General features: G+C 43.6%; 1 protein-coding gene across 2 annotated transcripts; it reads right to left on the bottom strand.

The window, feature by feature from the left end:
- Positions 1 to 490: 490 nt before the first annotated feature.
- LOC110526467 (RNA-binding Raly-like protein) lies at positions 491 to 94037 on the bottom strand. 2 transcript variants are annotated; one of them, XM_021607458.3, is made up of 7 exons: positions 93737 to 94037; positions 75869 to 75944; positions 8508 to 8558; positions 3288 to 3457; positions 2876 to 2989; positions 2062 to 2213; positions 491 to 1464 (listed from the first exon to the last, which is right to left on the bottom strand). In XM_021607458.3, the coding sequence occupies exons 1-7, from the start codon at positions 93774 to 93776 to the stop codon at positions 1426 to 1428; spliced, it is 642 nt and encodes a 213-aa protein (XP_021463133.1). In that variant the 5' UTR covers positions 93777 to 94037; the 3' UTR covers positions 491 to 1425. The 2 variants fall into 2 exon arrangements, with proteins under 2 accessions (XP_021463133.1, XP_036836750.1); XM_036980855.2 differs by lacking the exon at positions 93737 to 94037 and adding an exon at positions 93237 to 93383.
- Between the last annotated feature and the right edge of the window lie 16562 nt (positions 94038 to 110599).

The following is a 110599-nucleotide window of genomic DNA, read 5'->3' as shown; positions in this document are numbered from 1 at the left end:
ATATCACAGAATACAATTCTGAGTATGTGTAAATGTACTTCGCAAATAAAGGTGATTCTGAGAGATAAAAAGCATCTTGCTCTCCCCATCCTCTCTGTAACACTCGCATACTGTACACACACAGTTTACACAAGTTCTGCTGTGTCTGATATTGAGCTTTACAATGTTTGTTGTTCAGGCAGCATTACACACACTACAGCATTGCCTTTCATCCTGTTTCCCTTTATTACACACACAGACACGGGAACCAAGCAACTGATTCCTATTTTACCTAACCACAAACTCTAAATCTGACTCCTAACCCTAATTGTAACCCTAACCCCTAAGCCTTAAATAACCTATTTTCTTGTGGGGACTGGCGAAATGTCCCCACTTGTCCGAAACTTCCTTCTGGCCCCCACAAGGATAGTAAAACCAAACAAACAAACAAACAAACACACACACACACACACACAGACACACACTAAAAAAAACACTCCTCCCAGAGGTGTTTTTAATCAATATGAAAATACCTTTACTACTGTGACAGTGTGAGTAGTGTTTCCACTTGGCTTCTTCATGAATGCAAACAGAACTAACAAAACATCTAACACCACTGGAATTATAATAAACAATTATCATTGTTGTTTTCTTCTCGCTTTAAAAAACACGAACAAATAAAAAATACTAAAATAAAATGCTGGATTAAAATCGTACAGCTGACCTAATACAGTAAAGTTTTACAGTAATACACAATATTACGCATGGACCGGGCCGGGGCCTCTCCTCAGCTCATAGCGCCAGGTACATAGAGGAAGAGATGGGCTACTGTCTCCTCATACCTAATACAGACAGGTAGTAATACAGCAGGGAGATAACATTACACAGACATAAGGGGGGGGGGGGATTTACTGATGGACAAGTATCAACTGATGGACTCATGCTCTGGCAGTGATATGATATACATAAAACAAAGTAACTCAAGTCACCGAAAAACTATGATTGCGACATCTATAGTATGCTCATTTCAAATACCCTCAGTCTCTCAATATGCATGTCAAATTTATACGAACTGGTAATCAGAATGTTTTTCTGGAAAATACGAAGACGGGCTAAAAAGAACATAAGAAAATTATGAATATAGAAATTATTTCACTTTCCTGTTCTGGTTAATAATTACACTCTGCAGATAAAATGTGTGTGTAATCTAAGCTGATCTCAGTGGTGAATATCCAAGGGAGATACTTGATTTCTGATCAACTGTAATTACAGTGTGTCTGTGTATGTGTGCTGTTGATGTATATGTGGATATAGAATACAATGTAACTGGTTGGTTCGACAGGAGTGGGGCCTCTGAATCAGTTGTTGGCATGGTAACTTCTTGACAAGACAGATGTTCTCTTCCTCTATGTCTGGCGCTCCTCCGTTTCTTCTCTGTTTCCATCCTCACAGCTCATCCTCAGGGTCAGAACTGTGGTTATTCATCTGTAACACACACACACTCAATCAGCAACAGTGTGTCAAAACACCAAAGAGTGTTTTGTTCAGGTAAGACTCCCCTCTCCAGGGTGATTATACACAGTGATGAGGAAGGTCTGGAGGATAATAGTCTTCTATATAAACACCCACTCATCTGTCAGGGTAAGAGTATCCTGTCCTGCTTTCGTTTGTCCTATTTTCAATCTCTCTTTCTTTCGCTCTCTTGCTTTTACTCTCAGATGTTCTTTGTGTGTTTGAGTTGCATGTCAGTTATGAGTGTGAACTGTGCGTGGGTGAGATGAACCCAGAATGAGATCTTCAAGTCTCATGCTATTGATGTGTCTGTATTACTCAAAATGACTGATGGCTTTGGATTTGTTGTTCTTGTCACTGTTCTCTTTGTGTGTATGTGTGTGTGTGTTTCTGTGTTTATGTGTGGGGCGATAAGCACTTTATTTCTGCTGCATGGCGAATCACTCAGACAACGGCTAAATCACAGCCATCCATAGGACATGCTTAGGTCCTCATGTTGCTCTGCGACAAGGAGAAAGCACTCCCACTCACATTCAGAGATTCTCCACACACAGACATCAAGCCAGTTACCGTGTGATCATCGTCGCTGGCCTCCCCCAGTTCGGGGCTCTCTCTCTGGATGCAGTGGCGTGGGGGGGATAGGGGGGAGGGGGAGCGGTCACCGCTGCTGGCGGAGGGGGGGTACGGTGACCCGGCCAAACTGCCCTCCCTCACGGGAGACCCTAAAAAACATGGCAAGAGAGGGAGTGAATAGGAGTGAACATTCACTAAGTTCCCTCTATAGGGCAGATAAGTGTTGGTGTGCCTGTGCTCACTTTCAATCTAAACCATTGATGGTCAACTTCAATGCACTATTTGACAGACGAGAGGAGAGAACAAGAATGACAGGATTAGGGAGAGATGTGGAGATAGAGTGAGAAATGGGAGAGGTGAGAGGGAGACAGAAAGGAGAGATGAAGGAGTGGGGGACTGAGTGGAGGAGGATCGTAATTTACGCTGGAATAAATGAATATGAAGATGAGATCAGTCAATCACCCAAAGGCAATGCACACAGATAAGAGATAGAAAGGATGAGATGACACACACACCCACACACATTTCTTTCTTTATTTGTCGGTACAGTATGTGTGTCGTTGAAAGGGCAAAGGTGCAGTTTGTCCATGTGGCCACATGAGAGCAGCAGCTACAACACTTCCCTGTAGGACTTTGTATTTATTCTCCTATAAGCCTTCTTTCGCCATCTCTGTACTTCTCACTGTCATTCCTCTGCACTGATTCATAAGAACTGTACAGGTGAAAGCACACACTGTGGGTTCCCCTATCATGCTTTACTGCTGTTTCCCCTGTCCACTCCCCTGTCTCTCTTTCTGATTGGTTGTCTCACCTGTGTGGTCCCGCCTCTGTGTGTCCATCCTGTCCAGGTTGTCGAGCAGCCCGTCAATCTGTGTCTTTATCAGGGTCAGCTCCCTCTTAATGACCTGCAGCTCCTCCATCCGCACTACAAGGAGGGAGAGGTTGAGGGGGGGGGGGGGGGGGGGATGAGAAAGGGGGAGAAGGAAGAAAAGGATCCAAAGCAAGTTTCTGTGGGTGTTGGTAATATGGACTATCAAGGTGATGAAGGTGGGTATTAGAACAACATATACACTGCCTATTGGTTCTGCTCTGATGAAATGGCCTAATAATGCGACCTGATTGGCTAGGATCCATTAAGGAAAGAGGCTGCTATGGAAGTGTTGTAATGAGAGAACCATCTTGAGTGTAGTGTGTGACTGTGTGTGTGTGTGAGTATTACTCACACTTGGCCCTGTTGGAGCTGGTGGAGTGGGCTCTGGAGCTCTTGGAGGGGGGCCTGTCTCGGCTACGTCTGTACCCAGAGGAAGTGGAGGAGGAGCGGGGTCGTTTGGCCAGGCTAGGTCCCTGGGACAGGGGAGGTAGGGAAGCTGGCACGCGCTGGTAGTCATACATCCTGAAGAGGGAAACATCCACACACACTGTCATCCAACTACAAGTACTTTGTGTAGTATTGTCAGTGTGACTAGATGTGTATGTGTACGCATGTCAGAAAATTACAGTGACAGGATGTTTGTGAGTGAGTGTGTGAGCAAGCAAGCATGTGTGTGTGTTTGCGTGTATGGACAGTGGTTGGATGGATGTGTGTGTATTTGTGAATGTATGTCTCCTATGATGAAGGACACAGAGGGAGAGGGTTGACAGGATGGTGTAATACGATCTGACAAGCAGAGGGAATATACACACACATACAGAATGTGTACACAAGTGAGAAAATAATAAGAAATAGTATCTGATAAGGTGAGGCAGAGGATATCCCAGATAGGGAATGAGGAAATGAAGTTGAGCAGGTTGTAGACCCTTGGTACTCCTCACACAACCATTATAGTATTACCCTACAGGTTATAGACCCCTGGTACTCCTCACACAACCATTATAGTATTACCCTACAGGTTATAGACCCCTGGTACTCCTCACACAACCATTATAGTATTACCCTACAGGTTGAAGACCCCTGGTACTCCTCACACAACCATTATAGTATTACCCTACAGGTTGAAGACCCCTGGTACTCCTCACACAACCATTATAGTATTACCCTACAGGTTATAGACCCCTGGTACTCCTCACACAACCATTATAGTATTACCCTACAGGTTGAAGACCCCTGGTACTCATCACACAACCATTATAGTATTACCCTACAGGTTGAAGACCCCTGGTACTCCTCACACAACCATTATAATATTACCCTACAGGTTGAAGACCCCTGGTACTCCTCACCCAACCATTATAGTATTACCCTACAGGTTGAAGACCCCTGGTACTCCTCACACAATCATTATAGTATTACCCTACAGGTTGAAGACCCCTGGTACTCCTCACACAACCATTATAGTATTACCCTACAGGTTGAAGACCCCTGGTACACCTCACACAACCATTATAGTATTACCCTACAGGAAAACAGTGCCATTGGATTTGGAAGTCTCACCACATCATGTGACAAAACACAAACAAACTACAAATGACTAATGAGTGTAATGACTACTAATGACTGAACATACTGAAGGAGAGGCAAGGTATGGAGGGATTGAAGGAGAACATGGGAATGGAGATGAGGAGAAGGGGAGAGATCTATTATGTGACAGAAGTTAGATTTGGATCAGTCTCCACTGTCAGTCCCCCTTCCTCACTCGTTCCCCCATCCCCTAGCTCCGTATGCCCATCTATAGCTAAATCTAATTGGTTCTGTCAATAGCCAATCAAATGCTCTCTGGCAGTGCAGCGAAGCAGGTGACAGGAGAGAGTGTATCACACACTCACTATATAGCAGTTACAGAAACATGGGAGAATGTATGTTGAATGTGCGTGTGCATGTGCGTGTGTGCGTGTGTGTGTGTGTGGGATTGGAGAGGCCAGAGGCTGTGACAGAGAGAGGTGGCGTTCAGCCAGGAGGAAGGACACATGTCAACCTACTGTTAAAGGCTAAAAACGAACCAATAAGACCCCCGAAAGGGGTCACAGGAGCACAGCCAGCCAATCATATTCCTCCGAGGGTCAGAGCTAGCCAATCACACACACTTTACATGAGTCAGCACTCCAATCAGATAACAACCATAGGCTGTAAGTCAATTTAGTCTCAGCTTGACTGGGACCTATGTTAACCTGTAGGCCCTATAACCACAGCTTTAATGAAAGTCTTCCACTCTAAAATGAAGTACAGGACTGCCTACCTGGCTCCAGTCTACATTATTTAAGGGCTGGCTTTCATCCTAACTTAAGCTCTGCCACCTAATTAAATCCTGCGAGTCTGACTGAGTCAGACTGAGTCACATTCCAACCTGAATGCCTTTCATATGGTATCTGCTTACAGCATCAGAGAGCCATTAGGGCTGAGAGCCAGACAGACATAGACCTGGGCACTGGCTCCAGCTCTTAAAAACAGAGAGAGAGGAGGGAGGAGGAGGGGGAAAAGGAGGGTTGGAGCAAAACAGAAAGCAAAAGTGAGAGAGAGAAGGACACACCACCCTCCATACACACCAAGAAGATCCTGCACCACCAGAAACCCACCCCAGGAACCATAGCCCTGTTATCCAGTGCCCTGAGTGTAGCCTACAGCAAAGCAGGGCTCAGAGACTCATGGACAGATTGGTTATTGTTTATTTACATGTCCTATGTAAGCCTGAGTGGCCTTTACACAGGCAGGGCTGTGTGGAGATAGCCACCGTCTCTGCAGTAAGGCTCCAGGCAGACTGCTGAGGAGAGAGAAAGACACTTTAAACCAGCTGCAAACAGGATGCCAGTTTGTAAGCCTTGAGGTGTGATGTCAGTTTGGGTTCAGTGATTGAGCTGTAAATCGCCGAGAGAGACAAGACTTTAGTGTTCAGTTGAGGAACGTGTGTTACCCTTTTATTGAAATATATCTCACACTTCAGTTCCCCTGTTTCAGGAGAATGTATTACCAGTATATAACCAGATACAGCCACCTCACTGTGCATGAAGTATATCAACCGGCCACCAATGTCGTGAGAGGGCTGCGACCGTTGCCTTTCAGCAGAGACGCTGGGAGACTAAAGACTTATGGGAGTTTAAAGTCCTTTAGTGGAGTTTGCAGTGTGCTGCTACAACGACTTTGAAGTGTAGTTTCAGAGAATAGGAGCTCGTGAAACAGACAACGAGAGAGTGTAGATGTGTGAGGATTAGAGAAAACAGAGTGAGAGTGTGTAAGTGCCTGTGCAAGTGTGTGTGTGTGTGTGTGTGTGTGTGTGTGTGTGTGTGTGTGTGTGGATTAGAAGAGAGATTATAAAAGAGGCTTTGTCTCTGCCAGAGCTGTTATCTGTGTGTAGAGGCAGACATTTTCTCATATGCACACAAACAGATGTACGGACACACACGCACACACAGACACTAACACACACAAGCTGTCGATGGAGCAAGCCAGCCACGTAGGGCAAAATCATGTACCGTGTTTGAAGCAAATTGAAAATCAGTGGTGAGGGTTTTTCCTGTGTGAAGACAGAAAAATGCAGAGCACGGCAAAACAACAAAATGCAAAGAAAAGATGACAGCGTCAACTCACAGCTACAGTACTGTGTGTGTGTGTGTGTGTGTGTGTGTGTGCGGAACTCGTGTATGGACATGTTTAACTGGAAGTCCCCACAAGAATAGTAAACAAACAAAAATTTGACCAACTGGGGACATTTTGTTAGTCCCCACGAGGTCAAATGCTATTTCTAGGAGGTTAGAATTATGTTAAGGGTTAGGAGCTATGGTTAGTTTTAGGGTTAGGAGCTAAGGTTTAGGGTTAGGACTAAGGTTAGGTTTTTGGGTTAAGGTTAGGGTTAGGGTAAGAGTACGGGTTAGGGTTATGGTTAGGTTAGGGGTTAGGGAAAATAGGATTTTGAATGGGACCGAATTGTGTGTCCCCACAAGGTTAGCTGTACAATACTGTATGTGTGTGTGAGAGAGAGAGAGCGAGAGATAAAGGAAGGTGGAGTTGTAATCTCTATGTTGGACAGCCTGTTTCTCTAACCACCCTCCTTACACTCTCTTATTTTCTTTCTGCATGTTTGTTTAAACTGAAGATAGAAACATAAACATAGAGGACGTCCTCAACTCTTCTGTGCATAACTACATCTACAGCATCTGACTGCCTCTGAGTGCATTCACACAGAGGACAACAAGGTTGTTCAATGTGTGTGTGTTGTGTGTGAGAGAGAGAACACTATTTATTCAAATGTGCTGAGTGCTGTGTTTATGAATGAGCCGTGTCACCTTCAGTGTGCATGATGGAGGTGGAGAGCTACCATAGCAATTACCTGAGTGACTGACCTGGGTGACGAACCAGACAGAACCGGACTCAACTGGATTTGGCATAACTGAGTCAGACTGAACAGGACTGACTTGGGTTAAGCCATGCTGAACGAGAAAGAATCAGACTTAACTGGACTTGGCACAACTGAGTCAGACTGAACAGGACTGACCTGGGTTAAGCCATGCTGAACTGGGCTAAACTGGACTGATATGGACGGAATCCAACGGGATCAGAGATCATCAGAGTGAAAGGCATTGAGCAAGACTGGAGTGGACTGAACGGGATTGAACTGTGACCTGGGTAGGGCCGTACTAAACTTGAATTAATTGTGTTGAACCGGACTGACTGTCAAATTCTGGCTTGGAATCTGAACTGAGGTCATGATCTCTTGGCTGGAGCTGTAGCGAAAACACTCCACAGCTCCATGTCAAAACACAGTACCATCTACAGTACAGTACCGCTGGAAAGTGAACAGGTACTTAATGGCAGTTTTCCAGCCTACAGTTAATTCTCTATATGCTTCAGTTACTGTAATGTAGCCACCCTGACCCACGGCCCAACATCTGCTGTGAGCCACAGAAAACTAACCTGAGCTTTAATGGAACTTGTAACATAAGCTGCTGCACTTAGAACAGTTTAAGCTGACTCATAATTATTAGAGACTCAGCTAGGGTTAGAGTGGCTTCCAACCTGACTGGATTCATTACAGAGGCCACACAGCACATATCAGCTCCCTGTGTGTTGATGTGTGTGTCTTGGGAGTGTTTGTCTGTGTGTGTGTGTGTGTGTGTGTGTGTGTGTGTGTGTGTGTGTGTGTGTGTGTGTGTGTGTGTGTGTGTGTGTGTGTGTGTGTGTGTGTGTGTGTGTGTGTGTGTACACTTGCACAGGATGTGGGTTCGTGTACAGTATGTGTGTGTGTTTGTTCATTCATATGTGTGTGCCTCAAGCACCTGCCAGGCCGAGTGGAGTGAAGATTTACCAAGGTACGATTAGTGGGCAGTGACAGGCAGCTCTGTTAGCAGAGACACATGACTGACAGCTCAGTGACAGGCAGGGGAAGGAGGGAGAGGGCCAGCAGGAGACAGGGGAGACAAGAAGGGTTAAGTGTGTGTTTTAGACTTTTCCTTTGTCCGACTCTGAACATTCAGGGTTTGTGTGAGAGGTGCGGTGCAGAGCGGGCTGACAGTACCTGTCATAGAGGTCCTCCTGATAGCACTCGTAGTCCAGGTCATAGTCAGATCTGCAAAGAGAGAGGAGGAGGGGGAGGGGGAGGGGAGGGGAGATGGAGAGAGAGAGAGAGAGAGAGAGAGAGAGAGGGGGGGGGGGGGGGGGGAGAGAGTGAGTTGACAGTGGCCTGACACAAAGACTCACAACTGTCTTCACAGCTGACTGACAGAGGTGTTACTGACACCCATGCACGACACACACACACACACACACACACACACACAGTCATCCTATGTGAAAGCAGAGGCTGATGAAAAACTGAGAGATCAAACAACATCTATCTCGGATACAAGCAGCCTTTCAGATCTGTTCCTCATTAGGTGAGCTAAATATGCCATCAGAGATATTTCACTCTGTAAGCAGGCTGCTGGAATAGTGTGTACATAGTTAGAGCAGGGCTCTGGCAAGTGGAAGGAATATGCTATTCATGATTTCTAGCCAGCTGGAAAAAGACATTGGATTTGTTGTGCCACAGCACCCAAGGTGAAAAATCCATAGAAATTGTCCTGCGTTATGCACCAATGACCACAGGCTGCGCACTATGTGCTTCTACATATTCCAGCTCATTTACTGTGAAGTTGGACTGTCAGGTGTGTGTGTATGTGTGTTGGAGTGTATGCACCCATCTGTGTATGTGCCTGTGTGTGTGTTTGTGCATCTCTGTGTGTTTGATTAGACTCAACTTGCTCACACCTTTCCCTATAATATATGGGCAGAGTTTGCTGTAGGTTGTAGTTTATAGATTACCCTATATGGTTTGGTGTGTAGAGCAGACCAGGGCAGAGAGAGGAGTGACACTAAGCCTGATGGTAAGTAGCTCATACCCTGGAGTGTAGTTAAATAGAGCTCAGCATTTCTCTGTGTGTTTAATCCCTGCCTGGCCACTGATACCCCAGCCCTAAAGTCTACACACACACGCATGTAAGTACACACGCACAAGCATACACACACATGTGCGCACACACACACACACGTGCGCACACACAAGCATACACACATAGACATTATCAGCAAACACCCTCCACTTTTGCTTTCTGTAAAACTTTCAACCATAGAGAAGCAGTGTATTTATAGGTGCCTGAAAGGTGACTCATGTACCCATACTAATTCCTATTTATTACACATATATACATTTATACATTGTATAAATAGAGCCATCCGCATGGCCTCTACTGAATCTAATACATGATCTCCTCAAAGTGAGTAGCATACCGTACATGGGTTCATCAGAGGCTCTCAAACAGATGGATCAAACCAGACACACACGACATACAGATGACACACACACACAAAATCACACCCACGTACACACACACATGAATGACAGACACATAACACACTCTCATCACGTCCAGACACACACACACACACACACACACACACACACACACACACACCTAAAGCCCCTCTGTCCTATCTGTCTCAGCAGGGGGCTGGTGAGTCTCAGTGCTGTAATCATGCTGTTGACTGGAGGAAAGTGATGTATCAGTAAACATGTCAGGAAGTACAGCAGGAGACTAAACGTAACACTTTTTCACATACAGTACACACATGCATGAGCGCAGACACACAGACAGATGTGCTGCACACACACACACACACACACTTTCTCTCGCTCACTCTGTATGTAAATGTGATTCAGAATGTAGCAACCCTGTCTCTGAAGTGTTGAGATAACTAGCAGTGTTGGTATAAAAGTGTGTGTTTGTGTACCTGAGGTGTGTGTGAATTCCTAATGAATTCTCCTCCAGCTACCTGCAGCCAAACTGTTTCTGGTTTTCTCCCCTCGCCTGAACACACACACAGAAGACAGTTGGTTTTTCTGAGCTCCAGATTCTGACAGCTTCAAATAATCTGTAATAAGTGTAAACATTTACGCCTCATCACGCTCTTCCCCAACTTTGTTTTATGATTTAGCTTGAGGTCTGATCAATTTGCAGAAAGCCTTCTGTTATTCTAAATAACTGTAGGCCTTTCATGTGAAATGGTAGACATCTATGTTTCCAGCTATCCCTATTTAACACGATGGAAACTTAGTCCTCTGTAGGGGAGCACACTCTGGTTGAAGGTTTCTTTCCATGTCCATATGTGTATGTGGGTCTGCACAGTGCAGGGTTGGCTGTGTGGATTAGGGTTTACAGTGGGGCAAAAAAGTATTTAGTCAACCACCAATTGTGCAAGTTCTCCCACTTAAAAATATGAGAGAGGCCTGTAATTTTCATCATAGGTACACTTCTACTATGACAGACAAAATGAGGGGGAAAAATCCAGAAAATCACATTGTAGGATTTTAAATGAATTTATTTGCAAATTATGATGGAAAATAGGTATTTGGTCAATAACAAAAGTTTATCTCAATACTTTGTTTACATACCCTTTGTTGGCAATGACAGAGGTCAAATGTTTTCTGTAAGTCTTCACAAGGTTTTCACACACTGTTGCTGGTATTTTGGCCCATTCCTCCATGCAGATCTCCTCTAGGGCAGTAATGTTTTGGGGCTGTTGCTGGGCAACACGGACTTTCAACTCCCTCCAAAGATGTTCTATGGGGTTGAGATCTGGAGACTGGCTAGGCCACTCCAGGACCTTGAAATGCTTCTTGCGAAGCCACTCCTTCGTTGCCCGGGCAGTGTGTTTGGGATCATTGTCATGCTGAAAGACCGAGCCACGTTTCATCTTCAATGCCCTTGCTGATGGAAGGAGGTTTTCACTCAAAATCTCATGGTACATGGCCCCATTCATTCTTTCCTTTACACGGATCAGTCGTCCTGGTCCCTTTGCAGAAAAACAGCCCCAAAGCATGATGTTTCCACCCCCATGCTTCACAGTAGGTATGGTGTTCTTTGGATGCAACTCAGCATTCTTTGACCTCCAAACACAACGAGTTGAGTTTTTACCAAAAAGTTATATTTTGGTTTCATCTGACCATATGACATTCTCCCAATCTTCTTCTGGATCATCCAAATGCTCTCTAGCAAACTTCAGACGGGCCTGGACATGTACTGGCTTAAGCAGGGGGACACGTCTGGCACTGCAGGATTTGAGTCCCTGTCGGCGTAGTGTGTTACTGATGGTAGGCTTTGTTACTTTGGTCCCAGCTCTCTGCAGGTCATTCACTAGGTCCCCCCATGTGGTTCTGGGATTTTTGCTCACCGTTCTTGTGATCATTTGGACCCCACGGGGTGAGATCTTGCGTGGAGCCCCAGATCGAGGGAGATTATCAGTGGTCTTGTATGTCTTCCATTTCCTAATAATTGCTCCCACAGTTGATTTCTTCAAACCAAGCTGCTTACCTATTGCAGATGCAGTCTTCCCAGCCTGGTGCAGGTCTACAATTTTTGTTTCTGGTGTCCTTTGACAGCTCTTTGGTCTTGGCCATAGTGGAGTTTGGAGTGTGACTGTTTGAGGTTGTGGACAGGTGTCTTTTATACTGATAACAAGTTCAAACAGGTGCCATTAATACAGGTAACAAGTGGAGGACAGAGGAGCCTCTTAAAGGAGAAGTTACAGGTCTGTGAGAGTCAGAAATATTGCTTGTTTGTAGGTGACCAAATACCTATTTTCCACCATAATTTGCAAATAAATTCATTAAAAATCCTACAATGTGATTTTCTGGATTTTTTTTTCTCATTTTGTCTGTCATAGTTGAAGTGTACCTATGATGACAATTACAGGCCTCTCTCATATTTTTAAGTGGGAGAACTTGCACAATTGGTGGCTGACTAAATACTTTTTTTCCCCCACTGTATGTGCGTTGTACTACTGAACCAAAACAAAACCATTCTACTTAGCCAGTTTGAAGACCCTGACAAAACCGTTCTCCTTAGCCACCATTGAAACTGAACTTAAGCAGAACCTCTCCACTCAGTCTGCTAATAGGACCTAACTGAACACAACCTCTCAGCCTCTACCCACAGATCCCCTGCACTCAGCAGAACACCATGAGCTAACAGATCTGGCGGCCAACAGAAGTTCTGTGATCAGGCAGGGAGGAGAGACAAAGTGAGCAATCGGGAGAGAGAGAACAACGCCACGGTCCCCGGCACAGATGAGGGGCTCTGTGTCCTAATGGGGAACTCGAGCGAAAGACAGAGAAAATAACAACTATTTGCCAAACTCTCACAGCAGGAAAACTAAGACAGACTGACTCACTCTAACTCTCTTTCTCCCTCTTTTCCTCTATCATTTTCTCTCCCTGCAGCAATGTTCTAGTTGGTAATCTGTGTCATTTAGCACTGGGAGGAGAGAGAGAGAGTCAAGACAGAAAACAATTTCCATTTCCTCTTCCATTATCCAAGCCATCTTCTGTTATTAGAGTGGCTAAACTCTTCAACCAAGTCTGAGACAAGCAGACAGACATGTCAGGTATTAGTGCCTTTCTGCAGTTTGAAAACATAGGAGACCACATAGTGCATTACTGTATCATCATCCTTTTAGCCGAGCACTTCGGAGAGGCATTGTGATTGTAACACTACCTGTCTGGTGAAAAGACTGATTCCCGGCTCCAGAATGGTCACCATGACTTAAATGACTGCTGGGAGACCATAAATCAGTGCTATTTCCCTATAGGGTCGTGGGGGAACTTCACATTTTTTAATTTTTTATTTCACCTTTATTTAACCAGGTAGGCTAGTTGAGAACAAGTTCTCATTTGCAACTGCGACCTGGCCAAGATAAAGCATAGCAGTGTGAACAGACAACACAGAGTTACACATGGAGTAAACAATGAACAAGTCAGTAACACAGTAGAAAAAAAAGGGGAGTCTATATACATTGTGTGCAAAAGGCATGAGGAGGTAGGCGAATAATTACAATTTTGCAGATTAACAACACTGGAGTGATAAATGATCAGATGGTCATGTACAGGTGTGCAAAAGAGCAGAAAAGTAAATAAATAAAAACAGTATGAGGATGAGGTAGGTAAAAATGGGTGGGCTGTTTACCGATAGACTATGTACAGCTGCAGCGATCGGTTAGCTGCTCAGATAGCAGATGTTTGAAGTTGGTGAGGGAGATAAAAGTCTCCAACTTTTTGCAATTCGTTCCAGTCACAGGCAGCAGAGAACTGGAACGAAAGGCGGCCAAATGAGGTGTTGGCTTTAGGGATGATCAGTGAGATACACCTGCTGGAGCGCGTGCTACGGATGGGTGTTGCCATCATGACCAGTGAACTGAGATAAGGCGGAGCTTTACCTAGCATGGACTTGTACAATGGGGTAGCCAATTTTTTATATATTTTTAATGCAATGAATTGAAGGTTATTTGTTGTTGTAAATTTCGAAATGTACCAATTTTAAGGTCTTAAGGTTTAAGGTTAGATTTGGCGTGGGATCACTAGAATTTGGGGGGGAAAGAAATGGGGTCCCCAGAAATTCTGGTGGAAAAATGGGGTCCCCGCTGAAAAAGTTTGAATACCACTAGACATAAACAGTATCTATTAGAACCACAGCACATCTCTCGACCATAATCTTGAGCGATTAGTGCTTTTTTTAGGTCGGTTTTGGTTTCGGTTCGATTAAAAAAAATTAAAAAATGTTTGATTTCGGTTTCAAATTATATTTTTTTTAATTAATTACACTACGTTATGTGGGTTGAATGCTGTAACAACAGATAATACAACAAGTCCCATGATGGTAGTACATGACAATTACTACTTATCATTTATTCACTTTACTTTAATAAAATATTTTAGTTGTGTATATTACATTTGTTTTATTTGATGACTTTATTATTTCATTCCTAGTCATCCTCTCATCTCTATAGAGCTGTTGCCTATGCTGTCTGACAAAATCACTATTTAGATTTTTGATTTTCTTTCCAAAGTAAATAAGGCATACTTTTACGACTGCTGAATACAAACTTTCAATCCCTTATATCATGTATTTTCAGAAAGAGATACCTAGCAAAATGTTGGTTTATTACTCAGCACTACTCATCCAGCAACACGACCACCTGTAAACCAATCACACTCTGGATTGTCTCTTTAATGACATAATGGTCTCTGGAATGGAAGCTTTGTTGCATTGACAAAGCAAGTGCCCTTCCACACAAGAAGCTTCCATTCCCCCTGTCGCAAGGTAGTTATAGCTCGCTCTATAGAACTGATGCCTATGCTGTCTGACAAAATCACTATTTTAGTAGTTCTTCAAAGTTAATAAGGCATAATTTTATGACTGCTGAATACTAAATATCAATCACTTAGATCATGTATTTTCAGATAGAGATACCTCGTGAAGCAACTGCTCTCTATCTCTCTCGACCATGCATTCTTCTGTCTCTTCTCTCCGTGTCTGTACGCTCACGCATAGATTGGACAAGTAGGCGAGCAAGGAATTGTGGTCATTGTAGTTAATTACCACGTTTTCTGCACCAAACTAGTAGAATATTGGCCTGTTGGAAACTACAACTCCCTACTACATTGCACAGTTCGATCTGATTTCTGATTTTGTTTATAAAACAAAAAATAACTGACATTTCTGTTAATCGCTCAGCAATACTTAACCAGCAACCGAACCACCTTGAGTAAATTAATCACACACTAGTTGTCTTTAATTACATAATGGTCTCTGAGTTTGTGAGTGGAAACATGTATTTGAGAGAGAGAGAGGGGTAGCTTAGTGAAGGGTAGTGTGTGTGTGTGTGTGTGTGTGTGTGTGTGTGTGTGTGTGTGTGTGTGTGTGTGTGTGTGTGTGTGTGTGTGTGTGTGTGTGTGTGTGTGTGTGTGTGTGTGTGTGTGTGTGTGTGTGTGTGTGTGTGTGTGTGTGTGTGTGTGTGTGTGTGTGTGTGTGCAGGGACAGCCAAATGGACAGCGGGGTCACTAAAGGCTAATTAATTTATTTTCATAATTTCTCGAGTGCCCCGGCAATCCATTAGACATGGCTGGCTACAAATCATCTCACCTTGCTGGTCGCATAGCGTGTGTGTGTGCATGTGTGTGTGCGAGCGCAGATGTGGAAAGTGGAGGTGCTGTCTGTGGTAAGCATTGATACTTCCCCCTGTCAACACATAGCGTATACTCACACATCCCTACATACACTATATGTTGATATAAACAGGATGCCATGATCATCAATATCTTTGATCAGGAAACTGGCCTCATGAGTATGTGCTCATTGCTCTTAGGGGATTAGCCTAGGGAGGAACATGCACCCTCATCTACTCTCTCCACACTAACAGCCAAGTCATCCCATGGCATAAGGACACACACAACCTTACTTACTCTCACTCCAACTCCCCCAGAAACAAACACTCTCATAAATATCCTCCCCTCCTCCCCCCTCTCATTCTGTCCCAGTAGTTTGTCGACATCAGTGTAATGGTGTGTGTCAAGTGTTCATATAGATCTGTGTTTGACGAGCCCCGGAGAAGAGTGAGCACAGTCCCACGTCATCCACAGGATGGATTGCAGCTCACAAAACAAATGCACACACGTACGCACGCATGCTTTCTCACGTTCTTCCCCCTTTCCCTCTCTCCCCTTCCTTTTCCTCGTTCTTCCCCCTTTCCCTCTCTCCCCTTCCTTTCTCACGTTCTTCCCCCTTTCCCTCTCTCCCCTTCCTTTCTCACGTTCTTCCCCCTTTCCCTCTCTCCCCTTCCTTTTCCTCGTTCTTCCCCCTTTCCCTCTCTCCCCTTCCTTTTCCTCGTTCTTCCCCCTTTCCCTCTCTCCCCTTCCTTTCTCACGTTCTTCCCCCTTTCCCTCTCTCCCCTTCCTTTCTCACGTTCTTCCCCCTTTCCCTCTCTCCCCTTCCTTTTCCTCGTTCTGACCTCAGTTGTTATGTTATTGTCTTTGTTTTAGTATGGTCAGGGCGTGAGTTGGGTGGGTTGTCTATGTTAGTTTTTCTATGATTTGGTATTTCTGTGTTTGGCCTGGTATGGTTCTCAATCAGAGGCAGCTGTCAATCGTTGTCCCTGATTGAGAACCATACTTAGGTAGCCTTGTTTCACTTTTGAGTTGTGGGTGATTGTTTTCTGTTTTGTGTCTGCACCAGACAGGACTGTTTCGTTTCGTTCATTCTCCTTTGTTATTTTGTTTAGCGTTCTCGTGATAATAAATTATCAATATGGACACTTGCGCATTGGTCCTCCTCTTCTTCCACCAACAACGGCCGTTTCATACCTCTTATTCTCTCTCTCTCTGGTTTTCACTGTGATGGTTAATTGCTCATCTGGCTGGGGAGTGGGACAATGGCCCAGACAGAGCACATATTTATCTATTCCAGAGAGCCGCCAAGCCCAATCTGCCTCCTCTGCCCAATCACACGACAGGGGGAAGGGTCAGAGGGCATTTTGCCCAATCACACGGCAGGGGTCAGAAGCCACAGAAGCCACAGAAGTGATTTCAGCGTAATAATTGTTCTGCTGTTCCGGGTCGTTCCATGAAATGAGACCCTTTTGCGTCACTTTGATATTTTAAGTACCAATTGTGCCCCAATATTGAATTGTAAAATACTGTTATATTAAATAAAGTCCCCTTAAATATAGACCACATGGATAATTCAATAATTATGATTTTTTTATATGAATAAAGAATTGCTAAAATGCCAAAATTCAGCATTTGACATTTCCCCTTGTGCACCCTCTGTGACATCTAGGAAGATTTAAGACTCTTAGGGGCAATCTGTAGTTGCTTCATCCATTTTGGGACTTCTGGATTAATGAAATGTTCCCATATTGATGAATATAATTTATAAATGCCTTATGAGCTTAGTTCAAATGTCATACCCCATCAGAACCCAAAATAAGCATTTTCACTCCAATGGTTGTAAACAAAGTAAGGTAAACACACACTATGAAGCCTCAAAACATAGTTAAAACTAAACTCAGAAAAAAAAGAAATGTCCTTTCACTGTCAACTGCGTTTATTTTCAGCAAACTTAACGTGTAAAAATGTGTACGAACATAACAAGATTCAACAACTGAGACATAAACTGAACTAGTTCCACAGACATGTGACTAACAGAAATTGAATAATGTGTCCAAGAACAAAAGGGGGGTCAAAATCAAAAGTAACAGTCAGTATCTGGTGTGGCCACCAGCTGCATTAAGTACTGCAGTGCATCTCCTCATCATGGACTGCACCAAATTTGACAGTTCTTGCTGTGAGATGTTACCCCACTCTTCCACCAAGGCACCTGCAAATTCCCGGACATTTCTGGGGTGAATGGCCCTAGCCCTCACCCTCCGATCCAACAGATCCCAGACATGCTCAATGGGATTGAGATCCCGGCTCTTCGCTGGCCATGGCAGAACACTGACATTCCTGTCTTGCAGGAAATCACGCACAGAACGAGCAGTATGACTGGTGACATTGTCATGCTGGAGGGTCATGTCAGCATGAGCCTGCAGGAAGGGTACCACATGAGGGAGGAGGATGACTTCCCTGTATCGCACAGCGTTGATATTACCTGCAATGACAACAACCTCAGTCCGATGATGCTGTGACACACCACCCCAGACCATGATGGACCCTCCACCTACAAATCGATCCTGCTCCAGAGTACAGGCCTCGGTGTAACGCTCATTCCTTCGACGATAAACACAAATCCGACTATCACCCCTGGTGAGACAAAACCGCGACTCGTCAGTGAAGAGTACTTTTTGCCAGTCCTGTCTGGTCCATAGGGTTTGTGCCCATAGGCGACGTTGTTGCCGGTGATGTCTGGTGAGGACCTTCCTTACAACAGGCCTACAAGCCCTCAGTCCAGCTTCTCTCAGCCTATTGCGGACAGTCTGAGCACTGATGGAGGGATTGTGTGTTCATGGTGTAACTCGGGCAGTTGTTGTTGCCATCCTGTACCTGTCCCGCAGGTGTAATGTTCGGATGATCCTGTGCAGGTGTTGTTACACGTGGTCTGCCACTGCGAGGACAATCAGCTAGCTGTCTGTCCTGTCTCCCTGTAGCGCTGTCTTGGGCGTCTCACAGTACGGACATTTCAATTTATTGCCCTGGCCACATCTGCAGTCCTCATGCCTCCTTTCAGCATGCCTATGTCACGTTCACACAGATGAGCAGGGATCCTAGGCATCTTTATTTTGGTATTTTTGTGTGTGAGTCAGTAGAAAGGCCTCTTTAGTGTCCTATGGTTACATAACTGTGACCTTAATTGCCTACCGTCTGTACGCTGTTAGTGTCTTAACGACCGTTCCACAGGATTATGTTCATTCATTGTTTATGGTTCATTGAACAAGCATGGGAAACAGTGTTTCAATGAAGATCTGTGAAGTTTCACAATGAAGATCTGTGAAGTTATTTGGATTTTTACGAATTATCTTTGAAAGACAGGGATCTGAAAAAGGGCAGTTTCTTTTTTTGCTGAGTTTATCATTTTGATATCATGGTCAGTCCTTACTTCCATAGCTCTGTCTATGAATTTGAGAGGGGTTCAATTTCTCCAGCCCTATTCCTCTGACCGAAACAGGGGTGGGGAAGAACCCGTAGTTATTTTGTTGCTTTGAGTATGAAGAGTATTATTCATTTAATGTGATTAGTGATTCATATTAAGGTTAAAAAAAATATGTCAACCCTGTTGCTGTCACACCTGCTCCCGCTCCCCCTCCCTGGCACTCGAAGGCACCAGGCTCCCCAGCGTTACTCACTCCTGCCACCATCATTAGGCTCACCTTCCTTCCCCTGTCACGCGCATCAGCAATTATTGGACTTACCTGGACTCAATCACCTGTGTCACTACCTCCCCTATATCTGTCTGTTTCCAAGCTCTGTTCCCTGCTTCAGGATTAATGTTAGTATGTAGTTATGTTAATGTCTTGTTTAATGTCTGTGCTATGTTAAATGTTGACTCCCTGTACCTGCTTCTCATCTCTAGCATTGGTCCTTACCGTTGCATGAAATGATTTATTGTTTTAACATGGTGAAACTATTCCTTAGAAAAACAATCTAAAGAAACATTGAACATCTAATAGCCACATCCTAGTGTAAAAGCAGATGAGCTGGTTCTACTCTTTTTGGCCATTGTCTGATGTTTTGTGGTGGGAAACCCAGTGGGTCGAGCATAACACGTCAACCCTGTTACCTATAGATAGATTAGACAGGCTAAAAATGTTTGAACATTTTATATTTTGAACCATGCATTCAATTGCCCATCCCTGTTGCACACAAGCTTCCATTTATGACTGATTTAAGATTAAATCATTAACCCTGTTAAGATCAACCCTGTTACTTTATTTGGCACTTAATAAGCACTTACTATAGTCTTTTTTATACCCCTTGAGATGGGAAAACCTGTTTTTTATTAAGTTGAACATGTGCTCTTCATGACAGAATGTAAAAATAAAAACAAAAATGTCCCCCCACCAAGTGACACAAATTTACCCCCACCATGTGACACTACCAAGTGACACTACCACGTTACACTACCAAGTGACACTACCAAGTTACACTACCAAGTGACACTACCAAGTTACACTACCAAGTGACACTACCAAGTTACACTACCAAGTTACACTACCAAGTGACACTACCAAGTTACACTACCAAGTGACACTACCAAGTTACACTACCAAGTTACACTACCAAGTGACACTACCAAGTTACACTACCAAGTGACACTACCAAGTGACACTACCAAGTGACACTACCAAGTTACACTACCAAGTGACACTACCAAGTGACACTACCAAGTGACACTACCAAGTTACACTACCAAGTGACACTACCAAGTGACACTACCAAGTTACACTACCAAGTGACACTACCAAGTTACACTCCCAAGTTACACTACCAAGTGACACTACCAAGTGACACTACCAAGTTACACTACCAAGTGACACTACCAAGTTACACTACCAAGTGACACTACCAAGTGACACTACCAAGTGACACTACCAAGTTACACTACCAAGTGACACTACCAAGTGACACTACCAAGTGACACTACCAAGTTACACTACCAAGTTACACTACCAAGTGACACTACCAAGTGACACTACCAAGTTACACTACCAAGTGACACTACCAAGTTACACTACCAAGTTACACTACCAAGTTACACTACCCAAAAGGGACTAATTTTGGGGAACATCCCTTCCACTGTTTGCGCTCTTCCTCCCGCCTTCCACCTCCCTCTCTCCTTCAACATCCTCCCCCCTCCCCTTCCTTCAACCTATCCCCTCTCCCCCCTCCTTCAACCTCCTCCCTCCCTCCCCCCACCTTCCACCTCCTCCTCCTCCCTCCCTCTCTCCTTCCAATTCCTCCCCCCTCTCTCATTCCATCTCCCCTCCCTCCCTGGTGTATTAGTTGTGAAGTGCTGTCTCCGTCCCTCTCCTCCCTCAGGCCCTTGTAGGCAGGTAGCAGGTGATTTATGTTCTGATAAAGTTCCCACTCCGACCTGAGCCGTGCTGTGCTGGTGTAAATCATATCAGTCTAATGCAAGGGGAATGGAACTACCCTCTTAAACACAGGGGAGGAGCATCAGCCCTGAGTTATGACTGCCAACGGTCAGAGAGTCGTGCAATCATGCTCACACTCAACTCTTACAAGAGAACGTCCAGAGAGCCCAGTCCAAGTCTCTAGTCTGACACAGAAAGGAGAGTGTGATAGAGGAATGGAACACTCTGAAGCCTTAAATCAGGTGTGTTTTACTGAGCTTGTAGCGCCTCACTGCTCTCTGCCAGCTTCACACTTCTCTTTGATGAACTGAGCCTTTCCTGCTGGCCGTGCAGGACATCTCCGCTTATTGCTACTAACGTGGACGTAGTGGAGGTAAGAGACATCAATCTCACTGCCGTGACTTGTCAAGTGCTGTACGGGCAGGCTAGGTTATAGAGTTGGGGGAAATGCTCTCTCCCTCCACTGGGGCTGTGTTTAGAGGGCTATTAGAGAAAAGTGCTGACCGCTCCTGCGTTGATAAATGCGGGATTTAGCAGGGCTCCTCTGCTCTCAAGCTGGGGCACAACTATCTGTGCTGTACACTCTGTGCACAGCAGGGGGGCAGAGTATCGTGCAGTGTCAAACACGTACATGTATACATACAGTGAAGCACAGTACACTGACATTTGTGCACTGTATATAGTTTAGTACTGAACACAATCCAAGTGGGTGCATTCTATAGGCTCCTACACAGAACATTTGAGATCAGAATTTTAAACACCCACAGTGTTCCATTTAACACTTTCTTAGTGTGTATTTGTGACCCACCAAAAGAGTATTACATTAACACCTTTCAAAGTGTTGATAAACTAGCACCCCTAGGGTGTAGGGTCCCTAACATCCCTAACGTCCCTAACCATGGGTCTTGCAAATTCCAACTTAAATTAACACTTTATAAGAGCTGATGCTAACACCTGTGGTTACACCTTATTCCCAGGCTGCCTTTTGAATTAATTTTCTAGGTACCAGTACCAACCATAACAGTGTTTGCTAGTGACAGAGACATTATTTTTTGCATTTGATGGCTTTCAGTCCTGTAGCCTTCACCAGGTGAGTGCCTAAGTAAATATTTTATCATAAAAATGTCATTATTCATTACACTAAATTACCTTTTTTGACAATATCATACTTTGACAGCCTAGTTTTACCCTAACACAGTGGTCTGAAACTCCTGGTTTGCAGGCCACATCGGCAAGTCATATTATGCTCTCTTGCAAGGTGTAGTATACAGCGCCTTCAGAAAGTGTCAACAATTGGAACTTTTAATCACCCACAATCTGCCATTAGAATGACTGCCAAGGTAGGGAAGATTCTGAAATTAGACCATCTAAACTGGACGAACCATCTCAATAACGGGTGAAATAAGTCCAACCACTTACAGATTGGAAAAGTTTAGAGAAATTTATATTATTTATGTTTGTGTAGTAATATATCAACGAATCAATCAATGTGCATGCAGAAACATTGATATTAAGGCAAAATATTCAAAAAATCTATCTGCAACAAAGCATGCTGGGAATTAAGATAATGAGGCCCTTCCAATGTCTTTTTCACTCTGAGAGAGTTAACGGAAATTAAGTAAACACATTCAAGTAACAACAACACCACGTGGTGTTGATTCCACTTGATTCAAATAAGAATTAATATATTCACTGCAGGTGGTGTCAATTTCAATCCCACTTGTGTTAACCCCACTAGAATCAACAACCTCATATATAACACTCACAACACTTTTACCACTTTTTTAACACCAAGATTTTCTAACACCCTCACATTTTCTGTGTATGATAAAGGTCAAATTCACCACAGTGAGAGCTATAGGGAGTTGGGCTCAGAGATAAGAGCTCTCCACTCTGCTAGTTTCTCCCTACCATCCTCTCTTCAACCCCCCACCTCCCCTCCATGAATCTCCCCTCTCTTATCCTTTCTCTATGATCTCCTCTCCCTCCTCCCCTTTCTCTCCCAACTTTTCCCTTTCCTATCCCCCTTTCATTCAGTCTCCCCTCTCCTCTCTGCTCCTGTCCTCTCCCTCAGTATGGTCCCTGCAGTGTGTCTATCTGTGGGACTGGCCTATTGGACTCTAGTTGGATTAGCAGAACATTGAATAGAGTCTAACTATTTCACACTGACTCATCTGATAATCTGTTGATCCTAGCCAGAGACTCCAGGCAGACAGACAGATACACAAAGAGACAGACAGCTGCAGAGATACAGCAAACCTGGAGGGGAGGGCATTTCCGCATCATCAGCCAGAGCCAGAGGAATAAGTTATTGTTTTGTTGCTGTGGTCTTTCCAACTTTCCACCATGTGCCCAATAATGTTCCCTCATAAGCCCCTGATCCCCCACTGTGAGCCCTGGGTAAGAGACCGGCCCAGGCTGGTAGTGCTCTGTGTGGTGCTGGCTGTGCACCCTGCCCAGCACTATTATTACCAGTACCATGCTGCAACTAAACTAAGCATGCAGCTGCAGAGCTATACAAGGCAAAGTGTAGGCTTTCTGTGTCTAGGCTCTCTGTGGAAATCTCTAATTTTTTGTCATGCTCTCCATTTTTCTCCCTCTTTACAACTCAATGTTTTTCTCTAAACTCCACCACTTTCTCCCCCACCCCACCCTCCCCCACCCCACCTCACCCTCCCCCACCCCACCTCATATGCCCCTTTCTCTCGGCTTTCCTCCAATCTCTGTTTCCATCGTTCTATCTCTATATCTCTCTTATTTTGCCATTTCAGAGATAAAGCATAGAGGAATCCATGCGCAGCTTACAATTTCTCCTGCCTTCTATCAGATGGTATATCTGCCCCTGGCTCTCTCTCTCTCTATCAGTCATATCCTCAGCCTCTATCCATCTCCATCATCTCGTCCAACACCACACATCAAACCACAAGGGAAATGGACTGATAATGGAAAGAGAGAAAAACCTCCCAGAGAGGCTTTGTATCTCATATTGTCATCATAGGAGCATGCACTGAGTCTCTCTCACTGAGTCTCTCTCACTGAGGTCTCTCTCACTGAGGTCTCTCTCACTGAGGTCTCTCTCATTGAGTCTCTCTCACTGAGGTCTCTCTCACTGAGGTCTCTCTCACTGAGTCTCTCTCACTGAGTCTCTCTCACAGAGTCTCTCACGGAGTCTTTCTCTAACATATACAGACAGTTCCTCTTTGGAACATCAGTGTGCACTGTGCATTCTAAGGGATAAAGAATTCCCCCTTAAATATTACACTAACCTCAACACTTCTGTCTGACTGTGTCTGAGTAGCAGAGTGACATATGGTGACTTCAGTTTTTAGATGTGCATGAGCAACTAAGGCCGTGTCCAAATTCTGTCTTACCTACTACTTACTAAAACTGTACTAATCGTACTAAAATAGTATTTAGAATGTACTGTTAAGTAAAAATGTATGTAGTAAGCAACAACAACATACTAGCTTCATTTATACTGAGAATATGTCACCTAATGTACAGTTACGTTGTTTTATCGCCATATGTTCATTTTGGTACAGCCAGTCCCCTTACCTGATTATCAGCTGTTGTGACTGCTGTGCAGGCTGGGCCTGCAAGTTTGTGTTCCTTTTTTTGTGTGGATTCCGCAAATGCTAGCTGGCTGTACTACAGATACCTGTTGTCATCGTGTGAAAGACTCATTGTTATTTTTTCGTAAAACAACTGTTTGCAGTAAAGAGCCAATCTGGATACTAAGGAGATCCTGAGGGAAATCGACGAGTACCAACAGCTTTACGCTATGGAGGAACAACATGCTACATCATGGAAAGATCCGACCTCACAAAATAACTTTAACCCGACAAAAAAAAGAAAAACAGATTCATGTACAGACATGGACGATTTACTTACCATTGAGGTAGAGGCTAGTGCTCTGGCTGGAATCCATGCAACACTGGAAAAGTTGTGTGAGGAGGTAGCAGGGCTGAGAGGGAGTTTGGAATTCAGCCAGAGTGAAATTCTCATGCTCCAAAGAGAAAACAAGACACTCGCTGCCAAGGTAAAAATCCACGATTCCAACATGGATTGTTTACTCAGGGAAAACAGGGTGATGAAGGAGTCGCTACTAGACATACAAAGTCGTAGCATGTGTGAAAATCTATTTTTTTTCTGGGATTCCTGAGGATGCATCCAATAATCCAGAGGGCGCGATCAGAGATTTCATGCAATCCACCTTGAAACTTTCTATAGAGACTGTAAACAAGGTGGCTTTCCACTGAGTATACAGACTTGGAGCTCAGAGCGACAAGACCAAGGATCCCCGACCGATCATCGCAAAATGTAAACACTACCAACAAAAGGAGCTCATCAAAAGCAGGGGAAGGGAGCTTAAAGGGACCAAATTTGGTCTCAATGACCAGTTTCCAAGGGTGATAAACAAACATCTTAATTAAGTGTGCCTTTATCATTGTGGACAAAGTCTTTATAGATGGACAGCTATTCCGAGACAGCTCCATAACACCGTAGCTGTACTAAATTCTACAGGGTCTTCAGGTTACGGGAAAAAAAAGAAGGTATGGGAACTGTAACAATATCTGAACATTATGAAGTGGATATGAACACACATGTACTCAATTACATGCTTGCTTACACATACAGACTTATACTTACACACACACCTGATCTCGCTCTCATCTCTCACTCTCTCTCTCTTTTCTCTTCTCTTCTCTCCCTCTCTCTCTATTGTCGAGAACTGTTTTATAATTTAATGTGTTTATTTTTTGTCTATTTTTATGTATTTGTCTACAAGTTTATATACATTTACAACAATCAAGGGGAAGATATCAGAATAGGGGCATTGGGGAATAATAACATATTGTATGGAATACATTTGTACTGTAGTGAAGCCGTCTCTAGAGTATTGCAAGGTCTCTTTCATGATCATGGGAAACGTCAATTACTATGGAAATGCTGGGATGTGTTTTCAATTATGTTAAAGGTAATTATGATGGTGATACGATATGGATTACAATTATCATCATGAATATTAAGGCTATACGCACTACATGTTACACACAAACACTCAACCATGCAAATTGGCAGAGTTATTATTTATTTGGACATCACACATCATAGTCTTACTCTTATACAGACATCGTACACACTCTCACTATATCACATCCAATGTCATACACACCATCCTACTCAGATTTGCTACACATTTAATCTTGTCTCAATGTTCTAACATCTGTGGAATTGTCTCACAGGCAAACAGGCAAGGGAATAAAACAAATATTGCTAGAACCTATTTCTTGAATTCTAAATATCAGACATTTTAAAGCACTAGTTTTGATCTTTAGCTCAGTTACCTCTGTCAATTTAGACAGATAATAGTATCTAGTTATGGTAAGGGGTGAAATAAGTATAGCCAGTTATAATTGTAATGGTTTAGCAGATTATAAAAAAGAAGATCACATATACTGTTTACAGGAAACTCACTCTACATCCTTAGATGAAGTTGTGTGGAAAAAGGAATGGGATGGTGAAATGATTTTCTGTCATGGACAAAGGAACTCAAAGGGTGTGATGATATTAATTAACAAAAAATGTGATCTGAATGTGCAAATAGTCAGGAATGATTCACAAGGAAGGTGGATCCTTTTAAATCTGAAAGTGGATGAAAAAGAGATGTGGCTCATTAATCTTTATGGTCCAAATCAGGATGATCCACACTTCTTCGAAAACATTTATATAACAATTCATTGAACTTACAGGCAACAAATGATCTAATCGTTATGGTAGGAGACTATAACACAGTGTTAAGACCTCAATGGACCATAAAGGTAATCACTCTACAAACTATCATCACCGTGCCCTTAAGGAAATCACAAATATTATGGACACATTATAAATAGTGGATATTTGGAGACTAAATAACCCTGACCTAGTGAGATATACATGGAGGAGACTTAATCAAGCTTGACTTGACTACTTTCTTGTCTCTTTCCCTCTTGCATCAAAGGTTAAAAAAAGTTTTAATAGGAGACAGAATGCGATTGGATCATCATCTAATTGGCATTCACATAACTCTTATAGATTTTCCACGTGGACAGGGATATTGGAAATTTAATCAAAGTTTACTGAAGGACAACTTATTTTTAACTAAGACAAAATAATTTATAACTGAATTTTTCCAGTATAATATACAGTTGAAGTCGGATGTTTACATACGCTTAGGTTGGAGTCATTACAACGCGTCAAGATGGGTTAGTGCAGTGTGATTGCGATTGTGTCGTCTGTGGACCTATTGGGGCGGTAAACAAATTGGAGTGGGTCTAGAATGTCAGGTAGGGTGGAGGTGATATGGTTCCCTCCGCAAGGCAATCAAACAAGCTAAGCGTCAGTATAATTCAACGGCTCAGACACAAGAGGTATGTGGCAGGGTCTACAGTCAATCACGGATTACAAAAGGAAAACCAGCCCCATCGCGGACCAGGATGTCTTGCTCCCAGACAGACTAAATAACTTCTTTGCTCGCTTTGAGGACAATACAGTGCCACTGACACAGCCCACTACCAAAACCTGCGGACTCTCCTTCACTGCAGCCGACGCGAGTAAAACATTTAAACGTGTTAACCCTCGCAAGGCTGCAGGCCCAGATGGCATCCCCAGCCGCGCCCTCAGAGCATGCGCAGACCAGCTGGCTGGTGTGTTTACGGACATATTCAATCAATCCTTATCCCAGTCTGCTGTTCCCACATGCTTCAAGAGGGCCACCATTGTTCCTGTTCCCAAGAAAGCTAAGGTAACTGAGCTAAACGACTACTGCCCCGTAGCACTCACTTCCGTCATCATGAAGTGCTTTGAGAGTCTAGTCAAGGACCATATCACCTCCACCCTACCTGACACCCTAGACCCACTCCAATTTGCTTACCGCCCCAATAGGTCTACAGACGATGCAATCGCAACCACACTGCACACTGCCCTAACCCATCTGGACAAGAGGAATACCTATGTGAGAATGCTGTTCATCGACTACAGCTCAGCATTTAACACCATCGTGCCATCCAAAGTTGTCATTAAGCTCGAGACCCTGGGTCTCGACCCCGCCCTGTGCAACTGGGTCCTGGACTTCCTGACGGGCCGGCCCCAGGTGGTGAGGGTAGGTATCAACATCTCCACCCTGCTGATCCTCAACACTGGGGCCCCACAATGGTGCGTTCTCTGCCATCTCCTGTACTCCCTGTTCACCCATGACTGTGTGGCCATGCATGCCTCCAACTCAATCATCAAGTTTGCAGACGACACAACAGTGGTAGGCTTGATTACCAACAACGACGAGACGGCCTACAGGGAGAAGGTGAAGGCCTTCGGAGTGTGGTGTCAGGAAAATATAACCTCACACTCAATGTCGACAAAACAAAGGAGATGATCGTGGACTTCAAGAAACAGCAGAGGGAGCAGCCCCCTATCCACATCGACGGGACAGTAGCGGAGAAGGTGGGAAGTTTTAAGCTCCTCGGCGTACACATCACAGACAAACTGAAATGGTCCACCAACACAGACAGTGTGGGGAAGAAGGCGCAGCAGCGCCTCTTCAAACTCAGGAGGCTGAAGAAATTTGGCTTGTCACCAAAAACACTCACAAACGTTTACAGATGCACAATCGAGAGCATCTTGTCAGGCTGTATCACTGCCTGGTATGGCAACTGCTCCGCCCACAAACACAAGGCTCTCCAGACCTCCAGTGAGGTCTGCACAACACATCACAGGGGGCAAACTACCTGCCCTCCAGGACACCTAAACCACCCGATGTCACAGGAATGCCAAAAAGATCATCAAGGACAACAACCACCCGAGCCACTGCTTGTTCACCCCGCTATCATCCAAAAGGCGAGGTCAGTACAGGTGCATCAAAGCCGGGACCGAGAGACTGAAAAACAGCTTCTATCTCAAGGCCATCAGACTGTTAAACAGCCATCACTAACATTGAGAGGCTGCTGCCAACATACTGACTCAACTCCAGCCACTTTAATAATGTAAAAATTGATGTTATAAATGGATCACTAGCCACTTTAAACAACGCCACTTTGTAAAATGTTTACATACCCTACATTACTCATCTCATATGTATAGACTGGACTCTATACCATCTACTGCATCTTGCCTATGCCGTTCGGCCATCACTCATTCATATATTTTTATGTACATATTCTTATTCATTCCTTTACACTTGTGTGTATACGGTAGATGTTGTGAAATTGTTAGGTTAGATTACTTGTTAGATATTACTGCATGGTCGGAGCTAGAAGCACAAGCATTTCGCTACACTCGCATTAACCTTTGCTAACCATGTGTATGTGACAAATACAATTTGATTTTATTTTATTTAAAACTCGTTTTTTAACCACTCCACACATTTATTGTTAACAAACTATAGTTATGTCAAGTCGTTTAGGACTAGAGGTCGACCAATTAATCGGAATGGCCGATTAATTAGGGCCGATTTCAAGTATTCATAACAATCAGTAATCGGCATTTTTGGACACCGATTATGACCAATTACATTGCACTCCACGAGGAGACTGCGTGGCAGGCTGACTACCTGTAATGCGAGTGCAGCAAGGAGCCAAGGTAAGGTGCTAGTTAGCATTAAACTTATCTTATAAAAAACAATCAATCCTAACATAATCACTAGTTAACTACACATGGTTGATGATATTACTAGTTTATCTAGCTTGTCCTGCGTTGCATATAATCGACGCGATGCCTGTTAATTTATCATTGAATCACAGCCTACTTCATCAAACGGGTGATTTAACAAGCACATTCGTGAAAAAGCACTGTTGTTGCACTAATGTGTACCTAACCATAAACATCAACGCCTTTCTTAAAATCAATACACAAGTGTATATTTTTAAACCTGCATATTTAGTTAATATATAGCTAACATGAATTTATTTTAACTAGAACAATTGTGTCACTCTCTTGTGTTCTGTGTAAGCAGAGTCAGGGTATGTGCAGGCGTTTGGGCCGCCTGGCTCGTTGCAAACTGTGTGAAGACCATTTCTTCCAAACAAAGACCATAATTAGTTTGCCAGAATTGTACATAATTATGACATAACATTGAAGGTTGTGCAATGTAACAGCAATATTTAGACTTAGGGTTGCCACCCGTTAGATAAAATACGGGGGGGACAAAGTTCTAAGGTCAGGACGTGACACTGAGACCAGAAACAGGCTACCTGAGGGCAATATCAAAATAAATGGTCTATTGATCTGTATCCTCACAACAAAATCTGCAGAGTTTCGATGATTTTATGCCCTTAATATTCAACATATTGTTGGTGGCAAGAATTCAATATAAACATTTTAGCTGAAAAGCACGAAGTTTTGAATCTTGCGTTGTTTTATATATCAACTCAAAATGGAATCGGTACATCAAAAATCTCTTCCCAATGATTTTGCAATCTGTATGGCACAGTTGTCAACATCCTGGTCCTCAAATGAAACTGGTATACTTTCCCATTTATGCTATTTTTATTCCTCCGCAAGTTTTGATCCTTTATATTGGGCAGACAGACCAGTTCCCTACCTCCTCCCGCTGCCACCTGCCTCCTCCATTTTTGGGGTAATGCTGTAAACAATTGGTTGTACCCTTGGATTGAGCAGACCTTTCCATACAATTCTGATAACTCCATGAAGGACATAAATCTACCATTCCAATTTACAACATAATTTAAGAACAAAATACCCTTTTCAAACATCTTTCCCATAAATACAGGTATTTTATCAACCAGCACATTTGAGTTCAGCCATAATATTTGTTGTAATATTTGTTTTATTTTTTCAGGGGATGAAATTTCAATTGTAGCCAGCTCTGCAATGCTTGTTTGAAAAAGAGAGATACTTTGAAAAATGTATAATTTTCAATTAATTGAAAATGAGACATGGCAATCTGCACAAAGGCAATTTTTAAACAATGGATGAGCTTTTTTAGTAATCTACTTGAGAACAATTTAGGTTTCAAATAAAACTTTTGAATGAGTGAAGCTTTTAGAGAGAGGTTTAGTGCTTTTATATTTATTAATCTCAACCCACCCAATTCATATTCATTATATAGATAGGCACGTTTTATTTTGTCTGGTTTAGCGTCCCAGATAAAGCTCAATATTTTTTGCTCATATGATTTGAAAAATGTATCATCAGGAGTAGGCAGCGCCATAAGTAAATGAGTAAACTGAGATATGACTAAGGAGTTAGTCAGGGCAATTTTTCCATAAATAGACAGGTATTTACCTCTCAATAGTAGCAGGATCTTGTCTATTTCTACAAGTTTTCTATTTAAATTCATTGTGGAGAGGTTATTTATGTCTTTTATGATATAAATACCGAGTATGTCTACTTCATCATAAGCCCATTTTATTGGTAAACTGCAGGGTAATGTAAAAGTTGTATTTTTTAAGGATCCAATACAAAATATTGTACACTTATCATAATTAGTGTTTAGTCCAGAGAATACAGACAAGTTATCTTGATCTTCAATGAGACATTGCAGAGATCTAGCTCGCGGACTTAATATAAAACTTGAGTCATCGGCATACATGGACACCTTTGTTTTTAAGCATAGGATATCTAATCCTCTAATGTTGTTGGATCTGATTTTAATAGCTAGCATTTCAATGGCCTGTGACGAATAGATATGGTGACAGCGGACACCCTTGTTTAACTCCTCTTGAAAATTTAAAACTCTCTGAGAAGTACCCATTTTATAAGAGAATTACCAAAATGTATCAAATCCAGACATTTATAAATAAAATTGAGTCTTACTTTATCAAATGCCCTTTCAAAATCCTCTATAAATACCATTCCTGGCTTCTTATATGTTTCATGATGTTCTATTATTTCTAGTAGTTGTCGTATATTATCTCCAATGTATCGTCCATGTAAAAAAAACTGTCTGATCAGGATGAACAATACCTGGTAAAACCCTTTTAATTCTGTGCGCTATGAATTTTGCTAGTGTATTTGCATCACAACATTGAAGTGTAAGGGGCCTCCATTTTCTTAGATAGACTGGGTCTTTATATTTTCCATCTGGGTCTTGTTTTAATAATAGAGAAATCAGACCTTCCTACTTAGTACCTGACAGACTACCATTTCTATAGGAGTAATTAAAACAATATAACAATGGAGCTTTTAGTATATCAAAAAATACTTGATAAACCTCTACCTGTATGCCATCAAGTCCTGGGGTTTTTCCAGACTGAAAGGATTTAATACCCTCAAAAACTTCTTACTTTGTCATTTGGCCATCACACTGATCTTTCAGTAAATTTGTTCATTTTCATTTTTTTTTATTATTTGGAAAGAATTCCTTACCATAATATTCTTTCAGTGGGAACGGATGAGACGGAAAAGAGAACATCTGCCTAAAATAATTATCTTCCTCTTTTAAAATATAATTCGGAGAACGATAGATGACTTCGTCTTCAGTAACGAGTTTCTGCAAATTCTTTTTGTTAGCGTTCCTGTATTGGAGATTCAGGAAGAATGTTGTGCATTTTTCTCCATATTCCATCCAGTTTGCTTTATTTTTGGAATAGATTACATTAGATGGTTCTTGAATAAGGTCCTCGAGTTCTTTTTGTTTTTCCTCTAACTTATTTTGTATCTCAGTAGTATCGTTTTATTGCTATCTACTTGTACTATTTGTTAATGGATTTCCCTTGTTAGTCTTGTCTCTTTAGCTAGAAACTGCTTATTAATTATTGATCAATATTGAATTGGATGACCCCTGGAGGTACATTTAAAGGTATCCCAAACAATAAGTGGATTTGCTGAACCTATAGTTGAAGTCGGAATTTTACACACATCTTAGCCAAATACATTTAAACTCAGTTTTTCACAATTCCTGACATTTAATCCTAGTTAAAATTCCATGTCTTAGGTCAGTTAGGATCACGACTTTATTTTAAGAATGTGAAATGTCAGAATAATAGTAGAGAGAATGATTTATTTCATATTTTATATCTTTCATCACATTCCCAGTGGGTCAGAAGTTTACATACACTCAATTAGTATTTGGTAGCATTGGCTTTAAATAGTTTAACTTGGGTCAAACGTTTCGGGTAGCCTTCCACAAGCTTCCCACAATAAATTGGGTGAATTTTGGCCCATTCCTCCTGACAGAACTGGTGTAACCGAGTCAGATTTGTAGGCCTCCTTGCTTGCACATGTTTTTTCAGTTCTGCCCACAAATGTTCTATGTGATTGAGGTCAGGGCTTTGTGATGGCCTCTCCAATACCTTGATTTTGTTGTCCTTAAACCATTTTTCCACAACTTAGGAAGTATGCTTGGGGTCATTCTCCCTCTTTTTCCCCTGCCCCGCTACAAAGTTTCTAACTGTAGATAGTCACTGAATCCGAGGTGCTAAAGGAGCTCCTTAAACTTGACCCGAAAGAACCATCTGGGTCAGATAGTTTAGACCCTTTCTTTTTTGAGGTTGCTGCCCCTATCATCGCCAAGCCTATCTCCAACCTTTTAACCTGTCTCTCCTTTCTGGGGTGGTTCCCATTGCTTGGAAGGCAGCCACGGTTTGTCCTTAATTTAAAGGGGGAGATGAAGCTGATCCTAACTGTTAGGCCTATTTCTATTTTGCCCTGTTTATAAAAAATGGGTTGGAAAAACTTGTCAATAATCAACTGACTGGCTTTCTTGATGTCTATAGTATTCTCTCGGGTATGCAATCTGGTTTCCGCTCAGGTTATGGATGTGTCACTGCAACCTTAAAGGTCTTCAATGATGTCACCATTGCCCTTGATCCTAAGCAATATTGTGCTGCTATTTTTATTGACTTGACCAAAGCTTTTGATACAGAAGACAATTCCATTCTTGTGCTCCAGCTAAGGAGTATTGGTGTCTCTGAGGGGTCTTTGGTCTGGTTTGCTAACTACCTCTCTCAAAGAGTACAGATTATAAAGTCAGAAAATCTTCTATCTTAGCCACTGCCTGTCACCAAGGGAGTACCCCAAGGCTCAATCCTAGGCCCCACAATCTTCTCAATTTACATCAACAACATAGCTCAGGCAGTAGGAAGTTCTCTCATCCATTTATATGCAGATGATACAGTCTTATACTGAGCTGGCCCCTCCCTGGATTTTGTGTTAAATGCTCCACAACAAAGCTTTCTTAGTGTCCAAAAACCTCTCTACCCTTAACCTTGTTCTGAACACCTCCAAAACAAAGGTCATGTGGTTTGGTAAGAAGAATGCCCCTCTTCCCAAAGGTGTTATTACTACCTCTGAGGGTTTAGAGCTTGAGGTAGTCACCTCATACAAGTACTTGGTTAGACGGTACACTGTCCTTCTCTCAGCACATATCAAAGCTGCAGGCTAAAGTTAATTATCTAAACTTGGTTTCCTCTATCTTAATCGCTACTCTTTCACCCCAGCTGCCAAACTAACCCTGATTCAGATAACAATCCTACCCATGCTAGATTACGGAGACATAATTTATAGATCGGCAGGTTAGGGTGCTCTCGAACGGCTAGATGTTCATTACCATTCGGCCATCAGATTTTCCACCAATGCTCCTTATAGGACACATCACTGCACTCTATACTCCTCTGTAAACTGGTCATCTCTGTATACCCGTCGCAAGACCCACTGGTTGATGCTTATTTATAAAACCCTCTTAGGCCTCACTTTCCCCTATCAGAGATGTCTACTGCAGCCCTCATCCTCCACATACAACACCCGTTCTGCCAGTCACATTCCTTTAAAGGTCCTCAAAGCACACACATCCCTGGGTCGCTCCTCTTTTCAGTTCGCTGCTGCTAGCGACTGGAACGAGCTGCAACAAACACTCAAACTGGACAGTTTTATCTCAATCTCTTCATTCAAAGACTCAATCATGGACACTCCTACTGACAGTTGTGGCTGCTTTGTGTGATGTATTGTTGTCTCTACCTTCTTGCCCTTTGTGCCGTTGTCTGTGCCCAATAATGTTTGTACCATGTTTTGTGCTGCTACCATGTTGTGTTGCTACCATGTTGTTGTTATGTTGTGTTGCTACCATGCTGTGTTGTCATGTGTTGCTGCCTTGCTATGTTGTTGTCTTAGGTTTCTCTTTATGTAGTGTTGTGTTGTCTCTCTTGTTGTGATGTGTCTTTTGTCCTATATTTATATTGTGTTCATTTTTAATTTTTAATCCCAGTTCCCCGTCCCCGTCCCCGCGGGAGGCCTTTTGTAATTTGAGTATCGACCGTCATTGTAAATATGAATTTGTTCATAACTGACTTGCCTAGTTAAATAAAGGTTAAATACAATAAAATGGTACCTCCTCTACAAAGCTTAATCAATAACACACAACAATGTTTTTATTTATTTAACCAGGCAAGTCAGTTAAGAACAAATTTGCATTTACAATGATGGTCTACCCCGGCCAAACCCCAACCCGGGTGACACAATTGTGCACCTCCCTATGGGTCTCCCAATCACGGCTGGTTGTGATACAGCCTGGAATTGGCAGGGTCGGCAGGGTCTGTAATGACGCCTCTAGCACTGAGATGCGGTGCCTTAGACCACTGCGCCACTTGGGAGCCATGTAATCTAGTGCTCAACATCCATTACTGACCGACCCACTGGTCAGCAGCAGAGGGTCTGGCTGCTGAACATCGGCTCTGGACGATCACAGCAGCATCTTCTAGTACATGGTGCAAATCTCCCTGTTACATCAGTGCATGATTGATGCAAAAGTCTGAAACACGAATATGGATCTGGCGAGATGATTTATCCCTGAGAGAGTAAGCGAGTGCACCACAAGAGGCAAGTGATGTATTAAGTCAGGATAAATGCAGTATTCATCATTAGCTACTCAGAGTCAGACTGAGTGAATGAAATGAAACCTCAAGGCACCCTGTGTCTGCTGCTCTGTACTGAGTAGGCCTGACTGATGCCCCTTCACAGTTTGACTAGAAGAGCACAACTAAAAGAGAAGTTAAAGAGGTTGATAGAGATGAATGTGAGTGTGCTGCATTGATAAGGCATTGGAGCTAGAGTAAACGCTGGGCCTGGAGCAGCACAGACAGCTGTGCACTGGAACACAGGAGACTGGGACAGACAGAACACAGAGGAACACAGGAAATTGTTTAGGATAGGAGGTTGTGAGGAGTTGGAGTTTGTCTGGAGGGTTTGGGTCTTGAACATAGAATGCAGGTATGCAAGCACAAACACATGGACACATGATGCACCTACACACACGCGCGCGCGCACACGCACACGCGCAAACAAGCACACACGAACACACGCACGACACACACACCTCTCCCTGGGGGGTTATTGCAGTTTCTTGAGAATGAGCTGACAAACCAACTGAGAGGGACCAGCCAGTGTGGTGTGGGTTTGTGTTTGTGCAGAGAGTCAGACTGTCCACTCTCTGTCTGAGTATTGATGGTCAACAGTGGGGGGCCCTGTCCTTTTCCCACAGTGGGAGCCCCTGCCCCCTGCTCCTCTGACATTCACCTGCTACTATCTCACCAGTCACTCCCCTTTCACTGCTGTGCTCTACTGTGTTGTGAGGGAGAAGGACTATTACTGCTTATGCATCCTTATTTCCACGTAAAACCCACCACTGGTGTGCGTGGCCAAAGAGCTCTATTTTCATGTAATCAAACAAATGTAAATGCCTGGAGTTTGCTAAACGAGATTGGCACTTGGAACCGGTGCTATGGTCAGATGACATGAAAATAAATCTCTTTGGCCATACACAACAGTACCTACTGTAAAATAGGGTGGTGGATCTTTGATGTTATGGGGCTATTGCTTCCACTGGTCCTGGGGCCCTTCTTAAGTTAAATGGCATCATGAACTTTACCAAGTAAAATCAACATTTTGCAATGGTCATCTCAGTCTCCGGACATGAACACCGTTGAAAACCTGTGGTTTGAACTGGCAGTCCATAAGTGCAGACGAAGGATATAAAGGATTTGGAAAGATTCTGTATGGAGGAATGGTGGTCTAAGATCCCTCCCAATGTGTTCTCCAATCTCATACAACAGTATCGTTATCCCCGCAAGGTGAGGTATTGACCGGTATTGGAGACAGGGGTGCCAATAATTTTGAAAACATATTACTTGCTAAACAAAATCTATTTCTCTGAGCAATCGTATTAGAATAAAATATGATTTGTGAGATAACATTGTAACAAATTATGTTTACAGAGGTAAAATATTATGAGAAGGAGGGAATAGAAAAAGAAAACAGGAGATGAGGAAGAGAGGAGGACATAAGAGAAGATAAGAGAGAAACAATTAAATCAAAAGGAGAGAAGAAGAGGGAACAAGAGGTCCAAATGACTCCCTCCATAGTGTGTGTATCAAAGCAGTAGTGTGGTCCAGTGTATGAAAGTATATTTTAAAGCGAGAGAGAGAGAGAATGAATTCTGGGCAACAAAAGCTCTGGCTGGTTAAACAACAGATTAGCATTCATTTGCCTTTCAAATCAGCCCAGGTTACAGGTGTTTGCTGTGATTACCAACCAAACGCTGTTATTATAATTACTCACTTAGGCTCCTGGCAGAGAGAGAGAGAGAAAGAGGGGGAGAGAGAGAAAGAGAGAGGGGGGGGGGGGTATATGCATACCATCCTGCCTTTTCCTGGTGGGAAACACCTACAGGTAATCAGATTCAATGATAGATTGAATGAATCTCTTTGTGAAACAGGAGAGGACGACAGGAGGCTGCAAACAAGAGGGTGCTTTACTCTAAACACTTGCAACAAAGGAAGTACATCTTAAGGCATGTGTGTGTGTGTGTGTGTGTGTGTGTGTGTGTGTGTGTGTGTGTGTGTGTGTGTGTGTGTGTGTGTGTGTGTGTGTGTGTGTGTGTGTGTGTATCAGAGACATTCCTCTTTTGGTTTTTCACAGACTAGATTCATCTTTCTGGAGGTGGAGGGCCGTTTGGTATGGAATGGGCCTGCATGGCTAGAGACCATCTGGACAGATCCCACAACGTCCTCAGGCTAGCTTTGAGCTAACTTTCATCTAACTTTGGCAAAGAATCCAATATGTTTTGCTTATTGCCACAGAAAAGGGACAGTTCTATCTAGAGAGAGAATGAAGGACCCGTTATTGTCTCATTGTTGACAACTTTATTCAAAAAAGGAGAGCTTTTTGGCCACTCAGAGCTTCGGCACCCTCTTCCACTGAGAGAGAAAGTGGAATGATTACTGTATATGACAATGACAAAGCCCCAGATTCATCTCACTTAAACACCCCCTATGTCTGGAAGAGGAGCACAGTCTACAACATCTCTGACTGCTTGTCTGTCCTAAACAATGTACCTCAGATGGCATCCTAAAGGTCTTTGTTCCCGAGAGTAGTATGATAGTATGACCTCGCTGTAACCATGGTGACACATGACCCTCATAATGTTCAGCGAAGATTATGAGTGCGTGTGTGTGAGTCTCCTCTCCAGTCCCAGTCACAGCTTTGTCCCTTTATGGTATGTCTGAGCCCAAGAACAAGGGACAGAACAGTAATTGGACATTTCAAATATGAAAAGCATTCATTAGGATGGTTAGTGTTAATTAGGAGCATTGGACAGTAGTAAGGTGACAAGTAACAGTGGAGGGTGTATGTAGTGTGTGTGTGTGTGTGTGTGTGTGTGTGTGTGTGTGTGTGTGTGTGTGTGTGTGTGTGTGTGTGTGTGTGTGTGTGTGTGTGTGTGTGTCCTTCCCCCCACCACATCTCTGTCTCTAGGAGAGGATACTGTTCAGGGAGATCAGGATGTTCTCTGTTAGAGATACCTTAAAACGTCACTGTAAAAGTAAAAACACTAAATTAAAAGGTTGTCAGAAACTGGTGTCCTTTTAATATGCCATACCCAGATAAAGGAGATTTTAGCTCTTTCATGTCCCTGTAAGTTGTTCTGAAATGATCTAGCAACCCTAGTCTATGACCATGTCCAAATCTGTCACAGTGAACTACAAGTCAAAAATATGAAAGCACTACTTGAAAAGTGAAAAACTCTTCCTAACTTGACTTACTAACCACTCACAGAATGAAAACTGTGAACTGCTGAGGGTGAGAGCCCATCGGTGAACCCTCTACACAGGACACATCCTATTTAAGACAGAAACCAGACCGGCTCCTTCAGTTCCTGACCCTTTAAGAAGGACAGTAAAGCATCAGCTCAACAGTAGAGGAGAAAACTGGGGGGAAAAAACATATAGGGCAAATAATAAGTTGTCAATCAGAGCAAGGAGCTGTCAGGGGTTTAGCTGTGATTGACAGGTGGGACATTTGCTGAGTCGACCCCACACTGCAGTCTGAGATCCTCACAGGAGGAGACTTCCACCTGGGCCAAGAGCTCCCCAAAACTTACTGACCCCCCCTCACTCCCTCTCTGTCTGTCTGTCTCTCTCTCTACTTCACCTCTCTCTCTCTCTCTCTCTCTCTCTCTCTCTCTCTCTCTCTGTCTACTTCACCTCTCTCACTCTCTCTCTCTCTACTTCACCTCTCTCTGTCTACTTCAACTCTCTCTCTCTCTCTCTCTGTCTCTCTCTTTCTCTCTACTTCACCTCTCTCACTCTCTCTGTCTACTTCACCTCTCTCTCTCTCTCTCTCTCTCTCTCTCTCTCTCTACTTCACCTCTCTCTCTCTCTCTCTCTCTGTCTACTTCATCTCTCTCACTCTCTCTCTCTCTGTCTACTTCAACTCTCTCTCTTACTTCACCTCTCTCTGTCTACTTCACCTCTCTCTCTACTTCATCTCTCTCTCTCTCTCTCTGTCTACTTCACCTCTCTCACTCTCTCTCTCAATCTGTCTACACCTCTCTCTCTACTTCACCTCTCTCTCTCTGTCTACTTCACCTCTCTCTCTCTCTCTCTCTACTTCACCTCTCTCTCTACTTCACCTCTCTCTCTCTCTCTCTCTCTCTCTCTACTTCACCTCTCTCTCTCTCTCTCTCTCTCTCTCTCTGTCTGTCTACTTCATCTCTCTCACTCTGAGAGCCAGGTCTGCCTTTGGTGGCCTTTCTCAATAGCAAGGCTATGCTCACTGAGTCTGTACAGAGTCAAAGGTTTCCTTCATTTTGGGTCAGTCACAGTGGTCAGGTCATTTTGGGTCAGTCACAGTGGTCAGGTATTCTGCCACTGTGTACTCTCTGTTTAGGGCCAAATAGCATTCTAGTTGGCTCTGTTTCTTTTGTAAATTCTTTCCAATGTGTCAATAATTGAATGTCTCTTTTCTAGATTTTGATAATTAGCGGGTATCGGCCTAATTCTGGTCTGCATGCATTATTTTGTGTTTTATGTTGATATTTAGCGTTTTACGTTGATATTTGGTATTTTCTCATGATTTGGTTGAGTCTAATTGTGTTGCTGTCTTGGAGCTCTGTGAGGTCTGTTTGTGTTTGTGAACAGAGCCCCAGGACCAGCTTGCTTTGGGGACCATTCTCCTTATTTATTTCTCTGTAGGTGATGGCTTTGTTATTGCAGGTTTGGGAATCGCTTCCTTTTAGGTGGTTGTAGAATTTAACGTCTCTTTTCTAGATTTTTGATAATTAGCGGGTATCGGCCTAATTCTGCTCTGTATGCATTATTTGGTGCTTTACATTGTACACGGAAGATACTTTTTCAGAATTCCGGTGAGCGGATCCCAGATCTCACAACCATAAAGGGCAATGGGTTCTATAACTGATTCAAATATTTTTAGCCAGATCCTAATTGTTATGTCGAATTTGATGTTCCTTTTGATGGCATAGAAGGCCCCTTTTGCCTTGTCTCTCAGATTGTTCACAGGCCGAGGTATGTATAGTTTTTTTGTGTGCTCTAGGGCAACGGTGTCTAGATGGAATTTGTATTCGTGGTCCTGGGAACTGAACCTTTTTTGGAACACCATTATTTTTGTCTTACTGAGATTTACTGTCAGGGCCCAGGTCTGACAGAATCTGTGCAGAAGATCTAGGTGCTGCTGTAGGCCCTCCTTGGCTTGGGACAGAAGCACCAGATCATCAGCAAACAGTAGACATTTGACTTCAGATTCTATTAGGGTGAGTCCGGGTGCTGCAGACTGTTCTAGTGCCCGCGACAATTCGTTGATATATATGTTGAAGAGGGTGGGGCTTAAGCTGCATCCCCTCTCTCTCTCTTGCTCTCTCTCTATGTCTGTGTGTCTCTATGTCTGTGTGTCTCTATGTCTGTGTGTCCCTATGTCTGTGTGTCTCTATGTCTGTGTGTCTCTATGTCTCTAAGTCTGTCTCTCTCATATACACACACTTTCTCACAGCACAGAGCACACACACACACACACACACACACACAGACACACACACACAGACACACACACACACACACACACACACACACACACACACACACACACACACACACACACACACACACACACACACACACACACACACACACACATACAAGTATTTCCTAGAACTAAGAGAAAAAGCTGTCCTAGAGCTAAGAGAAACCCACTGAATGCCAAAACATCCTAACACACCTTCACTGAGAAAAGCAACAGAGAGAAGGGGTGGGTGGGTTTAAAGACAGAGCTGCTGTGAATACAGAGAGGAGCAAGGAGGTCTGCTGCTATCAGAGCCAGATAACAAATAACAGCCATTAACAGAGAGCTGCACAGTGTCTCAGGGCTAATGCAGCAGAACTAAAGGCACAGTTATGGCCCACCCCTACTGCAGCTCTTCCTTTGTATATGGAAATGTACTGTGAAGAAATATGAGTGCATGAGTGTTTGTTTGGGTTTTTGCGGGGGTACAAGTGGTATACAGATAGTGTGCATAGTGTGTGTGTGTTGTCTGAAGGACATCTATGTGTTCATTGGTAGGCACCTCAGGTCTGTGAGTGGGAATAAATGGAGTGTGAAGCAGGGGAGCGGAGGGATGGGGGGGCTTTGAGAAGACAGGGTGTGTGTGTGTGTGTGTGTGTGTGTGTGTGTGTGTGTGTGTGTGTGTGTGTGTGTGCATGCGTGCCTGCGTGGGTGTATGTGGCCTTTGTGGCGGCCAAAGATCAACTGGGGTCAAACCTAATTTTCCTGCAGAATTAATTACCAGATGCACACAAACCTCTCCTCTGTCTCTAAGAATTCCCTCTAAGAGTTTTAGCTCAGCAAGGTGTGTGTGTGTGTGTGTGTGTGTGTGTGTGTGTGTGTGTGTGTGTGTGTGTGTGTGTGTGTGTGTGTGTGTGTGTGTGTGTGTGTGTGTGTGTGTGTGTGTGTGTGTGTGTGTGTGTGTGGTGTGTGTGTGTGTGTGTGTGTGTGTGTGTGTGTGTGTGTGTGTGTGTGTGTGTGTGTGTGTGTGTGTGTGTGTGTGTGTGTGTGTGTGTGTGTGTGTGTGTGTTTGTGAGCGTGTAGGGTTAGATTTTTCCCTGGTGTCAGTACTGTAGTCCTGGGTACAAGCATCTCTGATGGGGTCACTGGCACCACACAACAACACACATGCACATACATACATTCTCCCCCATTACCCCACAGTGCTGACTGGGAGCTGTTACAGGACACTCAAACGCTGACACACTGTCTCACTCTCTCTCTCCCTCCCTCTATTGCCCTTTACTCAATTCCTCCATCACTCTCTCCCTCCCTCTATTGCCCTTTACTCAATTCCTCCATCACTCTCTCCCTCCCTCTATTGCCCTTTACTCAATTCATCACTCTCTCCCTCCCTCTATTGCCCTTTACTCAATTCCTCCATCACTCTCTCCCTCTGTCCATCCGTCACTGGATTGAATTTTCAGTGTGTTATCGTTTCTGATCGTGCACTCTTAAAAAGCATGTCAGCTCCACTCTGGTGACCTAAGCACATCGGACAACAGATACAAAACAAGCTCTAGCTCCTCCCAGCAGCCTCCTCTGGTGCTGTAGCCACAGTGTTGGTGGTTGAAGATATCCCTCAAGTGGTGTGGGGGCTGTGCTTTGGCAAAGTGGGTGGGGTTATATCCTGCCTGTTTGGCCCTGTCCGGGGGTATCATCGGATGGGGCCACAGTGTCTCCTGACCCCTCCTGTCTCAGCCTCCAGTATTTATGCTGCAGTAGTTTATAGGGTCAGTCTGTTATATCTGGAGCACTTCTCCTGTCTTATCCGGTGTCCTGTGTGAATTTAAGTATGCTCTCTCTAATTCTCTCTTTCTCTCTTTCTTTCTCTCTCTCGGAGGACATGAGCCCTAGGACCATGCCTCAGGACTACCTGGCATGATGACTCCTTGCTGTCCCCAGTCCACCTGGCCGTGCTGCTGCTCCAGTTTCAACTGTTCTGCCTGCGGCTATGGAACCCAGACCTGTTCACCGGACGTACTACCTGTCCCAGACCTGCTGTTTTCAACTCTCTAGAGACAGCAGGAGCGGTGGAGATACTCTTAATGATCGGCTATGAAAAGCCAACTGACATTTACTCCTGAGGTGCTTACTTGTTGCACCCTTGACAACTACTGTGATTATTATTATTTGACCATGCTGGTCATTTATGAACATTTGAACATCTTGGCCATGTTCTATTATAATCTCCACCCGGCACAGCCAGAAGAGGACTGGCCACCCTCATAGCCTGGTTCCTCTCTAGGTTTCTTCCTAGGTTTTGGCCTTTCTGGGGAGTTTTTCCTAGCCACTGTGCTTCTACACCTGCATTGCTTGCTGTTTGGGGTTTTAGGCTGGCTTTCTGTACAGCACTTTGAGATATCAGCTGATGTAAGAAGGACTATATAAATACATTTGATTTGTTCCAACAGGAGCTGAAGTAGTCTCCTGAAGCTGTTATAACCCAGGAAGGTTAGACTGTGTGTTTTCTCTCATTTTCTTGTCCTTGACATAACAATGAATGATAAAGATGTATGAACGTATTTATGTTCAAGCTTTTATGTGCAATGCCTTCCCTTGATATTCCATGTTATACTACAATAGAAGCACGTGGCCATGTTTCCACAGTCTTGGGGATGTTCTGAAAGTCAGTGTTTATTTACGTGTTTTATGCTGAGAGAGAGAGACAGAGACAGAGACAGAGACATAGTGTCACACCCTGACCTTAGTATTCTTTGTTTTCCTTGTTATTTTGGTTAGGTCAGGGTGTGACATGGGTGATGTAGGTGTTTTTGTCTTGTCTAGGGGTTTTGTATGTTAGTGGGGTGTCTCCTTTCTAGGTATATTGTATGTCTATGGTTGCCTAGATTGGTTCTCAATTAGAGGCAGCTGTCTATCGTTGTCTCTGATTGGGAACCATATTTAGGCAGCCATATTCTGTGGGTACTTTGTGGGTGATTGTTTCCTGTCTTTGTGTTCTCTGCCCCAGATAGGTCTGTTTCAGGTTTTGCCATGTTTGTTGTTTTTGTAATTGTGTTCATGTTGAGTTTCTCATATTAAAAACCATGAACTCTAACCACGCTGCATTTTGGTCCTCCTCTCCTTGAGAGAGAGAGAGAGAGAGAGATTTATTTTCCCTGGGAGCTGATTCTCTGTTTAAATGCATGGCTGTATTGATCTTCCACCCGGGCCTCTCTCAGAACAACACTAAGACCCGCAGGTCTCAAATCACACTGACTCATCATGCATCCATATGTAGCGCTCCTGCTAACCTTTCAGGACATAGTCTTTGGTTGTGTACAGATGACCGGGTTGTGTATGTGCCTGTTTGTTTGTGTAGTTGGAAAGGGAATGTGCGTGAGAGAGATTCTGTGTCTGTTTCACCTGGGGTGTGTGTTTTTGGGTTATACTGTGTCGGTGTGTTTGCATTTGTATTTGAGGGCAAGATATACATCTGTATGTAAAAATAAACATTTGGCAACGTGTATCGTGTGTGCGCTCTCGTTGAATTAAGTGTGTGTGTGTGTAGCAGGGAGCTGGTTGGGTCCCCTTGCCGCCCTGGGGCTTCAGAGCCCATTTCCCGTTGTGCAGTGTGATAAGTTTCTCTGTCAGATCCTCCCAGCACCACTATATTTCTGATAAGCTCCGCTGCTAGTTTTCCAGACCTCTGGCACAGAGATCAATTTGAGATTGATTCGGAATGCCCTGCTGGGCCGAGCTGGGAGATCAATTTGAGATGGATTGTTCACGCCAGGGGGCAAACGGCACACAGCTCTTTCTCCCTCTCCCTTACTTGCTTTCTTTACCTCCCGTCACACTCCCCCCTTTCTCCTCATCCCTCTCTCCCTCCCTTCTGCTCTATCTTTTTCTCATCCTCCATCACTCTAGGTCCTTTCCTACATTGCTCTTCCCTCTCATCTCTCTCTCTCTCTCTCTCGCTCTCTCTCGTGACAGTAGAATCTCTCATTTCCATCTCCCCTTCCCATACTGTGTAACTGTCTACCTCTCCTCTCCCGTTGCTCTCCTCTCCCCCCTCTCCCGGGGTGTGTATGTGTGTGTCAGGCAGACTGAGGAGCAGTAGGGGTAGGAATGACTCCATTAGCTCAGGGCCAGCTCCTGTGGAGTGATAAGCCTCAGGCCACCACAGATAACTCATCTGGCTTGGTAATGTACACACACACAGACCACAGAGAATACGAATGGATACCCCCCTGGCCTCACAAACACACAACCACACACACACACACAAGGAAACACACACACACATAGCATAGGCCAGTACCATTCTCCCCAGCCAAGTGACCATGGTCAGCCAGCCTCCTAGCCTGTCACCCCCAATGGATTCTGAACGTATCTCCACACAATTTTTTTTACATTTTTTGATTTAACCAGGTAGGCCAGATGAGAACAAGTTCTCATTTACAACTGCGACCTGGCCAAGATAAAGCAAAGTAGTGCGTCAGAACCACAACACAGAGTTACACATGGGATAAACAAACGTACAGTCAATAACATAATAGAAAAATCTGTATACAGTGTGTGCAAATGTAGTAAGAAGGTAAGACGATAAATTGGCCATAGTGGCGAAGTAATTACAATTTAGCAATTAACACGGGAGTGATAGATGTGCAGATGAGGATGTGCAAGTGGAGATACTGGTGTGCAAAAGAGCAGAAAAACAAAAACAAATATGGGATGAGGTAGGTAGTTGGTTGGATGGGCTATTTACAGAGGGGATATGTACAGCTGCAGCGATAGGTAAGCTGCTCTGACAGCTGACGCTTAAAGTTAGTGAGCGAGATATAAGTCTCCAACTTCAGTGATTTTTGCAATTCGTTCCAGCCATTGGCAGCAGAGAACTGGAAGGAAAGGCGGACAAAGGGAATGTTGGCTTTGGGGGTGAGCAGTGAATTATACCTGCTGGAGCGTGTGCTACGGGTGGGTGTTGCTATGGTGACCAGTGAGCTGAGATAAGGTGGAGCTTTACATAGCAAAGACTTATAGATGACCTGGAGCCAGTGGGTTTGGTAACGAATATGTAGCGAGGACCAGCCAACGAGAGCATACAGGTCGCAGTGGTGGGTAGTATATGGGGATTTGGTGACAAAATGGATGGTACTGTGATAGACTGCATCCAATTTACTGAGTAGAGTGTTGGAGGCTATTTTGTAAATGACATCGCCGAAGTCAAGGATCTGTAGCTTAGTCAGTTTTACGAGGGTATGTTTGGCAGCATGAGTGAAAGAGGCTTTGTTGCGAAATAGGAAGCCGATTCTAGTCATCAGGCCCAGGGCAGACCCATCTCCATCTCTTTATCCTTCCATCCCGTCACCCCATATGCACTCCTCCATCCCTCCACCAATACATCCCATCCATCTCTGCATCCTACAACCCCACCATCCATTCACCCCATCCATCCCTTTACTTTTGTCTCTCCTCTCTGGCCCAGTGGCCAGTGTTATTACCACATGGAAACCTTCTTCCTCTATCTATCTCTACCCTGACCTTAACTCCAACTAGACCCTGACATTATCTCCAACTAGACCCTGACCTTATCTCCAACGAGACCCTGATTTTTCTCCAACTAGACCCTAGCCTTATCTCCAACTAGACCCTGACCTTATCTCCAACTAGACCCTGACCTTATCTCCAACTAGACCCTGATTTTTTTCCAACTAGACCCTAGCCTTATCTCCAACTAGACCCTGACCTTATTTCCAACTAGACCCTGACCTTATCTCCAACTAGACCCTGACGTTATCTCCAACTTGACCCTGACCTTATCTCCAACTAGACCCCGACCTTATCTCTAACTAGACCCTGACCTTATCTCCAAATAGACCCTGACCTTAACTCCAACTAGACCCTGACCTTATCTCTATCTAGACCCTGACCTTATCTCTATCTAGACCCTGACCTCATCTCTATCTAGACACTGCACTTATCTCTAAATAGACCCTGACCTTATCTCTAACTAGATCCTGACCTTATCTCTATCTAGACCCTGACCTTATCTCCAACTAGACCCTAACCTTATCTCTATCTAGACCCTGGCATTATCTCTAAATAGACCCTGACCTTATCTCCAACTAGACCCTGACCTTATCTCCAACTAGACCCTGACATTGTCTCTAACTAGACCCTGACCTTATCTCTAAATAGACACTGGCCGTATCTCCAACTAGACACTGACCTTATCTCCAACTAGACCCTGACATTGTCTCTAACTAGACCTTATCTCTAACTAGACCCCGACCTTATCTCTAACTAGACCCTGACCGTATCTCCAACTAGACCCTGACATTGTCTCTAACTAGACCTTATCTCCAACTAGACCCTGACCTTATCTCCAACTAGACCCTGATCTTATCTCCAACTAGACCCTGATTTTTCTCCAAGTAGACCCTAGCCTTATCTCCAACTAGACCCTGACCGTATCTCCAACTAGACCCTGACCTCATCTCCAACTAGACCCTGACGTTATCTCCAACTTGACCCTGACCTGATCTCCAACTAGACCCCGACCTTATCTCTAACTAGACCCTGACCTTATCCCCAACTAGACCCTGACCTTAACTCCAACTAGACCCTGACCTTATTTCTGTCTAGACCCTGACCTTATCTCTATCTAGACCCTGACCTCATCTCTATCTAGACACTGCACTTATCTCTATCTAGGACCCTGCCCTTATCTCTAAATAGACCCTGACCTTATCTCTAACTAGACCGTGATCTTATCTCTAACTAGACCCTGACCTTATCTCTAACTAGACCCTGACCTTATCTCCAAATAGACCCTGACCTTATCTCCAACTAGACCCTGACCTTATCTCTATCTAGACCCTGACCTTATCTCTAGCTAGACCCTGACCTTATCTCCAACTAGACCCTGACCTTATCTCCAACTAGACCCTGACCTTATCTCCAACTAGACCCTGACATTGTCTCTAACTAGACCTTGTCTCTAACTAGACCCTGACCTTATCTCTAAATAGACCCTGACCGTATCTCCAACTAGACACTGACCTTATCTCCAACTAGACCCTGACATTGTCTCTAACTAGACCCTGACCTTATCTCCAACTAGACCCTGACATTGTCTCTAACTAGACCTTATCTCTAACTAGACCCTGACCTTATCTCCAACTAGACCCTGACCTTATCTCTATCTAGACCCTGACCTTATCTCCAACTAGACCCTGACCTTATCTCTATCTAGAATCTGGCCTTATCTCCAACTAGACCCTGACCTTATCTCCAACTAGACCCTGACCTTATCTCTATTTAGACCCTGACCTTATCTCTATCTAGACCCTGACCTTATGGCTCCAGGTCATCTACAAGTCCATGCTAGGTAAAGCTCCGCCTTATCTCAGTTCAGTGGTTACGATGGCAACACCCATCCGTAGCACGCGCTCCAGCAGGTGTATCTCACTGATCATCCCTAAAGCCAACACCTCATTTGGCCGCCTTTCGTTCCAGTTCTCTGCTGCCTGTGATTGGAACGAATTGCAAAAATCGCTGAAGTTGGAGACTTTTATCTCCCTCACCAACTTCAAACATCTGCTATCTGAGCAGCTAACCGATCGCTGCAGCTGTACATAGTCTATTGGTAAATAGCCCACCCATTTTCACCTACCTCATCCCCATACTGTTTTTATTTATTTATTTTTCTGCTCTTTTGCACACCAATATCTCTATCTCTACCTTTACATAACCATCTGATCATTTATCACTCCAGTGTTAATCTGCATAATTGTAATTATTTGCCTACCTTCTCATGCCTTTTGCACACAATGTATATATAGACTCCCCTTTTTTCTACTGTGTTATTGACTTGTTAATTGTTTACTCCATGTGTAACTCTGTGTTGTCTGTTCACACTGCTATGCCTTATCTTGGCCAGGTCGCAGTTGCAAATGAGAACTTGTTCTCAACTAGCCTACCTGGTTAAATAAAGGTGAAATAAAAATAAAAATAAATTATCTCCAACTAGATCCTGACCTTATCTCCAACTAGACCCTGACCTAATCTCTATCTAGACCCTGACCTTATCTCCAACTACACCCTGACCTTATCTCTAACTAGACCCTGACCTTATCTCCAACTCGACCCTGACCTTATCTCCAACTCAACCCTGACCTTATCTCCAACTAGACCCTGACATTGTCTCTAACTAGACCTCATCTCTAACTAGACCCTGACCTTATCTCTAAATAAACCATGACCTTATCTCCAAATTGACACTGACCTTATCTCCAACTAGACCCTGACATTGTCTCTAACTAGACCTTATCTCTAACTAGACCCTGACCTTATCTCTAACTAGATCCTGACCGTATCTCTATTTAGACCCTGACCTTATCTCCAACTAGACCCTGACCGTATCTCTATCTAGATCCTGTCCGTATCTCTATCTAGACCCTGACCTTATCTCCAACTAGACCCTGACCTTATCTCCAACTAGACCCTGACCTTATCTCCAACTCGACCCTGACCTTATCTCCAACTAGACCCTGACATTGTCTCTAACTAGACCTTATCTCTAACTAGACCCTGACCTTATCTCTAAATAAACCATGACCTTATCTCCAACTAGACACTGACCTTATCTCCAACTAGACCCTTACATTGTCTCCTGCTAGACCTTATCTCTAACTAGACCCTGACCTTATCTCCAACTAGACCCTGACCTTATCTCTAACTAGACCCTGACCGTATCTCTATTTAGACCCTCACCTTATCTCCAACTAGACCCTGACCGTATCTGTATCTAGACCCTGACCTTATCTCCAACTAGACCCTGACCTTATCTCCAACTAGACCCTGCCCTTATCTCCAACTAGATCCTGACCTTATCTCCAACTAGACCCTGATTTTTCTCCAACTAGACCCTAGCCTTATCTCCAACTAGACCCTGACCGTATCTCCAACTAGACCCTGACCTCATCTCCAACTAGACCCTGACGTTATCTCCAACTTGACCCTGACCTGATCTCCAACTAGACCCCGACCTTATCTCTAACTAGACCCTGACCTTATCCCCAACTAGACCCTGACCTTAACTCCAACTAGACCCTGACCTTATTTCTGTCTAGACCCTGACCTTATCTCTATCTAGACCCTGACCTCATCTCTATCTAGACACTGCACTTATCTCTATCTAGGACCCTGCCCTTATCTCTAAATAGACCCTGACCTTATCTCTAACTAGACCGTGATCTTATCTCTAACTAGACCCTGACCTTATCTCTAACTAGACCCTGACCTTATCTCCAAATAGACCCTGACCTTATCTCCAACTAGACCCTGACCTTATCTCTATCTAGACCCTGACCTTATCTCTAGCTAGACCCTGACCTTATCTCCAACTAGACCCTGACCTTATCTCCAACTAGACCCTGACCTTATCTCCAACTAGACCCTGACATTGTCTCTAACTAGACCTTGTCTCTAACTAGACCCTGACCTTATCTCTAAATAGACCCTGACCGTATCTCCAACTAGACACTGACCTTATCTCCAACTAGACCCTGACATTGTCTCTAACTAGACCTTATCTCTAACTAGACCCTGCCCTTATCTCTAACTAGACCCTGACCTTATCTCCAACTAGACCCTGACATTGTCTCTAACTAGACCTTATCTCTAACTAGACCCTGACCTTATCTCCAACTAGACCCTGACCTTATCTCTATCTAGACCCTGACCTTATCTCCAACTAGACCCTGACCTTATCTCTATCTAGAATCTGGCCTTATCTCCAACTAGACCCTGACCTTATCTCCAACTAGACCCTGACCTTATCTCTATTTAGACCCTGACCTTATCTCTATCTAGACCCTGACCTTATGGCTCCAGGTCATCTACAAGTCCATGCTAGGTAAAGCTCCGCCTTATCTCAGTTCAGTGGTTACGATGGCAACACCCATCCGTAGCACGCGCTCCAGCAGGTGTATCTCACTGATCATCCCTAAAGCCAACACCTCATTTGGCCGCCTTTCGTTCCAGTTCTCTGCTGCCTGTGATTGGAACGAATTGCAAAAATCGCTGAAGTTGGAGACTTTTATCTCCCTCACCAACTTCAAACATCTGCTATCTGAGCAGCTAACCGATCGCTGCAGCTGTACATAGTCTATTGGTAAATAGCCCACCCATTTTCACCTACCTCATCCCCATACTGTTTTTATTTATTTATTTTTCTGCTCTTTTGCACACCAATATCTCTATCTCTACCTTTACATAACCATCTGATCATTTATCACTCCAGTGTTAATCTGCATAATTGTAATTATTTGCCTACCTTCTCATGCCTTTTGCACACAATGTATATATAGACTCCCCTTTTTTCTACTGTGTTATTGACTTGTTAATTGTTTACTCCATGTGTAACTCTGTGTTGTCTGTTCACACTGCTATGCCTTATCTTGGCCAGGTCGCAGTTGCAAATGAGAACTTGTTCTCAACTAGCCTACCTGGTTAAATAAAGGTGAAATAAAAATAAAAATAAATTATCTCCAACTAGATCCTGACCTTATCTCCAACTAGACCCTGACCTAATCTCTATCTAGACCCTGACCTTATCTCCAACTACACCCTGACCTTATCTCTAACTAGACCCTGACCTTATCTCCAACTCGACCCTGACCTTATCTCCAACTCAACCCTGACCTTATCTCCAACTAGACCCTGACATTGTCTCTAACTAGACCTCATCTCTAACTAGACCCTGACCTTATCTCTAAATAAACCATGACCTTATCTCCAAATTGACACTGACCTTATCTCCAACTAGACCCTGACATTGTCTCTAACTAGACCTTATCTCTAACTAGACCCTGACCTTATCTCTAACTAGATCCTGACCGTATATCTATTTAGACCCTGACCTTATCTCCAAATAGACCCTGACCGTATCTCTATCTAGATCCTGCCCGTATCTCTATCTAGACCCTGACCTTATCTCCAACTAGACCCTGACCTTATCTCCAACTAGACCCTGACCTTATCTCCAACTCGACCCTGACCTTATCTCCAACTAGACCCTGACATTGTCTCTAACTAGACCTTATCTCTAACTAGACCCTGACCTTATCTCTAAATAAACCATGACCTTATCTCCAACTAGACACTGACCTTATCTCCAACTAGACCCTTACATTGTCTCCTACTAGACCTTATCTCTAACTAGACCCTGACCTTATCTCCAACTAGACCCTGACCTTATCTCTAACTAGACCCTGACCGTATCTCTATTTAGACCCTCACCTTATCTCCAACTAGACCCTGACCGTATCTGTATCTAGACCCTGACCTTATCTCCAACTAGACCCTGACCTTATCTCCAACTAGACCCTGCCCTTATCTCCAACTAGATCCTGACCTTATCTCCAACTAGACCCTGATTTTTCTCCAACTAGACCCTAGCCTTATCTCCAACTAGACCCTGACCGTATCTCCAACTAGACCCTGACCTCATCTCCAACTAGACCTTGACGTTATCTCCAACTTGACACTGACCTTATCTCCAACTAGACCCTGACATTGTCTCTAACTAAACCTTATCTCTAACTAGACCCTGACCTTATCTCTAACTAGATCCTGACCGTATCTCTATTTAGACCCTGACCTTATCTCCAACTAGACCCTGACCGTATCTCTATCTAGATCCTGCCCGTATCTCTATCTAGACCCTGACCTTATCTCCAACTAGACCCTGACCTTATCTCCAACTAGACCCTGACCTTATCTCCAACTCGACCCTGACCTTATCTCCAACTAGACCCTGACATTGTCTCTAACTAGACCTTATCTCTAACTAGACCCTGACCTTATCTCTAAATAAACCATGACCTTATCTCCAACTAGACACTGACCTTATCTCCAACTAGACCCTTACATTGTCTCCTGCTAGACCTTATCTCTAACTAGACCCTGACCTTATCTCCAACTAGACCCTGACCTTATCTCTAACTAGACCCTGACCGTATCTCTATTTAGACCCTCACCTTATCTCCAACTAGACCCTGACCGTATCTGTATCTAGACCCTGACCTTATCTCCAACTAGACCCTGACCTTATCTCCAACTAGACCCTGCCCTTATCTCCAACTAGATCCTGACCTTATCTCCAACTAGACCCTGATTTTTCTCCAACTAGACCCTAGCCTTATCTCCAACTAGACCCTGACCGTATCTCCAACTAGACCCTGACCTCATCTCCAACTAGACCCTGACGTTATCTCCAACTTGACCCTGACCTGATCTCCAACTAGACCCCGACCTTATCTCTAACTAGACCCTGACCTTATCCCCAACTAGACCCTGACCTTAACTACAACTAGACCCTGACCTTATTTCTGTCTAGACCCTGACCTTATCTCTATCTAGACCCTGACCTCATCTCTATCTAGACACTGCACTTATCTCTATCTAGGACCCTGCCCTTATCTCTAAATAGACCCTGACCTTATCTCTAACTAGACCGTGATCTTATCTCTAACTAGACCCTGACCTTATCTCTAACTAGACCCTGACCTTATCTCCAAATAGACCCTGACCTTATCTCAAACTAGACCCTGACCTTATCTCTATCTAGACCCTGACCTTATCTCTAGCTAGACCCTGACCTTATCTCCAACTAGACCCTGACCTTATCTCCAACTAGACCCTGACCTTATCTCCAACTAGACCCTGACATTGTCTCTAACTAGACCTTGTCTCTAACTAGACCCTGACCTTATCTCTAAATAGACCCTGACCGTATCTCCAACTAGACACTGACCTTATCTCCAACTAGACCCTGACATTGTCTCTAACTAGACCTTATCTCTAACTAGACCCTGCCCTTATCTCTAACTAGACCCTGACCTTATCTCCAACTAGACCCTGACATTGTCTCTAACTAGACCTTATCTCTAACTAGACCCTGACCTTATCTCCAACTAGACCCTGACCTTATCTCTATCTAGACCCTGACCTTATCTCCAACTAGACCCTGACCTTATCTCTATCTAGAATCTGGCCTTATCTCCAACTAGACCCTGACCTTATCTCCAACTAGACCCTGACCTTATCTCTATTTAGACCCTGACCTTATCTCTATCTAGACCCTGACCTTATGGCTCCAGGTCATCTACAAGTCCATGCTAGGTAAAGCTCCGCCTTATCTCAGTTCACTGGTTACGATGGCAACACCCATCCGTAGCACGCGCTCCAGCAGGTGTATCTCACTGATCATCCCTAAAGCCAACACCTCATTTGGCCGCCTTTCGTTCCAGTTCTCTGCTGCCTGTGATTGGAACGAATTGCAAAAATCGCTGAAGTTGGAGACTTTTATCTCCCTCACCAACTTCAAACATCTGCTATCTGAGCAGCTAACCGATCGCTGCAGCTGTACATAGTCTATTGGTAAATAGCCCACCCATTTTCACCTACCTCATCCCCATACTGTTTTTATTTATTTATTTTTCTGCTCTTTTGCACACCAATATCTCTATCTCTACCTTTACATAACCATCTGATCATTTATCACTCCAGTGTTAATCTGCATAATTGTAATTATTTGCCTACCTTCTCATGCCTTTTGCACACAATGTATATATAGACTCCCCTTTTTTCTACTGTGTTATTGACTTGTTAATTGTTTACTCCATGTGTAACTCTGTGTTGTCTGTTCACACTGCTATGCCTTATCTTGGCCAGGTCGCAGTTGCAAATGAGAACTTGTTCTCAACTAGCCTACCTGGTTAAATAAAGGTGAAATAAAAATAAAAATAAATTATCTCCAACTAGATCCTGACCTTATCTCCAACTAGACCCTGACCTAATCTCTATCTAGACCCTGACCTTATCTCCAACTACACCCTGACCTTATCTCTAACTAGACCCTGACCTTATCTCCAACTCGACCCTGACCTTATCTCCAACTCAACCCTGACCTTATCTCCAACTAGACCCTGACATTGTCTCTAACTAGACCTCATCTCTAACTAGACCCTGACCTTATCTCTAAATAAACCATGACCTTATCTCCAAATTGACACTGACCTTATCTCCAACTAGACCCTGACATTGTCTCTAACTAGACCTTATCTCTAACTAGACCCTGACCTTATCTCTAACTAGATCCTGACCGTATCTCTATTTAGACCCTGACCTTATCTCCAACTAGACCCTGACCGTATCTCTATCTAGATCCTGCCCGTATCTCTATCTAGACCCTGACCTTATCTCCAACTAGACCCTGACCTTATCTCCAACTAGACCCTGACCTTATCTCCAACTCGACCCTGACCTTATCTCCAACTAGACCCTGACATTGTCTCTAACTAGACCTTATCTCTAACTAGACCCTGACCTTATCTCTAAATAAACCATGACCTTATCTCCAACTAGACACTGACCTTATCTCCAACTAGACCCTTACATTGTCTCCTACTAGACCTTATCTCTAACTAGACCCTGACCTTATCTCCAACTAGACCCTGACCTTATCTCTAACTAGACCCTGACCGTATCTCTATTTAGACCCTCACCTTATCTCCAACTAGACCCTGACCGTATCTGTATCTAGACCCTGACCTTATCTCCAACTAGACCCTGACCTTATCTCCAACTAGACCCTGCCCTTATCTCCAACTAGATCCTGACCTTATCTCCAACTAGACCCTGATTTTTCTCCAACTAGACCCTAGCCTTATCTCCAACTAGACCCTGACCGTATCTCCAACTAGACCCTGACCTCATCTCCAACTAGACCCTGACGTTATCTCCAACTTGACCCTGACCTGATCTCCAACTAGACCCCGACCTTATCTCCAACTAGACCCTGACCTTATCTCTAACTAGACCCTGACCGTATCTCTATTTAGACCCTCACCTTATCTCCAACTAGACCCTGACCTTATCTCCAACTAGACCCTGACCGTATCTCTATCTAGATCCTGCCCGTATCTCTATCTAGACCCTGACCTTATCTCCAACTAGACCCTGACCTTATCTCCAACTAGACCCTGACCTTATCTCCAACTCGACCCTGACCTTATCTCCAACTAGACCCTGACATTGTCTCTAACTAGACCTTATCTCTAACTAGACCCTGACCTTATCTCTAACTAGACCCTGACCGTATCTCTATTTAGACCCTCACCTTATCTCCAACTAGACCCTGACCTTATCTTCAACTAGACCCTGACCGTATCTCTATCTAGATCCTGCCCGTATCTCTATCTAGACCATGACCTTATCTCCAACTAGACACTGACCTTATCTCCAACTAGACCCTTACATTGTCTCCTACTAGACCTTATCTCTAACTAGACCCTGACCTTATCTCCAACTAGACCCTGACCTTATCTCCAACTAGACCCTGACATTGTCTCTAACTAGACCTTATCTCTAACTAGACCCTGACCTTATCTCTAACTAGACCCTGACCGTATCTCTATTTAGACCCTCACCTTATCTCCAACTAGACCCTGACCGTATCTGTATCTAGACCCTGACCTTATCTCCAACTAGACCCTGACCTTATCTCCAACTAGACCCTGCCCTTATCTCCAACTAGATCCTGACCTTATCTCCAACTAGACCCTGATTTTTCTCCAACTAGACCCTAGCCTTATCTCCAACTAGACGCTGACCGTATCTCCAACTAGACCCTGACCTCATCTCCAACTAGACCCTGACGTTATCTCCAACTTGACCCTGACCTGATCTCCAACTAGACCCCGACCTTATCTCTAACTAGACCCTGACCTTATCCCCAACTAGACCCTGACCTTAACTCCAACTAGACCCTGACCTTATTTCTGTCTAGACCCTGACCTTATCTCTATCTAGACCCTGACCTCATCTCTATCTAGACACTGCACTTATCTCTATCTAGGACCCTGCCCTTATCTCTAACTAGACCCTGACCTTATCTCTAACTAGACCCTGACCTTATCTCCAAATAGACCCTGACCTTATCTCAAACTAGACCCTGACCTTATCTCTATCTAGACCCTGACCTTATCTCTAGCTAGACCCTGACCTTATCTCCAACTAGACCCTGACCTTATCTCCAACTAGACCCTGACCTTATCTCCAACTAGACCCTGACATTGTCTCTAACTAGACCTTGTCTCTAACTAGACCCTGACCTTATCTCTAAATAGACCCTGACCGTATCTCCAACTAGACACTGACCTTATCTCCAACTAGACCCTGACATTGTCTCTAACTAGACCTTATCTCTAACTAGACCCTGCCCTTATCTCTAACTAGACCCTGACCTTATCTCCAACTAGACCCTGACATTGTCTCTAACTAGACCTTATCTCTAACTAGACCCTGACCTTATCTCCAACTAGACCCTGACCTTATCTCTATCTAGACCCTGACCTTAACTCCAACTAGACCCTGACCTTATCTCTATCTAGAATCTGGCCTTATCTCCAACTAGACCCTGACCTTATCTCCAACTAGACCCTGACCTTATCTCTATTTAGACCCTGACCTTATCTCTATCTAGACCCTGACCTTATCTCCAACTAGATCCTGACCTTATCTCCAACTAGACCCTGACCTAATCTCTATCTAGACCCTGACCTTATCTCCAACTACACCCTGACCTTATCTCTAACTAGACCCTGACCTTATCTCCAACTCAACCCTGACCTTATCTCCAACTCAACCCTGACCTTATCTCCAACTAGACCCTGACATTGTCTCTAACTAGACCTCATCTCTAACTAGACCCTGACCTTATCTCTAAATAAACCATGACCTTATCTCCAAATTGACACTGACCTTATCTCCAACTAGACCCTGACATTGTCTCTAACTAGACCTTATCTCTAACTAGACCCTGACCTTATCTCTATCTAGAATCTGGCCTTATCTCCAACTAGACCCTGACCTTATCTCCAACTAGACCCTGACCTTATCTCTATTTAGACCCTGACCTTATCTCTATCTAGACCCTGACCTTATCTCCAACTAGATCCTGACCTTATCTCCAACTAGACCCTGACCTAATCTCTATCTAGACCCTGACCTTATCTCCAACTACACCCTGACCTTATCTCTAACTAGACCCTGACCTTATCTCCAACTCGACCCTGACCTTATCTCCAACTCAACCCTGACCTTATCTCCAACTAGACCCTGACATTGTCTCTAACTAGACCTCATCTCTAACTAGACCCTGACCTTATCTCTAAATAAACCATGACCTTATCTCCAAATTGACACTGACCTTATCTCCAACTAGACCCTGACATTGTCTCTAACTAGACCTTATCTCTAACTAGACCCTGACCTTATCTCTAACTAGATCCTGACCGTATCTCTATTTAGACCCTGACCTTATCTCCAACTAGACCCTGACCGTATCTCTTTCTAGATCCTGCCCGTATCTCTATCTAGACCCTGACCTTATCTCCAACTAGACCCTGACCTTATCTCCAACTAGACCCTGACCTTATCTCCAACTCGACCCTGACCTTATCTCCAACTAGACCCTGACATTGTCTCTAACTAGACCTTATCTCTAACTAGACCCTGACCTTATCTCTAAATAAACCATGACCTTATCTCCAACTAGTCACTGACCTTATCTCCAACTAGACCCTTACATTGTCTCCTACTAGACCTTATCTCTAACTAGACCCTGACCTTATCTCCAACTAGACCCTGACCTTATCTCTAACTAGACCCTGACCGTATCTCTATTTAGACCCTCACCTTATCTCCAACTAGACCCTGACCTTATCTCCAACTAGACCCTGACCGTATCTCTATCTAGATCCTGCCCGTATCTCTATCTAGACCCTGACCTTATCTCCAACTAGACCCTGACCTTATCTCCAACTAGACCCTGACCTTATCTCCAACTCGACCCTGACCTTATCTCCAACTAGACCCTGACATTGTCTCTAACTAGACCTTATCTCTAACTAGACCCTGACCTTATCTCTAACTAGACCCTGACCGTATCTCTATTTAGACCCTCACCTTATCTCCAACTAGACCCTGACCTTATCTTCAACTAGACCCTGACCGTATCTCTATCTAGATCCTGCCCGTATCTCTATCTAGACCATGACCTTATCTCCAACTAGACACTGACCTTATCTCCAACTAGACCCTTACATTGTCTCCTACTAGACCTTATCTCTAACTAGACCCTGACCTTATCTCCAACTAGACCCTGACCTTATCTCCAACTAGACCCTGACATTGTCTCTAACTAGACCTTATCTCTAACTAGACCCTGACCTTATCTCTAACTAGACCCTGACCGCATCTCTATTTAGACCCTCACCTTATCTCCAACTAGACCCTGACCGTATCTGTATCTAGACCCTGACCTTATCTCCAACTAGACCCTGACCTTATCTCCAACTAGACCCTGCCCTTATCTCCAACTAGATCCTGACCTTATCTCCAACTAGACCCTGACCTTATCTCCAACTAGACCCTGACCTTATCTCTAACTAGACCCTGACCTTATCTCCAACTAGACACTGACCTTATCTCCAACTAGACCCTGACATTGTCTCTAACTAGACCTTATCTCTAACTAGACCCTGACCTTATCTCCAACTAGACCCTGACCTTAACTCCAACTAGACCCTGACCGTATCTCTATCTAGACCCTGACCTTATCTCTATCTAGACCCTGACCTTATCTCTAACTAGACCCTGAGCTTATCTCCAACTCGACCCTGACCTTATCTCCAACTAGACCCTGACATTGTCTCTAACTAGACCTTATCTCTAACTAGACCCTGACCTTATCTCCAACTAGACCCTGACATTGTCTCCTATTAGACCTTATCTCTATTTGGACACTGGCCTTATCTCCAACTAGACCATGACATTGTCTCTAACTAGACCTTATCTCTAACTAGACCCTGACCTTATCTCTAACTAGACCCTGACCTTATCTCTAACTAGACCCTGACCGTATTTCTATTTAGACCCTGACCTTATCTCCAACTAGACTCTGATCGTATCTCTATCTAGATCCTGCCCGTATCTCTATCTAGACCCTGACCTTATCTCCAACTAGACCCTGATCTTATCTCCAACTAGACCCTGACCTTATCTCCAACTAGAACCTGACATTGTCTCTAACTAGACCTTATCTCTAACTAGACCCCGACCTTATCTCTAAATAAACCATGACCTTATCTCCAACTAGACACTGACCTTATCTCCAACTAGACCCTGACATTGTCTCTAACTAGACCTTATCTCCAACTAGACCCTGACCTTATCTCTAACTAGACACTGACCTTATCTCCAACTAGACCCTGACATTGTCTCCTACTAGACCTTATCTCTAACTAGACCCTGACCTTATCTCTAACTAGACCCTGACCTTATCTCCAACTAGACCCTGACATTGTCTCTAACTAGACCTTATCTCTAACTAGACCCTGACCTTATCTCTAAATAAACCATGACCTTATCTCCAACTAGACACTGACCTTATCTCCAACTAGACCCTTACATTGTCTCCTACTAGACCTTATCTCTAACTAGACCCTGACCTTATCTCCAACTAGACCCTGACCTTATCTCCAACTAGACCCTGACATTGTCTCTAACTAGACCTTATCTCTAACTAGACCCTGACTATATCTCTATTTAGACCCTCACCTTATCTCCAACTAGACCCTGACCGTATCTCCAACTAGACCCTGACCTTATCGCCAACTAGACCCTGCCCTTATCTCCAACTAGATCCTGACCTTATCTCCAACTAGACCCTGACCTTATCTCCAACTAGACCCTGACCTTATCTCTAACTAGACCCTGACCTTACCTCTAACTTGACCCTGACCTTATCTCTAACTAGATCTTATCTCTAACTTGACCCTGACCTTATCTCTAACTAGACCTTATCTCTAACTAGACCTTATCTCTAACTAGACCCTGACCTTATCTCTAACTAGACCCTGACCTTATCTCCAACTAGACCCTGACCTTATCTCCAACTAGACCCTGACATTGTCTCTAACTAGACCTTATCTCTAACTAGACCCTGACCTTATCTCCAACTAGACCCTGACCTTAACTCCAACTAGACCCTGACCGTATCTCTATCTAGACCCTGACCTTATCTCTATCTAGACCCTGACCTTATCTCTAACTAGACCCTGAGCTTATCTCCAACTCGACCCTGACCTTATCTCCAACTAGACCCTGACATTGTCTCTAACTAGACCTTATCTCTAACTAGACCCTGACCTTATCTCCAACTAGACCCTGACATTGTCTCCTATTAGACCTTATCTCTATTTGGACCCTGGCCTTATCTCCAACTAGACCATGACATTTTCTCTAACTAGACCTTATCTCTAACTAGACCCTGACCTTATCTCTAACTAGACCCTGACCGTATTTCTATTTAGACCCTGACCTTATCTCCAACTAGACCCTGACCGTATCTCTATCTAGATCCTGCCCGTATCTCTATCTAGACCCTGACCTTATCTCCAACTAGACCCTGACCTTATCTCCAACTAGACCCTGACCTTATCTCCAACTAGACCCTGACATTGTCTCTAACTAGACCTTATCTCTAACTAGACCCCGACCTTATCTCTAAATAAACCATGACCTTATCTCCAACTAGACACTGACCTTATCTCCAACTAGACCCTGACATTGTCTCTAACTAGACCTTATCTCTAACTAGACCCCGACCTTATCTCTAAATAAACCATGACCTTATCTCCAACTAGACACTGACCTTATCTCCAACTAGACCCTGACATTGTCTCTAACTAGACCTTATCTCCAACTAGACCCTGACCTTATCTCTAACTAGACACTGACCTTATCTCCAACTAGACCCTGACATTGTATCCTACTAGACCTTATCTCTAACTAGACCCTGACCTTATCTCTAACTAGACCCTGACCGTATCTCTATTTAGACCCTCACCTTATCTCCAACTAGACCCTGACCGTATCTCTATCTAGACCCTGACCTTATCTCCATCTAGACCCTGACCTTATCTCCAACTAGATCCTGACCTTATCTCCAACTAGATCCTGACCTTATCTCCAACTAGACCCTGACCTTATCTCCAACTAGACCCTGACCTTATCTCTAACTAGACCCTGACCTTATCTCTAACTTGACCCCGACCTTATCTCTAAATAAACCATGACCTTATCTCCAACTAGACACTGACCTTATCTCCAACTAGACCCTGACATTGTCTCTAACTAGACCTTATCTCCAACTAGACCCTGACCTTATCTCTAACTAGACACTGACCTTATCTCCAACTAGACCCTGACATTGTCTCTAACTAGACCTTATCTCTAACTAGACCCTGACCTTATCTCCAACTAGACCCTGACATTGTCTCCTATTAGACCTTATCTCTATTTGGACCCTGGCCTTATCTCCAACTAGACCATGACATTTTCTCTAACTAGACCTTATCTCTAACTAGACCCTGACCTTATCTCTAACTAGACCCTGACCGTATTTCTATTTAGACCCTGACCTTATCTCCAACTAGACCCTGACCGTATCTCTATCTAGATCCTGCCCGTATCTCTATCTAGACCCTGACCTTATCTCCAACTAGACCCTGACCTTATCTCCAACTAGACCCTGACCTTATCTCCAACTAGACCCTGACATTGTCTCTAACTAGACCTTATCTCTAACTAGACCCCGACCTTATCTCTAAATAAACCATGACCTTATCTCCAACTAGACACTGACCTTATCTCCAACTAGACCCTGACATTGTCTCTAACTAGACCTTATCTCTAACTAGACCCCGACCTTATCTCTAAATAAACCATGACCTTATCTCCAACTAGACACTGACCTTATCTCCAACTAGACCCTGACATTGTCTCTAACTAGACCTTATCTCCAACTAGACCCTGACCTTATCTCTAACTAGACACTGACCTTATCTCCAACTAGACCCTGACATTGTATCCTACTAGACCTTATCTCTAACTAGACCCTGACCTTATCTCTAACTAGACCCTGACCGTATCTCTATTTAGACCCTCACCTTATCTCCAACTAGACCCTGACCGTATCTCTATCTAGACCCTGACCTTATCTCCATCTAGACCCTGACCTTATCTCCAACTAGATCCTGACCTTATCTCCAACTAGACCCTGACCTTATCTCCAACTAGACCCTGACCTTATCTCTAACTAGACCCTGACCTTATCTCTAACTTGACCCTGACCTTATCTCTAACTAGACCTTATCTCTAACTAGACCTTATCTCTAACTTGACCTTATCTCTAACTAGACCTTATCTCTAACTAGACCCTGACCTTATCTCTAACTAGACCCTGACCTTAACTCCAACTAGACCCTGACCGTATCTATATCTAGACCCTGACCTTATCTCTATCTAGACCCTGACTTTATCTCTATCTAGACCCTGACCGTATCTCTATTTGGACCCTGACCTTATCTCCAACTTAACCCTGAAATTGTCTCTAACTAGACCTTATCTCTAACTAGACCCTGACCTTATCTCTAACTAGACCCTGACCTTATCTTTATTTAGACCCTGACCTTTTCTCCAACTAGACCCTGACCGTATCTCTATCTAGACGCTGACCTTATCTCTATCTAGACCCTGACCTTATCTCTATCTAGACCCTGACCTTATCTCCAACTAGACCCTGACCTTATCTCTAACTAGACCCTGACCATATCTCTATTTAGACCCTGACCTTATCTCCAACTAGACCCTGACCGTATCTCTATCTAGACCCTGACCTTATCTCTATCTAGACCCTGAACTTATCTCCATCTAGACGCTGACCGTATCTCCATCTAGACCCTGACCTTATCTCCAACTAGACCCTGACCTTATCTCCAACTAGACCCCGACATTGTCTGTAACTAGACCTTATCTCTATCTAGACCCTGACTTTATGTCTAACTAGACCCTGACCTTATCTCTATCTAGACCCTGACCTTATCTCCAACTAGACCCTGACCTTATCTCCAACTAGACCCTGACCTTATCTCCAACTAGACCCTGACCTTATCTCCAACTAGACCCTGACCTTATCTCCAACTAGACCCTGACATTGTCTCTAACTAGACCTTATCTCCAACTAGACCCTGACCTTATCTCTATCTAGACCCTGACCTTATCTCCAACTAGACCCTGACATTGTCTCCTACTAGACCTTATCTCTAACTAGACCCTGACCTTATCTCAAACTAGACCCTGACCTTATCTCCAACTAGACCCTGACATTGTCTCTAACTAGACCTTATCTCTAACTTGACCCTGACCTTATCTCTAACTAGACCCTGACCGTATCTCTATTTAGACCCTCACCTTATCTCCAACTAGACCCTGACCGTATCTCTATCTAGACCCTGACCTTATCTCCAACTAGACCCTGACCTTATCTCCAACTAGACCCTGACCTTATCTCCAACTAGATCCTGACCTTATCTCCAACTAGACCCTGACCTTATCTCCAACTAGACCCTGACCTTATCTCTAACTAGACGCTGACCTTATCTCTAACTTGACCCTGACCTTATCTCTAACTAGACCTTATCTCTAACTTGACCCTGACCTTATCTCTAACTAGACCTTATCTCTAACTAGACCTTATCTCTAACTAGACCCTGACCTTATCTCTAACTAGACCCTGACCTTATCTCCAACTAGACCCTGACCTTAACTCCAACTAGACCCTGACCGTATCTATATCTAGACCCTGACCTTATCTCTATCTAGACCCTGACCTTATCTCTATCTAGACCCTGACCGTATCTCTATTTGGACCCTGACCTTATCTCCATTTAGACCCTGACCTTATCTCCAACTTAACCCTGAAATTGTCTCTAACTAGACCTTATCTCCAACTAGACCCTGACCTTATCTCTAACTAGACCCTGACCTTATCTCTATCTAGACCCTGACCTTATCTCTATCTAGACCCTGACCTTATCTCCAACTAGACCCTGACATTGTCTCTAACTAGACCTTATCTCTAACTAGACCCTGACCTTATCTCTAACTAGACCCTGACCTTATCTCCAACTAGACCCTGACCTTAACTCCAACTAGACCCTGACCGTATCTATATCTAGACCCTGACCTTATCTCTATCTAGACCCTGACCTTATCTCTATCTAGACCCTGACCGTATCTCTATTTTGACCCTGACCTTATCTCCATTTAGACCCTGACCTTATCTCCAACTTAACCCTGAAATTGTCTCTAACTAGACCTTATCTCCAACTAGACCCTGACCTTATCTCTAACTAGACCCTGACCTTATCTCTATCTAGACCCTGACCGTATCTCTATTTGGACCCTGACCTTATCTCCATTTAGACCCTGACCTTATCTCCAACTTAACCCTGAAATTGTCTCTAACTAGACCTTATCTCCAACTAGACCCTGACCTTATCTCTAACTAGACCCTGACCTTATCTCTATCTAGACCCTGACCTTATCTCTATCTAGACCCTGACCTTATCTCCAACTAGACCCTGACATTGTCTCTAACTAGACCTTATCTCTAACTAGACCCTGACCATATCTATATTTCGACCCTGACCTTATCTCCAACTAGACCCTGACCGTATCTCTATCTAGACCCTGACCTTATCTCTATCTAGACCCTGACCTTATCTCCATCTAGACCCTGACCGTATCTCCATCTAGACCCTGATTTTATATCCAACTAGACCCTGACCTTATCTCCAACTAGACCCCGACATTGTCTATAACTAGACCTTATCCCTATCTAGACCCTGACCTTATTTCTAACTAGACCCTGACCTTATCTCTATCTAGACCCTGACCTTATCTCCAACTAGACCCTGACCTTTTCTCCAACTAGACCCTGACCTTATCTCCAACTAGACCCTGACCTTATCTCCAACTAGACCCTGACCTTATCTCTATTTAGACCTTGACCTTATCTCTATCTAGACACTGACCTTATCTCTATCTAGACCCTGACCTTATCTCTAACTAGACCTTGACCTTATCTCCAACTAGACCCTGACCTTATCTCTAACTAGACCCTGACCTTATCTGTATCTGGACCCTGACCTTATCTCCACACCAGCTCTGGAGCCCACAACACTGACTGGGACTGTTACTGTAGATAGCACTGACCTTTACACTCAGCCTAAGGATGTGGAACACTGTACAGCAGGAAGGCTGCATTTATGGAACAGAGGAGGAGGAAGACGAGTGTTTGAGAAGAGGAGTGTATAATGTTTGGGTCACCTTTTATGTTTTACTTGTCTGACCTCACAGAGGCCTCATTTACCTATTGACCTGGCCCTGTTAGCAGTCAGGACCATACTTTATCTAGACAAGCACAGGGAGAGAAGAAGTGAGCCAACAAATCCCAGAGACTAACCTTATACCCCTGGCTTGTGGACCACCAGGGAAGGGGGCTGAGGTCATGAGCCGTAGCCCAGTGCGTGTGCCCTTGGCTGGGTTGCCCATGCAGCCAGAGTCCCTGCAGGGAGATGGAGCCTCCACACCTGGGTGCCTCTATAAGAGCCTGTCACCACTTTATTAATCAGACTGTAACCTGGACACCCGGCCTGGGCTGAACAGTAACAGGACCCAGCGCTATGTGACACCTCATGACACTAAAGGTTTTATTCTCTCTCATCCCGGGAGTGACCACCCTCACCTCCCAAATACCACACTAGATATTATATTATACCCACCACACCCCTACCCTCCTCTGCCTCCTCTACAGCACTTTTTTTTGCCAAGAGTGACCACCCTCATCCCCAAATAACATACTCGCTAATCGTCCATGGTATCCTCCAACCCCGTGCCCCGGTGGCTGGTTAGGGCTCTGGCTCTGGCCCTAACCAGCCAGTCTAATAGGGAAGTGAAGTGTGGTGCGTGCCATCGGCCCCAGCAGCTGCAGATAGTTCATGCCCCTAATCCACCCTTGCGCCCACCCCCCTGACCCCCTTTCCATTTCTGATCCTGTGACAGATGGATCTGATCTATTATTACTCCCCATCCAATCGCCAGCCCCCCCCAGTAATGAAAACAGATGATGCCACATTAGAGGAATGGAGTGCATGGAGGGAGAGCAGAGTGAAAATACACAAGACCAGATGCCTAGCACACACTGCCCTGTGTTCAGTCAGACCCTCCTCTCATGCCTCATCTCATTCTCACCACTGAGGGAAAATGGAGCAGACAGTAATGGCCGGTGTAATTCCAGGGTCCAAGCTGGACCTTCATATTTACAAGTGAATGTTTACATGGCCACAGAACAGTGCTGATGAGTGCTGAGGGTTTAGAGTTGCAGTGACTCCCTCAGATGAAAAGGCAGGGAATTATTACTGTAAATGTCCATGTTAAAACGTATAGCATATACAATAATTACACAATAACAAATGTGATTGTAATACAAACTGATTCCACTCTTCTTTGCTTTCCCAAACACATGAAAAGCTATAGTTTGGATCATTTTTGTTTCCTAAATATGTTACAAATGTATTGGAAACAAATTAGTAATTTTACATGCCATGGAACATGTTAGAATGGCAAATGCAATGTGCTCATTTTGTGAATTTCCAGTAGAGAGAGGTAATAAGCAACATTTGTGGCTTTATGCAAAACGGAAGGAGTGTAGTTAGTCTTCACTCCCCTGGGCAGTTGTTTCATCCTAGTGATTCAGGGCTCTGAACTACAGAGATGTCTTATTATACTCCCCACATTCCTCAGCCTTTATAAACTCACTAACTAAATCATCTGCTGTTCCATAAAAGCACAATTAGAGAGAAGAGCTGTTTGCTCATACAATCATTTACTGCTTACATGCTCCCTGTGCTGCCTCAAACTTCCAGCTTTGTGTGCCATGGGAATGTGTGTGCATGTGTGACGTGTGTGTGTGTGTGTGTGTGTGTGTGTGTGTGTGTGTGTGTGTGTGTGTGTACAAGCGTATGTGTGTAGAGCGTGAGAGAGACGGTTGGCTTTTCATAGCACCTGAGTCTCTGTGTACAGGACAAACAGTAACGTGAGCTTTTGTAGCGGTGCACTGGAGCGAACGTGCAATGGCAGCTGTATCTCTGCCCCAAACAGTGTGAAACTGTGCCCCCATTCCTCATCCCACAGCTGGGCCACGCAGAGCCACACAGCCCCTGTCACCGCCTGCAGCCCTGGAGGAAACAAATGATGACAAAACCCATCCACTGTCAGGGTCATCCAAGAGCACCATCTTCAGTGAGAGAGAGCCAGAGAGAGCCAGAGAGAGAAGACAGAGAGAGAAGAGAAAGAGAGAGAGAGAGAGCGCGCCAGAGAGAGAAGAGAGAGACGACAGCGAGAGCCAGAGAGAGGAGAGAGAGAGCCAGAGAGAGCCGGAGAGAGAAGAAAGAGAGAGAGAGAGAGAGAGACAGAGAGAGAAGAGAGAAGCTATAATATGACGTGATGTGTGTGGTCAGGTGTGTTGCTAGGTGTTTGAAGTCCATTGCTACTTATCTGAACTGCCAGGTGTGTCTATTTCTGCTAGGTGTTTGATGTCTATTTGAAGTGTCACACTGGACTACATGTATGAGCTGTGTCATGGTGGGAATGCCGCCTGCTTGAATGTCAGGTGTCTCTCTGTTATCTTACTCTCTTCTACATTCCATCACTGAAGTGTGCCTTTGCTGTGTTCAAAGCCATGTCTATGTCTGTTATCTCAGGTGTGTGTTACATGTCCTACATCAGTGGAGACCACTCTGTTGGAGAGAGGTGAGGGTGACAGGTGCAGGGGGAGGGGACTGGGGTAGTGTGGGAGGGGGTGGGCGTGGAAAGAAAAGGGGTTCCATTGGTATGAGGGAACAGCGGGTTGAGGGTTAGGGTTGTACCAGGATGTGGACATGGAGCTAGGGTTATGTTTAGAGTGGTGGTTGAGGCTAGGGTTGACCTGAGATATGGACTTGAATCTGGTCAGACAGAGAGGGTGTGGTAGAGAGCAGAAAGAGGGAGGTGTGATGCAGATTAAATGCACCTGAAGGGCAGGGTGTGGGCGGAACATTCCTGCTATAACCACATACGATACACCAGGGTGATTCCCGTCCTTGGGGTGATCCCTGGAGCTCCCCGGGATGGACAGGGAATACTGGCATCACCATAGTAACCTCTAGAATCACATACCACACAGTTTTAAAAAGAGAAAACAGAACATTCTGCTCCATTTCACTCCATTGTAAAGTGTGGAAATATATTTGACCATGAATGTATAGTGTTGCTGTCCTGATATGACATATATTCCTCCAGCTATCTCAGCACAGTTACCATAACTCTGGTGTAGCTGCAGGGCTGCCTATCCAATGGCTAACAGTTAACAATAATCAGATCCAATCACATGCATGCACTTTATCAAAAGATTGATTAAAACATTGACTAAGACAGCCCAGATAGAACATACAGTATGTAAGGGATAATCAATGAGGGGCTATGCGTTCTATGGAAAATAATGAATGACGTGGAAGGTGTGCTCCACAATGTGTTAGCGGAGTGGAACTGACCTTCCACAGAGTTGCATTATTTTCCAGAGAACACATAGAGTAGGATGACCAGACGTCCCCGTTTTCCGGGGAGAGTCCCCATTATTGGTGGCCTGTCCCCGGCTGGAGCTGTCCCCGGAAATGTCCCCGTTTTTAACTGTGCGTTAAAAACAGACTGTAAAGTGAAATAATATTTTACATGGCAAGAAAGACCGGGCAGCAGAGCCTACCGGTTGACATCTCAATCGCGTTGTGCTTGTTTTGTCCAGCAGAGGGGGCTGCTCCCTATAGCAGCTTCATTCACTCTTCTTCTACTAACTACTTGCTCGCGCTAGTTTTAGAGAAAACTGCTGTGGAAAACTTTGCCAGAAGCTAGCAAGTGTCAAGTGAATCTATAACATCACCACAAACCTCTTTTCAAGCCAGGTAAGTTACAATTGTTTGAGATACTAGCTAATACTAGTTATAATGTCACAATTTATTATATAGATAGATTATCTGCTTTATAAGGCATAGGTTATGCTAGCTAAAATTAGCTATGTCGACTAAGTTAACGTTATCTAGCTAGGTTAGCCAGCTACTGTCATGGTAGCTAGGTTAAAAAACGTTCACATGTAAACATGCAGTGGACGGGCTATTTTGAAAATGTGATTATATTAAATGAATGCATAATTCTGAGAATATTTATTTGTAGATTACAATTTTAATGGTTTGGCATTATAAGTAGTGTGAAAATATATGTACAAATTTGGGTAACATTAGCATAATGTTTTCTGTTAGAGAGTGGAGAGGAGGAAGACTGGATAGGAAGAAGAGTGAAAGAGATAGAGGAGGAAAGGTAAAGATATGATTACAGAGCCTGCCAATTTATTATTCCAAACAATGTTTTTGAGATAAAATACAAAAATGAGACAAGCAATGGGAATGCAAAGTATTTTATCTAATAGTGTACTATTTATTATTAAAGCTTGGAGAGGAAGGAGAAGGAAAAATGAAGGGAGTAAAAAGAGCGAAGCGAGGAGACTGTAGAAGAGTGAGGTGGAAAGGTAAAGAGAAGGAAAGGAAGAAAGAGCAGGAAGATGAGTGGAGAAAAGAGGAGAAGAAAAAGAGAGTAAGAAGAGTGACACAAGGAGAGTGAAGAAGAGCAGACAGAGGAGGTACAATGGCTCTTTCCAAGAAACGGAAGTGCCATTTTAATGACAACATGATGAGAGAATTTCCATTTATACACTCAGGTCAAGACGATAGATTGGTTAACTGCACCCTTTATAATTCCTATTTTTCAATTGGCAGCCGGAGAAGAACGGCAGTGGTAGAACATCAACAGACCAAAAAGCATAAAGCCTCTCTGATTGCCCGTGTTGGTATGCCCTCTGTCACCACATTCTTCAAGAAGGTAGAGCCTTCCCAAGAAGAATATGATTTGGGTGTGCAGGAGGGTGTCTTTGCATACCACACTATGCGACACAATCATAGTTACAGATCTATGGACTGCACAGCACAACTCACACGGAAGCTTTATGAGCCAAAGTTTACATGTGTTAGGACAAAATTTGAAGCCATAGTGAGTAACGTGTTAACACCATGTGCTAGGACAAAATGTGAAGCCATAGTGAGTAACGTGTTAGCACCATGTGCTAGGACAAAATGTGAAGCCACAGTGAGTAACGTGTTACCACCATGGGCAACTACTTTGGTAAAACAGGACCTAGACCAGGTTGAATGTGTGTCCCTGTCCATTGATGCGTCCAATCATGGACATGTAAAGCTGCTGCCAGTAGTAGTCAGATATTGTAAGATATATGGTGGCAACACATCTGTGGAAACAAAACTGCTTGATTTTGTTGAATTGAAAGGAGGAAATTGCAGCTGAGGTCCTGGTGGTCATCCAAAAATGTAACCTGGAAAACAAAGTCGTGGCATCCTCTGCCGACAACACAAATACCAACTTTGGAGGACTGAATAGGCTGGGGAGGGTCAATGTCCATACCAAAGTTAAAAATACTCTGCAGCGGGAGGTGATTGGCTTAGGTTGTCCTGCCCACATCATTCATAACACGGCCAGAACAGCTTTGGATATGATTCCCCTTGATGTTGAGTACCTGCTCACAAAGATATTTGGATATTTCATAATTTCAACGTCAGAGTAGAAAGACTGAAGAGCTTTTGTGAGTTTGTTGGCCAGGAGTACCATAACATTTTAGGACACAACTACAGTGCCTTGCGAAAGTATTCGGCCCCCTTAAACTTTGCGACCTTTTGCCACATTTCAGGCTTCAAACATAAAGATATAAAACTGTATTTTTTTGTGAAGAATCAACAACAAGTGGGACACAATCATGAAGTGGAACGACATTTAATGGATATTTCAAACTTTTTTAACAAATCAAAAACTGAAGAATTGGGCGTGCAAAATTATTCAGCCCCCTTAAGTTAATACTTTGTAGTATTTGTTAATACTTTTGCTGTGATTACAGCTGTAAGTCGCTTGGGGTATGTCTCTATCAGTTTTGCACATCGAGAGACTGAATTTTTTTCCCATTCCTCCTTGCAAAACAGCTCGAGCTCAGTGAGGTTGGATGGAGAGCATTTGTGAACAGCAGTTTTCAGTTCTTTCCACAGATTCTCGATTGGATTCAGGTCTGGACTTTGACTTGGCCATTCTAACACCTGGATATGTTTATTTTTGAACCATTCCATTGTAGATTTTGCTTTATGTTTTGGATCATTGTCTTGTTGGAAGACAAATCTCCGTCCCAGTCTCAGGTCTTTTGCAGACTCCATCAGGTTTTCTTCCAGAATGGTCCTGTATTTGGCTCCATCCATCTTCCCATCAATTTTAACTATCTTCCCTGTCCATGCTGAAGAAAAGCAGGCCCAAACCATGATGCTGCCACCACCATGTTTGACAGTGGGGATGATGTGTTCAAGGTGATGAGCTGTGTTGCTTTTACGCCAAACATAACGTTTTGCATTGTTGCCAGAAAGTTCAATTTTGGTTTCATCTGACCAGAGCACCTTCTTCCACATGTTTGGTGTGTCTCCCAGGTGGCTTGTGGCAAACTTTAAACAACACTTTTTATGGATATCTTTAAGAAATGGCTTTCTTCTTGCCACTCTTCCATAAAGGCCAGATTTGTGCAATATACGACTGATTGTTGTCCTATGGACAGAGTCTCCCACCTCAACTGTAGATCTCTGCAGTTCATCCAGAGTGATCATGGGCCTCTTGGCTGCATCTCTGATCAGTCTTCTCCTTGTATGAGCTGAAAGTTTAGAGGGACGGCCAGGTCTTGGTAGATTTGCAGTGGTCTGATACTCCTTCCATTTCAATATTATCGCTTGCACAGTGCTCCTCGGCATGTTTAAAGCTTGGGAAATCTTTTTGTATCCAAATCCGGCTTTAAACTTCTTCACAACAGTATCTCGGACCTGCCTGGTGTGTTCCTTGTTCTTCATGATGCTCTCTGCGCTTTTAACGGACCTCTGAGACTATCACAGTGCAGGTGCATTTATACGGAGACTTGATTACACACAGGTGGATTGTATTTATCATCATTAGTCATTTAGGTCAACATTGGATCATTCAGAGATCCTCACTGAACTTCTGGAGAGAGTTTGCTGCACTGAAAGTAAAGGGGCTGAATAATTTTGCACGCCCAATTTTTCAGTTTTTGATTTGTTAAAAAAGTTTGAAATATCCAATAAATGTCGTTCCACTTCATGATTGTGTCCCACTTGTTGTTGATTCTTCACAAAAAAATACAGTTTTATATCTTTATGTTTGAAGCCTGAAATGTGGCAAAAGGTCGCAAAGTTCAAGGGGGCCGAATACAAGGCAATGTATGTTCGCTGGCTGTCCATGCTCCCTGCTCTAGAAAGAGTGCTGAAAATGTATGTGCCATTGAAATCCTTTTTTATTTCTGAAGACAAATGCCCTGTTGTCCTGCGAACAATGTTCGAAGATCCCACTGACTGAACTTTGGCTGGCCTTTGTCCATGGAAACTTGACTGTATTCAGTGACACAATCAAGATGCTTGAATGCCAGGACCACTGTGCTGTGGAGTCAGCTGCAATTCTGAGAAATATTGAGGCAAAATTGACTGCAAGACGTGATGACAACTTCATTCCAGTTTTAGTCAGAGGACTTCTGAGAGAGCTAGAGGGAAATGGAGCCATGTCTAAAGAGAGCTTTCTCAAAACATCTCAATCATTCTTCACTACGGCTGTGAACTACTTGCAAGCATGGGGAAAGCACACAGATAATCTAAAATATTTACATGGTGTCCTTTTAAAAAGGCAACCTCAGCGTGAAGAGATCCAGAAGGCAGCAGGCACACTGCAGGAAAAATGCCCCAATGTGACAATCAATGAGGATGCATTGTTTGACGAGGTTACTGGCCTGCAAGAGTTCCTAAAGGGGGGATCGCTTGAAGAATGGAAAACATCTGAGACACCGCTTAGTCAGAGATGGAGCACGGTGGTTACCCACTTCAAAGAGAACGACATCCCACACTAACCTGGCTAGATTAGCGTCTGTTGTCATGTGCTTACCTGGAAGTAATGCACCAGTCAAGAGAGTGTTCTCCCAAATTAATGACCTATGGACAGCAGCAAGAAATAGGTTCACTGTTCCTACCATCAAGGCCATGCTTATTGTGAAGACAAACTTCAACCTCCCCTGCCAGGAGTTCATGGAGAAGCTGGCCAATGACAGAGCAATCCTGAAGAAGATACATTCTTCTGAGAAATATACAGATTAGGTTGGAATAAGTATATTATGTAGTTACCAATCTCATCATCATCTTATTTCTTTATTAAGTTGTTACATATTTCACATATTCTATTGTCTGTTTTTTTTCTTCAATTTTGCTCATGTTCTCTTCTGCTCTTATTCTACCCAGACTACAGGACCACTGAATGGCTGTTCAGATCGGACAGTTCTGTCTTGTCTGTAGTGTTTCTGTAACAGTTGTTTTCTCTATCACAGTGTGCCTGTTAGACTAAATACATGAAACCGGAATTGTCCCCCTTTTTTCTGTCATAGATAATAACATTGGATATTTTAATGATATATTGACCACCGAACTGGAAATGTCCCCGGTTTTCATTTCAGAAATCTGGTCACTTTAGCATAGAGCCCCACATTGATGATCCCTTTTATACCATGACTATAGTTTAACTCATTTGCTGCTAAAGATGTGTAACTTGCAGGTAGAAATGTGTTCAACCTCCACTGCAGTAGGTAGCAAGTTTACTAGATAGCTACAGTAGTTGCCTTGGTAACCAACCAAACAGACTTGCTAGTTTAGCTAACTAAACTGTTGTGGAAAATTTGATCCAAAGATTAAGGCAGAGACCATTTAATTGTATAACAGAAATATATTCAAACAAGTAGCTGCATGGGAGATCTATCTCTGATTCCACAGGGAACAACTCAAAGAATAAATGTTTTCATGCCCCTTATATAGTGAGAGGTCATAATACAATCATACTGTTTTACGCAACAGATCTTTTCTAAGAGCAACAGTTCCAGAACACAATGGCCTTGTGTTAGGGTGTTGACATAACAGGAGTCTATGCAAGGCATAACATCACAGTTCAAAACAGAAAAGTTCATTGAGAAGTTACAACAGCTTACCCCAAATTCTGCTACAACAAAACCATCAGTTCTAGCTTGCTATTAGGAAAATCAAAATTAACAATGCCAATAATGTTTTCAATGCGACTTTTGCTTTCAAATGCAACTCAAACATAGAACATATAAGATTGAACTAAAGCCATTGAATTCTACCGTGCAAATACACTGTGCTTTATATGGAAATAATGCACGCTCTAGAATGTCCTTCAAGCCAATCAGAAACGAGTATTCAACAATGCCATGGTATAAATGATTATATAGTATAAAATATATATATAGTGTGTGTGCGTGCGTGTGTGTGTGTTTGTGCATGTGTTTCTCTGGTTTATCCCCATTTCTCAGCAGGGGCAAACACACCCAGCAACAACCTTATTTCATTACCCACAACCCATCACGAGGTGGGATATTTGCCACGGCAACAGGGGTGCTGCTGTAGGGCACACATAACAGAGAGAAGAGTGTGTGTGTGACATGCAGGTTAGCAGTTTAAAGTGATGTGAAAGTGTATAAACTGATATGAGACTCACCCGTATGGATTGCTGCTGGGTCTCTTGCTGCTGGTCCTGGAACGGCTGGACTTCAGCTCTCCACTCATGCTAATGTCTGTAAAGAACAACACAACCATAGTCAGGTGTGAAAAGGCATGGCACAGTATGGCATAACTCGCTCCAGCACTACGAATACCAGGCTGTTTCTGCTTTAACCAACCATATATTTTCTGTTTTTACTCTAGCAATTGACTTTTGTTGTTGTAGTCATGTGGCATGAAAACGGCAGTGGTTGGCAGAAACAGACTGTCATCCAGGCTGTTTAGCTACACACTAACACTAACTGTGTCTCTGTTGGCGCCAACCAGCATCAGAAACACACATCTCTGTACATCAAGAGACTCTTGTCACAGCACATTAGCTCACTGGCGTTGAGACACATGGCATTGGTCATTCCGACTTGCACACATATTTGCGCATACATTCACACACACACACACACACACACACACACACACACACAACATTCACACACCATCCCCACGGCTCAATTATACCGGAGCCATCTTGATTATTGCACATGCCAGAGCACCTCTCCCTTCATGGCGTGTGAGAGGGGATGGTGGTTCAGAGAAGAGAGGCCATTCTAACATGGACAGATGGGAGAGGGGACTAGAGCGTGACTGAGCCGGCTGCAGAGAGAGAGATGTAATGGGGGAGTGTGCATCTTTGTGTGTGTGGTGGGCATGTATTATTATCCTTGTGGGTGCTGTAAAATCCCCAAAATCCCCACAAGGATAGCAAAACAAGGAAAATTCTCAGGTCCCCATGAGGACACAGACTATTTTAGATTTAGGGTTAGGATTACAATTAGGGTTAGAATTACAGTTAGGGGTTAGGTTTAGGGTTAGGAGTTAGGGTTAGGTTTGGGGTAAGGATTTTAAATGAAAGTACATTTTAGGTCCCCACAAGGATAGTAAAACATATGCTGTATGTGTGTGCCTTTGTGTAGGTTTGCCCTCCCCTTTTTATATCCTGACCAAGCTAATTTGCCTGTCCTCCAGGGCCTGGGTGTGACCTAGGTCTCCTCCACTGCATGGCCCGGCTCGGGCTCTCCCTGCTGGGGTTTGGCAGGGTGGGTCAGGCTGGCAGAGTGGCAGTACTCTGGAGCTCAGGCCCATGGCCAGCCTAGCCTCCCACAGTGACAGCATGCCTGATAAGCGGAGCTGTGCTGCCTAATTGCCCTCCGTCTGTCACAGGGAAATGTATGGGCTCTCAGTCTGCAGAATTTTGACAACGCACCCCGCCGTCCGCTGCCTCCTGTCCACATCCAGTGGCACACATGGGTCAACAACCACCTACAGACAGATACAGTATGCACAAACAAGCAAAGTATACACACTGCTGGTAGGAATATGCCTTGGTGAATGTAATTTCTAACAATTTCATGTCTTCTGAAGAGACATTTAGAAGAGCATTTGAAACCACCCCCCAAGCCCACAGCTACAGTGGCTTGCGAAAGTATTCACCCCCTTTTCATTTTTCATATTTTATTTCCTTTCAATCTGGAATTAAAATGGATTGGGGGGGGGGGGGGGGTTGTATCAATTGATTTACACAACATGCCTACCACTTAGAAGCTGCTCAGTGTTTTTTATTGTGAAACAACCAGGAAATAAGACAAAAAAATGAAAACTTGAGCATGCATAACTATTCACCCCCCCAAAGCCAATACATTGTAGAGCCACATTTTTCAGAAATTACAGCTGCAAGTCTCTTGGGGTATGTCTCTATAAGCTTGGCACATCTAGCCATTGGGACATCTAGCCACATCTAGCCAGCACATCTAGCCACATCTAGCCAGCTCCTTCAAGTTGGATGGGTTCCCCACAGCAGGATGCTGCCACCACCATGCTTCACTGTGGAGATGGTGTTCTGGGGGTGATGAGAATTGTTGGGTTTGCGCCAGACATAGTGTTTTCCTTGATGGCCGAAAAGCTAAATTGTAGTCTCATCTGACCACAGTACCTTCTTCCATATGTTTGGGGGGTCTCCCACATGCCTTTTGGCGAACACCAAACGTGTTTGCTTATTTTTTTCTTTAAGCAATGGCTTTTTTTCTGGCCGCTCTTCCGTAAAGCCCAGCTCTGTGGAATGTACAGCTTAAAGTGGTCCCGTGGACAGACATTCCAATTTCCGCTGTGGAGCTTTGCACCAGATCTTATTTAGGGGCTTCATAGCAAAGGGGGTGAATACATATGCACACACCACTTTTTGTAATTAAAAAAATATATATATATATTGTTTGAAAAAAAATATTAATTTCACTTAACCAATTTAGACTATTTTGTGTATGTCCATTACATGAAATCCAAATAAAAATCCATTTAAATTACAGGTTGTAATACAACAAAATAGGAAAAATGCCAAGGGGGATGAATACTTTTGCAAGGCACTGTATACCCTATCAAAACAAATTTAGAATAAGCCATTAGTAGCATTGAGATGATATCACAGGTTAGCTGCATCACTATAACGTTAAACCTACAGGCTTCAGTAGTGACTACAACACGGTTGGGGGAATACTGTCCCTCTTATGTTTACTGAGCTGAGCTGAGCTGAGAGAGAGAGAGACCCCCCCCCCCCCCCCCCCATGCATCCTGCTCTACAGGGGACCAGCCTCAGGAGGGGGGGGGATGTGCTGTTTGGTAAACACAACTCAAGGCAATTACATTTCCCTACTGCCTTCTCCATTTCAACACAAAGCAGGATGCCTCAATGCTAAAAAAACATAACTACAAAGCTTTCAATGTCTGCAGGGGACAGAATATGATTAGTGTGCCAATAATTTTGACTTTTTTGTTGATGTGTTTTGTTTGGCTGTTTGAGAGACTTTTCGACTCGTTAGCAACCTGACCATTGTTGATTAGATGGTTTGAAGTACAGTAGACCAACATGGAGACTAGAGGAAACCCATCACCCTCATGAACCTGGTTGTATAAGTTCAAATAGCCACCAGTATGTTGCTACATTTTCATTCAATTTCACATGTTGCAACTCTCAATGTCTCATCTCGCCATAACTCTGCACTACAGAAAACTCCTGTATAGTTTTTGATCATTTCAAAGTTCTCATTTTGAGTGGGCGAGACTGCTCCCAAGCCACATGGTTCCATATAGTTAAACCTAGAGTAGTCGAAATGGGGAAGATGGGTGAACGAGGCAGACTCTGAGCTGGGGGAATAAGACAGGCTATGAGATGGATGAATGAAACAGGCTATGAGCTGGGGTAATGAGACAGGCTATGAGCTGGGGGAAGGAGACAGGTTCTGAACTTGGGGAATGAGACAGGTTCTGAACTTGGGGAATGAGACATGTTCTGAACTTGGGGAATGAGACATGTTCTGAACTTGGGGAATGAGACATGTTCTGAACTTGGGGAATGAGACATGTTCTGAACTTGGGGAATGAGACAGGTTCTGAACTTGGGGAATGAGACAGGTTCTGAACTTGGGGAATGAGACAGGTTCTGAGCTTGGGGAATGAGACAGGCTATGAGCTTGGGGAATGAGACAGGCTATGAGCTGGGGGAATGAGACAGGCTATGAGCTGGGGGAATGAGACAGGCTATGAGCTGGGGGAATGAGACAGGTTCTGAGCTGGGGGAATGAGACCGGTTCTGAGCTGGGGGAATGAGACCGGTTCTGAGCTTGGGGAATGAGACAGGTTCTGAGTTTAGGGAATGAGACAGGTTCTGAGTTTAGGGAATGAGACAGGTTCTGAGCTTAGGGAATGAGACAGGCTCTGAGCTTGGGGAATGAGACAGGCTCTGAGCTTGGGGAATGAGACAGGCTCTGAGCTGGGGGAATGAGACAGGCTCTGAGCTGGGGGAATGAGACAGGCTCTGAGCTGGGGGAATGAGACAGGCTCTGAGATGGGTGAATGAAACAGGCTATGAGCTAAGGGAATGAGACCGGCTCTGAGATGAGTGAATGAAACAGGATCTGAGATGAGTGAATGAAACAGGATCTGAGCTGGGGTAATTAGACAGGCTCTGAGCTTGGGGAATGAGACAGGCTCTGAGCTTGGGGAATGAGACAGGCTCTGAGCTGGGGGAATGAGACAGGCTCTGAGCTGGGGGAATGAGACAGGCTCTGAGATGGGTGAATGAAACAGGCTATGAGCTAAGGGAATGAGACCGGCTCTGAGATGAGTGAATGAAACAGGATCTGAGATGAGTGAATGAAACAGGATCTGAGCTGGGGTAATTAGACAGGCTCTGAGCTTGGGGAATGAGACAGGCTCTGAGATGGGTAAATGAGAGGCTCTGAGCTAGGGTAATGAGACAGACTGAGCTGGGTGAATGCACGCATAACTAGACTTACTGTAAGTGTAAGTTGCTTTGAAAAAAAGTGTATGTTAAAATGGCATATATTATTATATTCCCAGCTCCTGAACCATTAACAGATTACCAAACCATATTCCCCAGCCCTGAGCAATCTACAGACAACAAAACCATCTTACCCACTCCTCAGCCATCTCAAAAATACCAAAAAGGCTGTGCTTACACAGGCAGTTCTGATATTTTTTTCTGCTAATTGGTCTTTTGACCAATCACATCAGATATTCTCAAATCAGATCTTTTTCAGAGCTGATCTGATTTGTCCAGAGAGCAATTAGGGGGGGGGGGGGGGATCAGAATTGGGCTACCTGTGTAAATGCAGCAAAAGTCTTCCCCACTCCTGACCCATCTACAGCAGACCACACTGCATGCGCCCCCGTCCAAGCGAGACCAACTGTCACTCATCAAGAGCTGCTAATCAGTGGGAGCACTATCTGGGTGCGTTCCGCTGCCAAGTCGGAAAATTGCATCAACAAATGGTGAATTCCTGCCAGTTCACGCTGGGTTAAAAAAGTGTTACAGTTGTCCACCAAAAATGACATTGCCGACTTAAGTGCAAAAGGCTTCAAATTGCTCATTGAACAAAGGGATGTTTGGGGGAGTGTTGTGCTAATAATCGCCATCGACACGGGAGGTGTGAATTACAGACAATTACCACATGCCATGTGCTCAGATAGAAGCCATAGCTATTAGCCTAAACAAGGAAAACCATGTTTTAAAGTGGCACTCCAGTCAGCTTTTCACCTCATTTATCACCTGATTACAACCCGTAGCGGTGCCTGAGAAAAATAACTAGGGAAGCCAAGCCCCTCCCTACCCCCATAACCTGTTAATTAATATGCCTTGCGACTGTGATATATAGGCCTAAAGGCCGAGACAATAAGAAGACACAGTGGCAGAATAAATTCAACCACATCTTTCTTTTTTCACAAAACCGGATAGCAACCTCTGTCCAGTGAAGTCCACAAAGCATATTGCATGTACAGTAACAGAGCTACAGCATGGTCAAGCAAGTTAAGGTTTCTGACATTTTCGGACCACTAAACAACTACTGATTTAGAACCATCGAGAGCTATCGTAGGTCGCAAGAAAAACAGGAACTGCCTCCACTATTCCAGCACCATTTCAACTTCAACATTTCAACATCATCAAATCACCTCTGCTTAGTCTAATACAGTGACAACAAAAAGATACCAAAAATAATTATGTCCAATCAACATAAGCTAAATATGATGTGGCTGTCCATGGTTCTGATTTCTGTACATGGGATAAATGTGTAAATAGGCCAATAATGGAGAAGTAATTACAATTTAGCAATTTACACTGGGGTGTTATACAGTGGGGAGAACAAGTATTTGATACACTGCCGATTTTGCAGGTTTTCCTACTTACAAAGCATGTAGAGGTCTGTAATTTTTATCATAGGTGCACTTCAACTGTGAGAGACAGAATCTAAAACAAAATTAATTAATTTGCAATTTATTGCATGACATAAGTATTTGATCACCTACCAACCAGTTAGAATTCCGGTTCTCTCAGACCTGCTAGTTTTTCTTTAAGAAGCCCTCCTGTTCTCCACTCATTACCTGTATTAACTGCACCTGTTTGCACTCGTTACCTGTATAAAAGACACCTGTCCACACACTCAATCAAACAGACTCCAACCTCTCCACAATGGCCAAGACCAGAGAGCTGTGTAAGGACATCCGGGCTAAAATTATAGACCTACACAAGGCTGGGATGGGCTACAGGACAATAGGCAAGCAGCTTGATGAGAAGGCAACAACTGTTGCAATTATTAGAAAATGGAAGAAGTTCAAGATGACGGTCAATCACCCTCGGTCTGGGGCTCCATGCAAGATCTCACCTCGTGGGGCATCAATGATCATGAGGAAGGTGAGGGATCAGCCCAGAACTACATGGCAGGACCTGGTCAATGACCCGAAGAGAGCTGGGACCACAGTCTCAAAGAAAATCATTAGTAACACACTACGCCGTCATTGATTAAAATCCTGCAGCGCACGCAAGGACCCCCTGCTCAAACCAGCGCATGTCCAGGCCCGTCTGAAGTTTGCCAATGACCATCTGAGTGATCCAGAGGAGGAATGGGAGAAGGTAATGTGGTCTGATGAGACAAAAATAGAGCTTTTTTGGTCTAAACTCCACTCGCCGTGTTTGGAGGAAGAAGAAGGATGAGTACAACCCCAAGAACACCATCCCAACCGTGAAGCATGGAGGTGGAAACATCATTCTTTGGGGATGCTTTTCTGCAAATGGGACAGGACGGCTGCACCGTATTGAGGGGAGGATGGATGGGGCCATGTATCGCGAGATCTTGGCCAACAACCTCCTTCCCTCAGTAATAGCATTGAAAATGGGTCGTGGCTGGGTCTTCCAGCATGACAACGACCCGACGACACACAGCCAGGGCAACTAAGGAGTGGCTCCGTAAGAAGCATCTCAAGGTCCTGGAGTGGCCTAGCCAGTCTCCAGACCTGAACCCAATAGAAAATCTTTGGAGGGAGCTGAAAGTCCGTATTGCCCAGCAACAGCCCCGAAACCTGAAGGATCTGGAGAAGGTCTGTATGGAGGAATGGGCCAAAATCCCTGCTGCAGTGTGTGCAAACCTGTTCAGGAAACGTATGATTTCTGTAATTGCAAACAAAGGTTTCTGTACCAAATATTAAGTTCTGCTTTTCTGATGTATCAAATACTTATGTCATGCAATAAAATGCAAATGAATTACTTAAAACCTGTTAAGGATATGGCAGACATATGCCCCCTTTGGAGAGATTGGGTACCCCTAGTAAACTGAAAAAAGAATCTGTCAAAAATTGCTAATATATGCAAATAAAAATTATTATTGGATAGAAAACACTCTAAAGATTCTAAAACCGTTGGAATTATGTCTGTAAGTATAGCAGAACTCACAGGGTTCACAGAACTCACATTCTTCCAAACTAGTTTTTGAGGCCATGAAAGTTGGAGCAACTTTGACGTCATGGCCCCCACCCTTCCCAACCAGTTATGATTCTGGGGACACTTTCTATCTCTTCCGCTAGATGTCCTCTTTCAGTAGAGCTTTGAATCGTTCAAATCCCGCGAGAATTGACCCTATGGGAGTGAAATTAGTGCGTGCCACGAGAGAATAGGCTGTGCGTAGGGGCGCGAATTGGTCCCAGCCATTCCTTTGTTCCAGCACTCAAGAGAAGGGCAGACGATGGCCGATTGAATTGAAGTTTGTTTTGCGTGTCTAAAACATCATAAAGCTTGCTTCTGCACTTAGTTTGACCTGTTTAGTCGACATATAATATGTAATTTTGAAGTTTTGATGCGCAACTTTTCCGGACCAGAGGACATTTTGGGTGCATTTCAGCTGATGTTATTAGCAGTAGCTAATACAAAGACGCAAGACTTGAAACCAAACGATGTATTGGGTAAGTATGAAGCCTTCCAGAACATTCTGAACGAAGACCATCGAAGGTAAGGGAATATTTATGCTTAAATCTGTGTTTCTGTTGACTCCAACATTACGTAGAAATGTAGCTTGGAACTGAGCGCTGTCTCAGCATATTGAATAGTGTGCGATTTCTGTAACGTTAAAAATAAATCTAACAAAGCGGTTGCATAAAGAAGCAGTGTATCTTTCTAACTATATGTAGAACATGTATATTTAGTCAAAGTTTATGATGTCTATTTACGTTATCTTGCCGCGCTACATAGATTTCCTGCGGGCATTTTTGAGTAATTTCTGAACGTGAACATATTATTGAAAAAAAAAATATGTACTGTGTAACATGTCATATTACTGTCATCTGATGAAGATTTTCAAAAGGTTAGTGAGCGATTTATTTTTTAATCCTGCGTTTGTTGATTGCATGTTTTGGCTATTCAAATGAGCTGTGTCTGGTGGTGGTTTTACATATATATGTGCTATGTTTTCGCCGTAAAACATTTTAGAAATCTGACTTGCTGGCTAGATGAACAAGGTGTTTATCTTTCATTTGAGCTATTGGACTTGTTAATGTGTGGAGGTTAAATATTTTTAAGAATATTTTTGCGTTCCATGCGCCACCGTTTCAGCTGAACGTGGGAGGGTTGATTCCCAATTGGGAACCAATATCGTAGACAGGTTAAAAATCATACAATGTGATTTTCTGGATTCCGTCTCTCACAGTTGGTGTACCTATGATAAAAATTATAGACCTCTCCATGCTTTGTAAGTAGGAAAACCTGCAAAATTGGAAGTGTTTCAAATACTTGTTCTCCCCACTGTATGTGCAGAGGAGGATGTGCTAGTAGAAATACTGGTGTGCAAAAGAGCAGAAAAACAACAAAAAAATATGAGGATGAGGTAGGTAGTTGGTTGGATGGGCTAATTACAGATGGGCTGTGTACAGCTACAGCGATCGGTAAGCTGCTCTGACAGCTGACGCTTAAAGTTAGTGAAGGAGATATGTCTCCAACTTCAGTGATTTTTGCAATTTGTTCCAGTCATTCGTTCCAGGAATGGTACAGGTGTGTTACCAGGCAGCAGAGAACTGGAAGGAAAGGCAGCCAAAGGAGGTGATGGCTTTGGGAATGATCAGTGAAATATACCTACTGGAGCGCATGCTATGGGTGGGTGTTGCTATGGTGACCAGTGAGCTGAGATAAGGCGGAGCTTTACCTTGCAAAGACTTATAGATGACCTGGAGCCAGTGGGTTTGGTGACGAATATGTAGCGAGGACCAGTCAACGAGAGCATACAGGTCGCAGTGGCGGGTAGTATATGGGGCTTTGGTGACAAAACGGATGGCACTGTGACAGACTGCATCCAATTTGCTGAGTAGAGTGTTGGAGGCTATTTTGTAAGTGACATCGCCGAAGTCAAGGATTGGTAGGATAGTAAGTTTTACGAGGGTATGATTGGCAGCCTGAGTGAAGGAGGCTTTGTTGCGAAATAGGAAGTAAATTCTAGATTTAACTTTGGATTGGAGATGCTCAAGCAAGGGGGAGGCCAATGACATCACAGGTTCCCATCAGACCAACTCATTGAATGTTCTACTCCTAAAGTTTACAGTTGTGTCTAAAAAAAAAACACAATTTTACTCAAAACATAATGTGTTACCCTTTTGTGTCTGCACTTTACTTTATTTTTATACTAGGGATATCACTTTTCAACAGTAAACATTCCTACATTTCTGGAAGATGTCTTTAAAATGTATGTGTGTCCAGGTGTACTTATGTGGGTGAGTCAACTTATTTGAATGACATTATTTCCCTTTCCTGCAGTCAAATGACCAAATGGCCCTCTAGCGGCTTCATGGGTGGTATATTATTCATATTTTTCATAAATCCATAATTAATAAACATGATAAAAAAGAACACCAAAAATCCTGTGTTTCTATATCAAAAAGGTTTCTGTGATGCATATAAAGTCTAATATTGGGTTGCAAACTCAAAATGTAGTTCATTTAAACTTTTTATCTGACATGGTACAGGTGTGTTACCATCTGTGTGAGGTGTATACTTTTGTTTCAAAGTAGATTTGTTTAAGACTACCCACTGCAGTTTAACAAAGTGTGCTCCATTTGAAGTAGAAATAATTTTTTACATAAAACAAAATGTTTAATAATTTTGAGACTACAGGAAATAGATTGACTGCTATGTTAAACAACTGCGGTCATGGCTGCTTTGGTTCTCAATAGCCTTGTGGCTGTTGTAATATTTTCACTGTAGAAAAAACAGAGCTCTTAAAATACATTCTACAATAATTTTTTTACTTTTCCTATTGAAGGTAAAAGTTGCACCTGACCGCCTTCTCACTTCCTGCTCTGCATTTAGCTATTCAGATATTTTGTATCTTTATTGATTTTGTAAGAACGGACATTGCAATGTTTTCAGCTGATGGCAACCTACGATGGTGTTATGCAAAGTGTGCTTGTCAAACATGATGTGAGTAATTTTGCCTTCCATAACCAATGCTACGATGAGAACATGTACTATATACAAATGGCCTGTAACAGAGTCAAATGCAATGTGACAATAAAACTCAATTGGTTTCAAGGAACAACAATAATGACAGGGAGAGATGAAAGGAAACAAAAGCAACACAATGCAATTAGCTTTCCCACTGTGATCTCAATCCAAACACATTCCAGGATGCCTCTCAACACTAAAAACATCTAAAAACACTACCACAAAGCTTTTATTGTCTGCTGGGGATAGAACAGGACTAGAGTGACAAGAGTGACCATTTTTGGCACGTGTTCTGTTGTTGTTGTCTAAATGGCAGGCTTCCAGAGGTGGCATTAGCACTATGGGGGTGGAAGAGCATTTTGTGTTGAGGGGTTTGTTAACAGAGGACCCACCTGCACAGTGGACACAGATTGAGAGTCTATTAAGGAAAAACCAGGGAGGATGCTAACAGACTCAAAGTGGTCACATACACATACAGTACATGGATGAGGCTATAGGACCGTCACCACAGTGCAGCCAGTGCACACATTAGTTGGCCAGGCACCCTGAGCAGATTAGTCAACCCAGAGTCAGGATGTGGGATGGACACACAAACACGTGTAGGGTATGCAAAATTACGCTAACTTTCCCAAAATTCCAGGGTTTTTCAGAAATTCCGTTTGAAAGATTTCTGAAATCAGGAGAGAATGAGCAGAAATTTCAGAAACCTCCAACCAGGATTTCTAAAAAACCTGGGAATTTGGGGAAAGTTCCTGGGATTTTTCAAGCCTACACAGATTGTACTTTATAACATGAACACGGGTCTACAGTAAAAAACAAACAGTCATCGACAATATGTTCTATGCATATTTTTCTATTTAATTCCTTATGGAATTTCTGATCACAGTACAACAGCAGGGTTAGGAATTAACTATTGTAAGAAACACGAACTCCACTTTTTCAACCCCACTATTGATGTAACATGGAAATCACACAAATTCCAATTCAGTTCCTAATCTGACAAAATGAACAATGCATTGACCTTGATTCTGATTATCCCTTGTTCATGATTTTATCTCCACAATCTCTGTGTTGAAGTCTGTGAACATGATGACAGAGGCCAGAAAGGGTGGAGGACTCGGTATAGAATCTCATCAACCACGAAACCAGTAAACTGAAACAGATGCGTCATCAAACAAGTGGCTGCAGCCAGTGACTGTCTGTCAGTGTGACCAAAACCAAGGTCACATGAAATGAGTTGTAATCATAACCACAGGATTATAAATCCATAATCCCTACTGCCGTGTTCTGACTGACTGTTGGCTCCTGCCTCTCCCACTGACCTCTACTCTGCCTCACCACCAGCTATGGTAAATGCTCATATCTAAAGCCAGCTTAATCACATTACCTGGAAGAGAGGAGGCTATGCATAAGCAAAAACATCCTACTTGGAATTAGTATTTGTTTTTTATTCGTTTTTTACTCAGGCAAATGCTGTGACCTCTTAAACTGGGAGTCAAGCCCCCGGTGTGGAAAAGATGATGTAATGAGAGCCCTGAACTGTGTAGAGAGTGGAGTGACATTTTGGCAGTTTTGTGCGCTCCAGGAACAGATGAATTGTGGGGGATCCTGCACAGCGTGGAGCCCTGTGTGTTTTTGGCAAGTGGCATCGCCTATCACACATATACGAGGCTGGCATTCTGCAGTGGCAGAATGGGTAGTTAGTCAAACGAGACTGTTAAAGCACAGCCCGCCTGCCTGCCTGTTCACATCATGCTGACACACAATGCAAAGTCTCTACCATCGTGCTGTTCTCAGATCTGACTTCCTGGATCACTCCCATCTGCTTTCTCTGACAGCAGTCCTGGTCCATTTGATCTCAGATCAGAGTCTGCTGACGATATCACAAGCTGAGCAACCACCAACATCATTGTCATAACAATAGGCCTAACAAAGCAGCATGACGGGGAGTGGGCGTGAGAGGGAGAAAAAGATGGGGGGGACTGTTGAAAGAGAGAGAAAGGGGGATAGAGGGAGAGATAATAGGTTAGAAAGACAGTAGAGGAGGTACATCACAGCATTCCTGACAGTTGCATTATTGCCCTTACAAAACAACACATGGAAAAAATAATGTGGAGAAAAAAAAGCATTTTTTTCGGACACGTGTGAAATTTTCATGAGTCAGATACGTGAAACTCAGCCACTCCAGTGGTTCTGCTCTTTGTTTCTGATACAAGCTGCCTGATTGTTTTTCACATATAAAACTGCAAATTCTACTTAAATTCTTGCAGTAGCAATGTTTCCACCGGTTGGAATTAGGGTGACAATCTTAAAAACCCAAATGCGGGACAAGGGAAAGATTTTGCTTGACATTTGTGGAACAGTGGACAGAAAACATTTCTGGGGACAGGTTAACGGATCACATTGAAATGGACGACATGGTTCTGCTGTAGAAAGGTCACTGCCGGTTAAAGGGGCAATCCGTAGTTGCAACATACATTTTTGGACTTATAAATGAATGATATGTACCTATTGATTCTTGAAGAATATAGGAGTATACAGAGCCTTCAGAAAGTATTCACACTCCTTGACTTTTTCCACATCTTGTTGTGTTGCAGCCTGAATTTAAAATGGATTCAATTGAGGTTTGTTTTTGTCACTGACCTTCACACAATACCCCATAATGTCAGTCGAATTATGTTTTTACATTTTCTTACTAATTCATTACAAATTAAAAGCTGAAATGTCTTGTGTCAATAAGCAATCCACCCCTTTGTTATAGCCAATTGTGTAAAAAGTACCCAATTGTCATAAGTAAAGTAAAGATACCGTACCTTAATTGAAAATGAAATCAAGTAAAAGTGAAAGTCATCCAGTAAAATACTACTTGAGTAAAAGTCCAAAAGTATTTGGTTTTAAATATACTTAAATATCAATAGTAAATGTAATTGCTAAAGCATCATTAAGTATCAAATTCCTTATATTAAGCAAAACAGATTACATTATTTTTTATGAATTTTTATTTACAGATAGCCAGGGGCATACTCCAAAACTCAGACATGATTTGTGTTTAGTGAGTCCGTCAGATCAGAGGCAGTAGAGATGGCCAGGGATGTTATCTTGATAAGTGTGTGAATTGGACCATCCTGTCCTGCTAAGCATTCAAATTGTAACTAGTACTTTTGGGTGTCAGGGAAAATGTATGGAGTAAAAAGTTTTTAAAAAATATTTAGGAATGTGGTGCAGTAAAAGTTGTCAAAAATATTAATAGTAAAGTAAAGACAGATACGACCCAAAAACTGCTTAATTGGTACTTTAAAGTATTTTTACTTAAGTACTTTATACCACTTGTTATGGCAAGCCTAAATAAAGTTCAGGAGTAAAAATGTGCTTAACAAGTCACATAATAAGTTGCATGGACTCTCACTTTGTGCAATAATAGTGTTTAACATGATCTTTGAATGACTACCGCATCTCTGTACCGCACATACACAATTATCAGTAAGGTCCCTCAGTCGAGTAGTGCATTTCAAACACAGAATCAACCATGAAGACCAGGGAGGTTGTCCAATGCCTCAAATCCAACTTTAAATGCACTTTCAATAAAGTTTGATTTCATTTAGTCCTATTCTTTAACTTTGATTTTTGGTTGTAATGGAGACATGAATCCAACATATCAATCATTAATTTATAGACACAGTGAATGTATAGTTATTAAGAGATCTCTCCATAATCATTTTCACGATAGTGCATTGGTAGTAGTAGTCAGTGACAAATATAAAAGATGGGTTAAGTTTAAACCCTGAATGGGAGAACAAATGAATAGTTGCAGATTAACTCTCCAGTAGGAGGTGCTGCCCAGTTTTTTTTTCTGATAGTGATTATAACGTTGAAGATCTAATGTTGTTTCAAAGGTTCAACATATTTTATACAAGGAGTATAATGTTCTATGTTGAAAATTGGTTACAATTATGGCGTAATGCTGTGGTTGCAATTTCACCCTCAAATTGTCACCCTCAAAACAATAGTTTATGTTGATGTTTTTTTTTATCCAATGTATTTTCCACGTAGATTCCATGTCAAAATATGTTGACAAATTACATTGAAACCATTTTGATTTGACCAGTTTGTGCCCAGTGGGTCCTAAGTTCATGTGCTTAGTTTACTAAACACACGAGAGAAGAACATTTGGATCTAGTTCTGTTCCGGATCTCTATCTTTTTCACTCTCTGAGGACTATTCCTCCCTCTTTCATTCTCTCACTCTCACTCTCTCTCTATCTTTTTCACTCTCTGAGGACTATTCCTCCCTCTCTCATCCTCTCACTCTCTATCTTTTTTTGCTATCAGGACTCTTCCTCCCTCTCTCATCCTCTCACTCTGTCTCTCTAGCTTTTTTGGTTATTTTTGTAAATAATATTCTTTCACTGTTCCTTAAAAGCTCTATAACCCTTAAAGGTCCAATGCATCTGTTGTTTTTATTATCTCAATATCAAATCATTTCTGGGTATCATTTAAGTATCTTACTAGCTAAACTTCCATCCATTTGGCGACAGATTTGAATGCGGATATTAAAACAATATATGTGCATTTTCCCACCAGATGTTTCAATCAAACTGACTTTTTAACAAATAAAATACTGCATGTGATGACAGTCCACAAAAAAGCACTTTTGCACTTAAGGCCTAGATTCAATCAGATCAAGCACTAACCTGCGATAGCAGACGACCGACCGTATAGCAATGTTTTGGCGGTGTTGGCTGTCAAATCAGTGAGCAGCTGCTCTTGCGATCATTGTCACGAAGCCACACCCGCCCCACTCAAATAAGAAGTTCAGAACAAGAAAGCGTAGGCTATATAGAAATAATTAGATAGATAAACTAGATAATAATGATTTCTATCATCCTAATGGAGGTGTAGATTACATCTCACATTCCAGTGTTCCACTTGTAAACAAGGCTGCATGGTATCTCTGTTAATGCTACTCTGTGCCGCCAATGGTAATGTCCTCTTTAGGTATAATGCCGAGAGCAACTTTTGACAGCTGTAATGCAGTTCCACCTAAGACATCGTCAAAACAACTGCTATGTGGATGTTGGCTAAAGTGGATCTGATTGAATCGAGCCTTAAGTTTCATGTACTGAATAAAAAACAAAAGTTGAAATGGTTTCCATGGCATTTTTAACACTACGTATAGTTTTGTCACAAAAACTGCGAAAAAAATTGCGATAAATGGCATAAGAACCCAGTCTGGTTTTGGCCCATACTCTTTAGACAAAAATTAGCTGATGAAGTTGACAGTGTAGGTAATAAGATGATATGGATAAAAGCAAGATCCTTTTTAATTTTTAGAATTGGCAGCCAAGCACCTATCATCATGACATCAGCATCATTTAAATGATAGCCTACCCTCAATATTTATTGGAAATTGTTCATCATAACTTATTTTATCTGCCTATAAACTGAATTGTTTTCCATGTCGTGGTGGTAGTAGGCTACAACATCATCACGTGACTCCAAGTTTACTGAGGCATTATGGTTTTTCTGTCAATATTTGCGCATAAAAGCTTTTCCACCGCAGTTGTTTCATAATCTATTTCACAGACAAAATAAATATCCCACGTTGTCTAGCGTATTTCGTTTTGTCGACATTGGGAAGTTTTACTGACAAATGAGCTGTTTCCATAAGGCCTGTCATGATTTTTTTATGCATCAGGTCATTGTGATTGTTTTCAAATAAAATGGTCAAAAAGAAAGATAGCTTCTTAGCAAAGGGCAATTTCTCAAGCAATAATTTTGCTAGAACTGTCTGGGAGTGGTCTGAGTTGGGAAGGAAAAACGGACAATTAGCTGTAATTGGCAGAGAGGTTTGGAACTCTCTGTCTTATTGGTCTATTAACTAATTTACCACATCGTGATGTCACCATGGAAGGCCAAAACTCCATCCCACCAAAACATAGCCTACGCTTTCTTGTTCTGAACTTCTTATTCGAGTGGGGCGGGTGTGGCTTCGTGACAATGATCGCAAGAGCAGCTGCTCACTGATTTGACAGCCAACACCGCCAAAACATCGCTATACGGTCGTCTGCTATCGCAGGTTAGTGCTTGATCTGATTGAATCTAGGCCTTAAGTGCAAAAGTGCTTTTATGTGGACTGTCATCACATGTAGTATTTTTTTTTTAAAGGGCATTATCATAATTTTGTATAATTTCACAGTATTGTTCCAACCTCATAGTGTGGTAATATATATCAAACATAGTCAAATCATGTTTTTGACTGCAGTGGGCCTTTAATAAATGTCTTCTCGCCCTTTCTCTCTTTTTCTGGACCGTCTGATATTCTAGTTATTTTCAGGACAGTCCGATACTCTAGTTAAAGACAGCAATACAGACAGACAGACATACCAGTATCTAATAACTACTCTGTCAAAGGTGAAAACGAACCTCATTCTGTGTTGGCTCACTAACCAAAAACAGTGGCATCCCCCAAGGCCCAGAATCATACACATGCACATACATACACGCACGCAGTGGCTAAGATGTGCAATAGAAATAGCATCTTCCATGTGAACCGATGTAATCCCAGTCTCCACAGTTATTGACAACTCCAGTGAAGGCTCAGCTGGGTAGAAGTTTCAGCTCTAGCCCTCGGTCCTGAAGACTCTCTCTCTGTCCTCTCTGCTCCAGTGAGAGAGAGCTGACACTGTGCCCTTATTCTTCCTCCTGAGCTGCTTTGGTCTAGGATCGATTCACACAGTCTAGCAGTGCAGGAGAGCCTGTCAAGCACACAGCATGACGCCTCAGAGAGTCCAAAACCAGCACCATTCTGTTGGTCAGCACACTATCACAGTTACAGTTATGTCGTAACTCAATCTCATGCACCCATGCTCACACATACTGTAGCATGTATGTAGACATGCATATGTGATCTCTTTCTTCCTCTCTGGCTGGCTGTCTCTGTCTGGCTATCTCTGTCTCTCGCAAGCATCCACGTACACACACACACACACACATGAATGACAGATACATAACATGCTCTCATCACGCCCACGTCCTCTCAAACACACCTCTCCAGTTCTTGGTTAAGCACAGCTGTGTTCGGAGAGTAAACAGTCGAGTTCCTGTCACCTCAACTCGGGATCCTTTCACTACCTCACTCACTCCTCTCTCTCCTTCTCTCGTTCAGTCTCTCGTTCCATTAGACAGGGTTATCCCTGGCCAGGCGTAAGGGTCGGCATGAGGAAATACCAGAGGGAGAGAGAAAGGGGGATAGAGTAAGGAGAGGGGAAATAGGGACAGGGGGATTTAGGGAATAGAGAGGCAGTGGGAGAGAAACCAAGAGAAAGTAGGGAGGAAGGAGAAAAGAGATGTGAAAGAAAGGGGGGTGAAAAGTAGAAAAAGGGGGGTGAAAAAAGGGATAGACAGGGAGAGACAAAAATAGGGAAGGAGGTATAAGGTAGAAGGGAGGTATAAGCAGAGAGAGAGAGTGAGTAGGAGATGCGTACATACACACTAAAATATAGAGACACAGACACATAGAGTGGTATCTTTTGCCTGGCATACTCACATCGTGGGCTGCGGTGGTGCTCACTTTTAAACAGGGTCATATCAGGGACGCCAAACAAAGAGGGCGGCTGTGGCTTTCAGACTGGAGACAGACAGATGGCTGGACGCTTTCCCTGCTTCTCTCTCTCACAATCACTCTATTTTCCTCTCTCCTTATGTCCTCTCTTTCTTTCTTCCTGCTTTGGCTCTCTCTCTGCAGGCAGGCAGGCTGTGGACTGACGACTGTGTTACTACTGAATCAATGACAGAGCAGTTAGAGCAGCACCAACAGTATGTACCATCTGTCCCTCTGCAGCGGGGGTGGACAGAGGAAGCACTGGGTTAGCCCATTAGCTCCAGCAGGAAGGGGGGGTTAGTGTGAGTGTTTAAAAAAATTTTTCACAGCAAGAGGAGCCTGGCTGGGGCTCAGGGTTTATAGAGCCTGCCCAGGCAAAGAGAGAGCTGCCAAGAAGTGTGTGTGTGTGTGTGTGTGTGTGTGTGTGTGTGTGTGTGTGTGTGTGTGTGTGTGTGTGTGTGTGTGTGTGTGTGTGTGTGTGTGTGTGTGTGTGTGTGTGTGTGTGTGTGTGTATGTGTGTGTGCGTGCGTAGGGTGTGGTGAAGTGAGTGTAACTCTATCCACAGCCGGGGGCTGAGGGAGTGAAGGGGGGCAGGGGAGGGCAGGGGTCTAAGAGAGGAGCATGAATCTGAGGACAAAGCAGAGCCACATACAGAGAACACGAGAGGAGCTCACCACTGACCTCATATCACACAGGGATGGCATTATACACAGGCACTCACATGCACCAAACACACACACGTCATACAGAGAATGTGGGTGTTGTGGGTGACAACTGGATGAGTTAACAGTGGAGATACTTGAGGATGAGGGGAAAGGGAGAGGGAGACAGAGAGGGCGGGCGGGGAGAGCGAGCGATAGAGAGAGTGGGGGGAGCGATAGAGAGAGAGAGGAATGGGGTGGGAGAGAAAGAGAGAGGAGGGGGAGAGACTCACCTCCCTGTTGTGGAGAGAGCAACATTAATTAAGCCTTATCTAAGACAGAGCCATTCTACTGAGGCTAAGACACACACACACATGCGCGCAATCAAACGCTGAACACACGCTCACACACATACAGTATAAACACAGGCAGTGTCCCTCGAGTGCAATGTGATTAGGGTGAGGAGCTAGATATTACAGACAGGTATAGCAGACCTCTGGTGTTTGTTCCCCTGCACTTGATTAACCAGTCATTTACTCAACAACAGAAACACGTCAATGCATAGTGGACCCCATCAGACAACTCCACAGTGTGGACACCTACCTTCAAACACTCATACAATGCCTTCAGAAAGTATTCACAACCCTTGACTTTTTACACATTTTCCACAGCCCAAATTGAAAATGTATTATATTTAGATTTGTTTGCCACTGATCTATACACAGTACCCCACAATTTCAAAGTGGAATATTGTTTTTTGAAATGATTACAAGTTAATAACAATGTAAATCTGAAATGTTTTGAGTCAATAAGTATTCAACCCCTTTGTTATAGCAAGCCTAAATACTGTACATTCAGGGGTTTCTGGTCTGGCTGTGTTGTTGTCCGGCAGTAGCCAGCTTGCTAAATCAGACCCTTTACTATGCCATGGATGGGGATTTGGACTTGCGGTTTTGACTTAATTCTCTGTACAGGCCAATGATTATGATGTCGAAGATTATGAGACGATTGAATTTCAATATGTAGCCTTGTAGGTTCAAGTTAACTAGCTACCTAACTTAGCTGTTTCATTGTTGCCCATGCAAGGAAGTTAGCTCAGTAGCCTAGGACAACAAAACTAAAAGTGTACTGTATGACAGAGCCATAGACCGTTTTGCCAACATGAAAGAGAGGAGGATGGCATTGGCTTTCAACTAGTCTACAAGTAGGGTGAGTCAACTTTTTGTTTTTTTTACTTGCGCGCGCACACACACACACACACACACACACACACACACATATATAGAAATCAGTACCATGGACAGCCACATGATATTTAGGAGCATTGATTGGACTACATTGTTTTTGTTATCTTTAAGTTTGTTTTCACTGTATTAAACTAAGCATACATAGCCTAGTTGTTTGATGATGTTGAAATGGTGCTTGAATAGCGAAGGCAGTGCACCTGTTGTCTTTGTGCTGACTTGCGGTAACTCAGTGGTTCCATAGTAGTAATTGTTTAGTAAACTGTATAAAACATTGACTTGCTTGACCATGCTGTAGGTCATGTAACTGTTTGTTACAAGCAATATTTGCTTTGTGGACATCCCCGGACAGATGTTGCTCTCCGGTTTTGTGAAGAAACACATTTATTCCTCCTCTGTGTGACTGTCTTTTTGTTGTCTCGGCCTTATGGTGTATCACAGTGGCGTATGAACGAATGGGTTATAGAGCAAACACCGCAGTTATCACAACAGAGGGTGTAATATGGCTTTTTGCTGGCTTGGCTTGGCTTCCCCAGTGATTTTACCCACACACTGCTACTGCTCTATGTGCAATAATAGCGGTTAACATGATTTTTGAATGATTACCCCATCACTGTACCCCACACATACAATTATCTGCAAGGTCCCTCAGTTTAGTAGTGAATTTCAAGCACAGATTCAAGCACAAAGACCAGGGAGGCTTCCAATGCCTCACAAAGAAGCGCACCTATAGGTAGTTGGGTCAAAATAAAAAAGCAGACATTGAATATCCCTTTGAGCTTGGTGAAGTTATCAATTAGACTTGGTGTATCAATACATCCAGTTACAACAAAGATGTTGTATTTATTTATTTCACCTTTATTTAACCAGGTAGGCCAGTTGATAACAGTCAATAACACAATAGAAAAGTCTATATACAGTGTGTGCAAATGAAGTAAGATTAGGGAGGTAAGGCAATAAATAGGCCGTAGTGGTGAAATAATTACAATTTAGCAAATAAACACTGGAGTGATAGATGTGCAGTAGATGAATGTGCAAGTAGAGATACTGGGGTGCAAAGGAGCATACAGGTGACCTTCCTAACTCAGTTTCCAGAGAGGAAGGAAACCACTCAGGGATTTCACCATGAGGCCAATGGTGATTTTAAAACAGTTTTAAAACAGAGTTTAATGGCTGTGATAGGAGAAAACTGAGGATGGATCAATAACATTGTAGTTACTCCACAATACTAACCTACTGGAGTGAAAAGAAGGAAGCTTGTACAGAATAAAAATATTACAAAACATGCATCCTGTTTGCAATAAGGCAGTAAAGCAATACTGCAAAAAATGTGTCGAAGAAATACACTTTTATCCTGAATGCAAGCATTATGTTCAGGGCAAATCTAACACAACACATCACTGAGTACCACTCTTCATATTTTCAAGCATGGTGGTGGCTGCATCATGTTATGGATATCATCGTCATCAGCAAGGACTAGGAAGTTTCTTTATGTATTGACTCAGGGGGTTGAATACTTATCTAATCAAGATATATTAGTGTTTTCTTTTTCATTCATCTTTTAAAAAAAAATATATATATATATATATAAAATGTATTCCACTTTACAGAGTATTTTGTGTAAATTGTTGAAAAAACAACAACAATTAAATCCATTTTAATCCCAATTTGGAACACAACAAAATTTGGAAACAGTCAATACTTTCTGAAGGCACTGTATGTACATGCATCCATGCAGATATAGGCAAGCAATCATGCACACGTGCACACACACACACGCACATACATATACTGTATAAATCAATCCATGAAGGCTGAGCCTAGGATAAATACTTCTGCTGTAGCTCCCTGCACCATTAATATCACTTAGGCCTGTGTTTACAATCATCATAACCATTAACACCAAAATCAACTGAATCCATCTGTAACCATCAGTATCGTTAATAGTTGTTCCTTTGTTTAGTGTACTGTTGTGTATACAGGCCTGTAGAATGTAGCGCTGATGGTCTCAGGGTAGAGGCTTTCATCTAGGTATTTAATTAGGCTATTAAAAAGTCAACACAGAGTAGACTGGCTTTAGGCAGAGAGGCTGTTGTTGTCAACACTTAATAACACTTTGTAAAGCCGTAAGAAAACCTCTGATTTCTACTGATCCGTATGATAACAGTTGGGTTTGTTTGCTCATGACTTGGGGTTGTGGTTTGGGAGAGAAGTGGTAAACACACACACATACATACACACACACACACACACACACACACACACACACACACACACACACACACACAGGTATTAAAGGGTATGAAGCATGAGTTTCTACACACCAAAGTAACAACACAGTTTGGTCAAAGACTTAGTAACTTAGTTGTAGTCACAATCTATATAGTTACCTATAACTACAAACATAGTTATGTTTGAGTGTTTTTAAATATTTCTTAGCTTTTTTCTGGATATTGTTGGAACTACTACAATGCACTAATTCTCAAAGTCATATGGAGAACCGTTGCTACCTAGCTAATTCCAGCTGGCTAATATTCACTACTTGCCAATCTAGCATGTAATTACATTCCAAACCAAGTGTTGACACTGGTGAGCTACAATGTACATCCACAAAGAAGAAACCATATACGTAAATTCATGCGGGAAAACTTCAACTCCTGTGCGTTTGGTAGTGGAAGTTGAGCGAGTGAGTGTTGTAGTAGTTTTCTGTTGTTTGTAACTAGTGCAGTAATACCCACATAGTGCAATAATACCCACAAGGAAGGGGTTACAACTTATTTGTGGCCCACTCATTTGTGATCCAAAAACGAGTAACTTTGAAGTCGGAATGGATTTTCCGGTTGAAGCGAGCAGATTGGAGTATGGGAACCATGCACACATCTACTGTATGCAATGCTCATTTCACCCTGGAGGACATTCGATGGCTTAGTATAACCACTGGAAGGCAGGTTTAGAAATGAGACTCTGACTGAAACCAGGTGCTGTGCCGAGCATGAATGTGAAGCCTGCAACCTCTATTTCCTACTGAGCTACTGGTACATTGCGAGTGTCAGCAGTGATGGCGATAAACCGGGTAAATTCAATATGTCAGTATATCACTATTGGATTAGCTAGCTGATGCTCCCTCTGAAGGCCTGTCCTTGGCTCTTCTATGACTTTGGTAGCTAACAAACAGTGTAGCTATTCCCTCCGCAAGGCAATCAAACAAGCTAAGCATCAGTATAGACACAAAGTAGAGTCGCAATTCAACGGCTCAGACACGAGGTATGTGGCAGGGTATACAGACAATCAAGGATTACAAAAAGAAAACCAGCCCCGTCGCGGACTAGGATGTCTTGCTCCCGGACAGACTAAATAACTTCTTTGCTCGCTTTGAGGACAATACAGTGCCACTGACACGGCCCGCTACCAAAACCTGCGAACTCTCCTTCACTGCAGCCGACGTGAGTAAAACATTTAAACGTGTTAACCCTCGCAGGGCTGCAGGCCAAGACGGCATCCCCGGCCACATCCTCAGAGCATGCACAGACCAGCTGGCTGGTGTGTTCACGGACATCAATCAATCCTTATCCCAGTCTGCTGTTCCCACATGCTTCAAGAGGGCCACCATTGTTCCTGTTCCCAAGAAAGCTAAGGTAACTGAGCTAAACGACTACTGCCCCATAACACTCACTTCCGTCATCATGAAGTGCTTTGAGAGACTAGTCAAGGACCATATCACCTCCACTCTACCTGACACCCTAGACCCACTCCAATTTGCTTACCACCCCAAAAGGTCCACAGACGACGCAATCGTAACCACACTGCACACTGCCCTAACCCATCTGGACAAGAGGAATACCTATGTGAGAATGCTGTTCATCGACTACAGCTCAGCATTTAACACCATCGTACCATCCAAAGTTGTCATTAAGCTCGAGACCCTGGGTCTCGACCCCGCCCTGTGCAACTGGGTACTGGACTTCCTGACGGGCCGCCCCCAGGTGGTGAGGGTAGGTAACAACATCTCCACCCCGCTGATCCTCAATACTGGGGCCCCACAAGGGTGCGTTCTGAGCCCTCTCCTGTACTCCCTGTTCACCAACGACTAAGTGGCCATGCACGCCTCCAACTCAATCATCAAGTTTGCAGACGACACTACAGTGGTAGGCTTGATTACCAACAATGACAAGACGGCCTACAGGGAGGAGGTGAGGGCCCTCGGAGTGTGGTGTCAGGAAAATACCCTCACACTCAACGTCAAAAAAACAAAGGAGACGATTGTGGACTTCAGGAAACAGCAGAGGGAGCACCCCCCTATCCACATCGACAGGACAGTAGTGGAGAGGGTAGTAAGTTTTAAGTTCCTCAGCGTACACATCGTGGATAAACTGAATTGGTCCACCCACACAGACAGCGTTGTGAAGAAGGCGCAGCAGCGCCTCTTCAACCTCAGGAGGCTGAAGAAATTCGGCTTGTCACCAAAAGCACTCACAAACTTCTACAGATACACAATTGAGAGCATCCTGTCGGGCTGTATCACCGCCTGGTACGGCAACTGCTCCGCCCACAACCGTAAGGCTATCCAGAGGGTAGTGAGGTCTGCACAATGCATCACCGGCGGCAAACTACCTGCCCTCCAGGCGAGGTCAGTACAGGTGCATCAAAGCAGGGACCGAGAGACTGAAAAACAGCTTCTATCTCAAGGCCATCAGACTGTTAAACAGCCACCACTACCATTGAGTGGCTCCTGCCAACATGCTGACTCCAGCCACTTTAATATAGGAAATTGATGGGAATTTATGTAAAAAAAAATGTATCACTAGCCACAATGCCACTTAATATAATGTTTACATACCCTACATTTCTCATCTCATATGTATATACCGTACTCTATATCATCTACTGCATCTTGCCATCTTTATGTAATACATGTATCACTAGCCACTTTAAACAATGCCACTTTTATATGTTTATATACCCTACATTACTCATCTCATATGTATATACTGTACTCGATACCATCTACTGCATCTTGCCTATGCCGTTCTGTACCATCACTCATTCATATATCTTTATGTACATATTCTTTATCCCTTTACACTTGTGTGTTTAACGTAGTAGTTCTGGAATTGTTAGGTTAGATTACTCGTTGGTTATTACTGCATTGTCGGAACTAGAAGCACAAGCATTTCGGCACACATGCATTAACATCTGCTAACCATGTGTATGTGACAAATCATATTTGATTTGATTTGACAATAGGTACGTCTCCGCTCACTGTACTTTATATCTGCTGGATTTTTTGTTGTGTTCTGTGTGTTACTGCCTGTGCTAGACTAGTTGTTCCAAAGATATTTATAACTAACCCCATCTGTGGTTGTTCTCTGGCTTACTACTTAGCAATGCCAACCGTGGTGGTTGGCTAGCTAGGCTAGTTAGCTGTCTGGGCTAGCTAGCAGGCTAAAATAACTAACTTTAGCTGGTTGGCTTGCTGGCTAAGATAACTCGAAAAATAGAAAAGTGAGGTGTGACTTTGCATTGGGACTTTTGATGAGTATTCTGATGCAAATTCATATGCTACATGTGGTTACGTTTATGCTACCTTACCTTTAAGGCCCATCTCCACCAGCACTCTGAAAGAGCCATTCTAATCCATGTAATTACCCATCAGGATTTACACGGGTGACTAAATAATGCTCTTCAACAAACAAAGACACACTAATCACTGTGCAGTAACACACACATACACACACATACACACACACACACCCATACACACACACACACACATACACACACATACACACACACACACTTCAATAAACTCTCTCTTCACATACACAGGCACAACCATAACCTACTGCATCACTGGAGTGTGGTGAAGACTCACTAGACCTGTCTCCCACTAGTGCGCTCTCCGATCTCACGCCAATTGAGAGTGCTTTGTTTCCGTATTGAAAATGTTTTATGTTGTTTGTAAAATATTCCATATAATATTACAATAATCGGCAGCGTTACACCATCGCATTCATTTACCGTTTACTGCACATGAACATTCGCAATATAAATGTTTTCATCAAATGTGTTTGTTTGCTGTGTCCTCAGTGTTAAATGTTCGGCACCAGTCAAAGTTAAAATAGTTACAGCAGAAATCCATCTAGCACATTGGGGGAGATGAAACAACGGAGCCCCATTGATTTTCAAAGAATGAAAGCGAAGCGGGCAGGGGACAGTTGGCCGGTAGCGTGAACAGGGCTGGACCAAAGTTGGGGAAAGCTGAAAGCATTGTTTTTAACTTCTTTCTTCTCTATGTCAGTCAAACAGTGAAATCCAAGGCCCTACAAGCCCAACAACTGACTCAGTGAGGGTCGCTAGAGTAATTATTGTTCAGAACCTCACTGGTCAGTTACACACATTCTAGTTTGTGACATTGACTTGGAGCATCGCTCCAGACTTTCTCCCAAACTTTTTAAACGAACGCAATGCACCTGCCAGGATTAGAGAGAGTGGGATAGGGGGAGGATTAGCGAGAGTGGGATAGGGGGAGGATTAGAGAGAGTGGGATAGGGGGAGGATTAGAGAGAGTGGGATAGGGGGAGGATTAGAGAGAGTAGGATAGGGGGAGGATTAGAGAGAGTAGGATAGGGGGAGGATTAGAGAGAGTGGGATAGGGGGAGGATTAGAGAGAGTAGGATAGGGGGAGGATTAGAGAGAGTAGGATAGGGGGAGGATTAGAGAGAGTAGGATAGGGGGAGGATTAGAGAGAGTGGGATAGGGGGAGGATTCGAAAGAGTGGGATAGGGGGAGGATTAGCAAGAGTGGGATAGGGGGAGGATTAGAGAGAGTAGGATAGGGGGAGGATTAGAGAGAGTAGGATAGGGGGAGGATTCGAAAGAGTGGGATAGGGGGAGGATTAGCAAGAGTGGGATAGGGGGAGGATTAGAGAGAGTAGGATAGGGGGAGGATTAGAGAGAGTAGGATAGGGGGAGGATTAGAGAGAGTAGGATAGGGGGAGGATTAGCAAGAGTGGGATAGGGGGAGGATTAGAGAGAGTGGGATAGGGGGAGGATTAGAGAGAGTAGGATAGGGGGAGGATTCGAAAGAGTGGGATAGGGGGAGGATTAGCAAGAGTGGGATAGGGGGAGGATTAGAGAGAGTAGGATAGGGGGAGGATTAGAGAGAGTGGGATAGGGGGAGGATTCGAAAGAGTGGGATAGGGGGAGGATTAGCAAGAGTGGGATAGGGGGAGGATTAGAGAGAGTAGGATAGGGGGAGGATTAGAGAGAGTAGGATAGGGGGAGGATTCGAAAGAGTGGGATAGGGGGAGGATTAGCAAGAGTGGGATAGGGGGAGGATTAGAGAGAGTAGGATAGGGGGAGGATTCGAAAGAGTGGGATAGGGGGAGGCTTAGCAAGAGTGGGATAGGGGGAGGATTAGAGAGAGTAGGATAGGGGGAGGATTAGAGAGAGTAGGATAGGGGGAGGATTCGAAAGAGTGGGATAGGGGGAGGATTAGCAAGAGTGGGATAGGGGGAGGATTAGAGAGAGTAGGATAGGGGGAGGATTAGAGAGAGTAGGATAGGGGGAGGATTAGAGAGAGTAGGATAGGGGGAGGATTAGAGAGAGTGGGATAGGGGGAGGATTAGAGAGAGTAGGATAGGGGGAGGATTAGAGAGAGAACCAATGGAGTAGAACTCTCTGACACGGCCCAGAAAACTGATCCAGAAGGTGGGAGGAGGGAGAGAGGTGGGTGTGGTGGGAGAAGAAAGAGAGAGGGGTAGGAGACAAAGGAACAGAGGCAAAAAGGAACAGGCATTGGGAGAAGGTGAGACAGTGTTAGTGAGGGAGAGAGTTGGAGAGGCAGTGAGACAGAGTTAAGGGAGAGGAAGGTGAAGGATAGGGAGAGATGAGGATAATTGGCATGATAACTCAGAGGTAGTGTGGAGGAGAAAGAAAGTGGAGAGAAAGAGAGAGGCACTAGGGAAAGAGAAAAATATAGAGGATTGAGGGGGAAGGAGAGCGAGCACTGAGGAACAAGGCCAAAGAGAGGGGGAAGGGAGGAGAGGGAGGGAGGGAGAGGGAAATCTGGCCAGGGAGTAGAAAAGGGAGGGAAGTGGTACTTGCTATGTCTGGACACATCTATTCTCATCAGAGGGGAAATCAGAGCCAGTCACACATACACACTCACATGCGCACACTCACATGCACCCCCCCCCCACACACACACACACACACACACACAACTGATGTCGAGTGTTCACAGATGTATTACTGAGTCTTGACATAATAATCTTCTCTTTAAATGCACCACTACTCCCCTCCCAGACGCTACAGATCAGAAAAGGCAGCTCATACATTATCATTGACTGCCTTTCTCTTTCTTTTCCCTCCCCTTTCACTCCCCCTTCTCTTCTCTCTCTCTCTTCCTCACCCTCTAACTTTTCCCTCTCTCACATATTCTCTCCATTTCTATCTCGCTCTGTCTGCCTGTGTCTCCTGCTTTTTCTCTCTCTCCCTCCCTCCCTCAACCCCCCACTCTCTGTCTGTCTCCCTCCATCATCTCTCTGGCTGGAGTGTTCTGTGTGCGAGAGCCTCATTATGTCCGGTGTAGAGGTGCCATCTCAAGTGGACAAAGAGTCAGAGTCTGGGTCTCTAAGCCATGACCAGCCATCTGTTAAAACTTGCCTGGGCGAGAAGGGAGTATGTGTGTTTGACTGTGTGTGTTTGAGATTGATGCCACTTGATCAAATAGCCAGTGCCCAGATGGGGGGGGTGGGGGGGGGGGGTGTAACCGTGGCAGCAGTGAGTGTCGGAAGGGCTAATGGGAGAAGGACTGCAGCCAAGCTTTCATTCCACTAGAAAGCTCTAACCAAGTGATCCAACCCAACCTCCCATTCACTCTACAGTCCACACTACAGTACCCCCAGTACAGCCCACTACACTGTACACTCAAACCTACACTGCATATCATCTGATGTCCTGTAGGGCTGTTTATGATGGAGTTTCACCCTCCATACTGCAGCACTTATTACACTGTCATTAATAAGACAATGGCCCTTCTTGAATACATCCTAAGTGCATCATTCCTTCCCCCTTCCTTTGACTGATCACTGATCTGACAAGACTGGGTCTGTAAAACCTGTAATGGAACTTTCACCCATCCTATCATGTTAGATCAGTGATTACTTCAAGGAAGATAAACAGAGTTACAGAGTATAGCATATGGACAAACCCCACTGCAGCACAGCGGGACTGACATCTGAAGTTATGCTACAAACACATGAGATGTATATATGGTTATATACTGAATAGATGGATGCATGTGAATGTTCAAGGTGATATTGATCAGAGTCCTGCAGGCATTGTGGAGATGCACCCTGGGATATGGGACAGTCCAACAACACTTTCCGAACTTGTGATGTGCTGAACAAAGAGAGCAGGCCCAGCCAAGCTCCAGCTGAGCCAGGCCCGACTAGGTTCCTCAGTGGAGAATAATTGAAAGAAAAGTGTTTCATGTGATGACAAGTTAGCTAGGGGGAGGCAGGCAGATTAAACTATGTTTTGGGGTGGAGAGATTGAGAGATTTCTTAATAAAAAAATGGGGATTTGTGTGTGTTGTTTTGTATTGCTAGGTGTTACTGCACTGTTGGAGTTAAAAACACAAGAATTTGGCTGCACCTGCAATAACATCTACAAATATGTGTATGCGACCAATACAATTGATTTGACTTGATTTGAGAGAATGAAAGGCAGTTAACTTTGCATTAGCACCTTCTTGGTCGCGACAGAGGGCTGGCTGGGTCTAATGAGACAGAGGGCTGGCTGGGTCTAATGAGACAGAGGGCTGGCTGGGTTTAATGAGACAGAGGGCTGGCTGGGTCTAATGAGACAGAGGGCTGGCTGGGTCTAATGAGACAGAGGGCTGGCTGGGTCTAATGAGACAGAGGGCTGGCTGGGTCTAATGAGACAGAGGGCTGGCTGGGTCTAATGAGACAGAGGGCTGGCTGGGTCTAATGAGACAGAGGGCTGGCTGGGTTTAATGAGACAGAGGGCTGGCTGGGTCTAATGAGACAGAGGGCTGGCTGGGTCTAATGAGACAGAGGGCTGGCTGGGTCTAATGAGACAGAGGGCTGGCTGGGTTTAATGAGACAGAGGGCTGGCTGGGTCTAATGAGACAGAGGGCTGGCTGGGTCTAATGAGACAGAGGGCTGGCTGGGTCTAATGAGACAGAGGGCTGGCTGGGTCTAATGAGACAGAGGGCTGGCTGGGTCTAATGAGACAGAGGGCTGGCTGGGTCTAATGAGACAGAGGGCTGGCTGGGTCTAATGAGACAGAGGGCTGGCTGGGTCTAATGAGACAGAGGGCTGGCTGGGTCTAATGAGACAGAGGGCTGGCTGGGTCTAATGAGACAGAGGGCTGGCTGGGTCTAATGAGACAGAGGGCTGGCTGGGTCTAATGAGACAGAGGGCTGGCTGGGTCTAATGAGACAGAGGGCTGGCTGGGTCTAATGAGACAGAGGGCTGGCTGGGTCTAATGAGACAGAGGGCTGGCTGGGTCTAATGAGACAGAGGCAGTGGAGACTGCAGCGGAGAACGCTTTAAAACAGAGTAGCGTTCACTGACACCTCCATTTATCATCCTCCGCAGCCCTGTCTCTCTCTCTGTCACGCCAGAGCCTGGTAGGCTCTCCCTCCCCTCCCGGCCGGGACGATAACACTCTAACCAGACGTCTCTAACAACCAGCGCCACGGCCACAGAGCCAGATGAAAATCAGAACGGAGGGAGAGAGGAGAGGAAGAGGGGAACAGAGAGAAAGAGACACTATATGGGAGAAAGGGAAAACAATATACAGCCAAATTGAATATATATTTAATGGGTTTCATCTGCACACAGAAAACTAGAGGCCAAATGCAATTAGTGAGTTGTTTTTCAGTGTAAGGGATATGTCCCTACACAGTGGCTCAGAGGGAATCACACACTGAGGAACTCACACACAGATGCACACATACACAGAGGCACACATACACACACAGACACACACACACACTGATCCACTGAGACAGCAGCTCTGAAAGAGAAGAATCTCTCTAATCCTCGTAGCAGAAGTGATTTCTGATTCTGCCGGCTCATCTCTCCTTTCCCACTCTCTTTTTCACTCTCTCTGTGCAGAAGAAGAGAAGGATGATTAGCTGGGGAGAAGTGCGGCCCACTAATATAATAAGCAGGAAAATGGTTTTTCTAAGTGGGAGGAAGATATTAGGTGCCTTGTAAGTCCAATTTGCTGCCACCATCACAAACGAATGATTATCTCTCTCTGTGCAAAAGAAATCAAAGTGCTGATTATGTGGAAGAGGCTCTCGGTCTCCGAACAATGTTGGAAATGAACATGCTTATGGATGGAGGGTTTTGTGTGTTCTAAAAAGCATACTTGTAAAAGCACACAGAAAGGACATGGAAACTACATATATTTGTGTTTGAATTGCACATTTCTGGTCATTATTTTTGACATTATTTAATCAAGTTTGTCCCAAGTGTTTCTGCTTGTGTTGGCTGCTTGTTCTGTGCATGACTCATACGGTTAGTTGCTCTGGATAAGAATGCCTGCAGAGTAACTGAACAGGAATGTAATGTGAATGAGATCCAGGTCTATGTTGACCTGACAGTGCAACTACGGCAATAAAACACACACACACACACACACACACACACACACACACACACACACACACACACACACACACACACACACACACACAGGTGAAGGTGAAATCATCTCAAACCAGGGTCACTCTTTTTCATTGATGGATAACCTTTCACAAAATAGCATTCATTCTCTCGTTCTCTCTCTCTCTCCCTTTTTGTCTGATCATCAAGTTGAAGGTTGCTCAGTTACAGCTGCCCACTGTCAAAGCTTTTCCACCTGCCTGGTTTAATAGTTTTACACCGTCATCCTCTCTAACGCGTCTCTATTCTCGCCACAACCTAACGATCCACTCTTTCTCTCCCTGCTGTAAGTGATCTCAGCACTGTCAAGGTCAGCTGCAGTGTGTCTACACTACGCATGAGGAGCCTTTACCAGAACTCACTGTAAAGGAGGGTGAATATAGCAAAAATATCTCATAGTTTCCCTTCAATATTTGACGTATTATTGGATATTTTTGACACATTATTTCCATGTGGTTACATGGAAACAGAAACAACTCAAAGGGTTTTGTTTAGGTATTCATTCTGAGTGGTTAAGGTTAGGGCTATGGTTTGGTGAAGGCTTAAAACAAAATAATTAAAAACAATGCACTATTACTATCAGGTATCATCAGTATTCACAGTATTCTTGCGGCTTGCTAGAGCATTGTGAACTGCCATAGCGCGGTGGTCTAAACAGTGTGTTCTGGCGCCGAGCATCACCAGTTTACTCCCAGTGCTGGGCAATCGCTTACATTTTTTGGGGTGAGCGGGGAGGAAGGCATATGTTGACGTTGTCATGACGTTGGCCTGTTGGGGGAGGTTTATGACCCCCATAAATACCTTCCACCGTTTCTCTCTCTCACTACTCTATAGAGTTGACATTTGAAAAGCCCTTTGATAACAGAGATTCTGGGAACATCAAAAGATGGGAAACGGAACCATATTTCGGTAATCCAACCAGTTGAAAATATGCGTTGGTACTTAATGAATATGATGTCAGATCAGTTGGCGTCTGAGACATGATTACTGATAATAGGATGACATAAACTGTATCTTGGAAAGTCGATACATTGTAGTTATCAGATTCACATGGAATTGTTGTGCAATTGAAATGTTTAAATATGAAACTATTTGTGAAAAGATTAAATGTAATTTGTAGCTTCTTAATGAGAGAACGGTTTGTCAGAAGAACACCACTCTGCTCAATCAGAGGCCCCGCCCAAGTGAACAGACATGAGTTGTAAACTATAAAACACGCCCTTCTTTCACCACTATATAAGCCCTGTTACGAAAATTCAACTTCCTGTTCCAAGGACGTAGGACTTGTGGTCCCCACGTTGAAAGGACAAAGACCACCTACAGAACTAAGCCAACCTCAGCAAGAACCTAAATTAGCATCGAATTTCAACGTGAAGGTGACGACCTACACGCTGGAAGGATGAATTTCGACTATACCAGCCAGAATATAGCATGAGCATATAGCATGGTAACTTGGTATGAACTTTGAACCCTTATTCACTAAAGAAGTGATACCTCCTAGCCGTTGCGTTAGCGCAGCAACTGTAGACGTGGGCTAGGAGAGGACGGACAGAGTATCTATTCTACCACACGACGACGGTACTACCAAGTATCCAGTTCACCACCAGAGACATTCTTCAAAGGACAAGAGATCCCTGCTGGGCAACCCGGCCTACTATCTACGACCAAGCTACCGAAGCGCAGCTCAGAGTAAATATTTATTGCATTTTCCTTTTTCAAATGGGCGGTAATTTAGAATGCATAAGATACTGTACACACAATCTTTTTTGTTCCTCAGTCTTCCTGCTCTTTCATTCAAAACCCAACCCCCTTTCTTTGTGTAACCAGCCGTCATATCTGTTCCATCCGCAAGGGACGTTTCCCTTTCTGACATAATTTGTAATCAATGTATGATCCATTCTGGGTAGATGTAATTCTGTGTGATTATTTAGGTATTTAGTAAATAAATAATTAAACCAAATGTGGTATTGCTGATTCAACTTGTTAGCCAGGGTTTGTGAAGATAACCAATACTTTACAACTTTCAGATGAGACTGAATAAGGTGACGATTAAATATTGACTGCTATTGAGGTAAAAGATTACCAGGTCTTTAAGAGTTTAATCGGAAGATAACAGCTCTATAAACATTATTTTGTGGTGCCCCAACTTTCAAGTTAATTACATTTACATGATTAGCTTAATCAGGTAATATTAATTACAGATAAATTATTTTATAGAATTGCATGTCATATCACTTAATCCGGCATAGCCAAAGACACTACAATGTTCTAAGGACCTCTTCAGATGTCCAAAACCGCATTGTGTTTCTAGTGATCAGTCTGCAACAGTCTGAATAGAGAGGGATGGGATGAATATGGGGAGTTGTGAGTGTTTGTATGTCTGCTGTAGAACAGTATATGTACAGTATAACAGGAATCAACATACAATCAGATAAAAGGATAAAGGGTATTGAAAATATGAAACATTTTAAATTAGAAAATAGTGACAGGAGGAGTAATGGAAAGAGTGACAGGAGGAGTAATGGAAAGAGTAACAGGAGGAGTAATGGAAAGAGTGACAGGAGGAGTAATGGAAAGAGTGACAGGAGGAGTAATGGAAAGAGTAACAGGAGGAGTAATGGAAAGAGTGACAGGAGGAGTAATGGAAAGAGTGACAGGAGGAGTAATGGAAAGAGTAACAGGAGGAGTAATGGAAAGAGTGACAGGAGGAGTAATGGAAAGAGTAACAGGAGGAGTAATGGAAAGAGTAACAGGAGGAGTAATGGAAAGAGTAACAGGAGGAGTAATGGAAAGAGTAACAGGAGGAGTAATGGAAAGAGTAACAGGAGGAGTAATGGAAAGAGTGACAGGAGGAGTAATGGAAAGAGTGACAGGAGGAGTAATGGAAAGAGTAACAGGAGGAGTAATGGAAAGAGTGACAGGAGGAGTAATGGAAAGAGTGACAGGAGGAGTAATGGAAAGAGTGACAGGAGGAGTAATGGAAAGAGTGACAGGAGGAGTAATGGAAAGAGTGACAGGAGGAGTAATGGAAAGAGTGACAGGAGGAGTAATGGAAATAGTAACAGGAGGAGTAATGGAAAGAGTGACAGGAGGAGTAATGGAAAGAGTGACAGGAGGAGTAATGGAAAGAGTGACAGGAGGAGTAATGGAAAGAGTAACAGGAGGAGTAATGGAAAGAGTGACAGGAGGAGAAATGGAAAGAGTGGGTTGTTTTCTTTGG

Source organism: Oncorhynchus mykiss, chromosome 6 (assembly GCF_057628025.1).
Source record: "Oncorhynchus mykiss isolate SJ-2025 chromosome 6, ASM5762802v1, whole genome shotgun sequence".
NCBI classification, from domain to species: Eukaryota; Metazoa; Chordata; class Actinopteri; order Salmoniformes; family Salmonidae; genus Oncorhynchus; species Oncorhynchus mykiss.
Note: the sequence above shows the minus strand (reverse complement) of the source record. Positions and strands in the feature narration are given on the sequence as shown.

What these genes read in the sequence shown, in the direction of transcription:
- LOC110526467 (XM_021607458.3), bottom strand. Translation starts at nt 93,776, where the DNA reads ATGACCCTGTTTAAAAGTGAGCACCACCGCAGCCCACGAT. An exon ending in CCCAGCAGCAATCCATACGG is followed by an intron (nt 8,559 to 75,868) that starts GTGAGTCTCATA and finishes CTCTCTTTGCAG; the next exon opens with ATCTGACTATGACCTGGACT. An exon ending in CAGCTCCAACAGGGCCAAGT is followed by an intron (nt 2,990 to 3,287) that starts GTGAGTAATACT and finishes CCCTCCTTGTAG; the next exon opens with TGCGGATGGAGGAGCTGCAG.